Here is a 144,179-nt window from a genome sequence, read left to right as displayed (position 1 = left end):
TTATATCTTCGAATATTGTTGAGGAAGTGTATGTTATGTTCATTATCATCAAAGTATAGGCTCTGGAGAACAGGAGGAAGATCCTTCATGCGAGGTAATTGTATCTTGCCCTCGTAGCAACACTTTGTGTATTTCGGCAATCATCGCGTAACATTTTGATTTGAGCTCTCATGTCACCAGAATAAGGCACCACAATAATTACAGGAATGAGCAGCATCTCCAAGGTCCAAATAGGAATCTAATTACATAAATAGTTAACAATTAATGAAGATGAACATAAAAGATTTATGAATTCATAAAAATGAAAATTACTACGATTTGAGTTTATAAAAAAGTATCGTATCTGTTGTTTTCACATACGAAATGTTCCAATTCCGTATTTAAATTCCTTGCATTTGTTCTTGACAATATTGTACTGGAAGTTCTCAGAACTGATCGCAAAGCACAATTAGATTGATGATGTGCTGGTCTTTGCACTAGATAAAACATAATAAATTGTTATTTATTGTTGTAATAATGTTAAAAAGGTTGTAGCAACAGAATAATACTAACAAAGATGGAACAAATTGTGAATAGTGTAATAAAAATTACCGTTTGATACATCAACTAATGGTTGGCGTGATAAAGACGTTGAAGTTGACATATTTGACATATTAAAAGAATGTGGAGTGGACGGTGGAGACATGCTGCGCATATGAACTGCAAATTTTATATCAAAATATATTTAACATGAGATTAATAGTATATGTATATTATGTGTTAATTGAAACATATATAACCTAAAACTGAACATATACGACAGACAAATAAATAGACAGATATTTAATACACGAAAATGTTACTATCTGTTGAGACAGTGAATGGTGTGGTCGATCGAATATCACTCTTCAATCCGTATATATTTGGGTTGGTAGCAACTGCAAATAAATTTAACGCGTAAAATTCAAACAATGATTAATTAAATAAAATGATATTAAAAAATTATTTAGTATTGGAGGATAAAATGATATTTTGACTATAAAAATACCATTTGTGATTGCACTCAAAGGTGTTCCTCTGGTGGCCACATGATTATCTTCGACCAAACTTCGATGAACATTAACTATTGCAAAAAAAAAACAAAAAAAAAAAAAACGGTGAAATATAAGTGTTTAAATCATTCTCATAGAATAGATTCAACTAAGACAGAAGTATGAATGCGTCTCTAAATTTTAATCATTTTGGAAATAATAATAACAAATAAATGCATGATAATTAATATGAACATGTTAATTGTAAGTAATCAATAATTTGTAAGGATAGAAAAAAAATAGAATATGTATTTATTAAAATGTAAAAGTTATTACGAATAACGTGAATGTTAAAATTTAATACCATTGCTTGACATATTAATAGGTGTTCTTGGAGAGAAAATCATAAATCCACCGTACAATAGTTGACTACCTGCCATTGCAATTATGTATATGAAGTTAGGAAATTTAAAAATGATCGAATAAAATAGTTTCGAATAACCGTGATAAAAAATTATATTTACCAATCATTGTTGGAGTAACTAGTCTAACTGCTGGTGCACCAATAGTTAATTGTAATGATGGTTGACCATTCTCGACCGATATATTTGATCGCAACAACGATGCTTGTGTATTATTCTGATTATACAATGGCTCGTTTTCTAAAAAAAATAAATTGAAAAATTTTAAAATATTGTGAATGAATGAGTAATGATGACAATAAAGACAAATAAGTTTATTTAGTACCAAAAATTGAATAGTAAAAATTATTTAAAACTTTATTAATTAAGCATTTGTATATTATATTTTTTTATTACATATACACCAATAACAATGATTTATCCCAATGCAATAGTCTACGAAAGTCTAAAAGTTTTTACGACACAGTAAGCTATTCCCACTTAAATATTAGAATCATTGGTTCATACACAGAATCTATGGGAATTATAAATTATGAATCTAGAGTATAGAAATTATGAATTTACGGTGTACAAATTAGGAATCTCGAACTGTGCCCACCTTAGAATTTATTAATTGATTTTTTTATTTAGTAATCTATCTTTATTTATGTTTATAACATTTTAATGTGAATATATATAAATTATAATTTACTAATTCATTTTTTATTTATTAATCTATATCTTTTATGTTTATAAAAATTGTAATAATTTAATTTAAATATATACGGATTATATGGATGTAGTCTCGTTCTTCCCTTTCTTGTCGGGCGTTTCCAGATGCAAAACTCTCTCTCTATCTTCAATCTTCACTCACAATCTTCAATCTAACAACATGAGATCAATCTCAGCGTTCTTGGTTGTTTTGATCGCAATTATAAGAATAACACAAACCCTAAATCGTTCTTCGCTAACCCCAAAATTTAGCATTTCCCATGGGCTTTGTGTCCTAATACAAATCTGCAGTTGGAGTTGAAGCGATAGAGAACGTAGCGGAGACACCAGACGGCCGATTCCGGTGCTCTTTCTACCGATCACCTTGATACTCCCGTGTACCTTCTCTTCCTTGCAGCAGTGGAAGCACATGCGGTGCAACGGATCTTTTATAGATGGAAGCTCCGCCAGCGAGAACTCACGCAGATTGGATTCAATAATCTCTTTTTCTTTTGAGATCGGTCCAGATGGGATTTTGAGTTCTGGGTTTCTCGCACAGTAAGAAGTATCGTCGTTTCCACAGTTCCGGATTTATTTTTGTCTAAGAGGTATGTCTATGATATATTCTGTATTATGCTAAATTTCAACAATTTCATTTCCTTCTCTAAATTTATGAAATAAATAAAAAATTAAGGATAGGATTTTTGTGATTTTGATGGTATGATTCGCAGAAGGAATACATATTGAATTTTTTAAGCTATATAAAAAGTATATGGGACTGCTTTATCTCAATAAAGCTGTGTATATGCGAAAGTAATTAACCTCTCTACCCCAATTCCACAAACAAACAAAAAAAAACCCCAAAAAAATAGAACAAAAGCACAACTAAATAGACTTCCGTTAACAATCATAGAAGAAGATTAAAAATTACAAAGAGACATATGTTAATATTAAACACTGCAACTTATTGAAACAGACAAACAGTACATATTCGAGATTGAATAAAAAATTATAATTAAATCTGACCTGTGTCTGTGATCTTTTGCTTCTTCCTGCCTCTTAGTATTGTCGATCCCGTTAGTTTCTTCATATTGCTGGTTGTGTGAATTGTGCTAAAATGAATGGAGATATGAAAACGGTAAAGAATAGTTCAATTTGGAGTGCAAATTTATAATATTACATATGGAAACAGTAATTAAATATGTCAAATTTTTGAAATGAATATTACTTATAGGGAATTTTGAGCATAATTGTAGCTTTGATTTATTTCCTTGATTAAATTATTTGTAATAGTTTATTTTGTAATGTATTCCATTTAGTACATTTTCCTTTTATACATCTAAAAAGATATATAAATTAATTTTTGAAGTAGTTCTCATGGCAAAAGCTTTGAGATCTGAGGTATGAATACAAAGGGCTTAATAAAGTTTGGAAGGGTAAACTCTTAGAAGCAAAAGTTAGGACATTCTCAGTAGCAAAATTGATGAGGAAACAACACAGAAAATATGCATATGATATATTTATTCAACCCAAGCATCTGGACATTCTTCCTGTTGTACATGATGAAGCTTTGTGCATGGTATGTTTAAGAATTTTAAATGTAGATGGATTTTTAATTACACAATCAAATTCATTTAGATGTATCCACAATCTTAGATTTTTTCCACCATATTGAATTTTGTATCTAGGTTAATTGGAAAAAATTGATGATTTCAAAGCTCCTGGAGAGAAGTTTGTTTGCGTTTTAAAGTGTTGCAAAGTAATCAACAACCTGCTCTTTAATGTGTCAACAACACATGATAGACTGCATGTAGCTTACAATTTTCTTCCCTTGCTTATATATGCTACCATCAAGGCAAGCTCTCATTTGTAATAAGTGTTTTTTTTTTTAAAACTGAAACGTAAAGGTTCAATTTTTTTTCTTTTAATATTCCAAAAAATAAAAGGAATTGAAGTAGCCTGATTTGGCTGTTTATTGAAAACTTATTTGCTATATATGATTGGATTGTGCACCAGTTTTGTTGAAAGTTCAAACTGAAATTTAGATAAGATCAAAACTTGGAAGGCTAATAATGAAACTCATTAGTACGTCATTCTTGTGTTTCTTCATTCTTATTGCAGCTCCTTGAAAACATTAACTCAACTCTGATGTTATTTTTCAATGGGATTCAAACTTGTAACCTTTTTTTTTTAGGAGGATAGAAAGTAAAAAATTGTTAAGGGATAGTTTATTAATGGAGGGATACATATATGGTTTGGTGCTGCATTATATTGAAGGGAAGGGAACTCAACTTACTAGGCATTTGCCAGCTGTGTTGTGAATAACAAAATCTACTTAAATGTGTTACTTTATTGTCTTGGAGACTTTAATTTCTTGGGTTCAGTTGGTGTTTAATAATGGCCTACAGATATTCAATTCTTTTCTGATCTGCTAAATATATATTCATATGTAATGGCTTCCAGACCACCAGAAATTTTGTTAATAAAGATTGTCTTGAAATGGCATAGGTATCATGTATTGTGTAACCTCAAAAGAACTCATCAACATACACGTCGATAAAACATAAAATTTTTACAGGGAAAAAAAAAAAGAAGAAAAAGAGGGATTTCTGTGTGGTTGTCTGAATTGAAGTGTATCTATCACTGTAACATGGAAATATATATATATATATATATATATATATATATATATATATATATATATATGAGATTTCACTATTCCAGTTTTTGTGTGCTTGCTTGCTGGGAGGTGATATTTACTTCGCTTTTTAATTCTAATCAGATCCCACCAAGCGAATTGAAATGATCCCATGTTTCCTGGTCGAAATAGTGTATGTATGTATGTATGTATTGCAGATGTACAGTAAAATGGGACTACTACGGTGGTGATATGATATATGTTATGTTGTGCTTACCTGCAAAATACCAAAGACTTTCTCTGCAGTGTATTTTTTTATGAGAAGTGGCTCCTTTTTGTTGGAGCTTATAGGGTGCAAATACTGCAAGGCTTTCTGGTATGCTCTCTTCACTGCACTTCCTTCTATCAAGTCCACCGGAGGCACGGGCTTCCATCCGCTCTCATCTGCATGGTAATCTTCCTTTAATTGTGTTTCTCATTTGCAGTTTTGTTTGCTAAGTAAAAGCATTAATTTAATATAGGATTGAATAATATTTACACGAATAGTATTAGAAGAACAAAGTGTAAAAATTAAGAATCATAATGTAGTATGAAATAAAAACTATTTTGCCATACAGGCACAGTTGACTTTAAAAACAATAATCACCAACTAAAAGCTAACAGAATAAACCATTTGTTTAGCATTTAGTATATTAAAAACAAATCAAATCACCAACTAAAATGAGCAACTAAAATGTATATTGTTTATGATTAGACAACAGCAAATCAACATAGAGTATCATGGATTTGGTTCATTCTTAGGCTTCTTTAAAGTCTTTGAAGATGATGAACAATCCATATTTATTCTCTTCAAAGACTGCTGCTCAGGAGTGCTTTCATCAAGAGAGATCAATTCTGGATTAGACAATGATATAGTTTGCAGTGGTTCAATCCCCTGGTTGGAAAACAATTAAAAACATTAGCATTAAAAACATTTAAAACACTGTACAAAAATATGTTAAGATAGTACAAACTTGTTCACTGCTCTCATTGAACTCTTTTTCATCAGCAAGCTTCCTAACCACACTTCCTTGTTCTCTTTTATTGACTGAAGTACATACTCTCTCATCATTTTCCACTCCTAGAACAGTGAAAGTAACATTTCCTCTATAATTGAATTATTCCTGTCGTGTGACTATCTTGAATTTCATTCTCTTTCCAATCAATTCTTGAATCTCTTTGGGCATACAACCCTCCTATGTGAATCAAATAAACATTAAAGTGGTGATTTGACTAACCTTACAATATTTCACCTTCAACTCGCTAGCAGTGACTCCTAGTAGAGGCGTACACACATTACCCCAAAGTATTAGTTCACCATCTTGATCGTCATCAAGGATATCAATCACCAATTTATATTTTATGATTCCATCTGACCACTCTTTGTTACATGGCTTACAAATCAATTTGTCCTCACTTTGTTGAAGTTTCTTCCCACAGTTCTTATTCCTACATGCAGTGAAATACCAATCCTGCTGAATATCACAGATTTCTCCAAACACCCAAAATTGTCCAACCTACAAATTTTATTTCAAACACGTCAAATCATCTGTTGAACGTTAAAAGAGATCATTTAAAAATTTAGTATAAATGATTATGACCTTCTTTTCATCATGAATATCTTTTAAAGAACTATATGGGATATTCTGAATCGACATAGCTCCAACTGAACCGCTTCTAATGAGTCTAGAACTTGAACTTATACTCCATATAGGAGTAAAGAACCTAGGCAAACTATTTAAAACAAATATGTTGTAATCGTTGAAGATGTTATCAATTACATATTATATGGCGTTAGAAAAGTGAAATGTGTCAATACCTCTCCTTAAAACTCAAATACTCAGGGCATTCGTAGTTGAACAAAATCTTAGTTGTCGTATAGGAACTGGAAATCTTGACCTCACCATCTAATATAAAACAGTTTTAAATAAATATATTTGACGAAAAGAAAGTAAAATCTACCGTTGTGTTATTACTCACCATCAGTCAACCTTGCTCTACATAGTTGTAGTATAACAATCAATGGATCTGTTAAAACAACATCATAAAATGGCAACACCGAATCCACATGCTCGTCCCACAGGGTGATGCTCAATCGACTTTCCCTGAATTAACAGAAATTGATTTCGTATTGAAGGGTATATATTTATTTCTACAAATAAAGAAGACATAACAATTATAAAAAAATACATACCTACAATCCTCAATGACGAAATCAATCAACCTTTGAGGTTTTTGCTGAACTTGAATAACTTTAGGCTCATAAATCGAAACTACATGACCAATCAAATCTGTGGAAACAAATATAATTGGAAGATTGAAAAAAGAAATGACATAGACTAATATGAAAGAGTAATAAAAATAACAATATGTATAAAAGTTATTGCAATGATATTACCAATTAATTCATTACAATCAACACCCCCTGAAGCCTTCAAGGACCCAAAGTCTTTAAATTTAAACATATTTTTAGGGAAATTGAATCATCTTGATCCGAGACTGTAATCATTGTGTCACTGTTTGCTCTCATAATGAATTTGTGCTGGCACGCCTTAAACCTCAAGCGAGATGTGTGCACACTGAAATTCTGAATGACATACACTTTCCCTTCGATCAAAACAATAGCAAATTTTTCCACATATTCTTTTGGAATTTGTAGATGTATGCATATTCCCTATGGGAAGCATTGATTAATTACAATTGATAAATAGACATTGAATAAAAGAGAAAACTATGGTGTAAATAAATTATAAATTCAATACATACCTTATAATCACGGAACAGTGTTGCAAAGACGGTTTGGTCCACTAATTTCTCAAAAAAATGCTTCTTTAGCTCTTAATTTTAGTGTTTTTTTTTAATGTATTTAAATGGTTTAAACAATCTTTTGAACAATTTTACAACCACATTCGTAAATAGTTTCTAAGAAATAACTATGAAAACCTTATGTTTTATTACTAAATTTTGAAAATTTTTAATTTTTAATTTTATTTTTAATTAAAAAAATAAAAAAATAAAAAATAAATAAAAAATAAAAAATCAGCGCCGATTAATCGGCGCCTAGGGGGCGCCTAACGTTTTTTGCAACATTGTCATGGAATAAGCATTCCAAAGTTTGGAGGTTCAATGACGTGCGTTGATATTCTCTAGACAAATAGCACTGCATTAACCTAAGGCATATAGATGCTTTTGTAGTTCTAAGAGAGAGATCGGATGCAGAAAGCTGATTAGAATCCATGGGAATTCAACCATATGATGCAGTATTGTGTATCAATTTTATATGTAGGTAGATGAGGAAAACGTAATATTGAGTATTGTGTTTGTGTACTGATTTGATTAGAAACTATGACCAAGAGATGTAGCATACATATATATATATATATATATATATATATATATATATATATATATATATATATATATATATATATATATAACAATGTACACGGTTTAGTAAGAAAGTATGGGAAGAAATCAGAATCAGAATAATATTGAATAAAGGATTTTGAATACACGAAAATCATGATTTTTAGGAGAAAATGAAATTGTAATTTAGTAAAAATTAATACTTTGTACACGCTAATTATCATATTTAATAATATATATTATGAAGTAATTAATTAATTAATTACCTTAAATAAAATCTGTTTTAATTAATTATATATTGAATAAAGGATTTTGAATACACAGAAATCATGACTCTTAGAAGGATTTAAAATTACAATTTAGTAAAAATTAATACTTTGTACACGCTAATTACCATATTTAATAATATATATTATGAAGTAATCAATTAATTAATTACCTTAAATAAAATTTGTACACGAGAATCTGTTTTAATTAATTATATAACAGTGTACATGGTTTAGTAAGAAAGTATAGGAAGAAATCATAATCAGAATAATATTGAATAAAAGATTTTCAATACACGGTAATAATGATTCTTAGGAGGATTTAAAATTACAAATTAGTAAAAAATAATAATTTTTACACGGTAATTACCATATTGAATAATATATATTATAAAGTAATTAATTAATTAATTACCTTAAATAAAAATTATACACGGTAATAGCCTGTTTTATTTAATTATATAATAATGTACACGGTTTAGTAAGAAAGAATGGGAAAAAATCAGAATCAGAATAATATTGAATAAATGATTTTGAATACACGGTAATCATGATTCTTAGTCGGATTTGAAATTGCAAGTTAGTAAAAATTAATACTTTGTACACGATAATTAGCATATTTAAAAATATATATTATGAAGTAATTAATTAATTACCTTGAGGGAAAAATCTGTACACGGGAATCTGTTTTAATTAATTATATAACAATGTACATGGTTTAATAAGAAAGTATATGAAGAAATCTGATTAATAAAGGATTTTCAATACACGGTAATCATAATTCTTAGGAGGATTTGAAATTGCAAATTAGTAAAAGATAACAATTTGTACACGGTAATTACCAATTTAATAATATATATTATAAAGTAATTAATTAATTAATTACCTTAATTAAAATCTGTACACAATAATATTCTGTTTTAATTAATTATATAACAATATACACAGTTTAGTAAGAAAGTATACGAAGAAATTAGAATCAAAATAATATTGAATAAAGGATTTTTAGGACGATTTAAGATTGCAAATTAGTAAAAAAAATAATAATTTGTACACGGTAATTACCATATTTAATAATATATATTATAAAGTAATTAATTAATTAATTACCTTAATTAAAATCTGTACACGGTAATATTCTGTTTTAAATAATTAATTACCTTAGTAAAAATCTATAATATGTTAAAATTGATTTTATTCAATTGAGTATTAGGTTTGAATTACACGACTTAAAAATTAATAATGTAATTAACATATTGAATTTAATTATTATAGTAATAAATAATTTTGTATATCTCTTGCAAGGAATACGTATGAAATATGTTGGGAATATTCTATTTTATACCCTTTGAATAAATTTTATAATCTAATTAATTAATTACTAAAAACGAATACGTAATATGTATGGTAACATGTTATAATTGATTTTATTCAATTGAGTAATTAGTTTGAATTACACGGGTTAAAAAATAATAATATGTACACGGTAATTACCATATTTAATTTAATTATTAGAGTAATACATAATTTTCTATATCTCTTGCACAGAATATGTATGAAATATGTTAGGAATATTTCAATTTTATATATCGACGAAATATAAATTTCATACAAAATAAATTGTAGGAGTAAAAATAATAACAAATAACATAACAAACATAAAATGTTGACATATTCGTCGTTATTATCTTTAAGCAGAATCCTCATTATTTCAATCCTCATTAGCCAAATTTCCAACCAGAGGTTCAGGCACCTGTCGATCCAGAGAATCGTGAAAGTTAGGAAAATGTAAATACGTCAATAAAGTTATATAAAAGAGCAAAACAATGTAAGTAAACAATATATCACCTCTTCAGCGAAATCATAATCTTCTCGGTCATAAATATGTGTTGGGAAATCTGCATCTTTCAATACTTCTACAGTAGTTCTATCACAAAACATCAACATATACCTGAGATTATAAGTTTTGTTTCTATAGTCATTATACCACCTCAAATCTATAGATTCAATAAACTTTGCCTTCTTTAAATTTGTTGAACCACTTTTGTACATACAATGGTGGAATATGCATATGTATAAAAATTCCCTGAAATTATAAAAAAAAAAAAAAAACATATGCATCAACAGTAAATTTTAGAGATACAAAATATTAAGATTAATATTACAGTAAAAAAAAAAAAAAAAAAAAAAAAAAAAAAAAAAACCTCTACAACATGTACTACACTATAGATTTAATGGTTTGAGAACCTTTTGTGTAAGGAAGACGAACGACACGAAGCACTCTAAACCTGATGTGATTCCACCGCAGTCCTACACGAAGTTGATTACCAACAATCTCAGAGTGATGTTCAGCTGCCATTGAAAATTGAAAATCTGTGTAAAAAGGGGAGTAGAAAAGCAGAAATAGTTTGTAGGTGACAGCTTTGAGTTTAGCATAATGGTGGATTTAAATAGCAAATCCTTAATTATTATTATATTTAATTATTTAATTATTTTTTACTACCTAATTTATATTTTATTAATATCAATATATACATGTATATATATCACACGGAATAATGACCCAATTATTGTTTCCATAATTAGAATATATATGATTTTACATATCACACGGAATAATGACCTAATTATTGTTTCCATAATCAGAATATATATGATTTTACATAAATACCTCCAAGTTTTTGGGGAAAAAATTTGTTTGGAGGATTTTACTTTTATATATAGATATAGATATAGATATAGATATAGATTACCAATTAAAATTAAGGTTATTATTATACTTGAACAATAATATTACTAATGAATAATATATGTATAGTAATTTGTCTAATTATTGACTTAATTATAATATATAAAAACAACCTAATAAATGTATAATTATTAGCTTATTCCTTAACTACTTTATAACTTACTGAAGCACAAAGAGCCAATAACGCATCTACTAAGGCTTGAACTCACAACCTCCCATATGGGAGTCCAACCCGAGTGCCATCTGAGCACAAGGTGAGCGGCAACAAAATAATAATTCCTTAATTTTATTAAAATTTATTCAATTAATTACTTAATTTTAGAAAATAGTAATAATTGTGTAGTAATATAAATAATTATTAGCTTAATTAGAATGACAATTGTTAGTATATATATAGAGTTGTCGAAACGGGCTCAACCCCCCGACGGGTTGAGCCCGTTTAATCCGTATTTTAGACGGATTGGGCTGGAGAATTTTCAGCCCGACCCGTTTCCAACCCGTCCCGTATATGTCGAAGCCAATCACCCCCACAAAGTAAAGCTTGTGTTGTTTCATGCAACAATGATGCACGATATGAATAAATTACCATTGTCCCAACAATAAATGTTGCTTCTGAAGCCATAGTGCTAGCAAGTATAGCTAGAATATCTGCTGTCATTCTTGACAATATTGTATACTGCAGTCTATGCATCTTCCACCAGTCTAAACTACAATAGTTGCTAGAAACCTCAGTAGTCTTAAGACGCCCTATTTCTAGATAGTCTACGAACTCAGAGTTTTTAGGCCCTGAAGTTTCAACTTGTGCACAAAATTCTTCAAAATCCTCCCAAGCATATGTAGACTTTTGGTGGCTGACTTGTCTTCCAAAAGTGTTAGAAGAACCTAGATTTTCATAATTTTCTTTATTCATTGATTCAGCAACATACTCTTCATAAAGAGTATTGATGATCTTCTTCACTTTTGCTATATTCTCCTTAGCTTCCTGATCAAAATAAAGTCTAGGGAAACAGAATTCAACGGCAAGCATTTTCTTTGTTGGATCAAAGATAGCACCTATAGCCATCAACAAATTGCATTCACCCCAATATTTATCAAACTTCTTCTACATTCTCTTAACAAAATCCCTAATAAAGTTCTCTTCATCATCTTCATGACTATCCAATGTTGATTTGATTTTTTGAACTTCTTGAAGAAACAAATTTGAAGTAGGGTACTCAGAATCTGAAATAAATTTGAATTCAGATAATCATAAGTCACAGCCTTAACAAAATTTTTTAAAAAAATTAAAAGAAACAAACTTGAAATAATGTGAGTAACTATCTAGAAAGATACTAAAATTGAGCAAATTTTGGCAACCTTGCCCCAATCATCTTCTAATGGACAACTGTCAAAGAATGGATCACGATCCTTTTCGCATCTTAAAAGCTTCTTTGAACTTGAGTGCACAACTTAACATCTCAAAAGTTGACTTCCATCTCATTTTACAATCACAAATCAATTTCCTATCTTTCAATTGCAATTGCTGCACACAGTTAGCAAATTGTATACGTCTTGATTTTGACCAGTTCACATATTTCGCACTATCTCTAACATCACTAATGATGTGTTGAATCTCATCTAATCTATCTTGAACACACAAGCTCAAGATGTGTGCACAACAACAAACATGAAACAAGCGTCCCCCACATACCAAACTTCTTGACCTTTGGAGTGTATCCTTCATGTACCGAATAGCATAATCATTACTTGAAGCATTATCAATTGTAATTGTAAAAACTTTCTTTTCAATGCCCCACTCTTTCATGCATCCAAATATAGCTTCAGAAAGCTGAAGACCTCCCCTCTGTGGGGGAATGTTAATGAAACTTAAAACTCTCTTCTGCAACCTCCAAGAAAAATCAAACCAGTGTCTAGTGACAACCATATACTCAATCTTCTGATTTTTTATTTCCAACAATCTGTTGTCAAACTTACTTTACTAACACTTTCAAGATTGTTCTTCAACTTCTTCTTTTCAATCTCATAAACCTGCAAACAATCTAATTTGCTTGTATTTCTACTAATTTTTTTCTACTCGGGCCATCCTTGTTTCAGCATTAGGTTAAATCCTGCTTCCTCCAGAATGGTAAACGTTCATGCATCATGATCCAATTAGTAGCATACTCCCTCATTCGTTCCATGTCAAAATTTCAAGGATGTAATGGAGGAATGCAAGACGAAACTCCATCATTGGACATAAAATTTAACATTGAAATATATAAATGTATTTTCAAATTTAAGTAGTTACCATCAAATTTATATTTCTCTTAACGCATTTTTCTTGATGCCTCTTGTAGCTAGTTGTTGTGCCCGTTTTAGTTAATGCGAATTGATGATGACAATGATTACATTGTACCTTCTGCGCTCCATCTACGTTGACCATAAGAAAATCAGCTCACACACCTGAAGTCTTTTTTCTCTTGTTTCTTTGAAACTCTTGTTCGTGTGATGTTTCTTCGTTTTGTTGTGTGTCATGACCATCTAGATCAACCCTTTCAAGTCCTTCAGCTTGCTCTTGTACTTCATTAGTAGTTTCATTGTTTTCACCAACCACACTATTTAAAGTGTGTGGATTTTGTGGGATAGATGAATTCTCTATTGACATGCCTAAATGCCTAATGAAAAACAATAACTAAATTAACCAATCATACCTCAACAACATAACTAATATGATAAAGACAAATCTATACTGTATATAAAAACAAAATCCTGAACTTTAACTTCCCGCCCAATTCCAAAAAAATCTCGCTTTCTAATCAAATATATTGTTTTCGACTTTCCTATTCGTACTATAATTCTAGGTTAAAATTTATATTCTAATATTATAAAATAGTATAATACAATTCCTAATATAACACATTGTTTCCTACTTTCCTATTTGTACTATAATTCTACATTAAAATTTCTATTCGTAATACAATAGGACAATCTATATCTATATCTATATCTAATTAAAAGTAAAATCCTCCCTCTAGTATTTTCCTGCCCAAACTCATTGTATTGGTCAAATTAATTAATTATGATAAACTATGGAATAATTAATGATGGTATTAGAAATCCTAGAAAAATATAGAATACAAGAATATTAAATTATGATTATATTATTATTGTGCCTTACGGAATAGAATACAAGAATATTTAATTATGGTTATATTATTATTGTGCCTCACGATCATTATATATACTAACAGAACTTGACAGGAAAATAATAATAATAATATAATAATAATATTTAAAAGTAATCAAGTGTTAATAATAATAATAAGAATGTTAACGTAAGAATTATAACATAGAATAAAACGTAATAATTAATATATATATATATATATATATATATATATATATATTTCAAGTATAATAAAAGCCCTATGTAATAATGTAATAATAAAATAAATTACAACAACAACGACGATGATGATGATAATAATAATAATAATAATAATAATAATAATAATAATAATAATAATAATAATAATAATAATAATCCAAACAAAACTACATACAAAATAAAATTAAAATAAAAATAAAGAAAAAAAGTAAGAAGAAGACAAAGGGCTCCCTTTGTAAATGATGTGAGATCATTTTGATCTCATATGGAGAATGTTTGGAAATAAGAGCTCTTGAGGTCCTCTATATAAATAACAAAGATCCTAAGAATATAATATATTAATCTTCACTAAATTATTTTTCCTACAAGTCTCATGCATTTCATTTCCTTTCCAAACACGAAAGTCACACTACATAATGTTGCCTAGAACTGTTTATACCTCAGCTAATTGAGCTTTTCCTGTTTCCACCAGATCCTTTGCGTCTGAACTGATAAGGATAGAATGCTTCACCACCGGTTGAAGATTCAAAATATCAGTTGCTTGAAAAGGTGTGACAGCATCAAGATCATATTTTCGAGCTGCAACGGTTACTCCAACCTGTTAAAGAATACCACAGTCAATAGAAGCATAAGCAATATAAAATATTAACCACGTTGTCTTATCCATTCATAGAAGTGCAACATTGAATAGCAATAAGAAACAAAATTCATATGAACAGTTAATGAGATACCCATGAGGTACCTTCAGGCAAAGATTGCATAAAACTGGAATTTTCTTTACCTGTAATCTTGCATCGTCAGGCAATTCCAACTGAAAAATTATCAATTAGAATCTGATTACAAATGAAAGTAATAGACAAGAACCTGTGGAAATTTTTAATTACTTGATACCTGATATTTTTGTTTTGAGAATTCTTTGATGTCAGACCACAAACTAGCAGACGTGACAATCAAACACAATTAATAATCAGAATTATTGGAAAAGCAAGTATCACAGGCATAGACAATTCAACATTGATTAATGATTATGGACCGCAAATAGAGCAAAACCAGAGTTTCTGGGAGGATACAAAGAGCACCTAATATCTTTATATCTTAATCAGATAAACTCTACGGATCAAAATGTTTTAAAGTGGGAAGGAAGCAAACAGTTTAAACCAATATTGATATGATTAGTGGCTGGTAAACTCAAGCAAAGCATTCAGTGTCTCAATGACCATGAACATCCAATTTCAAATATGTGGATGAAAAATAAATTTATAAGCTAGCATGATATGATAATAGCTAATGGAAAGCATTTACCAGGAATGGGATAGGAGCCAAGCATTTATTTGGGGACAGTAGAGATTGTACATTTTCAAAAGGATTTGGGGAATGATTTATTGGCCCGGGGAGAGACCAGGTCATCTCCGCCGTCGCCCCCAACCTCCTCGCCACGTACGAAGTCCAATTCGTCGTCCCTTCTCGACGCCAGAACGATTTCTTGAGCCGATTTCATTGTTGTGACTTGTGAGGCGTGAGAAGTACTTTTTTTCTTCAACGAGGAGGTTTAAATAAGAAATAAACACCTCAACGGTCAGTTGAGGTTTGAATTTTTTTATTTTTAAAATCTTTTATTTTACTTTAAATACATTGTGAGGGTTTTTTTGTCTTTTTTCCATTGAAAGTATTTTTTTTTCTATTTTTAATTTGTTTTTAAAATTTGACCGTAAGAATTTTGAGTTAAATTTATTTTAAAAATGTTTAATTATAATAATTGTTGATATATTAAGAATTTCTAGTTAAATTTATTTTTAATTGTTTTAACTTTTGGTATATATTGTGATTTTAAATGCAAATTTTAATATTTTGATTTAAAATCAAAATTGAAATTATAAGAGTAAATATCAGTCAAGGTCCTCCGAGTTTGGTGATTTAGCCACATATAATCCTAAATTTTCTATTTACCATCTATGGTCCTCTTACTTTCAAAATATTACCTTCTTCTGTCCTTCTGTTAGTTTCTTCCGTTTGTGCCGTGTAAACCAAGGGTAGAATCGTACTTTCTCTTTGTTTATTCATTTTTAAGGTGAAAATATCACATATTTTGCGTAATTCCTTCTCCTCCGCGGTGAAATTAGCGTCGGCGAGAGAGTGCCGGGTATATGGGCTAAGGCAATCGCAGAGCAAATCGGAATACATAAACGCCAACTTGTATCGCTTCTCCACGACTGTATTAATGTGCGATTTCACGGTGGAGCTGTCGCGGGAGCCAAAATCTGGGCAAGTTCTCTTGCTCATAGCCTTTGCGCTCATCGTCGTCTCTAATTTTCACGATCTTATTTTTTGAATATGAAGTTTCGAATCAATTTTAGAGAGCTCCAATAAGGTCAACCCAGTTTTTCTCTTTCTCGCGCTCTCTGTATTAGGCCTTAATTTTGAACTTCAATACCTGTAGTTTGCACTTCAATTTCCTGTTGTAATAAATTTGAACTTGAAGTTAGAAGCTTCAAGTTTTAGTCTTTGTTTAAAATGTGGCATTTTGAGGTTGTTCCTTGGTGTTCAGGGGATTTGGGAGTTTAACTTAATGAATTGGGAAGAAAATCGGACTTTACTTGGAGTTTAACTCATTGGATTGGGAAGAAAACTGGGCATTTTGGTTGTAGTTTTTCTATTTTTTTTAAAGAATTATTTCTTAAAATACTTGTAAGTCAGAATTTAATGACCAGTTGTTTTCTCTAATCTGCACATATGGAACCTTCTCAAAGGCTTTATAGCCAATTTTGATTCTTAGGTCTTGGTCTTTATTAAAGTTCAAGATGTCCCAAACAAACTCAGCTGCCCCACTTGATTTCCTCTGTTGAAATTCTTTATCTACATCACATCTCCCCTTGATTTGAAAGTTAAAGTACTCCAGTCTTTGTGTCTAGCTCCCCATGAAGATGCAAATGAGTGAAGGATTCCAGAGGGAGTTTCTCCTTGGCATGAAGTTTCAGGGCCTTGGAATCTCCGTCGTACCTAAGCGAGGTCTCCATTTATGCAAATAGTATTTTCGTGAGCGATTTTGCTTTTAGTGGGTTTTGGGAGATATGAAGGTTTAGATAAGCCCTAAAAATGGTGGATAGTAAGAGGTACGCTCAGAAACTCCCCCCCCCCCCCCCCCCCCCTCCCCCCCGCTCTTCTCCCTCATTTCGCTTGTACTTCGAATTGTGTTTTAGGGGGTTTTGGGTTTAGAATTTGAAATTTTCTGGAAGTTGAAGTTTTGCATATGGTTTTAGGTTCAACATTTTCGGGTTTGCTTTTAGAGGGGGTGGTTTATAAATATGTGATATTTTCACCTTAAAATGAATAAACATAGAGAAAGTACAATTCTACCCCTGGTGTACACCGCGCAAACGGAAGAAACTAATCGAAGGACAGTAGAAGGTAAGATTTTGAAAATCGGAGGACCATAGGTGGTAAATTGAAAGTTTAGGACTATATGTGGCCAAATCACCAAATTCGGAGGATCTTGGCTTTTACTCAAATTATAATTATAAAGTTGAAATTATTAATTAGAGTTAATTCTTTTTTTGGTCCTACTTTTATAGTTTTATTAGGGCATTTTCATTTTTAGTCTATCATAATTAATTTTTCCACATTGCGACCACTCTTTTTTGGATTATGTCATTTTTAATCATATGTTAGTTTTGTTGTCAGTTGTCTGTCTAGAACAGGGGTGTTTATGTCATTCCATGTTATGTTCTTCTCATTTAATATTTCTTGCAGGTTATAATTTCTCATTCCTAGCCTTTTAGGATATCATATACGACTCACCCACAATCCAACATTCAAAGCCTAAAATCTTTTACAAGGTTGTTCTCTCAAAAAAAAAAAAAAAAAAAAAAAAAAATCTTTTACAAAGTTGAAATTGAATAGAAAGATAGAGTTAATTCCAGCAATGGTCCTCCGACTATTGTGATTTTTCAAAATTGATCATCGTCTTTTAATTTGGACGAAATAGACCCTTGACTATCAAATTTGTTCCACTATTGGTCCTTCCGTTAACCATCAGTTAAATAGGGGTTAAGTAAAGGGGTACAAGCGTAATTTCCTTAGCTAGGTCTCTTAAGTAAAGGGGCACAAGGGTAATTTCCTATCCCCTATCTCACTAGAAGTTGTAATGTCTTCCGCGATAAGAAACCCTCCAAGTCCTCCGGCTGGATCGGTGGCATACGAACTCTCTCTGAACAGTTGGAGCATGAGAAAGGTACCAGAGGAATGGTTCGCAGATGAGGAAAAGGTCTGGAAAACGGTAGAGTTGTTGCAAGAGAGCCAAACTTCGGCAATCCGATCCTCCGAGCCTGACAAAATTCGGTGCGAAATCTGGGACGACGAATATTCTGTCTTCGAAAATACCACCATTTCTTGCTGATGTGGCCACGCCTGCGTATCACTGTCCAATCCAAGCTTCTCTCTGAAGCAGCTGCCTACTGTTGTGTCAGCTCGTCGAATTTCCAATACAATGTTCAGTTTCTTCAGTCTCATTGATCATCCACAAAGAATTAGCTTGGGGTTTCATTTTTCTGGTAACTAGCAATGGAGGGCTCAAGTAAGAGAATTGGCCCGAGCTTCACTTTGGGAAGATTCTGATAATGATAGTGGGAGTGATTATGAGTACAAGGAGGAAGATGAAGGGGAAGAAAGTGAGGAGAGTTGGTGATTTGGAAGCAGGGAGAGATAGCATCATGCTTGAGAATAGTATCAATGGCATGTCAGATTGCAACTATGAAGTGGAGCTTGTGAAAGGTCCATATTTCTGGCTTATCTCCTCCATATTACTTTCTTGTTTTTAGTTTAGCTGTTAACTACCATTGTTTCTTCCTTTAAGAAGTTGAACTGCTTTTGGGGCTAGAAGAAAGAGCCACTATGTAACAAAATCGCGTGTTTTAATTTGTGGATTCAATCGCTGATCAAAGACGGACCAGGTTACCTCTTCAAGCACCGCTGCCCCTAGGCCGGCTGCAACGCCGCCATATTGGCGGAGATGGTTGAATCAGTCGCCGATGAGGAAGACATAACTAAGTATTAGCGTTATTTCCTTAGGTCTTATGACGTCATATGTGAATGCTCCCATACTTTTTCCTGGAACTGCTTGGAGAACAGTCACCGGTTGGAGGACTGCTGCACCGTAGCCAAGTGAATGATCAAGAACGTCTCCGAGGCTGAAAACACAAACTGGTTTCTTTCCCATTCCAAGCTCTGTCCCAAGTGTAAATGACCAATTAGAAAAACCATGGATCCAAGCTTTGTCCCAAGTGTATACCATGGATCCAAGCTGTGTCCCAAGTGTATACTAGTGAAAGAAGTTGTGTGAGCAAGAAGAGAAAAAAATGGAGTTTTGAGGTTGGTAATCTGCGTGTAATAGATACATATACTCATAAGTATAAGGAAGAAGAGAGTCATAAAAGGAAATGACCATTTTAGCTCTTCATTAACACCTATCTAACTGATGGTTAACGGAAGGACCAATAGTGGAACAAATCTGATAGTCAAGGATCTATTTTGTCCAAATTAAAACGCGAGGACCAATTTTGGAAAATCACAATAATCGGAGGACCATTGCTGGAATTAACTCTAAAAAGATATAAAGAAAAAGTTCTAATTCTTCAAGTTCTTCAACTACTATTTGTATGGGGAATGGATTTCAATTCAACAACGTGAATGTGGGTCATAAATAGTTTTGAGAACATCATTGACAAATGAGAACCCAGGTGAAAGTATTGGGAATGTTTAAGATGTAAGGTTTGTAATTTTTGTGTTTGTTTTAGCAATTGGGTAAAAAAAATTAAATTTTTAAAATTTTCACAATTCGATATTTTTTTTTTATTTATTTATTTTTTGCATTGCTTGGGTAGATTTGTTTAATTTTTTACAATTTTCAGGATAAATCAAGATGTGAGTATTGTGAAGTGATATGATCCCCCAATGTGCCCTAGGTCAAAGAAAATTATACTTGGGCTATTGAAGAGAATTAACAACAATGAAGAAGAAATAGCAAAATTAAAAGCTAAGCTAAAAAGTGTACCAAGAGTGTACCAAGAGGTGAAGAGTCAAATAAGTATAGGAGTAGAAAATGCACATCTAGGATGCTTGTTGTAGTTGTTATGGTAGTGTTAATTAGTTATTTTAGTGTAGGGAACAATGAGAGCATAGGTGTAGGCAAAAATGTCTAAATGCTCTCATAAGGCTTAGGCAATAATATGGTATTTGTTTGATTTGCAAAAGAAGTGGTTTTGTTATGGGTTTGACAATAACATTGCAGTACATTAGTAATGATATTCTCTGATAGGATCACGTTCAGGTGTGAACTGTCCGTCCAGGAAAGAATTGTGAATCATTCAGCGCGTGTCACGTGTCCAGATCAACAAATCAGATGCAATTTTTAAAAAACGACGCGGTGGTAGTTTTGTAAATAACTCGAACTTTGATGCATGTAAATGTGTTATATGTGCAAATAGTTGGTGCACCTTTGCAAGTAAGAAGTGCAAGTAAAATCACCTACAAGTGCATGTAATTTTGCCTTGTTAACTTTCATTGATCTGAGTTCGTTCTGTTTGGCATCGCTTTTGTTCTCGCGGGGAGTTTAGCGGGTAGTTAGTACCCGTGAAAATCACCCGCAAGATGGTTTGAGGGAGGGGTTGGCGGGATAGGTGTACCCACAAGATGGCTTGTAAAAAGTGTATGTAAAATCACTTACAAGTGCACCTACTTTCACCTACAAGTGCATGTAATTTTGCCTTGTTAACATTCATGCACCTAGGTGCAACTACTTATAACTATAGGTGCACTAGTTATAACGTCAGGTGCACTTAGTTTTGATGCTCAGTATAAATTTTACATGCACCTGTAATACATTTTACCTGCACTTGTAATACATTTTATATGCACTGAGGTGCATTATATGAAACTATTACTTGCACTTGTAATACATTTCACTTGAACTTCGATGTTCAATTATTTACGAAAATGCTGCCACATTTTTAAAAAAATCAGTGTTTCCCATCACTTAGATCTAAACACGTGGCGCGTGCTAGATGATTCTTAGTTCTCTCTTGGGTAACCATTCGCATGAGAGTGCGGCCATCTCTGATATTTAGAACCATTAATCAAATGTTATTCAATTTTAATCAACTTCCATTTAAAAATTAAAATGCCCTAATAGCTTTGTGAGAATATACTCGATGAAAAAAGAAAGAATAAAGCAAAATTTGATTTACTTGATTAGAAAATAAATAAAATAAAAACAAATCTTTTTTTTAAAGGAAACACCAATAAATTTCATTAAAGCAAACGTTCAATACAAGAATGAATAGAAGACAATCAACTAAGAGGACCAATTTGAGAATGAACAGCTCTTTTTAAAGTATGAGCGATTTAAACCTGACAATTCGTGTATACGGGTTCGTTAACGGGTCGACACAATAACGGCGCGAACACGATAAGACTAAACACAGACACGACATTAAGGTTAACGGGTTGAAATTTTTAACACGAACACGAACACAATTTGTAAATGGGTTGACACGATAGACACGTTTTGTTAATAGGTTTCGGATCGTGTCGACACGATATGACACAAAACCCGTTTAAATATATTTATTAATAGTTCACTGTTCACAGACGCAGGCTACCGGTCATAACCTTTCGGACTTTATTCTCCGGTAGACGCATACATATAAATGATATAATATATACAATACAGTTCGCAAATGCAGACGGCAGCCTTATAATATTATACACAAAGAAATTAAACATACAAGATTGCAAGTATTACGACCTTACCGTAAGTGGCGATCAAATATTAGATTATTTGTAAAGCTTTAGCCTTCAAGGGAATAATTGGTGATCTAATTGTTGATTCTTGAAGCCTTTGACAATTTCACGCCATAAGAAGTTAAGAATTAAGCTGGAAGCCTCAAAGTCTCAAACCATCTAAATTCCCACGTTAAAGATTTTTTTAAAGAATAAAAATCTATATCTACAAATCTAGCTAATAAGAGCCAATAATGTTAGGCCTTTAATTCGAACAAAAAAAAATGTCGGGTATAATTGTTTCTTAAAATGAATGGTTCATATTATTTTGATTTTAGTATTTTTTTAATGATTTTCATTATTTACCCTCTATTATATTATTTTCTTCCCTTAAATAGCCCTAAATTCCGTTAGTATAAACTTTAGTAGCGGAATATTCCGTTAACTATTTATTATTCTTAATTTACTCATTAATTTCTATAAAAAGGTTTTAGTTTCTAACCCCATCCCAATTAGAGTTGGAATAATTGTTAAACATATGCTATGAATATGTTAAAATGTATTAAATATATATATATATATATATATATATATATATATATATATATATATATATATATATATATAATATAATATAAAATTCAACATAAACTTTGGTCAAATAATTCCCGACACATAAAATGAGACAAAGTGAGTACTACAATCACTCACACTTTCTACCCCTTGTTAAGGTGTTATCATTCAATTGATTTAAACAACAAAGTGAAGAACTATTTTTATTCATTCACTTGTATTTATCTAATAAAATTTATACATCTACCAAGAATTTGTTGGAAAAAATAGTATAAATTGACATAAAATGACATTTTAAGCAGCTATTTTGTGGTACAAATATCAGTGGGGTTCACTTTCGATTTGAGTCGGGTCAAAGTGGATTCGGGTTCTTCGTAGTGAGACGAAGAGATTGGTATATTGTACGCTCAAAACGGATAATGGGTGAATGAGATATTGATTCTCAAAGTAGACCCATTTGAGTTTGGAAAATGAAGGGAAAAAGTGAAGCTTTTGTCCCACATTGGCTTTGGAAGTGGATTTGCCCCACCATTTATACAAGAGCTCTTTTAAAGCTTATTGAATTGTATAGCATAGAGTTTCTTTCTCGCGCGCAGAGGGGTAGTTTAGAGTTGCAAATCAAATCCTAAATTGAGACCGAGTCGGCACGATAGGGTTATGTTATGCCAACCTTCCACCGCAGCAGTAAACACGCGGTATGTACCGCCCTGGTCTACCGGTACGTTCCGTTGCGGTACATACCGTGTTTCCGGAACGATACACCGTCTACCGGTGTACATCGTTTTTCCAACGAGCTACTGGTCTGGCCTACCGCAGCAGTAAACACACGGTATGTACCGCCCTGGTCTACCGGTACGTTCCGCTGCGGTACATACCGTGTTTCCTGAACGGTACACCGTCTACCGGTGTACAGCGATACACGCCTACCATCCCCGGAACGGTTCATACCTGTTCAGTTCAAATGACTGTTGGGAGGATTAATTCAGCTGTTAGCCTGTTACGGAATTAATTCCATATTAATTCCAATTTTGAATTCTAGAATTAATCCTCATATTCAATGGTCAGTATTGAAGGTTTTGAACATGGGTTTGAATGCCTAAGTAAATGCTATTTACACCATCTTCTCCTATATAAGAAGTAGTAGTTGCAGCAAAATTTTACACAGAACATAGACAATTGTTTTCCAGCTCCAAAATCTCTGTTTCTACTCCTCTCTTAGCCTACTGTGTTCTAAACTTTGCTCTAGTTCGCAGGGTTCAAAGTTTGGGTGCTCAAACGTTGAACCGTAGCACGTTTTATCCTGGGAAACCAAGGCTACAACGCTCCTAGCACTTGTGGGAGGTAGCAAATAAGGTTTTAAGGAAACGAACAATTCGTTCAACTCGTGCTAACCTCTAACCGAATCATCCACCCTTTCCTTCCCAAATATTAGCCTATATTTTTCATATAATAATAATCTTTTCGTAGGATTATTATTTTTGGGGTATGCCAACAAGAAACTACCCAACATAATTATATTCCAAGGAAGTACATATAGTATATCATTTTCCATTTCAATATAAGAATGGCAGAATGAGAGTAGTAAGCAAGGGAGCAGAGCCCATATCCAGCTAGTGATTGTTTATGTAATAACGTGAAGCAAACAATTTTACCTGGCGCATGGCTAAAAGGGGTTAGGTTGCGGACCTTTCCCAAGTAAATTGGTGACCAATAAAAGCAAAATCTTGAAGCCCACTACTCTCCACCGCCTCACGAAAACCCTCAATCAATCTAAGTGGTTGCAGATTACCACCTCGCTTCTCTTCTGGATGTAGGATATCATTAAAATCACCCATAACCACCCAAGGTAGGGGGCTCTGAGATGATAGTCGCTTTAGAAGGCTCCACGACTCCACCCGCCTACTTCTCTCCAGGACTCCATAAAAACCAGTGAACCTCCACACTACATCTCCAGTGCTCAGACAAACCTCCGCATCAATATGATTAGAAGAGTACGACCTGATTGATACCTCAGTACCCTCCTTCCAAAGTAAAGCCAAACCGCCTCTGTGCCCAACACAATTTACCGTGAACAAGCCCACAAAACCAAGTCTAGTCTTAATGGGCTGAAACTTATTGAGGCCCAAGAAAGTTTCTGAAAGAAAAAGTAAATTGGGTTTCTTAGTATGAACACAGTCCACCAACACTTGAATCGTCGATGGGTTCCCAAGCCCACGACAGTTCTAGGCCAAAAGACTCATTGTTCTGGGCGGGCCTGATCTACAAGTCCCGCCCTTGGCACATTTTTTTGGATGAGATCACCACAAGAGAAATCCATAGTCTGGGAGGCAGAATCATCAATCATTATTGTATGGACCATGGTCCACACAATTGTGTGGACCATAAATAAAAAGTACATTTTTAATATACTAAGGGTACATTATTTATGGACGTAAGGTACATTTTTAATATACTAAGGGTACATTATTTTATATAATGTACCTTCAGTACAAAAATAATGTAATTTTAATATATTAAAAATGTACCTGATATTCATGGTCCACACAATAATTTGCCGCAGAATCATCAGCTGGGCTATCCGTCTCAATCCTTCAGCGCTTTTGTTCCAAAATAATCAGCCCACTTGGAGAATTTGGGCTATTACCCTTTGGCCCATGGGAAAATCATAAGATAAGATACCCAAGCCAGGTGTCCTCACAGCGGTACCCGTGGGAACGTGTCTTCCAATCCCCATTAAAAAACCTTCCTTGGTTTTTTGTCTGCAAACACCTCATACAATCCACAAGTGTGGATACTCTTACACTACTTCTTCAATATGTATTCTCCAAAACATGGTTCCGTGATTGACCTCGTGGTGTTTATAGTGATTATAGCTATGGTCAATGTCATTGCAGTTCTCCTCTTGTTGAAGAAGCCTACAAAGTTTTGTCTGGGTTTGAGCAGCTTGATGATGTTTATATGGACTGCACTGTGGGGTGCATGAGCTTATTTTGAAGCCATTCAATATGGAAAGCATATAATGGTAATTAATCATATGTTGCTAAGCTTTGTTAAATCATTGTATTGGATGTCCCAGTACACTTATATTGGTAAGAGTAATCCACAGCTTTTCATTAAAATTCTTATTTGGATTGGAACTTTCTTGATTAGCAGTTTAGAGATAGTCATTCTAACGAAAAGCAAAACACGTAAAGAATTTCTAGACACTGATAGGAGGGTTGTAGTGATGTATTCTTCTATGAGTTTCTTAGAAAATGCTGTAGGAAGATCTTTGGAAATCAAAACTATTTACGGAGATGCAGATAAGCCTCCTTATGTGTTGAAGATGGAGGAATACTTCAAAGAGTTTATAATGGAGTATATGGAAGAGTACCGTGAGAAGGGTGACCATCTAAGCCAAAGCCACAGTGATGACCATCTCACTTCAAGCTCTATGCATGTTCGTGCAAGCTCTAGCAGTGGGCCGTTAAGTAGTCGTCGGAGCACTACAGGTGGCCATCGAAGTTCTACCCCTCCCCGCCCACAAAACTTCAAGGAGCAGTATTTGAATTTTGTTAATAAAGTAGATAATCTAGCAGGTATATGACGTAAGGGGGTTGGACCCTTAAGCAGAGGCAATTGGAGTGTTCGGGAAGCACACAAGTGGTGTTGAAGAAAGTGGGAGCAGATTTTGTTTTTCTGGTTTAATCTGATGTGTTATTAGTGGCCTAGTCTGTTACCATATGCTCTGATACCATATGAGACCTAGTCTGTTAGTAGTTTGTATTTGCATAGTCTTGTGATTTGTGCTCTGATACCATATGAGACCTAATATGTTAGTAGTTTGTATTGACATAGTCTTGTGATTTTGTGCTCTGATACCATATGAGACCTACTCTGTTAGTAGTTTGTATTGGCATAGTCTTGTGATTTGTGCTCTGATACCATATAAGACCTACTATGTTAGTAGTTTGTATTTGCATAGTGTAACACCCCGTGTTACGGCCTTTAATCCCGAATTAATTATTTAATTAATCCCGTAAATAATAATTAAAAAGGGTTTAATTTGATTAGGATTCTCTTTAATTAATTAATATGGTCCACCATGGACCCTTATCCCTAAACCAAGCCCTTAGTCCTATAAGGAATAGAATTAGTAAACCCATACCATTCAGACCCTAATTAGGACTCCTATATATATATATATATATATATATATATATATATATATATATATATATATATATATATATATATATATATATATATATATATATATATATATATATATATATATATATATATATATATATATATATATAAGGACATAGGAGGCACCTAGAAGTCACACCACAATAGATATCACCACACAAGAATTCCCAAGGGATTCCCCATTACCAAGCCTAGGGAGGTCAATCGGATGGAAATCTTAGGGAAGAACTTTAATAGCCAAGGTACGATTAATTAAGGCTAAGAGGTAACCCATGTCTCAACAAAACCTATTTTCTTTGCTATAATCTTCTCCTTTAGCTCCTTCTATATGCTTGTGTCTTGATGAAATCTTCTATGATAATTATGATATGATCTTGATGATTGATGAGATGATTTTATGTGTGATCTTGATGATCTTGATGATGATAAGAGGATCTTGATGATTGTGTGATGTTCTTGATAAATCTTGATGTTTATTGATATTAAAGATGAAGTATGATCTTGATGATTTGAATGGGATTAAAGCCCTAGGTTAAATTGGGAATTTTATATTATGATGTTCTTGGCATATACTTGGGTGGGAATTCGCATGTTCGGGTGTTGATTATATTTAGAAGTCATGATAGGATGTGTTCAATGTGATTCTTGGTTTTGATCCGTTATTTGACTACGTGGTGTCGTCGTTTGTGTTTAAAAGTGTCTAAGTATGGTTTCGGGTTCCACAAAGGATCCCGAGACCCAAGTATTGAAAAAGAGTCAGTGGGGGGGTAGGTGGGGATAGGGGGACCCGCCACCTACCCGCTGCCCGAAGTTACGCCGCCGGCAGCGGGCAGCCGGCGGGTAGACGACTACCCGCCGGGCACTCGCTGCCCGGAGGTTCATCGCTGGCGAGCAGCCGGCGGGTGGAGGCCCGCTGGATTTTTTCAACTTTGGGACTTTGGCTTTCCCGTTTGATGTTCCCCAACCCTTGTGGTGTCCCAACGGACTCCGTTTGTCGTGCCTGAGTCTAGTTTGATGTTTCGGGTACCGTTCGTCGGATGAAAGAGTCTTGTGTATTGCATGCAGTTGAATCATTAACCCGTTGGCCTAGGAGGAAGATGTATGAACCCCTTAGGACTATTCTTAGTATGTAGATGACTACACATAAGTTTTATTTATATGTTTTCCCCCTCCCGATGTGTTAATGTGGGTTGCATGTGCTTGCTACGTGATATATGTGCATGATTCTTGGCTGCGGTCAAATTGGTTATACATGAGCTGCGGTTCATTATTTTGGCTGCGGTCAAATTGGTTACTCATGAGCTGCGGTTCATTATCCTGGCTGCGGTCAATGACTCACTTCTAGGGCTGCGGTCCACCTCATGGGCCTTGTGTGCTGTGGTCCAGCAACTGGACGCGTCAGGCAGTGTGTAGGGCTTCTAGCCATGAGGAAGGCCATAGTCCACCGAATGAGTTCGTCAGGCGGTGTGTAGGGCTATGGTCGGCTGCGATCCACCGAGTGTATGTGCCAGCGGTGTGTAGGGTCGTAGTCCCCAAAGATCATAGTCCACCGAATGAATCCCTCAGGCGGTGTGTAGGGCTATGATCAGCTACGACCCACCGACTGAGCTCGTCAAGTGGTGTGTAGGGTGGCAGTCCCCAAAAGAGGATCACAGTCCACCGACTGAACGCGTCAGCGGTGTGTAAGGCTGTGGTCCGCCGTTGAATCTATCGACGGTCTATACAATTGGCTACGGTCAATTCCTTCATGCTGCGGTATGAGGTAGGGTGTTGCGGGGCCGTGTTAGCGCTATATGCGCTAACCCTCATGTTTGGGGCATGCGATTGGTCCCGTGGCGCCACCAAAGTATGCTTGTGTGACAAAGATATTGATTGAATGATGATGTGAATAACATGGAAGTAAACTGTGACCTTAGATATGTGTAGTTATGATGTTGCCTCTATATAATTGATTATCGTTGTTGAATGTGTTTATCCCTTTCTGTCGAGTCCAATCCTGATTTTAAAGCTAGAGTCTCCTAAGTATATATCTTCTTGCTTCAAAATGGTTTTACTATATATATATATATATATATATATATATATATATATATATATATATATATATATATATATATATATATATATATATATATATATATATATATATATATATATATATATATATATATATGTGTGTGTGTGTGTGTGTGTGTGTGTGTGTGTGTGTGTGTGTGTGTGTGTGTGTGTGTGTGTGTGTGTGTATATGTGTGTGTGTGTGTGTGTGTGTGTGTGTGTGTATATATATATATATATATATATACACACACACACACACACACACACACACACACACACATATATATATATATATATATATATATATATATATATATATATATATATATATATATATATATATATATATACCTATATTGTATTTTAACGCGTTAGAGTGGGTTACCAGCATCATTCGCTGAACAGATATATTTGGCTTTTAGGCACAGATGATTAGCTCCCGAAGCGCGCTAGAAGAACTCGGATTAGATAGTTAGTCTTTCCTTTCGGCCTGCGTGCCTTGATGATGTAATGACAATAATTGAGGATAGTTAGTTAGAACAGCCTGTGCATCTGAGCTCTCCAGCTCAGATGTGGCAAAACGCCCCCGACTCTATGTTTAGAATGCTTCATTTGATATCTATTTAATAGAATTGCTTTCGTATTATAAGATCAAAAAGTTTTAAAATTTTCGGGGTGTTACACATAGTCTTGTGATTTTGTGCTTTGATACCATATGAGACCTACTCTGTTAGTAGTTTGTATTGGCATAGTCTTGTGATTTTGTTGTAACTGATTTTCTCTTAATATGCTCTATACTCTTTTTATGGATTGTTTTCACAGTGAATAAATGGATTACACTCCCACTAGCATTAATGATCACATCCACTAAGGAAGGATTTATTATTATTATAAACTCAGAGAAGAATTCTTATTTGGATTGAAACTTTCTTGATTAGCAGTTTAGAGATAGTCATTCAAACGAAATGCAAAACACGTAAAGAATTTGTAGAAACTGATAGGAGGTTTGTAGTGATGTATTCTTCTCTGAGTTTCTTAGAAAATGCTGTAGGAAGATCTTTGGAAATCAAAACTATTTACGGAGATGCAGGTAAGCCTCCTTATGTGTTGAAGATGGAGGAATACTTCGAAGAGTTTATAATGGAGTGTATGAAAGAGTACCGTGAGAAGGGTGACCATCTAAGCCAAAGCCACAGCGATGACCATCTCACTTCAAACTTTATGCATGTTCATGCAAGCTCTAGCAGCGGGCCGTTAAGTAGTCGTCGGGGCACTAGAGGTGGCCATCGAAGTTCTACCTCTCATCGCCTACAAAACTTCAAGGAGCAGTTTTTGAATTTTGTTAATAAAGTAGATAATCTAGCAGGTATATGACGTAAGGGAGTTAAACCCTTAAGCAGAGGCAATTGGAGTGTTCGGGAAGCCCACAAGTGGTGTCGAAGAAGGTGGGAGCAGAGTTTGTTCTTCTGGTTGAATCTGATGTGTTTTTAGTGGCCCAGTCTGTTACCATATGCTCTGATACCATATGAGACCTAGTCTGTTAGTAGTTTGTATTTGCATAGTCTTGTGATTTGTGCTCTGATACCATATGAGACATAATATGTTAGTAGTTTGTATTGACATAGTCTTGTGATTTTGTGCTCTGATACCATATGAGACCTACTCTGTTAGTAGTTTGTATTGGCATAGTCTTGTGATTTTGTTGTAACTTTTTTCCTCTTAATATGCTCTATACTCTATTTATTGATTGTTTTTCACAGTGAATAAATGGATTACACCCACTAAGGAAGGATTTATTATTATTATAAACTTAGAGAACAATTCTTATTTGGATTGGAATTTTCTTGATTAGCAGTTTAGAGATAGTAATTCTAACGGAAAGCAAAACACGTAAAGAATTTCTAGACACTGATCGGGTGGTTGTAGTGATGTATTCTTCTCTGAGTTTCTTAAAAATGCTGTAGGAAGATATTTGGAAATCAAAACTATTTACAGAGATGCATGTAAGCCTCCTTATGTGTTGAAGATGGAGGAATACTTCAAAAAGTTTATAATGAAGTATATGGAAGAGTACCGTGAGAAAGGTGACCATTTATGCCAAAGCCACAGCAATGACCATCTCACTTTAAGCTCTATGCATGTTCGTGCAAGCTCTAGCAGCGGGCCGTTAAGTAGTCGTCGGAGCACTAGAGGTGGCCATCGAAGTTCTACCTCTCCTCGCCTACAAAACTTCAAGGAGCTGTTTTTTAATTTTGTTAATAAAGCAGATAATCTAGCAGGTATATGACGTAAGGGAGTTAAACTCTTAATCAGAGGCAATTGGAGTGTTCGGGAAGCCCACTAGTGGTGTCGAAGAAGGTGGGAGCAAATTTTGTTCTTCTGGTTGAATCTGATGTGTTATTAGTGGCCTAGTCTGTTACCATATGCTCTGATACCATATGCTCTGATACCATATAAGACCTAATCTGTTAGTAGTTTGTATTGGCCGAGTCTTGTGATTTTGTGCTCTGATACCATATGATACAACTGCCTCCCGTTTCTTTTTATGCTCCTCTTCCGGTGTAAAACGTGGATCTCCTGAGTATAGCAGATTATTGTTTTTTCTCCTCCGCTGTAAAAAAACTAAAAGCGTGGAGCTGCAGAGTAGCAGGTCATTGTTTTTTTCTCCTCCGGGGTGTAAAAGCGTGGAGAGCAGAGCATTACATCCCCTTTGTTTTTTTTTTTGCTCCTCTCCATCTATAAAAGCATGGAGTTTGCAACTTCATCTCCTTCCCTTACCTTATCCCAAATTTCCAACAATGGCTTCTTCTTTTCTATCCTTAGAGTCAACTACAGGCTTTTACAACGTTCTCTTTGCTATTCTTATCCATGTTTTTTTTTTTTTAAAAATGATCATTCCTGCTCATTTTTTGTCAATTTCTCATCGGAGTAAGAACCATTCCCGTAAAAACGGGTCGGAAAATTGTCAGAAAATAAGCTGAAAAGAGCATTTTTGCAAAAAAAAAAAAAAAAACAAAAACAAAAACAAAAACAAAAACAAAAACAAAAAAAACAAAAACAAAAACAAAAACAAAAACAATAGTAGTGGGCTGAGATTGCAATGTCTGAAAGTGATGTATGAACAGTGGCGGACCTGCTATGGGGGCAGTGGGGGCAGCACTGCCCAAAATTTTACAGCCCCAAAACGACGTCGTTTTGGGGATGTTATATATATATATATACATATATATATATATATATATATATATATATATATATATATATATATATATATATATTTATTTATTTATTTATTTATTTATTTATTTATTTATTTTTATTCTTTTTTAAAATTCATTTACAGAGTCCAGAAGAGATGAAGAGTGAAGAGGCGACCCTCTTCTCTGCGCAACCTCGCTTTCCTCGTCACCGCTCGCCACCTCTACCGCAACCGCGGCACTGCCCACCACTCGCCACCAACAGCGCCGGTGCACCACTGCCCAACCACTCGCCGGATTCTTCTCCTTCATGCCACACGGCCCACAATGCTGTTTCGCAAATCGCAACTACCAGGTTCAACTCGTCTTCTCAATTCTCCAAATTCTCACCCTTTGTTCAATACTTCAATGTGTTTGTTTAATTTGCTTAATTTTCGTCTGCTCACTATCTAGGTTCACCTAATTTTACCCTAATTTGATTTTGCCTTAAATCCTAATTTGCCCTAATTTTCTTTGTTGAATTGGCGAATTGCAGAGTTGGTTATGGTGTATTGCCCTATTGGTTTAGGGTTTAATAGGAATTATGTGGTTTAATTTGCAGTGTTGATAGTGTTGATTGTTAGGCAAAATAGGCATTCACTCATTACATAATTCTGTGACTCTGTGAGGTAAAATAGGCATTTTGTTGGCTGCTTGGCAATTGGCATAATGCGGAATTATGTGAATTATGTTGAACCTGACATTTAGGCATTTAGTTGTTAGGCCTTTAGCTTGGAATTAATTGAATTATGTTGCCTCTTGGATGTTACTCATTCAACATAATTATGTGAGGAAATGAGGAATTATATGTTATTATGTTAATATGTTATGTTAGGCATTTGTCATGAATAATGTTAGGCATTTGTCATGAATAATGAATTATATGTTAATATGTTATTTGTTTGTTGGAAATTTGGTGGAAACGAGAAGATATTTGGACTATACGTTGGTATATTTCCCTTTGCTTCTTCGCTCCCACTGAAGAAAAATTCTGGGTCCGCCACTATGTATGAATTCTGATAATGTCAAGTTTTAGACTTGTGTGTATGACCGTAGTAAAACTGCATATATGCATCTCAACCTTATATTTTCCTTTTCATCAAACAGCAAGATTTTGTTATGGTTAGATGGGTAAAGCAAAAAGTGAGGTCTTATTATATCTTATTTCGATTTCCTTCTTTTACTTCTCTGAGTAAACAAAATATGGATTTTTCTTCTCTACCTTTATGGCTTTATCCCGTCAACCTGCAAAAGTCAATTTGAAATTCAATTCAAAGCTTGCATGCATGCAACACAATAAAAAAATTTAAAAAAAAAATTAAAAAACCAACCAAAACGCTTGCATAATTGTGATCCATCCAACCAGACATTATAAACAAAAAAATTACATTTTTAATCTTTAAATTCAAGACCCACTAGCAAACCATGTTAAAGTTCAAACTATATAGAGATGTATTGTTACTCCACTCCATCATATATTATTTTCCAGTAACATATAAAGACATATACAACACCCACTAATTTATGAAAAATACTTGGTGTACTCCCATTTTATACTCCCAACTTGTACTCCCTCTCACATGTTCTTGATGTAGACACTTTTCTGTGGACCCACATGATGAAAATAACCAATTCTGATTTGCCACCTCAGGTAGTAGAAATTGGGGAGTAGAATTTGGAAGTGTTAGCCAGAATATTATTTTGTCACATTTTATGTTGCTTTTAATAATCTTTGTAATAGGCTTAGTCTTCTGTGGCTTTCCTATTAGATAGGATTTGTTTATGTAGAATTGTTTAGCTATTTGTACTGTACTTCCTATCCTTTTGGAGTTTAATCTAAAATCAATTATCTCATCTGGTATCAGTTAGACCAGGTTGATTTCTCTCTCTCTCTCTCTCTCTCTCTCTCTCTCTCACCAAAAATACCCTAACCTTCTCCTCCGAAATATACCGACTTCTCTCTCACCACCATGTCAGCCTCCTCCGAACGCACCGTCTCGGCCAATGGCAATTCGTCTCCGGCAACCAACCAAAATCCTCTAAGCGGCGCTCATCACTTTGTGTCAATTAAATTGACATATAGAAATTTCTTGTTTTGGAGAACCCAGCTAGTCTCGTTTCTTCGTGGCCAAGAACTTATGGGGTACGTTGATGGTGAATTGCCATGCCCTCCAGCGATGATTGAAGCTGTGCCTGCAACTGGAGAATCCACGACGTCCACCACCTCCGTTCCGAATCCAGCCCATAAGGCCTGGGTTAAGCAAGATCAAACCTTGTTGTCTCTCCTCATCTCATCCCTATCGGATGAGGTGATGCATCTTGCGGTAGGACAGTCCACATCCAAGGCAGTGTGGGATTCCATCAACACGGCGCTCGCTAGTTCCACTCGGGCGAGGTGTCTCGGCCTCCTCGGGCAGTTCCACGCCCTCAGGCAAGGCGGCAGCAGCACGGCAGAATACCTCGGGCGCGCCCAGCTGCTGGTGGAAGACCTCGCGCATGCCGGTCGCCCAATTTCACTCGACGAACAGAACATGTTCGTCCATCGGGGCTTGCGGCAGGAGTATCGCGCCATGGCGTCGTCCTTGACCGCAGCTGGTAATCCGGTCACCATACCGCAGATCGTAGATTATCTCAGGGCGCAGGAATTTCTTCATGCCGAGGACTATCCGGCGGCTCCTGAACATGCAAATCCGGCAGCTTATTATGCAGGTCGGGGCCGCAATGGTGGACGCGGCAGTGCAGGCGGACAGAATTCCGGCCGAGGTAATTCTGGACATCCAGGTCGCGGCAACGGCAGAGGAGGTGGTGGTCCTGGTCGCAACGGCAGAGGGGGACGCAGCGGACCTCGGTGCCAAATTTGTAGGGCACAAGGGCACACTACCCTTTACTGTTTTAAGAGGTATGCGACGAGTGCCTCCGCCTCGGGTTGGTTCCCGGACACAGGGGCCACGGCACGTGCTACACCGGATGTGTCCATGATGTCACAGTCCGACGAGTATAATGGTGGTGATGTCCTGCGTGTTGGTAATGGCGCAGGTTTGATGATCTCACGAATTGGTCATGCTTCTATACCATCTGTGTCCAATGTTTCTAAAACACTAAATCTGTCAAATGTGTTATATTTTCCCCAATTGTCTGTCCCGTTATTATCTGTTTATCGTTTAACAAATGATAATCATGTTTTCTTTGAATTTCACAAGGATTGTTTCGTTGTGAAGGATTCGGTAACTCGGCGGTTCTGCTTAAAGGTCCTACGGTCGGCGGGTTGTACAAGCTTCCTATTTCTCAATCCCATTTTGCGTTTCTTACATCTCGTACCACTCCGGTTGTCTGGCATCGCAGGTTGGGCCATCCCCATGCACATGTCCAGAATCAAGTCCTCAAGTTATGTCCAGTGTCACCAAATAAAACAAAGCCGGCCGAATTATGCACATCTTGTCAGCTTGGAAAATCTGCTAGATGTCCTATAAATAGAGTTCCCTCTTCTAGTACAAATGTATTAGATTTAATTTTCACGGACATATGGGGTCCGGCACATGTAATCTCTACTAGTGGATACCGTTACTTTCTGCTTTTTGTGGATGATTTTTCACGCTTTACGTGGTTTTATCCCTTACGGGTAAAATCCGATATATACAAATATTTTGAGTCGTTTCGGGTCATGGTAGAACGCCAATTTTCGCGTTCTATCAAGTCTGTCCAGTCTGACTTAGGCGGGGAATACCGCAAACTGCATCAAATATTTGAAAAATTGGGCATTGTTCATCGCCAGTCATGTGTGTATACGCACGAACAAAATGGCCGCGTTGAACGCAAAAATCGTCACATAGTCGAAACAGGACTAGCCCTCCTAGCCGAAGGCTGTGTCCCACTACAATACTGGGACTACGCCTTCGAGACAGCCACAAACTTAATCAACTACATGCCCACTCCCGTCTTAAACTATGAAAGCCCGTACAGTTGTCTCTATAAAACCACACCACCATACACTTTTCTTCGAGTCTTCGGGTGCCGATGTTTTCCCTATCTAAGGCCATATAATCGGCACAAGATGGAATATCGCTCGGCACCCTGTGTCTTCCTAGGTTATCCCTCTTCCTTTAGGGGTTATAGATGCATGGATCTAATGAGTGGGAAAGTCTATATCTGTCGTCATGTACGATTTGACGAAACTGTTTTCCCTTTTTCAGAGTTGGCTACACAGGACACAACTACATCTATGTTACCTGTTTTGCCGTGGGCATCTAGCCCGATTGTCACACAAACAGGGCCCACAGCCGCTTTTGACTTGGGAATACAACGGTCTCCGAGTCCAATACCATTGGCGCAAGAGCCTGCCCCCTTAACAATTGAAGGCCCTACACGGCCCAAAACTCGGAGAAAAAGGGTCGCACGGACCGAGCCTCAAGACCGAGGCCATGGAATGAGGCTGCGGCATATGACCCGTGGTACTGGTGAAAGTTTTCAAGCTCTCACTGTAACGGCTGACCCCACATGTTATTCACAAGCAGTCGGACACCCAGAGTGGCGTGATGCTATGGACCAGGAGTTCAATGCGTTATTACATAACAATACTTGGACTCTCGTGTCTCCTAAACCGGACATGAATATTATTGGGTGCAAATGGGTGTTCCGTACCAAACGGACCGCAGATGGCTCCGTGGAACGGTACAAGGCTCGCCTAGTTGCGAAGGGGTTCAATCAGGTAGCTGGCGAGGACTTCTTTGACACATTTAGTCCTGTAGTCAAACCGACTACAGTCAGAATGCTATTTTCTCTAGCCATCTCACATAACTGGACTCTGAGGCAACTCGACGTCCACAATGCCTTCTTAAATGGGCATCTGGCAGAGACAGTATATATGAAACAACCGCCAGGGTATGAGGACCCGACTCATCCTGACCATGTGTGCCACTTACAGCGGTCTTTGTATGGACTCAAGCAAGCTCCGCGTGTAACACCCCGTGTTACAACCCCTAAAACCAATTAATCATTGAACCAATTGCCCAAAAGAAAGAATTAAATTACAATAATTAATTAGGAAAAGGCCCACCATAGTCTGTGGGCCCTCATCTCTAAACCCAACCCCTAGTCCTAAAAGGAATAGAGTTAGCAAGCCTATAGTAATTGGACCCTAAGTAAGACTCTTAGATATATAAATAGGGAACATAGGAGGCACCTAGAACTCCCACCACAATAATCTCTCACCACACCAAGAATTCCAAGAATTTCCCTAGGAGAAATCAAGAAAGAAGAAAGCTTAAAGAAAGACCCTTCATAGCCAAGGAATTAATTAACGCTAAGAGGTAACCCATGTCTCAACAAAACCTATTTCCATAGCTATGATTCCCCCCTTAGGATTTCCCCCATATTCTTGTGTGTTGATGATTCGTTATATTGATCTTGGTAATTGGTGTTATGATTCCATGGGTGATCTTGATGATCTTGATGGTATTAAGAGGTTCTTGGTGATTATATGGTGTTCTTGATGTTCTTGATGATTATATGATGTTCTTGATATTTATGTGATATTCCTACCAAATCTTGATATTAGAAGATGAATTGTGTTCTTGTTGATTTAAAAGTAATTAGAACCCGAGGTTGTATCGTGGAACTCGTATGGTATTGTTCTTGGTATATTGGGTGGGAATTCATATGTTTGGGTGTTGATTATGTTTAGAAAAGCATGATAGGTTATGTGCCGTATGTTCTTGCGTTTGAATCCATTAATTGTCTACGTATTGTTGTCAATTGTGTTTGAAAGTGTCTAAGCATGGTTCCGGATACCACAAAGGTTCCCGGGGAGTTTTTGGTGAAAAAGAGTCAGTGGGGGGTAGGGGACCCGCCACCTACCCGCGGCCAACATGGGCAACACCAGCAGCGGGCAGCTGCCCGCCGGGCACCCGCTGCCCGGAATCACGCCACCGGCGGGCAGCCGGCGGGGTGAACCCTCACCCACCGGCTACCCGCTGGAAAATACCCCACATCGGGATTCCGGCTTCCCCGTTTGATGTTCCCCCGACCCCCGTGGTGTCCCAACGGACTCCGTCTATCGTGCCTATGTCTAGTTTGATATTTCGGGTACCGTTCGTAGGTTGTATGAGTCTTATATATTGCATGCTAGTTGAATTGGTATCCCGTTGACCTAGGTAAAAGGAGTATCTACCCCTTAGTATTATTCTTAGCATGTGAAGGATCACGCATAGGTTTCGTTATACGTTTTCTCCCCCTTCCCAATGTGTTAATGTGGGTTGCATGTGCTTGTTATGTGTTATGTGTGCATGATACCCCAATCCGGTTGCGATCGGATTGGTTATTCCTGAGCTGCGGTTTAGAAGCTGGCTGCGGTCAAATTTACACTCTCGGGCTGCGGTCCACCGTTTGGTTGCGATCAAACGTTTCTACATGAGCTGCGGTTCATATTTCCTGGTTGCGGTCAGATGACATACTCTTGGGCTGTGGTCCACTGTTTGGTTGCGATCAAACACTATGATGAGCTGCGGTTCATCGGTCGGTTGCGATCGACCCCTCCGTGTTGCGATACGGGGCAGGGTGCTGCGGGGCCGTGTTAGAGCTATATGCGCTGACCCTCATGTATGGGCATGCGATTGGTCCTGTGGCGCCAACAAAGTGTGCTTATGTGACGAGATATGGATAAGATGTTGTTATGTGTGTTTTGAGAACGTGACTATAGGATTTATGCTAGCAATTATATATGCTTGGTTATGTGATTGTCTCTATCTATCGTGCCTGTTCTCTATGCTGGAAAACTGTATATGCTTGATATAACCGTTGACTGTGCTCATCCCTATCTGTCGAGTCTATCCCTCGTTTTGAAAGCTAGAGTCTCTTAGGATATATCTTCATGCTTCAAAATGGTTTTTCGTATATCTATGTATATATCTATATGTACTGTATTTCAACGCGTTGGAGTGGGTTACCAGCATCTCTCGCTGAACAGATATATTTGGCTTTCAGGCACGGACGAGTAGATCACTGGAGCGCGCTAGAGACTTGGGGCGTAGATTAGATACTTTCCCCTTTCGGCCTGCGTGCCATGATTTTGTATTGATACTGATTGAGGTTTTAGAATTTAGCCTGTGCACCTGAGTTCTCTAGCTCGGTGTGGCATAACACCCCGTACTCTTTGTATTATGTTTTGGGATTTATGATCATTTACCTTTGTTATATAGTCTTTAAAAGTTTTTAAAATTTCGGGGTGTTACACCGCGGGCTTGGTTCAAAAGACTGCATGATTATTTACTCACTACAGGGTTTTCATCTTCTAAGACAGACGTCTCTCTCTTTCATTACTCAACCGGCTCCTCTCGTGTATACCTGCTAGTGTATGTCGACAACATCATCATGATGGGTAATGACCCCACGCTCATTACCTCTCTACTTCAGCGTCTATCCACAACTTTCAAGATACGTGATCTGGGCTCACCTGGGTTCTTCCTCGGCATTGAAACTATAAAGACTACCGACGGCCTTATGTTATCTCAACGCCAGTACATGAATGACATTTTAACTCGGGCAGGTATGCTGGACTGCAAGCCCTTAGCCACTCCGGCAGCAGCTACTCAGCCTGTTTCGTCTACCACCATTCCGCATGATAATCCGACGCAATACCGTCGGGTTGTTGGGGCTCTGCAATATTTGACTATTACGAGGCCGGATCTCTCATATGCAGTGAATCGTCTATGCCAATTCATGCACTCTCCGACTACTGATCATTGGGCCTTAGTTAAAAGGGTACTGAGATACATTAAGGATACTCTGGATTATGGTCTTCGTATCACTGTCTCTGACTCCGCTACTATTCATGCTTACTCTGATTCCGATTGGGCAGGATGTCCTCTTGACAGAAAGAGCACTGGTGGGTACGCGTACTGTTGGCTTTCCAGGAAACAGTGTTCTTAGGTAAAAATTTGATCTCATGGCTTTCCAGGAAACAGCGTACTGTTGCCCGATCATCTACTGAAGCCGAGTACAAGGCCATTGCAGATGTCGCTGTGGAAGTTACGTGGGTTGTATCGTTACTCAAGGAGCTTGGTCTTCACACTGGTGAGCCCCCCACTCTGTGGTGTGACAATTTAGGTGCCACCTACTTGTGTGCGAATCCAGTCTTTCACGCTGGGACTTAACATGTTGAAATAGATTTTCACTTCGTTCGGGACAAAGTAGCATCGGGGGACCTAGTCGTCAATTTTGTGTCGACTAAGGATCAGTTTACAGATATTTTCACCAAACCGCTGCCGTGTCTGCGGTTTTCAGTTCTTCGGGACAAGCTCAATGTGGTTGCGCACCACCCTTGAGCTTGAGGGGGTGTGTTAGCCAGAATATTATTTTGTCACATTTTATGTTGCTTTTAATAATCTTTGTAATAGGCTTAGTCTTCTGTGGCTTTCCTATTAGATAGGATTTGTTTATGTAGAATTGTTTAGCTATTTGTATTGTACTTCCTATCCTTTTGGAGTTTAATCTAAAATCAATTATCTCATCTCATGTAGTAGAACTCTTAATTTATAATCAACATTGTTTTGGGAGTGAACAAATTCTTATCGACTATGGAAGTACATTGGCAATCCAAACACCAATCGAGGAAAATAAACATACACGGGTTTAACTCAATAGTTCACAGTATTTAAAAAAAAAATAGATCAAGATTTAAATTTTGATAGTTGACAGATACTGTGTGTGCATTGAAATTTGGCATTGTCTATTAAATCATTAAGCCAAGGCAATTTAAACTATCCTAAGAGCAACATTATCAGTTGGGGATATTAGGGGGAGAATGTAAGAGTGATTAGGAAAGAGAAAAAAATGTGGGGAAAAAGAAAAAGTAAAAAATAAAAGTAATCTGACTTTTTAAACAAAAAAAAATATAAAAAGGAGTTAAATGTGAGAGTGGCCGTCGGCGTCTACACGCGCCCGCTGTGGGGCGCAAGGTGCGCGCCAAACGCGCATCTGTATTTCATTTTTTTTTTTAATATCTGACATTATTTTTGCATTTGCAGGAGGATTTTTCCAACAAATAACCCCACCCCACATCTTTTAATATCCCCACTCAAGTTTATTGATCTGACATGAATCCCATATTAACCTTTGGCGTGAATGCTCTAAAGACTTTATCAGATTCTTGGATGAGGGAACCTTTTGGGGAAGAGAAAAAGAAGAATCTCTATTTCAGAGATTGATGGGATTCTTTCTCAAAAAAAAAAAAAAAAAAAAAAAAAGATGGATGGGATTTCCATTTTTCCTTCGCCCAATGCAGGTAATGCAATGCTTTTTTTTTTTTTTTTGAGAAAAATGCAATGCTAGTTTCAGCTTCATTAATCCTTAAGCTTTATGTATGTATAGCTGCCAATACTAGGCAATAGTAACGAAACAAGAAGTGTCAGCGGCTTCTCCGCCGTCGTCAGCTTTTGTACTCTGTATTTTGTATGGTCGTGTAAATGGTTACGTTAATTAAGCATATGTTTCATTTTATTATTTTAACTACAAATTTAGATTGAGAATAATTAATTTACATTGACCTGTTTGGTAATTGTTAGCCTATTAGACAATTTTAACTTATTTGACCACTATTAATTGTTTGATTTAGTTAAAAAATCAATATAAGTATTTGGTTAATTAACTTTTTACAATTCTAAAATGCTAAAATTCAAAACGCTATTCCAAGCAACTTTTTCAGAAAAGAAATTATACCAAACAGCTATCAGCTAACAGCTAATTTACCAAACATTTTTCTACAGTGCCCAATTTTCACCCTCGAAAGTTGGGGCAAACTAGGACTTTAGAATGCCGATGAGCTTTAAGAGTTTAGAATTGAGGCATCAAGAAAGTGAGGTAATTCTTTGCTCTAATTCTAAGATTGAAAGATTTTGAATTCTAACACGCATTTTGGTGAATCCTTAGTTGAAGATTCCTCCCTATTTCCTAGAAATTGAATTAGAATTTAGAAGGTAATAGCCCTAATTTAATCCCCTTTCCCTTTTTATTATTCCTTCCAATATTTATTTCAAGTTAAGTGTGTTTACATTGCGTTCTATTTGAATGTCCACCATATAGAATATAATGTTGCTTGGATTCTTTAGAGTTCATTATCCTAGTTCCAGTGGTAAAATAATTATATAATGGCGAGCCTAACTCGCAAATCTCCAACGGAACGACAACTCTTAACCCATAATACTTATCATTAATTTTGACAGCAATCACTACGAAAAGTGGATGCTCCTAAATTCATTTCAATTTAATCAATTTCTCTTTAGCACAAACATGGTGTGATAAAGCAATTAACGATCCCAAGACTTACATGAATGACGCAACGGGCAAGGGAGTGAACCTTCTTGCTCCTCGAGGAGTGACTTCCATAAGATGGCATATGATGATATACTAAAACAAGAAAGTAAAACCATTGCCTACAGCTGATTCGTGAACAGGGGATGAGAATGTAAAACCTTTTCTTGCAAACACCTCTTCTTCTATCCAAATAGTTTGACAAGCCGAAAGCCGGGAAAGAGAGGTTCATGGTTACAGACAGGGCAGTTGAAACTGAAAGGCCAGGCATTGTGATTGACCTACTAACCGGGGAGACTTGGTTCCATCACACATCACAAACCAGACAGACAAGCATTGGTAAAAGCCCAGAAAGCCACCAACCATCGAAGTCTCCCTTGGTCGCCTGGTATCTTGAAACCTCTTTGCTTGCGGGGCAGGTGATAAGTACAATTTATATCTTTAATTTAGATTAGTTTTTATAATAAATTAGTTTCAATTATTTAGAATTATATTTATTTTAAACTTTATTTTATATTTTGTACTAATATAATAATTATTGAATAATTAGGCTTAATTGTTGATTTGAGTTAAAATTCCGTTTAATTGTTTTAATTAATTTGACCTAACTTAAGTCTTTAAATATTTTATAATTTCAACAGCCCAAACTCCATTTAATATATATTTTTTATGTTTTATGATTTAAGTTTTTTACGTACATAACAGTAGAATCGGCGACAACAACGGACTTCTTCAAGCGTCTTCCGTGAACGCGGCGACGGCATCGACAATGGGAATTTCTTCCGCAGTCTGCTGCGATGAAGGAAACTCAGTCAGCAACAATGAGGTCTTCCGCAATCTGCTACGATGAATGACTCCATGAACGGACGAGATCAATTAGAGCAGAGGTTGGAACAATTATAGCTCAGGAGTGGAAACATTTGAGAGAGCGCTTCGCGAAAGAATCAAGTGGCGCGGTGAAAGGTTAAGTTTTTGTTAATGTAGTTGATAAGCTGATAAATGTAAAAAAACTGAAAATGATATTTTCATAAAATTTAAATGATGTGATTATTATATTATTTTATATTATTAAATTAATTTATAAAAAAAAAGTTATTGTTTTTATAATATATATGAGATATGTATTAAATTAAAACAAAAGAAATAAAAGGTTTTAAATTGGTAAGGGTAAATGATGTCATTTATTTATGAACGATGATGGGAGTTAGAACTTTAAGGAGTTGTTGGGCGGTGAATAGTTGCGAAAGAGGATGAATAAAAATATAGCAGAAGAGAAAATGCCAAAATGGCTTTAATTGCGAAGGGTAAAAGATGTCATTTATTTGAAATAATAAGGATAAAGATGAAAAAAAAAAAAAGTTAGAAAGCTCCTACCTTATTTTTGAAATGCTACCCAAGATAGTTTTTCAAAATAAGCTCTTATTTGAAGCTCGCTTATTTTTGGAACATTACCAAACAGAGCTTATAACTTATTAGTTGTTTAAAATAAACTATAAGCTCCTAAATAAGGTTTGTCAAATAGAACCTTAATTTATTTACATCTTGCATGTTTTAACACACTACACACAATTACCTTACAAGTTTTAATTCGAGTTTATTATCAAAATGGTCTGTGACACCCCGTATTTTCCTAATATAATTAACGCCCCGATATTTAAATATTTTACTAAAAATATATATATGTACCTAATTATTTTTTAAATGGGCTTTAGTCTATTTAGTGTATGAACTATTATTTTACTATCCAAATGCCTTAAGCCCAAAATGATTTTAGCCTAGAAGTCTATTTATATCCTAAGCCCAAATGTAACTATTTCCTAATTAGTTGTGACCCAATTCTCTAAGCCCATAATTAAATATAAGTATTTTATAGACTAAGATTAGTCTTGAACCCATATCAACCTTAGCCCAAATATATATGTATTCTAGAGCTACTCTTGAGCCAAAGAAAACATCCAAGAGCCCAATCTTCTTTATATAACCCAAACCCAAAATGGAAGCCTACCCTAAATAGTAACCTATCTATTTATATCTATAATATACATGTATGAATGTAGATAGCATCCAGTAGTCTCACGTTCCTTTTTTTGCATTAAGACCAAACGTTCCCTCGCGTCTCCTCCCTGATTTCTTTCCCCTCTCGTTGACGGTGACCAAGGTGAGCCCTCAGCATGAACCTCCTCTACCAGCGGGCAACCCCAGTGTTCAGTGACGGCGAGCGGTGGTGGGTGTCGGCAAGCTCTGTCCTTCTGGTGAGAAGAAGCAGGTCAGCGACGGTAATAGCTAGCGGAGTTCAGCGACGGGTTCGGCGATGGCATACAAGAACAGTAGCTACGGCGTGTGGTTCCTTCTCCTTGGCTGTCGGTGACGAGGAGCAGCGCGGCATCAAGCTGAGACCTTCTCTCCTCCGTCGTCTTTCTCCTCCTCTGTTGCTCCGGTGAGACAAAACTACGGCGGCTGTTTTCATCCTCTCGTCGTCGGTGGTGCTCTCTGGTGAACAGTAAAGCTCCGGCGTGGCAGCAGGCAGAGGGAGGAACGGCGGGTGGTGGTGTTGCCGTGGTTCCACCCGCGGCTTCTGGCTGCATGAAGAAGGAGATGAGGTGAGATGTTTTGTAGTTGTTGTTGTTTAGTTTAAGTGTTAAGTAGTTTGTTGTTGATTAAGAGTTAATAGTTGTGGTGTTAGCTTAGTAGTTTGAAGGGTGGTTAGTATTGGGAGAGGCTAGGGTTTGATTCCTATATGTGCTTAAGTAGTTAAGTTTTAATTGTTGACCTTAATTATTAGTTTTATCTTGAGATTGGGTGTTGGCTTAATTAAGGAATTAATCACCTTATAGTTTGACAAAAGGGTGTTTAGCTTAGTTTACAAAGCTTATTATTAATCTTAGGTTAGGCTAAGGTTCAAATCCCCTTAATGATTATTAATGTTTTAATAGTTTGATTAATTAGTGAAGGTCCGATTTGATATACAGGTTCTTTACGGTAAATTGGCCTTATGAGATGAGCCTAGAATTGACTTTGTGGTTTTTGGAAGGTTTGTTAAGCGAAGGAGGTAACACATGTGCTACAAAACCTATTTTATACTTGATAATATGAATTTCTTGTTATTCTTGATGTTCATGAGTGAAATGATGCATAATCTTGTGTTTATGCATGTTTAAAGCTTGTATCTAGGGTTCATAAATGCTATTCTTTGAGCTTTTCATGTGTTCAAGTTCCTTTCTTGTTGAATGTGAGGTTTTGGGTGTTTTGGACTTGAACTTGGCTTTGTTGATGTTTTTCCCCAAAGGGAATTATTTTTGGGTACAAGTGTACCCGCGGGCGGAATAACGGGTAGGCCTCCCACCGTCGTTCCACCCGCGGGTGGATGTAGTGGTGCCGGCGGGGGGTGCCGCGGGTGGAGGTCCACCCGCTGGTACGGTGAAAGGGGGGTGGCGGGTGGTTGTCCGCCCACCGTTCCGCCCACTGGTACGTTGTGCTTTGGCCTCCGTTTTGTTGAATCCTTGTGCACTTGTGTGTCTCCTTTGATGTTTCATACGTTTAGAATGGTGTCCTAAGTATCCGTGATAGGTTTATGAGTCTTGAATCTTGCTTAAGGTCCAACCTTGTGATTCGTTGGATTAATGTGAATTCGTTGATGTTCGTTTGAACCGTTATGTTGATTCTATAGATGTGCATGCTAGTTATGATGTTGTTGATGCTAGTATGTGTTTTTCCCTTTGTTCTCAATGAAGATTGGTAATTTGTGTTCACCAATCATGGTAATCTTTGGATTAAAGTCTATCGTTGTTGTACCATTGTCTTGATTTTCGTTTCATGTCTTTCATTGAAATCTACCAATTGAATCCCTTGATGTGATCTTGTACATATGTTGTACTCTATTGTTGATACCTTGATTGGGCTATTGATGAGCCTCAATCATCTATGATGATGACTATGTGATTGTTATGAGATTTGCGGTAAAAGATGAAAGGAGATAGACTATCACGTGATTAGTACTATTCTATTTAATGACATTGCGATGTCTATGAAAAGCTGGCGGCAAGCAGGCGGTAAAGCAGGCAGGGAGCAATGGCTCTAGGAGGGATAAGGTTGGACTTGGTGTACAAGGTGGCACTTGGAGGTACAGGTTGGAACTGAAATAAGGTTGGACTAGGTGATACAAGGTTGGAACCGGACATAAGGTTGGAACATGTCATTGGTTGCGATCTTTGACTTTCGTTGATTATGAGTATGTTTGATGTTATCGCTTAATTGAGTATTGAATGTTGTATCATGTTGAGTATGTTGATTCTGTCATTCTTATTTATCTTTCAAGTGTCCGTATGATGTCGGTATTTGATTGAGAGTGATTCTGATGAAATCCTATGTTGTTTCCTTCCCTCGTTTTAAAAACTATATATCCCATGTCTCAAAACGATTTTCCGATATCTATACTATATGTACTCAACGAGTAGTGGTGGGTTACTTAGCATTATTCGCTAACGGGTGCTACCCCTTATGTTTTTCAGGTGCGAAGTAGTTGAGCCGAGAGCGCACTAGTGGAGCCCGGTAGACTAGCTTCCTTCTTATAGCTTAGTAGTAGTTTGGCCTGCGAGCCTTGAACTTGTAGATGGTTGGATAGTATTTTGTAAAGCCTGTGCAACTAGATTTGGGAACTTAGTTGTGGCATAGCACTCCCGTACTTATCTGTTAGCTTCCGCTTAGTTTTAATTATGTGTTTAGATGTTGCTTTATCTCTTAAGTTTTAAAGGTTTTAAAATTGCCTAAAATCGGGGGTGTTACATGGTCCCTCAACTATTGTGAAATTATCAATTTGGTCCTCGACAATTTTTCGTGCCCAATTAAGTCCCTCGACTTTGAAAATGTTAACCAATTTGGTCCACCGTTTATTTTGCCGCTAGACACTCATTAACTCGGGACCAAATTGGTAATTTTGCTATAGTCAAGGGACCTGTTGGTTTTACGGCTTTTGGGTTACCGGTCGGCGGGCCAACACTACCGTAAAGTACTATAAACATAGAGCTTATGATGAAAAAGAGAGAATAATATGGTATTATTTCTCTAGGGCTTCAGCCGCTTGAGTGCCTAAAGAAGTCGAAAGAGCGATCCTTTTACATGATGATCCCAGGGGGATACTTATACAAGAATACAAAATCCGTACAAGGAAAGTAGGATTGTCGTAGAGCCAAAATCTACAAGGAAAGTAGGGCTGACGTATGAGGGCGAATCAGATATGGAAGCTGGCCGCAACTACTCCCTAATTGCATAAAATAATAAAGGAAACTACTTACACTGAATGCGGAAAGTAAATCTTCGTGAAACATATCTGCAACCGCCTTTGGGAGGTACTCGGTCGGGGAGTATCCTAGTTGCTGAGGAGGTGTCTATGAGGGTCTGCCATACCTGGGCGAAGATGTCCCGTCCGCATAGCCTGATGGCCAGGCTGACTCTCTGAATGGTTCCCAATCTGGGATGCGCTGCCTGCGGAGCCTGGTCGCCCAGTCGAGTCCTATGAGGTGTTCGGTCGGGGACACATCGGTTGTCGCGCCCACCTACTCTGCTCAGACCGACTGGCTTTCGCCTGGGCCGGTCAGTCGGTGGTCGATTAATGAGGACCGGTTGACTATGCCCCCCATGTGCTCTTCTAGGAGCTGCGAGTGTTTCCCCTTTTTGCTAAGTGTTATGCCCTATTTGCGCCTGACCGCCTTGCCTTATCTTCCCTGTCGGATGCCCGTTTTGGGGGTATCTATCGGGACCATTTCGGTAATTAACTTTCAGAAAAAACGGTGCATGTGATGACTGAAATGGTCCCTTGGCTATAGCAAAATTACTAATTTGGTCCTGAGTTAACGGATGTCTAAAGGCAAAATACACGGAGGACCAATATCATTTGATTTTTATTTTATTTTTTTGCATTTTTTTTTTAAAAAAATTAGGTTAAGTTTTTTTTTCGTTTAATTAAATCCTCTTTTGATTATTTAGAACAAAGCTTAACATTTCAGTTATGATTTTGCATTATTGGAATGATTTAGGTCATTATGATATTAATATTTTTTTGTATGTATTTTTATAATGGTACGATTGTATATTATTTTACAAATATTATACTATTATTTTTTTATCGAACAAAATTGTTCTTATATCATTGTGAGACCTATGCGACCTAACTACAAAGTTATTGATCATAAATACAATTACACATGAACTCTAAAACGGTAAGACCATTTTCCAAAGAATTGACAATATTGACACCACTGGCTCCAATTGAACAAGTTTACATATCAGAATATTATCAATGCATGAAAACTTCTAAATAAATTTGTAAGTTAATTTAATTTTTACTATATCATTATAACAATATCTATTGTAACCATATATTTTAAATTATTTATTATCATTCTCTATTGACAACAATTTTAGCAATTGTCATTGACAAGCTCTCAAAACAATTTGTCTCAACAACAAATAGAAATTAAAAAAAAAATCAATGATTTCATTATTGTTGATGAAAAGTATATACGCCACTTTATTACTCTTATTAAATTAAATAAATTAGTAACTACAACGAAAAATAATCCATATGCATTTAATTAATTTAGAATTAGATGTTTATAATGCCTTTATTTAAAAAAAAATTATTCATTATAAAAAATTTTAAAAGAGATATAATTTCATTAGTTATATTATCTTTATTTTCTACAATTCAAAGACTGCTTACCTTTAAATTTATTAGTTTATTATATTCACTACATTGTCCATTATCTTCTTTTTACATTATCTTATAATTAAATATCAAAGTTATAAGACAAAATAAGTTATATATATTTATTTACTAAGTATTTTATATAAATATAATAAATATTAATATTGTGTTCAATCCTTTCATATGATAACCTACAATACATATCTCACAACACATGAAATATGTAGGTGAAAAACTACCACTACCAAATATCAATATGTACTTGTAAGATAAAGAGTTCATAGTATCTCAGTCATATACACAACAAGGCAAATCTAAAGCTTCCTACCCTATAATCTTATTGCACGATGTATCCCTCTATGCGGTACCACCAGTAACCCAATTACACACGACACACTATCAATAAAAATAAAATAAAAAAGACGACATGTACTGAAGATGAAGACAATGGCAATGCTACCCATAAGAGAATTAAGAAGAATTAGAAAAATTTAAACCAAAAGTAGTATTTATTTTAGACTATCGCTTTTAGACTAAGTATTTAGACTATTGTTATTACAAAGTTGCAAACATTTATTTTAGTGACATTTATAATCAATATCTCATATATTATCTTGCATTTATTTAAATTACCGATTTAATAAACAAATTCAACATTGATTTACCTATGCATAAATATCTCCTATATAATATTGCATTGATATACTTTGACATACTTATTTAAAAATAATTATTGGACATTTTCTCATTCGCGCAAAGCGTGTAAAAAAACTAGTCTATCATTATATACTATATATTCTATTAATTATATACATGGTCGTGCATCGCATGGGTGCAAAAACTATATACTAATAAGAGCCAAAAGAAATTATGCCTATAATGGGTATAAAAATGTCCGTCAAATTATTAAATCAAAAGAATGGTTTAGATTGATCAGATTTTAATTTTTCTTTGAGATTTTCAATTTATCCTTAATTATATGATTTTAATAATAAAGGTTTTAGGTTTGAACCCCATCACAATGAAAGTTTCCTTAAAAATTATATTATCTGTTAACTTACTCATTTATTTCAATAAGAAAGGTCTTAGGTTCGAACCTCATCCCAATCAAAGTTGACATAATTAGTACTCTATTTTACTCTTATTAAATTTAAAGAAATTAGGCCTATAATGGATAGAAAAAATGTCCTTCAAATTATTAAATCAAATGAATGGTTTAGATTGATCATATTTTAATTTTCCTTTCAAATTTATCCTTAATTATATGATTTCAATAAGAAAGGTCTTAGGTCAATTTGTTGGGTTATTTGAATACTCTCTTTGTCAGCAAATCCCTCAAGTAGTTAATATGATTGGCTTCAAACTATTTGTTAAAAAAAATTGACATGGTATTAATAAAATACTTGGTAAAATAAATATATAACATTATTTTGTATTGTAACTATGATATTTAATTACAAGATAGTGAAAAAAAAAAAAAAAGATAATGGACAATGTAATGAATATCTATTGATGAATTTGAATGTAAAGAATCTTTGCATTAGAGAAAATAAGACAAAATATAACTAATAAATTATTTATCTTATTTAATTTATTGATAATGAATAATTTGTTAAAATAAAGGCATTATAGACGCCTAATTCTAAATTTAAGAAATACATATGTATTATTTTTTGTTGTAGCTACTAATTTATTTAATTTAACAAGAGTAAAACAGAGTGAGGAACTTAATTATGTCAATTTTGATTGGGATGGGTTCGAACCCAAGACATTTCTTATTGAAATCAATGAGTAAGTTAATAATTAAGGATAAATTCAGAAATCTCAAGGAAAAAATTAAAATCTGAATAATCTGAACCATTCATTTCATTTAATAATTTGGCATACCTTTTTTTTTCTACCCATTGTAGGCCTAATTTTATTGACTCTTATTAGTATAGTAGATAGATAGAAATAAGTTAGTAGCTACAACAAAATATAATAATATGCATTTCTTTAATTTAGAATTATATGTATACAATGCCTTTATTATTTAAAAAAAAAAATTATTCATTATCAATAAATTAAATAAGAGAAATAATTTCATTAGTTATATTGTCTTTATTTTTCTCCAATGTAAAAATTCTTTACATTCAAATTCATCAATTGATTATATTCACTACATTGTCCATACAATGCCTTTATTAAAAAAAAATATTCATTATCAATAAATTAATTAAGAGAAATAATTCCATTAGTTTTTTTTTTTTTTATACTTAATTAGGAGGGGACAACCCGAGTTGTAATACAACAGTTAGCTGGGATTATAACACTCAAGCCATCTAGGCACACCAGAAATATCATCCTCAATTAGTCCTAAGATTTCATCAGGTGGCTTCCGGAGAATATGCAGGCCGGTGGGGTACTTAGCAGCAGCCTTCGCTAGAGCATCTGCTACATGGTTTTGATCGCGGACAATTGGCTCAACTTGCCATACTTCTAGACTGCGTACCTCTTTCTTGCAAGCTTCTAGGATATTATGAGGTGCGATCCTTGGCCTACTATTGCTATTCATAAACTTTGTGATTTCCTCTGTGTCACTTTCGAACACTGCCTTACTGAACCCCATTGAAACCGCTAGTTGAATGTCTTTTAAGAGTGCCCAAGCTTCTGCTTCTAAGGGAGAGCAATTGCCAATACTGTACATGAATCTTATCTTCCACTCTCCAGAAGAATCTCTGATAGAACCCCCACAGTTGACTTTGTCCGTGGACGGATTGACAAAGCCATCCACGTTAACCTTAACAAATTCTTGCGGAGGACTCACCCAGCACAGCTGTTTCCAAAAGAACTGCTCTGCTTGGGAAGGTAATCCCTTCGCCCTTCCAAAGGCTTTGCTGATTTCATCTAACTACGATCTGATCCATAATTTCATTAGTTATATTGTCTTTATTTTTCTCCAATGTAAAAATTATTTACATTCAAATTCATCAATTGATTATATTCACTACATTGTCCATTATCTTTTTTTGTACATTATTTTTTAATTAAATATCAAAGTTATAATACAAAGTAACACTACTGGAAATTCTGAAATTTCCGACCACCTGAAAGTGATCTTAAATCAAGTTGAAAGTCTTGTTCCGACCACTTTTGGTATCCGGAAAAACCTTTGTTGCTATTTCCGACCACTTTTTGGACTTTTTGGTATCAACTTAATTTAAGATCATTTTCAGGTGGTCGGAAATTTCAGAATTTCCAGTAGTGTAATGCTATATATTTATTTACAAAGTATTTTATTAATACCACGAAAAAATAAATAAAAAATAGTTAAGTCAATCATATTAACTACTTGGGGGATTTGTTGACAAATAGAGTATTCAAATCACACAACAAATTGAAGCGGGAAGCTACTGGATTGTGTTAGTAGTTAGTAACTATCGGATTATATTAGTGTGCTTGACCAGTAAATTATATCAGTAGTTGACCAGTAAATTATATCAGTAGGAAATTTCAATTGAAAAAAATTGCATATTCAAGGTACTAAATTGACACTTTTAAAAGTCGGGGACTGAAATTAACAAAACCCCTATAATTATAGGACCAAAATTGAAATTTCCTCTAATAAAAATAATAATTTAATAATAAAAAATAAAAATAAAATAAAACATATGGGGAACCGAACGGCTCCCCTTAGTTTTGCCACTTCTCCCACGTCGGTGGGAAAATGGTTTGGGAGCCTTGAGGCTCCTATAAAAGGAACCTTAAGGCTCCAATTTCAACACTAAGCAACCTAAACTGGCTCTTGGCATTTAAGGAGTCGAAACGACTCCTCCATAGTAAACATTTTTTTTAAAACGCTAAGTGAAAACGTGGTAAATTGCAATGTTTATAACTTTGTATTTTTAGTGGTTTGGAACAAATTGTTGCTTTAAACTGCCGAATACCCAAACACATTCTTTAGCGTTTTGACCTTTGGGTTACATCATATTTACCAACCGTCCAATATCTTTGGGTTACATATTTAAAATTTTTAAATTTTTATTACTTCATCTAAGTGAACACTGAGCAAAACACCTAAAGGACTAGTACCATTGATTCATTCATTGATTTGTATGTTAAGTATATTAGAACCCTTCACAACAAAAATACTTGGTTACTATTTAAAAAATTTTATGCACAAAGTGGAAAATAATTTAACTCCAAGGTTAGTATTAATTCAATAATTTTTTTTAAAAAATGCACACACTGTCCGTATTATTCGGACTACCTGCAGAGTTATTATTGTTATTATCACAAGTTACGCAAATAAAACGAGCGGTACTATTCAAGAACCTTATACAAATATAATAAATATTAATATTTTATTCAATACTAAGCGAAAAAACTACCACTGCAAAATATCAACAAACACTTGCAAGATCAAGAGTTCATAGTACAACTAAGATCCAGTCATATATACACAACAAGGAAAATACACAGCTTCCTACACCATAATCTCATTGCATGATGCTGTCATCTATGCTACCAACAGTAACCCAATTGCAAATAACACACTACAAACAAAAAAAGAAGATTACAAATAGTGAAGATGATGAAGACAATGACAATGCTACTCAAAAGAGAATTAAGAAACTTATAAAAATTCAAACAAAAAATAGTATTTATTTAGACTACCATTTTTAGACTAAGTAGTTAGACTATCGATTTTATAAAGTTGCAAACATTTATTTTAGTGACAATTATAATGAATCTCCTGTATTATCTTGTATTCATATACTTTGAGTTATATATTTAAATAAACAAATTTAACATTCAATTACTTATGTATGAACTTCTCATATATAAAATCATTGATATACTTTTGATGGAATAATTACAGAGCGGACCCGGAGCGAAGTAATATGGAGCGGGTCAGACCCGGCACCGAGTGGTCTATGCACGCGGCATGACGAATCACCCCGGGGTCGACTTATCGCCCCGGGGTTGGCCAACATGGGCTGGGCACCCCGGGGTCGCCCCACGTAGGCTCGGCCAACATGGGCTCGGAACCCCAAAGGGTGGTCGACCCCACGTAGGACGACCCCGTGGCGTACCAACCCCGACGAAAGAGCTTAACGGCCCGGCGTCGCACGACCTGGGTCAAAAGGCTAATATCGTAAGGGGGCATGAGGTCCGACCTCGCGTATCAACCCCGACGGAAGAGCTTAACGGCCCGGCGTCGCACGACATTGGTCAAAAGGTTAGTACCCTAAGGGGGCACGAGGTCCGACCTCGCGTACCAACCCCGACGGAAGAGCTTAACGGCTCGGCGTCGCACGACCTGGGTCAAAAGGCTAGTACCCTAAGGGGGCATGAGGTTTAACTTTGCGTACCAACCCCGACGGAAGAGCTTTGAGTTCGAGTCACAGACACTCCCACTCAAAATCACTAAGTACCCTAGGGGTGATACAAGGTCCGGCCTCGCCTATCGCCGAACGGAGGAGCTTTTGAGTTCAAGTCACAGGCACTCTCACTCAAAATCGCTAAGTACCCTAGGGGTGATACGAGGCCCGACCTCGGCTATCGCCGAACGGAAAAGCTTTTGGGTCCAAAGTCGAGTGACTTAGACCCATAACGCTAACACCCTAGGGGCGATACGAGGTCTGACCTCGCCTATCGCCGAACGGAAGAGCTTTTGGGTCGAAAGTCGAGTGACTTAGACCCATAACGCTAACGCCCCAGGGGCGATACGAGGTCCGACCTCGCCTATCGCCTAACGGATGAGCCGCGGGTCCCAGACACAAATACTTTGACCTATGGCTAAGCGCGCTTAAAAAGAAAACAGCCAACTCGTGGACGCATGAGCACGGGGTCGACCGTACAGCAAGGGTGATTTAGACCTTGCAAGGGTCCATCAGACCTGGCAAGGGTCCTCCAGACCTCGCAAGGGTTCTCCAAACCTCGCAAGGGTGCTTTAGACCTTGCAAGGGTGCTTCAGACCTTGCAAGGGTCCTCCAGACCTTGCAAGGGTCCATCAGACCTTGCAAGGGTCCTCTAGACCTTGCAAGGGTGCTTCAGATCTTGCAAGGGTCCTTCAAACCTTGCAAGGGTGCATCCGACCTTGCATGGGTGCTCTAGACCTTGTAAGGGTCTATCAGACCTTGCAACGGTCCTCCAAACCTTGCAAGGGTCCTCCAAACCTTGCCAGGGTCCTCCAGCCCTTGCAAGGATGCTCCAAACCTTGCAAAGGTCCTCCAGACCTTGCAAGGGTCCTCCAAACCTTGTAAGGGTGCTTCAGACCTTGCAAGGGTCCTCCAGACCTTTCAAGGGTACTCGAAACCTGGCGAGGGTGCTTTAGACCTTGCAAGGCTCCGTCAGACCTTGCAAGGGTTCATCAGACCTTGCAGCAGTCCTCTAGAGCTTGCAGGTCTCCTCCCGCGCACAGAAGGCAGTCAAATCGGTGCGTTTGCTCTCCAAGTCCTTGTGCACCCCCTCGAGCTCCTTCAAGACTCCCATCTTGACCTTCAACTAGGACTGAACGATCTCGAAGGCAGCATCCATGGCAGCAACCCGAACAACGGTCTACATAATATCAGACTCCTATCGCGAGTGGAGTCCAATCTGAGCATAAATTCTGAGTTCATACGCGAATTTTTGTTCGTAATTATTAATCGGCTTTGGTACTCTCTTGGGTTGACGACTTCTCGCAGCCCCGAGAGTGGGGGGACTGATGATGGAATAATTACAGAGTGGACCCGGAGCGAAGTAATATGGAGCGGAACAGACCCGGCACCGAGTGGTCTACGCACGTGACATGACGAATCGCCCACGTAGGCTCAGCCACCACGGGGTCAGCCAACATGGGCTCGGCACCTCGGGGTCGGCCCATATGGGCTCGACCAGCGCGGGGTCAGGCTACGTGGGTCGGTCAACATGGGCTCGGCATCCTGGGGCGGCCCACGTGGGCTCAGCCACCACAGGCTCAGACAACGCGGGCTCGGCCACCCGGAGTCGGCCTACGTGGGGTCGACTACCCTTTGGTGTCGGCTTGGCTCAGCCGGGGACGAGGTCTCCACGTTGTCCAAGTCATGCGGCGCTTGTTGCGGCCCAAGGCGGTTGGGGTCATCTCCAACGGTTTCTCCGGGGTTGTTATGGCAACGTAGGCTATATAATCTCTCCTTGATGTCCTAATCAGGGCATCTTGTGTCCTACAAACTTACTTGTCTTGTTATTACACGTTTATACCTCTGTAATAGCGTGATATATTCAATTAATACAATATCAGTTTACGTGACTATATTCGTTCCAATATTCATACCCCTATTATCGTTCAATTATATACTTGTTACATTTATTCGAGTTAATTAATCCGGATCCCCGGTTTAATTAATTCCATCTACTTTTAAATACTTATTTAATTATAAACATTGGGCATTAACTTATTCGCACAATGCGCGTGTAAAACTTGTAACTAAATAAGAATAGAATGTTCCAAATTCCAAGTCTTTTAGGGGTTTTAGTTTTTAATTTCCTTTTATATTAATTATTAAATAAGTAAAATAACATTATAACAATGGTTTTTAGCGGGTTATAAACAGGTTTGTGTAAACGGGTTAACAAGTAACGGGTTAAACGGGTTCTTATTAGGTTTGGTGGGTTGACCCGTTAAGACACGAAACACAACAAGTTCTTAATGGGTCAACCCGTTAATGACTCGGGACACATTAAGGCTAAACACTAACCCGTTATTTTTGTGTCCAGTTTCATGTCGTGCTAACATGTCGTGTCGATAATTGTCAGGTCTATGAGCGAACTTATTAATCAACTATGAGGACCAGTTTGAGAACGAGCAGCCCTTTCCAAAGCATGAGCGAGCTTATTCACTAATCTAGGAATAAACTGGAAATACACTACTTCAAAGTGTCATTGATAATCCCGTCACTCACTAATCACACACCCTACATATGAGAAGTCTGGTAGAGTAGTATTGAGTAACTTACAGACGGTCTGGCAATCAAAATGAATCAAAACATTTAACAAACATCTTTCCTTAACCCACGAGAGAGCGCCCTTAAATGCAAGAGCTTTCGCTAAATGAGGATCGTTTAAGCACCGGATCGGCCTGCTCTTGGCTGCCACAAACCCACCATTCCTCTCCTTCACAATAATACCAAAGCAAGCTTGACCCGAGACTAAGAATACCGCCACATCAACATAATATAGAAATATGATTGGAATGATAATTCTTTATTAAGATGAATAGAATATATATAGAGATACATCAGAGATAGTCTAGGAAGAGGTTACAGATTAGTAGGAACTGTAAATGACTTATTCAACAGGAAATAAATATAACTACTAAACTAATATAATTAATCTGTAATACGCCCCTGCAAGATAGAGGATCCATCGGAAACTCCTATCTTGGACCAAAAACGCAGAAAGAAATCCCCGCCGAGAGGCTTGGTCAGAACATCCGCTACTTGATCCTTCGAGCTGATATGAGTAACACACAAAGAACCATCCATGACCCGTTCCCGAACAAAGAAATAATCCAAGGCGAGGTGTTTCATCCGGGAATGAAAAACTGGATTCTTGGCCACGTTAGTCGCACTTAAATTATCACAATAGAGCAGTGGGGCAGTAGATAACTGAATACCGAGTTCATGCAACAGATTGCGAACCCACAGAACCTCAGCCACAGAGTTAGCCAAAGCACGATACTCTGCTTCCGTTGAAGACCGTGAAACCGTCTTTTGCCAAACTGACTTCCAAGAGATGGCGTTAGAGCTGAGATACAGGCGAAGCCAGTAGTAGACCTCCCATCATCATGATTTCCTCCCCAATCCGAATTAGAAAAGACAGTAAGTGTTAATTGAGAACCACATTTGAACAAGAGACCATGAAAATCCGTCCCTTTTAGGTAACGCAGCAAGCGTTTCACTATAGTCCAATGAGATGCGCACGGGGAGTTCATGTACTAATTAAGCTAACTTATTCACAGCAAGCGTAATATTCGGACGTGTTATGGACAAATACTGAAGAAGCCCAATTAACCTGCAAAAAGAAGTAGCCTCAACTACCGGAGATGCATCATCAATGACAATAGAAGAAGTTAAACTCATCGGTGTGGAAACCGCTTTAGCATCCTGCATGTGAAACTTTGTCAAGATATCTGCTATGTAGCGAGTCTGGGATAAAAAATAACCACCCACAACATGGACAACCTCAACACCCAGAAAATGATGTAAAGTACCAAGATTCTTTAAAGCAAATCGGCGAGACAACGCACCAATAAAACATTCCAAGAAGCTATCATCATTACTTGTGAAAAGGATGTCATCCACATAAACCAAAAAATAAACTATAATACCGCACAAATTGTAAATAAACAATGAAGCATCAGACACAGACATTATCGGTCGAGAAGCGTCAATAAAGCCAGAAGGTTATTGCATGTAGACAACCTCATGTAAAGTCGTGTTGAGAAATGCATTATTGACATCTAATTGGCGAACAGACCAATTTCGAGTCAGAGCAATAGTGAGAACTACCCGAATAGTCACAGGCTTCATCACAGGGCTATAGGTCTCATAATAATCATGGCCCTGTTCCTTCAAAAAAAAAAAAAAAAAAACTTTTGCAACTAGACGAGCTTTAAATTTATCAACTGAGCCATCAACCTTACGCTTGACCCGGAAAACCCACTTACATCCAATGACTTTGTGATCGGTAGCAGGGACCAGCTCCCATGTACGATTGCGGTGTAGTGTTGTATATTCATCCTCCATAGAGGCTATTTCAGAGCATGAGCAACTATGGGAGGTTCAATAGTAGTAGGGATAGAATGAGTAGTGGTTATATTGATGAAAGCATCACCATAGTACTTTAGATTCAACTTACAATGACGTTTTGGCTTATCAATATGCTGCGGCTAGGTAGAAACACAAACACTCGAAGAAGCAGGTTATGCCTCAGCTGACACGGACGGTTGATTGGATAGGTTGGGAGGAGGATGAGATGGTGACTCTTGAGGAGACACAAACTCAGTTTGCGGGAGACTAATTAGATGGGTATTAGGCAACTATTGTGTAGAAGAAGTAGAAGATTGAGGAGGAGACACTGGCCGGTGGGAGCGGTGATACTAAGGGTATTGAAATAACTGGAGTTCCTGAAGTTATAATAACAGGATTAGACTCAGATATTTTTTTTAGGAACCGAGACCAACCTAGGAAAAGGAAAATCAGTCTCAACAAAGCGAATATGACATGAGATGTAGACCCGATGAGTTACGGGATTATAGCATTTGTAAGTTAACTGAGATTCTGAATAACCTAGAAAGACACAAGGCTTGGATTTGGGTTGAAGTTTTGAGGATTTATATGGACATAACCAGGGAAAGCAAAGGCAACCAAAGGACTTGAGTTTTGTATAGTTGGGAGATTTACAAAATAATTTTTGAAACGGGGACACATAGTTCAAGATTGAGGTGGGCATTTTGTTGATTAAGTACACTGTTGTACGAAAAGCATAGGGCCAGTAAGCTATTGGCATAGAAGCCTGATGAAGTAATGACAGACTTGTTTCGACGATGTGCCTGTGCCGGAGTTCTGCTGTACCATTCCGTTCATGTGTGAGGTGGAGTGGTAAAATGAGATATACCAATATAATTTTTAAAAAATGGGATTAATTTAAGGAATTCACCACCATTATCTGAAAACACAAAGATTATTTTCTGGCCAAAATACCTTTCAACTATTTTTTGAAACTGAGGAAAGAGAGTAGCAACATCAGATTTTTTCTTAAGGGGGTACCACCATATGTACTTCGTAAAGAAATCAACAAAAATAATATAGTACGAATAACCATCAACAGAAATATTTTTTGTGCTCCATACATCAGTATATAACAGCTCAAGAGGCCTAGAACTACGCAATGAATTTTCTGAAAAAGGTAGTTTGTGACTCTTGTTTATATTGCATGAGACGCATTTGAAGTTACAAATGGCCAACGACGGTAAGGACAATTTATTGTGATGAGAAAAAAAAACCCAAAAGTTTATTAGCAGGGTGCCCAAGGCGATGATGCCACTCAGAGACAGCTGGAACAGTGAGAGTATTAATCTGAGGATTACTCGGCAAGGTGGTGTAATAAACATCATGGAAGTTCTTTCCCTGCATCAGACACGCCCCCGAGCGAAGATCCTTGACACGAAAAAAATAGGGGAAAAATTCAACAGAGACATGGTTAGTTTGACACAGTTACTGAAACAAGATTACGTTGCAACTTAGGAACACACAACACATCATTTAAAGAAAGATCACGAGTAAATGTGGGTAAAGTAGTTGAGCCTGTATGTGTAATTTGTAAACGATTACCATCACCCAAGTGAATTTCATCTGGACCACCATATGCCGAAATGGAAGGAAGATTGGCTAGATTGAAAGTGGCATGGTGAGAAGCCTGTAACACCCCAGATTTTCAAGACATTTAAAACTTATAATAAAGGTAGAATCTTATTAAATCCCAAGATATAAATACAAGCGTTCGGGGTGCTATGCCACACCTGGGCTAGAGAACCCAAGTGCACAGGCTAACTAACAAATATCCTCAAAGCGTAAATACGTAAACGTGGCACGCAGGCCAAAAGGGAAACTATCTACTTCTAAGTTCTAGCGCACTCCAGTAACTTAATCTTCTGTGCCTGAAAGCCAAATATATCTGTTCAGCGAGAGATGCTAGTAACCCACTCCAATGCGTTGAAATACAATACATATAGAGATATATATAGATATACGAAAACCATTTTGAGCATGAAGATATATCCTACGAACTCTAGCTTTAAAAACCGGGAATGACTCGACAGATAAGGCCAGACACAAGCACAGTTATAACGAGCATATGCAGTTCTCAACAGATAAGGCAGATAAGGCAAAGCATAAACAATGATCATAACCCAACATGAACAATCCCCAATATAAATCCCATAGTCACATCCCCCAAGACACTCGTAATCACAACTCGTCCAGGTCACAACACATAACACACTTTGTTGGCGCCACAGGACCAATCGCATGCCCATACATGAGGGTCAGCGCATATAGCTCTGACACGGCCCCGCAGCACCCTGCCCCGTATTGCAACACGGAGGGGTCGATCGCAACCGACCGATGAACCGCAGCTCATCATAGTGTTTGATCGCAACCAAACAGTGGACCGCAGCCCAACAGAATGTCATCTGACCGCAGCCAAGAAAAAGGACGAACCGCAGCTCGTATAGAAACGTTTGATCGCAACCAAACGGTGGACCGCAACCCAAGAGTATCAATCTGACCGCAGCCAGCTTCTGAACCGCAGCTCAGGATAACCAATCCGATCGCAACCGAATTGGGGTAACACACACATAACACATAGCAAGCACATGCAACCCACATTACACATTAGGAAGGGGGAGAGAACGTATAACAAAACCTATGCGTGATCCATCACTTACTAAGAATAGTCCTAAGGGGTTCATACTTCTTCCACCTAGGTCAACGGGATACCAATTCAACTAGCATGCAATATAATAGACCCATAAACCTACGAACGGTACCCGAAACATCAAACTAGACATAGGCACGATAAACGGAGTCCGTTGGGACGCCACGGGGAACGGGGAACATCAAACGGGGAAGCCGGGATCCCAGGTTGGGGGGATTTCCAGCGGGTAGCCGGTGGGTGGGGGGCCACCCGCCGGACTCACTGTTCCGGGCAGCTGCCCGCCCGCCGGCTGCCCGCTGCCGGGAAGGTGTTCTCGGCCGTGGGTAGGTGGCGGGTCCCCTACCCCCCACTGACTCTTATCACACAATACGCCCCGGGAACCGTTGTGGAACCCGAAACCATGCTTAGACACTTTACAACGTAATTAATGACAACACGTAGACAATTAACGGATCAAATACGAGAAACGAACGGCACATAACCTATCATGCTTTTCTAAACATAATCAACACCCAAACATGCGATTTCCCCACCCCACAATCCAAGAATCATAACATACGATACAACCTAGGGTTCTAATCACTTTTATGTCAATAAGAATACGATTCGCCTTCTAATTGCAAGATTCGGTAAGGATAACACATAAGCATCAAGAACGTCACACAATTATCAAGAACAACACATAATTATCAAGAATTCCATATAATCATCAAGAACACCATAATTATCAAGAATCTCCCAATATCAAGATTATCAAGATCCCTCATGGGATCATCACATCAAACATTAATAATCATCATCATATTTCGCCAATCACAATAATATGGGGGAAACCCTAAGGGGGAATCATAGCTATGAAAATATGTTTTGTTGAGACATGGGTTACCTCTTAGCCTTAATTAATTCCTTGGCTATGAAGGGTCTTTCTTTAAGCTTTCTTGCTTTCTTGATTTCTTCTAAGGGGATTCTTGGAGCACTTTGGGGTGGTGGAACGTTTATTGTGGTGGGGGGTTCTAGGTGCCTCTTAAGTCCCCTATTTATATATTTAGGAGTCCTGGTTAGGAACTAATATTATAGGCTTGCTAATTCTATTCCTTTTGGAACTAAGGATTGGGTTTAGGGATAAGGGTCCATGGTCCATAGTGGACCATATTAATTAATTAAAGGGAATCCTAACCGTAGTCTGAATAGTAAAAGGCCTACTTCCTTTATTCCTAATAGATAACTAGGTCTAGGATTCCTAATTAGAATCTGAATAGTAAAGGGTTTACTTTCTTTATTCCTAATAGGCTTAGGACTCTAATTTAGGCAAGGGTCCACGGTTCATGGTGGACCTTTATTAATTAATTAAAGGAAACCTAACCGAATTAAATCATATTTAATTATTATTAACGGGATTAATTTAATAATTAATCCGGGGTTGAAGGCCGTAACACGGGGTGTTACAAAGCCCCACTATCAAATAACCACGGCTACTGTTGTTGAGGTTGAGAGATGACTGAGGTATTAACGGAGGGACCTGCAAAGTTATTGGGAGATTGGTGAAGACCAAATGGAACATTATTGTCACGTAGGAACCTCGCTAATTTCCGGCAAAATCTAGTCTCAAGACCCTGAAAGTTACAAAATTTACAAATATAAGTCTGACGATGGTCGTTAACATTTTGCCGATTCGAGGGACGAGAACGACGTTGACCGGTTCCCCGTGACTGATCACGCTGGTGATTTGAGGGTGGAGTTCCAGATTGTAACTGAGTTACATTCGCCGTGACTAAATGGGACTGTCGAGCCTCTTCTATAGACTTTATCATCCGCTCATGGTCCGTTAAAATACTGTAAAGATCACCAAAGTTGATGCATCCTCCTTGCACCCGGATAGCAGGAATCAATGTAGCATATTCATTGCCTAACCGATTCAAAACATACGAAATGAGATCAGAATCAGAAACAGGATTATGCGCAGTTGCTAAGGAATCTGCGATCGAACGCATGTCCTGCAAATACTCTGTGATGGACCGTGAACCTCTGGGATTACTTAATAACCTGGTTTTGAGATAAATAACTCGGCCCATGGAGTCATTTGCGTAAGTGGACGTAAGCCGAGTCCACGCCTCCGTTACGGTTGTAGTAGAAGAAGTCAACGATTGTAGTGATTCAGAGTAGCTCCCTAACAGCGCACCAATAATGATCTGATCTTGCCTGAACCAGACAGCATGTGTCGGGTTTGGGGTCGTGCCTTCGGCATTTGAGAATTTTGCAGGTTCTTTAGTATCACCATTAATATAGCCTAAGAGATCAAAGCCAATTAGAGTGGTCTCTACCTGTCGCTGCCATACCGGATAATTTGTATCAGTCAGCCAGATGGGGAAATGGGTAGGAACATTGATATGGACAATGTTAGCCATGTTGGCCAAAGCAGAAACAACCATAGCAAAAAACAACGAAAGGGAAAATAAAAATTAGGACCGTAGAAATTCTCAATGGAGAAAAGTTGCTCTGGATACCATATAGAAATATGATTGGAATGATAATTCTTTGTTGAGATGAATGGAATATATATAGATACATCAGAGATAGTCTAGGAAGAGGTTACAGATTAGTAGGAACTGTAAATGACTTATTCAACAAGAAATAAATATAACTATTAAACTAATATAATTAATCTGTAATACATAAACCATTAACGTATCATTGGATACCGACGACGTACTACCATAAATAACCACATTAGTTCTACGATTGCTGACCTAAGTCAAGCCCTCCTGCCATTCGAGATTGGGATTAGACACCTCCATTTTAATCCTCGCTGTCTGCCAAGAGTTTTGATTCCAAACAACTTCGCTCCTCTCTTTCCAAATACACCAACAGAAGGCAATGCATTTAAATTTAGCCGCAACACCAGCCTGGGATAATCTCCTTGAAAGTCGGGTTACGAAATCTTCATCAACTCCTGAAAGAGGGCAGTCCGTCAGTTCATGCCACAAAAGAGCAACCTGCACACATTCACACATCAATTGCTTTAAAGTTACAGGATGCATGTTGTCTACATTTTTTTTAATAGGAATAAGGTTCAAATTGGCCACTTAACGAAACGTGAAAGTGCAATTTAGACACTATACGAAAAAAAAAAAAGTACAATTAGGCCACTTAACCTTTCAAATGTATGCAATTTCACCTGATAGCAGGTTAAATTTCCATCTAGCAGGTTGCATGTTGACATAGATGATGACATAGGCATTTTTTTTAAAAAAAAAAATCTCACACACACAATACGTATATAATAATAATAATAATAATAATAATAATAATAATAATAATAATAACAATAACAATAACAATAACAATAACAATAACAATAACAATAACAATAACAATAACAATAACAATAACAGTAACAGTAACAGTAACAGTAACAGTAACAGTAACAGTAACAGTAACAGTAATAATAATAACAATAATAATAATAATAAGGGAAAATGGCACTTTTTCCCCCTATGTTATATGCTTATAGCACTTTTTCCCCCTGAGTTATTCATGCATCCACATTTGCCCCCTCAATTATTATAAAAGTGGCGGTTTTTCCCCCTGATAATATTAAATAGACATTTTTACCCTTAAATACATATTTTATTTATTTCTCTTGTTCAACAAATTATTGTTTATACGTAGGGATGGCCACGGTTCGGTTCGAACTGAACCGAACACTATAGCAATCAAATAAAAAAAAATTCGGTTATGATTCATAACATAACCCAATATTTGGGTTTCCGTTTATTAAAATTGTGAAGTGGAAAAAAATAGATTCTGAACCGTGAACCAGAGGTTCAAATCGGAACAACTACTAGCAATAGCTTAAAATTAGAATTATAATATTTGCAAATAGTGTATGTTTTTTTCGCATTTATATTGACTCTCACATATAAGTATATATAATCGCGATTTGGTTTTTATTTTGAATCGTTGTTTCACAATTTCGGATCCAATTTGAACTGTTGGTTCAAACATTATTTTAAAATTTTATTTTTTTATTTTTAAAGTATTCTAAATTCAACAATTAATGTATTTTATTTTTTCAAATTGTGGTTATAATTTGTTGGAGAAGTAAAATAAAGGAAATATTTATTTTAAGGGTAAATATGTCCATTTAATATATTAGGGGGGGAAATTGCCACTTAAATAATATAGGGGGAAAAAGTGCTATAAGTATATAACACAGGGGGAAAAAGTGCCATTTTCCCTAATAATAATAATAATAATAATAATAATAATAATAATAATAATAATAATAATAATAATAATAATAATAATAATAATAATAATAATCTTTATATATAAGAAAGCATAATCTAGGCACAAAATTTTCCTTCCAAAATATGAATTCATTTTGATAGAAACAAGATTAGCAAGTATGAATGCATTACTTGTGTGGGTGGATGTATGTATACATATTCTTTTGGAGTTATTATGTGGATTTATGTTTTATAAATTATATTTTATTATTATACTTCTATCTCTATCTCTATATATATTAAAGCATAATGAAGTGTGGAAAAAAAATTTATTGTATTGAAATTTATTGGTAAAGTTCAATTTTGATGATCTCTACTATTGATGATCTCTACATTATTATGTGTATTTATGTTTTTCGTTCAGTGATCAAATTGCACTTTTATATTTTGTTCAATGGTCAATTTGAACCTTATTCTATTATTGATGATCTCTACATAATGAACAGTTTATATCCACTTCCAATCTTCTATTAATTAGTCAAGCAACCATCGTAGGAAGAACCCAATTCGCACTACACCAAAGAAATTCCTGAATTTTAGGTGGGATCTTCAATCTCCAAATGTCACCCCAGGCCATACTAGGAGATATAACCTGCTCATGCATGCAAACCTGGCAATAGCTTATAGCCATGCTAGACTGTATAAAAACCCCTGATATCTCCTAATATGCATCAAAGGAAAGAAACAATTGGTGATTTAATTAGTGGAGGGTTTAAAAGGAATGAATCATATGTAACTAGAGGATAATTGATTAAATATTAGTATAAGGAAATTATGTATATTAGAATATATCATTACCTTGTATAGTTAGAATAATTAGTATAAATCGGTATTAGTAAGTTAATTAGTATAAATAGGTACTGACTCAAAGAGCCAATAACGCCTCCACTGAGGCTCGAACTCACAATCTTTCATATGGAAGTCCAACCCGAGTAAATAATTAGTATAAATAGGTTATTGTATATGAAGATGAAGAAACAGAGAAATATATTGTTATTCAAGTCTTTTAGGTTTTTTTTTTTTTTTTTTTTAGTCCTCATACGCTCGAAGTGTGAAATTGGAGTTTGTCGTGACTTGAATATGGTTAGAAGCCAGAAGCCTGCTCGAAAGGTTTCTTCCGTTATGGTTTAGGGTCATAACATTGGTGCTCTCGTTGAGAGGATTTGTGGATACATCACATAACAATTAGTGTTTTCATTGATTCCATTGGTAAGAGTATCCTCTATCTTTTTATTTTTATTATTATTGTAATTTTATTTTTGTTGGCTAAAATAATAAATAAATAAAAAGAGTGAAAAAATTGACCCAAAAAAAAGGACAAAGGAATGACAAAAGTATTAAAAAAAAAAAAAGGAAAAACAATTGAAAAAAGTTGCGAAAAAAAAAAGTATTATTATTATTATTATTATTATTATTATTATTATTATTATTATGGAAAACATTACTCATTGCTTATTGGTTCATGTACCCCAAGAGGTAACAATTAATCAATCAACCCCAAATCATGCAGCAGTTACAATCAAGGCATATTCCAAGGAAAATCTGCAATTATTATGTAATATGATTGTTGCTTAATTTCTACAATTAGACTTTATAATAGGGTATAAATTAAGACCTTCTCCTAGGCAGTAAGGCATCGAATAAGCTCTGAAATAATAGCTCTAGCAGCTGGGCAAGATATCTTCTTGCAGGAGGGAACCTTATGGTCCCCTGTTTTCTTTTCTCTCTTTTTGAAATCTAAAATTCTAGATTGTCTATTTCTCTCCTTACCTTTCTGTTCTTGGCCCTTTACTCTAACAATTGATGATTTTGTATTGTATGAGATCTTTTTTACAAAAGACGCGTACAATATATTCATATTTTGAAAGATGAGAGTCCCGCCTTCCAAGCTTTGGTATGGTTTGATTCTATCTTGGATGCATTCATGGCCAAAATATTTACAATGTGCATTGTGTTTAGACATTAAATATCCTGATTTAGAATTGTTGATGGTTGTGTGTGGAGAATTACAAACGGACCAAGATGACACTTTAGAATGTCACACTTCTACTTATTCTAATTCAACTTTTCAAGAAGAACCACTCAGAGAAATATATTGTGATTCTTCTATTTTGACTATTCTTCTTGAGTTCTTGGAGCCTTCACACGCTCAAAGTGTGAAATTGGAGTTTGCCGTGATTTGAATACGATTAAGAGCCAGAAGTCTGCTCGAATGGGCTGTTGGTTCAGGGAATAGGCCTGGAATGTCATAGCATTCCCAGTAATAGGCATATTCCTCTGTTTGGTAACCACTTGTATTCTCATGAACATTGTTCCCGGGAATGACATATTCCCCTTGTAAGGGGAATAAAGATTTCTGGGCCGCCCCTGGTATTAGGCTATTCCTGAGTTCACAGGAATAGCCTAAAGTTTATATTTCTTATTTTATCCCCCAATTAAATTTCACCGTCGCCACCACTACCACCACCGCCACCACCGTTGTCGTCGTCGTCGCCGCCGCCACCGCCACCACCACCATCACCCCAGCACCACGACCGCCGCCACCGTCGCCGCCACCACTAAAATATATTTCATTTCTATTCTTTAAATCAACCAAACACTGTAATATAATTCCTAAAGTCTGTTCCTTCCGCGAACAAAACAATAGAATACAATTCCTATTCTATTCCTTGTTTATTCCATTCCTTTTGAAATAGCATTCTTATTACCTCAAAATTCATTCCATGAACCAAACGTGCTGGAAAGATTTCTTCCGTTGCGTACTAAATTTCATGTAATTGCGTTCATTTCTTTTTCAAATCAGGCAGGCCCATAAGGTTTTGCATAACATACACTTTACCTCAGTAGTGATTTGTAATTAATTGGAGAAATAATTTTATTAATTTTTTAATTGAGATGATAATGTAAACTCTCTCATTTATAATAGTTTAAAAATTATATATGAGAAATAAATCGTACGCCGTACTAAAAAGTTCTTATGTGATCAATTTTTAACTTTGCTCCATCAACCTTTTTTTTTTTTTTTTTGAAAGGTTGCTCCATCAACTTGATCAATCCTTTTGAGAAAAATATTTTTGATTCTTGAATTATATCATAACGGTGGTTTCAATCCTTGAATTCCCTCCATAACCATTTTTCAAATTTCATTCTTCTATTATCTGTCTAGCGCGCTTTTCACCCAATCTTCATGAAATGCTGATCAATAAACAAATATAAAACTTTTTACAACTAAAATCATAGGGTTAAATTAGTCATTTAAGCCCCAATTCTATTTCTCTCCCTATAATGATTTGTATTTTTTTACGTAAAAATTTACAAAAATTAGTAAATAATTGGTTTTTTTTTTTTTTTTGCATTTACTTATCTACAATGGATTGTTTTATACATTCATTTATAGGGCGTTTGGTTGGAGGGGGGGAATTATGTGAGAAAGGAATTGTAATTCCATGGGAGTTGAATTACTGGAAATAAAGTGGAAATTTAAATTCCAGTGTTTGATTGACGGGAATAGAATTACTGGGAATTTCAATTCCAATGTTTGGTATACATGGGAATTGAAAGGGAATAAGTAGTATAAAGTCAAAAATGTTCATTATTGTTGTTAGACATTAATTTTAGGTTAAAAACGGGAGGGGTAATTTTGACTCATCACTATCTTTTTTTCCCAAGAATTAAAATCCCAGAGGGGGGACATGAGATTTTAATTCCATGAAAATGGGGGAATTGCAATTCCCTCCAACCAAACTATGGAATTTAATGGCCTTTGGAATTAGGTGGAAATTAAGTTGGAAGGGAATTTAAACTCCCTCCAACCAAACGCCCTGTTAGGGTGTGTTTAGTTCATGAGTTTACACATTAGGAATAGGAATCAAAATCATAATTAGTCTGGGTTGACAACTTTTAAAACTACAACTATTGGTTTTGATAACATCTTTAATTAAAAATTTCATTCCATAATTAAAAATGAACATCATTCCATCTTATTGATAATTTATTTTTTAAGTTTGAATTAGTACTTTTGTATTTTATTTATTTTTTTGTTCATATTAATATTTTGGATGCCATTATATTAATTTATGATCAATTGCCTAATTATTTGTTTTTATATTTATAAAATATTTATTCCCATTAAAGGGTCATACACAACTAAACATCAATATTGATAATCATTCCAATTTCACCTTACTGCCAAACATGCAAAATACTTTCACCAAAACTCATTACCATTACCAAGTATTTGATTCACATTCTGATTTCGATTTCCATGTACGAATCAAACACACACTTAGTCACAATTAGTATCATTAACATTGTTCTTTACCTCTACCATTACTACATGCTTAATTTCACAATCGTTTAATTGTATACTTCCACAAATCCACTTACCACCGTTACTACTCACTTAACTTCACAATTTCTTAACTACATACTTCCACCTACGCAAACAACCTTTTTTTCTTTATAGAAAACTACAATCATTTATTAGCTAGTTTTATATGAAAATGTGTTAAATTTTATTTAAATTTGATTTTAAAACAATTACAAGAGTTAAATTTTAATTTTATTTTTTTTGAAAGTAGTTAAATTTTAATTTGAAAAATTAAAGATGTTGAATGAAAACTAACTTTTGGTAATTAAACATGCCCCAATAGTATCGTGAAAATTTATTACTCAATTGGAAGAGAAATGAAATAAAGCAATATTTAATTTACTTGATTAACAAAGAAATTAAGTAAAGCAAAATTTAATTTACTTGATTTAAAAAAGAAATAAAATAAAGCAAAATTTAATTTAGAGTTTATTACTGATTTAGTCCCTTGACTATTACAAAATTACTGATTTGATCCTTGACTATATTTCTTACCCAATTAAGTCCTCCAACTATCAAAAAATTAACCAAATTGATCATCAGTTAAGGCAGCCATCCCACAACCGTTAATTTGGAAGCTAGTTTCAGAATTTCCCTTCACCAGCCCAATGAGTGCGCAACACTCCTCTGAACATCAAGAAACTCCGATCATCTCTCTAGCCCAAATACTCCTCCATTCGCCTTCTCGAAGTACCCTTCGACGAAATAGAGCACAGGCTCCCGCCGGAAGCCGAGACCGCCGACGTTCTCCCTTACGACGTCGGGTTACGCCTCCTCTAACTCTCCCCTCCGACGGAGGAGGAAGTCAAGCGCCACTATGAGATGCTCGTGAAAGATATCAACCACATTGAATTGAGTCCGGGAAAGTCCCCTTGCCGAATTACGACGTGCATGCCGCCGGCGCCGGTGCCGCCAAGGGCTCCTCGTGGTCGTATGCACTGATGCAGCAAGAGAAGAAGAAGTAATTCATTACTACTTTTTTTCCTAAGAAGAGGGGAATGCCCATAGCTCGTTATGCGACCCTCACAGTGATGGAATCACCAAAAAAACCCCTCATCTTCGCGAAGAATGCTCTGAATATCTCTCGGAGGCCTTCCAAACCAACTGAAAATTTCATCGTGATTGTAGGCTTGGTTTGCCATGATATCCGCTGCTTTATTTTGTTCTCTAGGAGCGTGAGTGAGTGATATTTCCCAGCTTCTCGTTTTTGCCTTTCTGCACAGCTCGATAATGTTCCTTGCTGCTCCATCGTAATTACCTTCACCATTGATCAGAGAGACAGCTTTGGCGCAGTCAATTTCTATCATAACTTTTCGGTATCCCATATCAGTTTCTATCATAACTAAATCTTTAACACCATCGTATTCTGCACTTTTCTCATTCGATCAACTTTAATTTCTGTTTTGTGATTACTCTTTGCAGGTTGCAATATATGATTATGAAGCTTCAGTAATGGCGGCCGGAGGAAAGCACTAGTAGTTCCAGGACGGAGCTAAGGATCAAGTCGATATATAGGCTTATTATTATGTAAACAAAATAAATATGACACCAGAAGATTGTGCTAGCTTCTCGCTTTTGCTTCCTTAAAATTCTTGAAGGAGATTATATTATTAATTAATTCATTAATTAGCAATGTACCATGGACTCTGAAGATATTAACGTTGCTGGAAAGTGACCGGAAAACATATTCATGCATCGTACTTAATTATGTTATTGTAATTAATTCTAGTACTAGTTTGTCTACATCCGTGGCCAAGGGGAGAGTTCGAGGAGGCGTAGCCAGACGTCATAAGGGAGAAAGTCGGCGGTCTCGGCTTCCGACAGGGAACCCGTGCTCGGTTCCGTCGAAGGATACTTCGAGAAGGCGAATGGAGGAGTATTTGGGCCAGAGAGATGATATGAGTTTCTTGATGTTCAGAGGAGTGTTAATATCACGTATAAATGGCGCACTCATGGGGCTGGTGAAGGGAAATTTCAAAACTAGCCTCCAAATTAACGGATGTTGGATGACTGACTTAACTGAGGACCAAATTGGTTAACTTTTTGATAGTTGGAGGACTTTAATTGAGTAAGAAATATAGTCGAAGATCAAATCGATAATTTCGCTATAGTCAAAGGACCAAATCAGTAATAAACTCTTTAATTTACTTGTTTTAAAAAGAAATAAAATAAAGCAACATTTAATTGACTTAATTAAAAATGGAATAAAATAAAGTAAAATTTGGACTTTTTAAAACATTACCTTTTTTTTTTTGAATGCTACTAGCTTGAACTTACAACCTTCCAAATGAAAGTTCAACCCGAATACCATTAGACCACATAGTCCTTTTTAAAACATTACTTATAATTGCAATTTTTTTTTTATATAAAATAGGCGGCGTCATTAGGGTCTGCATTATAACAATTTACATTGCATACACTTAAATAATTAAAGGAGTTAATTCCAGGTCCTGAATTTATAGGTGGCAGTTCACCTTTTGTCTTTTTTTTTTTTTTTTTTTTTTTAAACATCTTTCTTTGGTCCTAGTATTATTGTGGCATGATTATTTTTGGTCCTTAATCAACAAAATAGTTTAAACACCGTTAAATACAAGGACATTTCAGTCTTTAATTATGAATTTTTTCAATATATATATATATATATATATATATATATATATATATATATATATATATATATATATATATATATATATATATATATATAACGGGTCAACGCACTTTGTATTAAAACGATCAAAATGTCATTGTATTTGACGAAATTTCAACAATTTTATTGATAGAGGACCGAAATTGGTCCTGTCACAATAATATTAGGACCAAAAAAAGATGTTCTGATAAAAAAAAAAAGACTAAAAGTGAATTATCACATATAAATCTAGGACTAAAGATGAAATTAACTCATAATTAAAGGGAAATGATACTATTGTTGTCATTGAATTGTATCATAGTGGCTTATTTCTATAATTACTTTTCACCAAACTTTTTTATGGAATATGCAATAAACAAATAGAAAATTTATTAAAACTAATATTTTAGGATTAACTTGTAATTTCATATGCTCTAAGTCTCTAACTCTACTTGCCTCCCTAAAATTGATTTATCATCAAACCATTACCTTAACCACCACACCAACTAACTCATTTAAAGAATCAGTGAATACTTGGATTTTTTTAATTGTCAACTTGAAAAATTTTCACTGATATTTATAATTTTTTACTTAGAAAGTTATTACTAATCAATTGTGGATGAAAATAAAATTAGAGTGTGAGAGGGTACACGTTTAACCTTATTTTTAGATTTAATAAAATTTTGTTTGTTTATACTATTTTGTGAGAGTTGAATGAAAAGCGCCATTGCGAAAGTAATTGGAGGGTTACAAATGGTTACGAAAAAAAATCAATAATTGAGTTGTGTATTTTGGCATAATTTAAAGACTGGAAACAAATTTAATTAAAAGAATCAGTGAAATGAGGTGTCATTAAAGTAAAAAATACGTGAGTGTATTCCGGATTTATGATATAAAAAAAAAACATTTATAATTAATAATTATTTACTTATTTTTGTATACTTCCACTTACTACTCACCTAACTTTATAATTGCTTAACTACCTGTTTTACAATCCCCACTACCTATTCCCATCTATCACAAATAACCCATTTCTATCTTCATAGACTAGTGAATGCCCTTACTGGAGTCAACATAACAATTTACATGGGATACACTTAATAACTGAAGGGACCGCAACTTAGGCACCATCGTGCCGCATCCGTCCGCAACTTAGGCATCATCGTTCTGCATTCGTCCACAACTTAGGCACCATCGTTTTGCACGATGGTGCCTCAGTTGCGGACGGAGGTACCTAAGTTGCGGATGGAGTTGGGTACGAGGTGCCTATGTTGCGGAAGGAGGTGGGTCTCGTTCGTTAACGGAATTAACCAGACAAATCGCTCACCAACTAAGAACGGTCATGCACCACCACCCATAGAATCTCGAAAGAGCTCTCAGAGGCATGCGGCGTTTGGCGATGCGAAACGGTGCGTGAGTAGTTATCGACGTGTGCGGGTCAGGTTGGATCCCTGCTCGAGCAGCGACGTCCTGCCAAAGCGTGGCCTAACGATCCTTTAGACCTTCGGAATTCGAAGCTAGATGTGTCAGAAAAGTTACCACATGGATAATTGGCTTGTGGTAGCCAAGCGTTCTAATCATTGGCTTTACCCGATAGAACTCTCGCGCCAGCTCCAACTATCCTGAGGGAAACTTCGGAGGGAACCAGCTACTAGACGATTCGATTAGTCTTTCGTAGTGATTGAATTATATCATATTAGCTTATGTTTATAATTATTTTTCACCCGATTTTCATGAAATATGCAATAAGCAAATAGAAAATAGAAAATGTATTAAAACTAAAATAATAGAGTTAACTTGTAATTTATTATGATCTAACTCTATTTCCCTCCTTAAAATTGATTTATCATATTTTTCTCAAGTTTATTGTAAAGAATCAGTGAATAATTAGAAGTTTAGTGATTAAAATTGTAGATTTTCATTGATACTCACAACTTTTTACATAGAAAAATTATTACTAATTGATTGGGTAGGGAAATAAAATTAGAGTATGAGAAAGTACAGGTTTAACCTTTTAGATTTTGTGAAGGTTGGATGAAAGCCGCGCTATCATGAAAATAATTAACGGAGCGTTTGGTTGGAGAGAATTTAAATTTCATTTTCACTTAATTTCCATTTAATTTCAAATGCCACTAAATTCCTTAATTAGTTTGGTTAGAAGGAATTGCAATTTCACGAAATTGTGATTCTCTCATTTTCATGGAATTAAAATCGCATGTCTCCTTGGGATTTTAATTTCATGGATTTTAGGAAGAAAAACAGATAATAATGAGACAAAATTATCCAATTTTTTTAAACTTAAAATTGATGCCCACAACAACGATATGCATTTTGGACTTCATACTACTTATTCCCTTTCAATTCTCATGCATACCAAATATTGGAATTGAAATTCTCAGTAATTATATTTCTGAAACCAAATACTGGAATTTAAATTCCACTTTATTCTCAATAATTAATCTCTCATGGAATTGTAATTCATTTCCCACGTAATTCCCTCCCTCCAACCAAACGCCCCGTAAAGGGTTAAAATGGTTACGAAAAAAATTGAGTTATACATTTTTGGCACAATTCAAAGACTAGAAACGAATTTAATTGATGACATCTCGGTTACCATTTCAAATGGATTGTCATACATTCGAACCCCTGTGGTGGGGCTAAAAATGTTTGCGAATGTATAAAACATATACTACTTTTTAAAGAATCATGAGTATTTAAAAAAAGAAATGAATTTAATTATGGAAAATAACATTTTCCCCCCATGAGTTATATACTTATAGCACTTTTTTCCCCGAATTATTCAAGTGGCAGTTAAATAAAGAATTATTCAAGTGGCAGTCACCCCCCCCCCCCACCCCACCCCCACCCCCCACCCCCCGTATGTTAAATGAACATATTTACCCTTAAAATAAATATTTCATTTATTTTTCTTCTCTAACTAATTATGACATCTATTTAGTTCAAACCGAACAGACACTATACCACCCAAACCGAAAGGTTTCGATTACAATTTAGAACCGGAACTCGATTCGCGAACTGGAACGGCCGGTTCATGTTCCCATCTGAAAAAATAAAATACATTAATTGTTGAATTTAGACAATTCTAAAATAAAAAATAAAATTTTAAAAGAAAGTTTGAACCAATAGTTCAAACTGGATTTGGAACCATGAACCGGCGGTTCAAAATTAAAACCAAATCGCGGTCATATATACTTATATGTGAGAATTAAAATAAATGCGAAAAAGAATATACATTATTACAAATATTGTAATTTTAATTTTAAGTTAATGCTAGTAGTCGTTCCGATTTGAACCAACGGTTCACAGTTCGTGATCTAATTATTTCGGTTCATGATTTTAATAAACTGAAATTCAAATAATGAGTTTTGGTTCTAAATCATTACGAAAAACTTTAAATTCGATTGCTATAGTGTCTGGTTCAGTTCAAGTGGAACCGTGGTTATCCGTACGTATAAGTAATATAATTTGTTGGAGAAGAAAATAAATACAATGTTTATTTTAATGGTGAAATGTCCATTTAATATATCAGGGGAAAACCGCAACTTTTAGAATAATTGGGGAGCTAATGTGAGTACATAAATAATTCAGAGAGAAAATGTGCTTAGGTGAAAAAAGTGTCTTTTTTTTTTTTTTTTTTGTAATACTATTGACTCTATTATAAGGTAATATCTGTTCTATACTGTCTCTAACTACTGCAGCTCGAAAGAGTCAACACCTCATTATCGGGGTTCAATCTTATAACCTTCTCGGGAAGAGAATCACAAATTCAAAGTGGTGGGGTCTGAAGCACAATGTGCTTGGCCCATTTAATTATAAGAATCAACGAAATGAATTGTCATTATCCTTTTTTCCGTTAAAGTAAAATACAGGTGAGTGTATTCTGGATTTCTGGTACCAAGAAAAAACACAAATTCATAATTAATACGGAGTTGTTATTTTCTTATTTCTTTGTAATTTATTATTATTATTTTATTGAAAACATTATTATTATTACGGAGTATTTTGAAAAAATTCCAGTTTATAATTTTATTAAAGCATCAGCTATTATAAATAGCCTTAAGTCCAGACGGACAATCAAACGACTCCGGGTGACCAGGGGAGAAAAGGGCGACTAAACAGCGGCGTAAAATGGCCGGACAGACTGTCAGTAATCCCGGCGCGGCTGCCAGAGCGAACGTCGGCGTCGGAAGCGATGCTTCGTCGAATGCTTTGTACTTGAACTCGTTCCGCATCTCGGCTGCGGCTGGCAGATTAGCTATGCACGTGGGGCCTCAACCGATAAACGATGTCGTGGAGTTCTGCCAGCTCTGCCTTTCCCTAGCCAGGTACGTTCGTTCAATCCTCTATGCAAAAATCATAACATTCGTACGTATTCTTGTCTTGAATATGAATTAAAATCTATTACAATGCACGAAAAGCAAATGATCTTGTTTGATACACTTGCATTTTTCGAGAATGATGTTTGGTTTTACTGTTTTAGTGGAAAGGAATTTTGAATTGGCTTATGTTTTTAGTGGTTTAGAAGCGCTTCTTTTCCATGATTGCTGTATTATTTGCACGAGGGGTTGTAAGGCTTTTGATGCAAAGAGTATCTGTTTGATCCAGCTGCTAATTAACAACTAGGGAAACTGAAAGTTGTATCGTTTGGGGTTTCTTTATGTTAAAAAAAAAATTGTAGTTGGATTACCAGCTATTGTTGTTTTTGTCACCTTATCACAAAGCATCGATACAAAGAGGAGAGACTGCAAAGAAAATGTGGAGCAAATGTATCATCTATGTGGTTAAAAGTTTTATTTGAGGAATCTTAATGTGGCTTGTGCATATTATTCCTCTGAAAATCTGGAATACTCTGTAAATGAAAATTCTGCTTGAAACTGAATGTGGTCATTATACAAACATATCTATATATGAACTGATCTGGGCAGTATAGGGTTTTATGCATTTGAGCATGCAGATTACACGAATGCATTAACTTGGCTAGAATTCTTTATACCTTTAAAGTTAAGAATAGAAGGCTGGATTCTTTAGCTTGTGTACAACCTGAAATTCTTTAAAATCCAGCTCACTTGGATCTGAAATCTAAATGCTGAAGTGCTGGTCAAGTTGTGTGACCTGGGCCACCTGGCTACTCCAAGGCAATGTAACCTTGGTTTCTTGAACTTGCACGCCATTTTCGGGTGCATTGTCTCTCTCTGTGTTGATTACTTAGGTCCCATGTGATGAATATTACATTTTTCTGTATCAAGCAAATGCTCTGTATTTTCTCAGTAAACTTCCCAACAATAATTCATTTCACTTCCAAATTATGTTTCATTAATTTTGGTTCAATCTTATATTAAAAACTGGCTGCAGTTTAAACGTATTGTTTATTGAACTCTTTTCTAGTAAAACTTTGTTGGAATGAGTATAAGGAAAAGAATAAGCTCAAGTGAGGGTTATCGCATCTAATCTTCCATTGTTTCCTTTTTTATTTTATTTTTATTTTTAATGTTACCAAATGTTTCTCTTTTCATATTCAGATTTGCTGATCATGTAGCATTATTAATTATTGCAGAGGCATTGACTGTGCCATTGCAAGCCATGATGTTCCCACCAAAGCTTTGGAGTTGCCTTCATTGCTTAAACAGGTTCCTTCTTACTCAGAAGTCAAAGTTGTCCTACTCATTTCACTTTACTGTATCATCTTTCAAGAACTTAATATCTCATTTTGAAGTATTCCATTCTAAATTGTCAAGGTGAAAAATGAAAGAATGAAGCTTAGAAGAGAGGAAGTACTCTTAAATCCTGTTTATAATTCCTTGAAAATTACCCACCAGTCAAATTCCTGTCTTCTTCATAAATGCTTTCTTGATTCACTATTTCACTCTCTTCTTTAAGAGCATGGTGACTTTGCATTGCCTCTTCATGCCCATAGAAAAGTTTTCTGTCCAAACCTTGCCCCCTTTTGAGTAAATGAACATGCTACTGTTGGTTGAATCCTCTCCAAGACCTCAAAGGTCTTCTTTTTCTGTGTGGCGATGGTCGTTTTGAACAACATACAGTCCATAAACAACTTTTCCCATTCCATGTACACTATTATTGCTGGATTAGAACTGCCTTTCTTATGCATCTGAGGCATTACTGTAACTGAAACATAATTCTTCCCCAAATTTTTGTATGGTTATAGGTGTGCAGGCGGAAAGATGATTCTCTTATACAAGCTGCAGTCATGGTTCTAATGATTTCTGTTAAGGTAATTCCCGATTACATGCTTACTGCTATAGGTTGATTCAGTACTCAATGTTCATTTCCAAGTACAAGTGATGGTTTCTGTTTCATACTTCATTTGGTCAACTTTGTGGTCCAAACTAGTTTTGATTGAATGTTATGCTTTGGGTAAGCCTTAAAGTCTTATCTTAGTAATAAGTAATAACAGACTCAGACTGCCTGTTCTTAGCTTGACTTTGGTGTAAGAGTATTCTGTAATAGATTTGACTATGGCACTAAGATATCCTACAATACTAGTAGTCTCTTTGCAGACGCGACTTTTTAAATTTTATTTCTTTCTTTATCTGCATCAATTTTCTGTGGGATCTTTTTTTTTTTTTTTTTTTTTTTTTAAAGATTGTAATTTTTTTTTTTCCATTTTACAAATAGATAAAATTTAGGTCACTGTGTCTAGGGATTTACACTAGTATGCCAGGGCTGACATAGCCAGAAAGTTGAGTTTTTTGTATGCTAGATCACCTGTGCAAGCTGAACTGTAAAGTAGCTATGAGTGTGACTAATCTTGTCTGCAGGGAAGTAGTGTTTGATGCAATGTCACTTCACTAGTAACATGATTTCTATGGCATTTTTCTTGCCACCGCAAGTCCGCAAGGAGACTTTCCCAACCAAAAATGACTTTTTAAACATTAAAGGCCTGATCCAGATGTCCTATGCAGGACAAAAGACTTCCTTAGTCTTGCCACACATGTTCTTTAGGACCACCAAACAACCTTCTAACAGATACCATACACTGTAATTTTTACTTTTTGCCAAATTTCAAAATGTACCGCATCCCTTACTATTTTAGTATTTGGCATGGTTACACATTGACATGGAAATGGCTCACTATGTATGTGTGTTTGTGTGAACAAATTTAGTTAGGGAAATTGAAAGCTATAGCCATTGAAATGGAGGTTCCTTAGATTTTCATATCTTAATGAAATATTTTTTCAATTGTATTGTTGGTTTTGAATCTTGCCATGTAAATATTACCTATCTCTTATCTTAAAAGTTGTGTGCAACTTTCTGTGACTTCATTGAACCTTTCGTGATTTGTAGAGTGCTTGTCAGAGTGGGTGGTTTTCTGACAAAGATTCTGAAGATCTTTGTCATCTTGCAAATGAGGTTAATATCTTGTTTTTACTAATACACTTATCTCTGTTTCATACTTTCATTGGTTCTTACGGTACTAGTTTGCCTCTTTATTGTTTGTTTGCATATTTCAGATCTCTAGCAGCTTCTGCACTGAACCAGATTTCAAATGTGAACCTAGTAGTTATCTATCTCTCCTCTCAATGATTATGTCAAGGTATGAAATTTGTCACTCTTTTTCTTGCCTCACTGGCTGCACATGTAGTCCTTTGCTTAAAATTTTTAACTGAACACAGTCAACACACTACAATTTTGCATATTCATTGATTTGATCTTTAAATTTATGACTGTTCAGCAGGCTACTTTTACCCAAAACAAAATGTCAAAAAGAGAAAAAAATCCCATAATGTAGCCTGTATTATAATAGTTGGATAATCACACTTTACTTGAGAAGAAGGATGTCATGCTCACTCTATGTTATTCTTTATTTTTAGTTTTGTTATTGCTATTAGTGTACATTTTCTAATCTCTGTCATAGTCAAATTCAGCAATTTGTATGTTTTTTTTTTGTTAAGCTGATTTTGGCATGGGAGTTAGTTTTCTCTCTCTGCTATCTTTAGTATATATATGTCTCTGTAAGTTCCTTGTATTAGGAAAAAGCATAAACAGTGGACTCTTCTTTTTTTGTAACTATAACTATTACTATTTAGGATGAACTCTATTTGGTGACACCACCTATCCTGTATGAATTTCTTTATGGAAACATAAACTTAAACATCAATTGTTTGAGACTGAAAGTTTAGTAGCTATTCAAAAGAAATACAAGAGCTTCATTTCTCAGATGATAGGCTCAAGGATATAACTATTTTCAAAATATTAGTTTTAACTCTATTGAATGATTTTCACCCATTAATGTTACTGAAGAATTCCTTTGCATGGGCAGATTCTTTCCCCTATTGAAAATGGGTCAGATATTTGCCTTTCTGGAAGTTAAGGTACTCAATTACTCATGTATACCAGCCACCTCTTCCTATGCATGTGCATGTGTGAGTTTTTTTGCTGGAGGATTTTGTAAATTGAATATGTTTGGTACTAATGATATTTTTCCTTTTCTAAATTATAGTCTGGATATGGCACTTTCATCAATGACTTTCACATATCGGAGAGTGTGAAGACTACTGCAAAAGATAAAATAGTATGCACTTTCTCCATAGATTGAAAATCATGCTTAAATCTGAAATCTTCTGAAATGAGTTTGTTCAAATAATTCTTGCTACTACAACCTATGCTAATTTTTTTTTTGCTTCTATGATTAGATGTACTTGCTTTTAGATAGTATTATACAGTATCTGGACTTTTTTCCCCTTAAAGTGAAATCATTCTGCCTTCTGGCTTTTGCTTGTTCATTCCTATTTATTTTGATATCTCAATATTGCAATCTATTGCTGCTTTTATCTGAGAGTTTAGGAAATCAAACCTATATAACATCATCTATATTGCTGTAACTTTTATAACAATCTATGTCCTCATTTTTACTTGAATTCAGGTGTTATCTCAATGCACATTATTTAGTATCTCTTCACATACACATACACACTGAGTCTAGTAATGCTACTAACAGTTTCTTATTGGCTTTCACTATTTCTCATTCTTGTATCTAATAAGTTTTCCCAGGGGAGGGACTTACAAGAGTTAGTTGATGGTTTATTAACTTGATTATACATCGTGAACTTTTGTTTTTCATTCTTCATTGTTATTTGAAAATGTGGCGAGCATTAAACGTGCTGAATGCCATATGAAGAATTACTAGTAGAATCATGGCCTCATTTTTCATTTCCTTTTTGCCTACAGAGGTTACTAGTTGCTCAAGTAGATAATACGGAGACGTCTTCATGCCTTATAAACCCTCCTCAAGCAAAGTATGAAACAGTTTCCTATCTTCTATATCTTTGTGCGAGTCTGTATTAATTAATGTCTAATCTGTTCGAGTACTCTGCTCATACATCGTGCTTCTTATTTGCAGCTTTCTCCTTAATGGTAAAGGAGTGGAAAAGCGAACAAATGTGTTAATGGTCTGTTGCAACAATAATTTTCTGAAGTGTTATTATAGTGGATCTAGTTGCCATTGGTGATTTAATGCAATTTATGACTAGTGCTATTTCCTTAATAAATTTTCTTGCTAGGATACTGGACCTCAGATTCCAACAATTGTATCACATACGCTTAAATATGGAACAAATCTTCTACAAGCTGTGGGCGAGTTTAATGGTATGTCCATAAAACTGTTTTTCAGTATCCAGTATTTCCGTTTATGTTGGTAGTTTGTACAACCATACTCTTTTTTGTTCATCTTTGAGAAGGAAACTACATTGTTGCTGTTGCCTTTATGAGCATAATGCCAACCCCGGACCCCGCCACCCTTCTAAATTATGTGCAACCCACTCCAGCATCAGTAGATCCAGGTATGCATCAAGGAGGTTTTATTATTATTATTATTATTATTATTATTATTATTATTATTATTGTTGTTGTTGTTGTTGTTGTTGTTGTTTTTGTTGTTGTTAATCTTAACCTGAACTATACCATATCTGTTGAATAAGGTCGTTCTGAAGTTGGTTAAAGACTTAAAGTATAGATTTGGTCCTTTTACTTAACCTTCAGGCTTTCTTACACGTTGCTGACTTGGTAATACATGTATACTGCTAGATCATTTTTCATGATTGCATGTTGCTGAGAGAACGTTGCTGACTTGGTAATACATGTATACTGCTAGATCATTTTTCATGATTGCATGTTGCTGAGAGAAATGGGAATATTTGGTGTGGCTTGGAAAAAAATAGGAAGATTTTAGAACTTGGACAAAAATGGGCAAACTAGTTTGGGAGATGCATGAGAGAGTGGCTTGAGTTTTGCTGTACTGTTATGCCTGCACGCAATAAGGAAAAAAGCAATTGATTTGTAGGGTCAAATGCATTTGGAAATTGGTCGAACGCATGTACTGTTATGCCTGTACTGTTATGTCGAACGCATTAACATAAAATCATTTCCTAGAAATATGTGAAATTGGTTTTGAAAATTGAAATTGTATCAAATGCACTTGGGAAATGTGTATCTAAACACTATTTCCAAGACTAGATTTGCCTATTTTTGTCCATGTTTCAAAGCTTTCTATTTTTGTCCGTGGCACACCAAATATTCCCATTTCTGTTAATTTCCTGTTGAATAAACCAATTAAGTGAAAAGTCTGGGTCACACTCACACTTCAGTGTTTCTATTTTGAAGCAAAGAAATTATAATGAAGTCTCCTCTACATGTTTTATTGTTGGATTTCCCTACATTAACATCTGCTGTGTTGTATGGTTTCCTTCTGATTTTGATTCACTCTTTGCGTGTTTCAGCACACTTAACTTGCTGTATTGCTTACTGCTCCCACCAAAATGTAAAATTTGTCCCAGTGGTTGATGTAATTTTCTAATGATGTAGACTCTGAGATAATTGAGGGGCCATCAAGAATTTCCCTGAATTGTCCCATAAGGTATGCTGTTTTCTTCTCCAAGGGTTCTTCAGATTCTGACATGCTAGGATAGACTAAACAGATTGTCTGTATCAAAAGTTCCTTCTACTCCACCTGAAAACTTCTTTCTTTTCTATTTTTTATTTTTGGTTTGTGCATGTGTATATACCACACACACATATAGCTTCCCTGCCTAACAGAAAGGTGGATGCTTCAATTTGGATCATTTTTACTGGAATTATACAAAGATGAAATGTTTATTAGTTCTGACCACCCCCCTTCTGCCCAATGGAGTTTGATTCTTTTCTCTTGATTCCTGCAAACTGAGCATTCTGATAATCATTTTGTCTTTGCTTGTACAGCTTCAAACGTATAAAGACTCCTGTTAAAGGCCAGTCATGCAAACATCTCCAGGTGACTGCTCATAACTGTTGTGCAAATTACAATTAACTCAGAAATCCTATCCAGCATAGTAATAGGTCACATGTAGAGTACTAAGTACTTACATGTGTGATTGTTATTTTCAAAATGCTTATATTTTCTCCTTGAGGTGTTATATTAGATTGATTTATTATTATTATTATTATTATTATTATTATTATTATTATTATTTAATCTTTGCTTGATATCCATCAGCTCCTGAACCTGACTGTAAACCATGTGCTCTCTACACTTCTCCAATTAGTCAATCAACTCTTCTATCATTTTTCCTTTATTCTGTAATTGGGTCTTTGATTTGTCAGCACTACAAAGTCTGACATCACAAATCTGAAACTAGTTTTGGTTTAGCCAGTTTCTCCATCATATCCCTTTCAATAATTGGGTTTAACCTTAACATGTTTCTATTGTCATAGTGTTTTGATTATCAGAACTATATTGATATAAATTCGAGAAGGCCATCTTGGCGTTGTCCTCACTGTAACCAGCATGCCTGCTTCACTGACATCCGTATTGATCAAGACATGGTGAAGGCAAGTATTGTTTTGCATGTTCTTCCTTCCTTTCTTTCTTCTTCTTCTTTTGTTTTTTTTTTTTTTTAAGAATTCTTTTTTGTTTAAATTACTATTTTGCCTTTGGAGTAACATAATTTTCCTCTTAAAGGTTTTGAAAGAAGTTGGGGAGAATGTCACTGATGTGATCCTCTCTTCAGATGGTTCTTGGAAAGCAGTCTTGGAAAGTGATGATCCTACTGGCAATCCACCTGTAAATAAGCCTGATATTTCTATGGATGAAACTATGCTGCCAGATTCTAATGGCATCGCAAGCTCCTCTGCAGATATTTTGGATCTTACTGAGATAGATGATGCAATGGATGTGGTGGCTACAGGAGAGATTGAAGACCATAAAAGTTTACAGACCAACTGCCAAAATCAACCTTCTACATCTAATCCAAGTGAAGTTAATCAGGCTTCGCACATGGACGATGCTTTCTGGTCAGCATTTTATTTCCCCAGACTAGAACCAGGAACATCTAGACCTAGTTCCAATATGCAGATTGATGGCGTTTCTGAGCCTGTTCCTACAAGTTCGATGCTGTCATCCGTCTTAACTGATGCTCTTATCCAAGCCTCTGCCATGCAGGGTGGAGATTCATCTCCTAATAACTTGCAGTTACAACAGTACCAATTTGTAAACTCAGTAATTGCTAATGAATATGGCAGGATGCCGTCAATAGTTAGACATGCAGTAAGTAGATCACCGATTGCAGTTCAGGCTCTTCCAGCTCAGATGCCCTCTCCCGTACATCAGCAAAGACCAAGAGGTACCATCGGTGATGTGATTCTCAACGTCCCTTCAGCCACTCCTCAAGCAACATCAGTTAGCACAAATGCTGGTTCTAGTAATGTTGAAAAGCCGCAGCAGCAACTCTCCAGATCTAACTCAAATATGGTCCAGGCATCACAAGTGTCGCCATCAACATTACCTAATAAACAGGTTAGTTACCCTAAATAATCATTATGGCTCTATTTGTTGACTATGGTTCTGAGATTTTGTATTGATGGGCTTTCCTCTCGTTATTTCTCTTGCTAGCAGCTGGAGCATTCTTCTGCTCCTATTCGCCCAACTCAACAGTTTGTTGGCCATAAAAATCCAATTCACACACCAACCCCTTACAGAGCTTCTTCAGGACTCACAGCTGAATCACTTAACAGAATTCGGCAGGGAATGGCGAACCAGCAGACACCCTATACCGCAAACCAATCTCCGGGCCTTTCTCGATCACCTGCTCCCAGTTTATCGCGAAACAATGCTCAAGGCAGTTTGCAGAGTGGTGTAGGCCAGGCAAGAGGTGTTGCTAGCGGCCAACACCTTCAGCCAACGCTTGCTGCCCAAAGGACAGCCCAGATAGCAAGGCCTGTTCAATTATCTAGAGCCGCCCCTCCTCTTTCAGCAAATGCTGATTCACCAACGCCATCATTGATTGGCGATCAAAGGGGAAGTACACCAGGCACAGTACCAGTGGATTTACCTACAGATCAGGACTGGCGTCCCACAGGCCGTATGCGAGGAAGCCTATCAGGACGGGCATACAACGAGGCATTGGAACAGTACATCATTCGGCCAACCCAGCAAGCGCAAGCTCCCAGGCCATCCATTCCACCCAATATCTCACCACAGTTGCAAGCCCTCATGGCCAACAGATCTGTGCATGCATCTCCGCCAGTAAATCCGCCATCTTCTACACCAGCTGCTGCACCCGATGCTTCTTCAGCTGGTTTACCTCAACATTCTTCTGGAATGCAATAGATTTAAGTAGGTTTGGCTAAGGGTGTGTGTCGGACGGATCGGTTTTTCGGAAGCACAACCCGTTCGGTTTAAAAAATTATAATCCAATCCGGGAAAAAAAATTCCTAAACCCATCGGATTATCCTAAATTTGGGTTCGGTTGGATATGTCGGATTGTCAGATTAAATCGGATTTGAACATTTGATAATATCTGGATTAGATCAGAGATGTGTTATTCCCCAATGTAATGTATAGTGGCAGTATGGTTTTATATATGAGAATTCAGCCAACCTAGCTCATATATATGTGGAGCATTCTGTTGTTTTCTTACGATGTTCATCATATAAAACTACTATATAGGATGCATGTCTTATAACTAATTTCGTAACTTGTGACATAATTGCAGATGAATGAATGCTTATTCAGTGAATTGCGGCATCTGGCAATGTGGTTTCTTGCCTCTCATCACAAAGGCAGCAAGCAACACTATGAGCAGACAATATATTGAAAGAAAGAATTGGTACCTGTTAAGTGTTGAACTATGAAACTGTATATATAGCTCTCTATAAAACTGTACAAGATAGAACCTATTTATACATAGGCTAAAGACTACTAGGCCACATAATTCAAAACAGAAATGAAAGACCGAGAGCAACTCTCTCTAACTACCCTTATTCCTCTAACACCCCCTCTAAAGCTGGAGCATAGATGTCAATCATACCCAGCTTGTTACAAATATACTCAATCTTAGCTCTACTAAGGCCTTTTGTAAGAACATCCGCCAGCTGATCACCAGTTTGAACATGAACAGTAGAAAGTAGCCCTTGTTGAACCTTGTCCCGTACAAAGTGACAATCTACCTCAATATGTTTAGTGCGCTCATGAAACGCAGGATTACTCGAAATGTGTATAGCGACTTTGTTGTTATACCATAAAGGAACCGGCTTACTCACCTCTACACCAATCTCCCCAAGAATATTACACAACCACGTCACCTCACATGCCACATGAGCCATTGCTCTATACTCAGACTCTGCACTAGAGCGAGCCACAACACCCTGCTTCTTACTTTTCCACGACACTAGGTTGCCACCAAGGAACACAAAATACCCCATTGTCGACCTCCTATCACTCAGTGACCCAGTCCAATCAGCGTCAAAGAAGGCCTCAACACTCATATGCCCATGATTGGCATACAAAATTCCTTTCCTAGGAGCACTCTTTAAATACTTCACAACTCGAACTGCAGCTTCCCAATGGATTTTTTCTAGATTCGCCATGAACTGACTCACCACACTCACTGGTAGGGCTGTGCAAACCCGACCCAACCCGACCAACCCGTCCGATCCGAATCCGAAACCACCTCATCCGACCCGCCCGTGGTCCGACTAGCCATATCCGAACCGAAGGCATAAACGACGTCGAATAAAGGAGGTCGGATAGGGTTTGGTTTTTTCCCATCCGACCCGTCCGACAATCCGATCTAACCTAGGGTTAGGTTTTATGTGTATGCTAGACGACGTCGTATGAGGTGAGTATATATGCATGTTGAAGCCCTTGTGAAGCCAGATGCGCAGCCCTACTCTTCTGATTCTTCTCTGAGACTCTCTCACTCTCAGATCTCTTCTCTCGTTCTCTGCTCTCTACTCCTCTCAATCTCACCCTCTCATTCCTTTGAGTCTCTCACAGTCTCACCTCTCTCTAGTCTGTAGTCTGTACTCTCTGAGACTGAGAGTCTGACTGTATGAGACTCTGACTCTCTGTGGACTGTGGAGTCTTCGACTGTCCGATTGTCCGGTGGGCGGTGGTCTACTGGTGGAAGCCCTTCTCGAGTTGGTGGTGGAACGTGGACTGGTGATTAGAGGCCCTTGTTCTCCGGGGAATATTAAGGGGAAACCAAGTAAATCAGAAACCCTAGTTTTTGTTTTTGTGATCTGTTGATTCTTTCCTCTCTGTATGTTCATATGCTCGTATATTTGTGTTATATTATGCTATGTTGTGTTCTATTCTCTGATCTATTATGGTGGAAGCAGAAACCCTAGTTTTTGTTTTTGTGATATGTTGATTCTTTTCTCTCTGTATGTTCATATATGCTCGTATATTATTGTTAGATTATGCTATGTTGTGTTCTATTCTCTGATCTATTATGGTGGAAGCAGAAACCCTAGTTTTTGTTTTTGTGATCTGTTGATTCGTTTCTCTCTGTATGTTCATATGCTCGTATATTATTGTTAGATTATGCTATGTTGTGTTGTATTCTCTGATCTATAAAGGTGGAAGCAGAAACCCTAGTTTTGTACCTGTGATTTGTGTGGACTGTGATATTGTAATCTGTTGAGAAGTTCCAGATTGCATCTCACTTGTCTCTAATTTTGTACTTGTGATTTGTGTGGACTGTGATATTGTAATCTGTTGAGAAGTTCCAGATTGCATCTCACTTGTCTCTAATTTTGTACTTGTGATTTGTGTGGACTGTGATATTGTAATCTGTTGAGAAGTTCCAGATTGCATCTCACTTGTCTCTAATTTTGTACTTGTGATTTGTGTGGACTGTGATATTGTAATCTGTTGATACTTGAGAAGTTACAGATTGCATTTATTGGTGGAAGCCATTAAATGTTAAAATAAAAGTTAAAGGCTTGAATGTGAAATTATCAAGTTTCAAACTTGAAATTTCCATTTATTGGTGGAAGCCATTAACTGAAATCCAGATAATGATGAATTGGATACAATTCCTGAATTTGGATTTCTTTCATTATTTGAGTATGTTTATGGATGTATTACCCTTAATTGAATATTTGAATGTAAATATGTAAATATGTAAATATGAAAATGTGAAATCTTGATACATGATGACACAAAAAGTGTCTGAATCCAGATTTCTTTGTATGTTTATGTGAATGTGAATATGTGATTGTTGGCTTGTTGCCTTTGCTGAGTAATTGATGCCCATCATTTTAGATGGAAAGCATCAATGTTCCTGACTCTGGACCTCAACCCTCAACTCAAGAGGGACATGGAGGACAAGCCCAAGGCACTGAGAATCCTGCTCAGCAGCCTCAGGTTGCTCCTGCTGTTCCTGCAAAAAAGAGGAGGGTGGTTGAGTCTAGATCTCCAGTCTGGGATCACTTTGAAAAGATCAAAAACTCTGAAAATATAGTGGTTCAAGGCAAGTGCATTTACTGCCTGAAAGTGTTTTTCTGTGAGTCTAAGAAACATGGCACATCATCTTTGAAAAATCATATGATGGCATGCCTTAAAAATCCTGTCTCAAAGGATATGAGACAGTCCCTTCTTACATTCAATACTGTTTCAACTTCTGCAACAGAGGCTCCTGTGGGGGTTTTGGGGACTTGGGTCTTTAATCAAGAAGCCATTAGAAGGGCATTATGTGAGATGATCATAATAGATGAACTCCCTTTTAGGTTTGTTGAGGGTCAGGGGTTCAAGAAGTTTATTCTTGTAGCTTGTCCTAGGTTTCAGATTCCTTCTAGGTGGACTATTTCTAGGGATATCTACCAAATCTTCCTAGATGAGAGGTTGAGTCTTAAGAAGTTGTTTAGGGTGGGCACCCAAAGGGTCAGTTTAACCACTGATACTTGGACTTCTGTCCAAAGGATTAATTATATGTGCATTACTGCACATTTTATTGATGACCAGTGGAGGCTTCAGAAAAAAATCATTTCCTTTGTCCCTGTTTCTTCTCATAGGGGGGAGTATATTGCCAAAGCCTTAGAGAGTTGTCTGTTGGAGTGGGGGATTAAAAATGTGTTCACTGTGACAGTGGACAATGCTTCTTCTAATGATACAGCTATGAGATTTTTTAAAAGCAAGTTGTTGTCTTGGGGGGGGGGGGGGGGGGGGGGGGGTTCTTCTGTTAGGGTGCAGTATATGCACATGAGGTGTATAGCCCATATTTTAAACTTAGTTGTTCAAGATGGCTTGAGGTTTGCAGATGAGTCAGTTAAAAGGGTGAGGGATGCAGTGAGATGGGTTAGGAACTCACGTGCTAGGTTGAATAAGTTCAGAGAACTTGCTGAACTCATTGGGGTGGAAGCCAAATCAGCTTTGCAGCTTGATGTCCCTACAAGGTGGAACAACACCTACCTTATGCTCAACACTGCAATTCAATATCAAAGTGTCTTTGACTCATATCATCAAAATGATCCTTCTTTTTCTGCTGACTTGGGTTCTGCACCTTCTTTCCTTGATTGGGAGACTGTTGAAAGCTTAATGAAGCTTTTGAAAACTTTTTATGAAATGACTGTGAGAATATCTGGTTCTCTTTATGTCACTTCTAACACATTCTTCTCTGAGATCTCTGATCTCAGTTGCATGCTGGAAGATATGACTAAAGCTGAGAGAACTGAAAAGGTAAAAAACTTGTGCAATTTATTTGTGTAATTCTGTATATCTTGTAAGTTGTTTACTTGTTTGTGTTTTTAAATGCTTATGCTTTCTGAGTTTCTGCATTTATTAGGCAATGGGGACAAAAATGAAAGAGAAGTTTGATAAGTACTGGGGAGATCCAGAAAAAATGAACCATATCATTTTCTTTGCCAATATTCTGGACCCTAGAGATAAAGAGGAGTACATGCCTCACCAGTTTGTCCAGTTGTATGGAGAGGCCAAAGGCAAAGAATGTTTTGCCAAGGTCCAAAATTCAATGGTTGCATTGTACAATGACTATGCAGCTACATACTCTGACAGTTCATCCTCTAACCAACCTGTCCAGTCTCAGCCTACTACTTGTACAGTTGGTAGGCCTGTCTCAAGGATGAAGAGTGAACTTAAAAAAAAGAGATTGGAGAGTGGTGGTGGAAGCAGTAAGCAGACAGAGCTACAAATATACTTGAGTGAAAATCTGGTTGAGGATGATGAATCTGTGAGTTTTGATGTTCTAAAGTGGTGGAAGAATCATAGTGAGAGATTTCCTATTCTCTCCAAAATGGCTAGGGATGTACTTGCAGTTCCTATTTCCACAGTTGCATCTGAGAGTGCATTTAGTACAAGTGGGAGGGTGCTTGATGCATTTAGGAGTTCCTTGACTCCTAAAATTGTGGAAGCTTTACTGTGTACCCAAGATTGGTTGAGGTTACATAATCAGCCAATCACACTTGAGGAAAATTTAGATGAGGTTGAAAGATTGGAGAAAGGTAAATATATAATTCTTAAATCATTTCTTTTTTACTTTTGTAACTTGTAAGTCTAGAACTAACTACTTATACTTAACTGTTTTGCAGAGTTACCCACTGGAGCTGGAACTACTCTACCATCAATGCTGCCATCCATTCCTGTAATGTTTTCAGTAATTATTATTTGTTTAACTAATTATTTATCTTTATATGTTATGGTGTTGTACTGTTGTTTGCTGATGGCCTTCACAAGATGAAACTCTAAGAGTCTTAACAGTCTAAGTGGTTTGGCAACTTTCTATAATTATATTATAGAAATGTTGCCCCACTTAGAGTTGAGCAGTATTCACTATTCAGTACTGATGTCCCATACTCCCATTACATCCATTCTGGATCTCTGGTATTACTCTCATCCTCTTAATTGATCTCTGTTCAGTTTTAATGCATTATTATTTATTCTTACTTCTTTTTTTGGCAATGATGATGCTTCCACCACTATCTGAACAAATGGTATAGTGTTGCTATGTTGCTCATGTGCTATAATAACACATTTGAGCAATTTGCCACTATCCTTGCTTGAAATGGAAAATTGCAATCTGAGCCTATAAGGCTATTAGCCTAATGCCCCTACAGCATAATATTGTTACTTAGTTAGCTGTTTAGTACATAGGTTGTCTAATAATCTAATATTGTGTTAAGTTTTCATATTAACAGGAAGAAGTGTAGAAATGGTGATTGTCTGATTGATGATTTGATGAAAAGACCTAGACTGGATTACTGGAATGATTGTTGTCTTGCTGAAGTTTAACTGTTTAAGTGATTAACTTCAAATTTTTGATGTTTTGGAAGTTAAACACTTAAACTTATATTCATTTTGTATTGGTTTACTTTTTACAATTTTGTTTGTAAAACTTAAATTATTTAGCTCTGCAAACTGTCCATTAAAAAGTTGTTGCATGTTTTAGTTTGTTAACTTATTAGTTATTACTTATTTTGTTAATAGAAACTTGGTAGATTAGATATTATCATATTAAATTAATCATATTATGTTTTTTCAGTTTTTAATTTTCAATTATCAATGAACTTTTCCAAATCCGAATGTGGTCCGACATCCGATCCGAATAATCCGAAATCCGACATAGCATATCCAATAGGGTTTTAGTTTCAAAAAAGTCGGATAGGACTTCAAAATTTCAATCCGCAATCCGATCGGATGAACGGAAAAACCATCCGATCTGATCCGATCCGTCCGTTGCACAGGGCTACTCACTGGAAAGGCAATATCTGGACGAGTGATAGTAAGGTAATTTAATTTCCCCACCAGTCTCCTATACCGCTCTGGATCTTCAAGAGGCTCCCCCTCACCGGCTACAAGCTTAACACTCTGGTCCATAGGAGTCTCGCAAGGCTTCGACCCTAAGAGCCCAGATTCTTCAAGTAGATCCAGCACGTATTTCCGTTAGGAAAGAAATATACATTTCTTAGAACGAACAACCTCTATCCCAAGGGAGTACTTCAATACTCCCAGATCTTTTGTATGGAATTTCTTTTTAAGAAAAGACTTGAGCGCATCAATTCCCGTTGCATCACCACTTGTGATCACTATATCATCCACATAGACAATTAACAAAACGCTGCCACGGTTAGAATGCTTATAAAAAATAGTGTGATCATAGGCACTACGTTGCATGGCAAATTCAATAACAACAGTACTGAACCTCCTAAACCACGTTCTGGGAGACTGTTTTAACCCGTACAAGGACTTCTTCAACTTACAAACCTTCTCGTTCTCCCCCTGAGCAACAAACCCAGGTGGTTGCTCCATATACACTTCCTCTGCCAAATCACCATGTAGAAATGCATTTTTGACATCTAACTGATACAACAGCCAATCATTAACAGCAGCTAGAGAAATAAAAACCCGCACAGACGTTAACTTCGCAACCGGAGAAAAAGTCTCCATGTAATCAACTCCATAAGTCTGTGCATACCCTTTAGCCACCAACTGCGCTTTAAGCCGAGCAACCGACCCATCTGGGTTTGTCTTGACAACGTAAACCCACTTACATCCAATTGGAGACTTCCCAATGGGGAGATGGACAAGATCCCAAGTCTGATTCTCTTCAAGGGCTGCCATTTCCTCTTCCATAGCAGATTTCCACCCATCATGAGACATAGCCTGACACAATGTTTTAGGGACAAGCATAGAATCCAGTTTAGATATAAAGGTACGGTAAGACTCTGATAAATGGCCATAGAAAACATAGGAAGAAAGTGGATGAGAACAACTACGTTTACCTTTTCGCACGGCAATTGGAAGATCAGTTGACGGGGGTTGTGGTAGGGGAGGAGCATTTACCTGTGCAACAGTTGGCGCAACTACATCCTGGGGCCATCTTGAATATACTTGCACGGAAGGTACAACTCTAGAAGCAGATTCCACTGTGGGTACAGGAATAGTGATAGTATAAGTAAGGAAATCCTCTTCTATCACCGGCGACCTACCCCCAAGAATGCTATCAGAGAACACCGTCTCTTCAAAAAAAGTGACATCAGCCGAAACCAGATACCTCCCCAAATTCGGGGAGTAACACCTATACCCTTTTTGAGTTCGAGAATACCCCAGGAAGATACACTTAAGGGATTTATGATCAAGCTTCCCTTTTAGTGGACAGACATCCTGTACAAAACACGTACAACCAAAAATCTTGGGAGGCAAGGAAAACAAAGGTTTGGAGGGATATACAACTGAGTACGGGTTTTGACCACGGAGTACAGACGAAGGCATCCTATTGATAAAGAAACAAGCAGTGTGAACAGCATCCGCCTAAAACACTTTAGGCACTTTCATTTGGAATAAAAGGGCACGGGCGATTTCTAACAAATGGTGGTTTTTTCTTTCTGCAGCACCATTCTGTTGGGGGGTGTAAACACAAGAAGTTTGATGTATGATGCTATTTTGACTCATAAAGCTCGAAAAGGATTTAAGAAGATATTCTTGAGCATTATCACGTCTCAAACATTGTATAGTCTTATTAAATTGAGTTTTTACTTCAGAACAAAAACTTTGGAAAATATCAAACAATTCACCCCTATACTTCATGAGATACAACCAAGTACACCTAGAGAAGTCATCAACAAAGGTTACAAAATATCGAAAGCCACTTTTGGACGTAACCCGACACGGTCCCCAAACATCAAAATGAACTAATTCAAACAAAGAATCTACTCTATTATTCACCCGAGAAACATAAGGAATACGATGGTGTTTTGCAAACTCACATGACTCACATTGCAAAACATTCAAAGGCTCTAAACAAGGACACATCTTCTTTAACGCTTGTAAAGACGGGTGACCAAACCGACAATGCAATTGAAAGGGGGAAACACTGCTCACCAAACCAGTAGAAACGTTCCCGAGCGACGTAAAGCGCTCTAAGACATACAGACCGCCAACCTCCTTCCCCTTACCAATAATCCTCCTCATCAAAAGATCCTGGAACAGACAATAGCCAAGAAAAACATAACAGAACAATTTAGGTCACGAACTATTTGACTGACAGAGAGTAAATTGAACAGAAACTTTGGTAGGTATAACACAGAATTAAGGGGTAACGAGGGAGTTGCAGTAGCACTACCTTTACCCAAAACAGTGGTTATAGACCCATCTGCTAGGGTAACGGTATGACCAGAATTGACGGGCAAATACGTAGAAAAAATATTGTAATTACCTGTCATATGCTCAGAAGCCTCTGAGTCAATGACCCACTGTCAAGACGCAGAAGAAACACAAGCAACTGAATTACCTATTTGGACAAACGTTGCGGAGGAAGGCACTTGACTGGATGGAAACTGAGTGGAAGAAGAAAGTTTCATCTGGCTGAATCTAGCAAACTCCTCATCTGTCATCACTACTGTGTGACCTTCTGACGTAGAAGCCGTATTACCAGCCATTTGTTGTCTTGGCAGCTTAGGACACTGATTTCGAAAGTGTCCAAGATCCCCACAATTAAAACAAACTCGTGGGCCTCCACGACCTCTCCAAGGACCCCCGCGTCCTCTAGAGTGGTTATTACCCCCTCCTCGAGAACCATAACTTTCACCGGTATTCCTCCCTTGGGTTACCAGGGCATTTGGATCCATATTACCGTGTGACACAAAGACATTTCTTTCCTGGAGCTCGTTTGAATCATTATTTCCTGATGCATTCTGTAGCATGGAAAATACTTGATCCAAAGATTCCAAGTCTTTATTTCCTAGCAGTTGAGATCTAAGGACATCATATACGTTATCCAGGCCAGCAATCCAACTAAAAACAAGTAATTTGTCATGTTGTTTTTTTTTTCATTTCATCCACATCATTTGTTATTGGCATCGCAGCACACAAAGCAACATATACACTCTTAAAGTCATAATAGTAATCTCTAAGCTCACGCCCCTTCTGACTAGATCGACATGCTTCATAAGACAATTGGTATAACTTTCTCAAATTACTAGTTCCACTAAACCATTTGTTCATTAAATCCCATACTTCTTTAACAGTCTGACAGTGTTGCATAGATAAAATAATTCTCCTATCAATGCAATTAATTACAAGTGACATTAAGGCTTTATCAGTAGTTTTCCCGTCCCCAGCTGTAGCATCTGTAGGACACTCTTTTTCCAGATGATCACCCTTTCCCATACCATCTAAATTTACTTTAACCAAAAACCTCCACTCAGGAAAATTAAACTCATCTGGAGCCAAAATTATGTCGATTAATTTGGATGGCGTGGAAATCACTGTGATATTCCTTTCTTGTGCCATTTTTAGTCTTCACCCAACAAATTCAAAATAATAAACAGCACAATTTTCTTCACACAGTACATAAAATACACACTGTCCGTACCTCTTTCAATAGACGAGCCAACCAGATCGGAAACCTTCAACACATCCCACCTCCCTGGAACCAGCACGACGAGGCGAGACTGACGCACCAAGAATCGATCGGCGACGTCGCCGGAAACTGCCTCACGTGCCGGCGCGTGGCGTCGGAGCAGTCCTGCGGCGGCGACGCGTGACACCTTCGACGGCGGCCGGACTTCTTGCAGCGGCGTCGTCCGTCATTCCCAGACCTAGCCCAGACACTCACTCTCACTTTCCACGCTCTGATACCATGTTAAGTGTTGAACTATGAAATTGTATATATATCTCTCTATAAAACTGTACAAGATAGAACCTATTTATACATAGGCTAAAGACTACTAGGCCACATAATTCAAAACAAAAATGAAAGACCGAGAGCAACTCTCTCTAATTACCCTTATTCCTCTAACAGTACCCAATTATCACCCCAAATACAAATATTTTTCCATATGTAAAAATAGTAATTTACATGTAAAGTAACAATTTTACATTTCAAATTAATAATTTACAAATGGTCAAGTGGTATGAAATGACTCTCCCAAGTGAGAGATCATAGGTTCAAGCCTTAATGGAGGTGAGAAAGTATATATGAGGCCCGTTTGGTTCACGAAAGGCCTAGAACTAGAATGATATGACATTCCTTTAACTTAAACATTATAATCTACTTTTCGCCCGTCTTCTCTGTCTTTGCAAATCCTTCCACCATCTGCATCAAATTGAAGCTTCAAACAAAGGTATTCTTCTCAATTTTATTTTCTACAAATTAATTAATTATATATATATATATATATATATATATATATATATATATATATATATATATATATATATATATATATATATATATATATACACACACACTGCTGCGGTGGCGGCTCGGTGCCACCGCATCAGTAATATATATTACATATATACTACTGCGGCACCCTCCACGTCGCAGCGGTGTATATGTAATATATATATTACTGTTGCGGCTCGGCACAGCGCCGCGCCGCAACAGTAGATTTATAACCCCAACAGTTTATATATATTTTGTACAAGGGTATTTATGTCTTTTATCAATATATTCAATTTCTATTTCTTAACTAACCAAACGTTGGAATACAATAATTCCTAAACTCTATTCCTTCAGCGAACCAAACAATAGAATACAATTCCTATTCTATTCCTTACATATTCCATTACCTATGGAATAACATTCCTATTCCCCTCCAAATTGATTCCGTGAACCAAACGGGCCATTAGTGTACATATTCAAGGTGATATTACATATGAATATGATATATAGAATTAGGTTATGGTGCGGTTAGGGTGCCCAGGTGCGGTTTTGTCGTTTAATCTGGGCCATTCATCTTGCTTAAATTAACGTCCAGGATTACCAAAAATTTTTTTAAAAAATGCGGTGGCAATTTTGTAATTTTTGCATCTAGGTCAAAATTAAGGTGAGCGGATCTGTGATTAATGTGCTTGAGTTTTGTATATAAGATGTGTGAGTTTTGTGCGTAAGGTGCGTGAGGTTTGTGCTTAATGTGCGTGGGGTTGTGCTTAACGTGGGTAATTGTTAAAACTTAAAGTCTGTGAGTTAATACTTAAAGTGCGTGGGTTTTGTGCTTAATGTGCGTGAGTTTTGTACTTAATGTGCGTGAGTTTGTGCTTAATGTTAGTAGTTGTTGAAACTTAAAGTCTGTGAGTTAATATTTAAAGTGTGTGGGTTCTGTGCTTAATGTGCGTGAGGTTGTGCTTAATGTGTGTGGGTTTTGTACTTAATGTGCGTGAGTTTGTGCTTAAGATCTAACACTTAAGGTGCACCATTTTTAGCTTATGCTTCTTTCTTCCAGACACACGTTTTTTTGTTTTTTTTTTTTAATTTTCATTGATTTGAGCCGTTGATCTAAATTTGATCAACGGCTTAGATCTAACCGCACAACCGCACGGGAAGCTATACTCGCACCTGAACCCTTCTATATATATATATATATATATATATATATATATATATATATAGTGTTGCAAAAATCTCGCCTAGTCGGCCGATTAGCTATTGTTCACTTCTTCTTTAAATGAACTATTTCACTCAAAACACATCATTTTGAACGAAATAACTATAAATTGTTCAAACTCTAGATGTTTTTAAGGTTAATATTTAATATTTTAGTATTAACTATTAAAGTATTAAATAGTTTTCCTTCAAAAAAGGTATTAAATAGTTTATAATTATCAAGTCTTAAAAAAATAAAAAAATTTAAACAATTTTTTTAATAAAAATAAAATAACAAGTACACAGGTGCCTAGGCGCTAGGCTCGCCCCGAACACGCGAGGAGCGCTTAACGATTTTTTCAACCATGATATATAGTGTACAATTGTACATATTTTTGGATATTCGGACGAATCGAGTAATCTCATTACTCACCATATAAGTGTGACACCCCGTAAGTATTTTTCGTTAGCAATACTAAATTGCTTTTTATTTTGAACATTATCATATACTATTAACATATATTATAAAACAATGTGTTAATAGATATCACATGATATAGTTATGAACATATACTGCATTGTAACAGAGTTAGTAATACTAAAAAAAAAAAAAGATATCACATGAGATTCAAAAAATCTGATATTTAAATAATTTAAACTATATACAATAAATTAGAAAATCAAACTATATACAATAAATAAAGGATTCTTTATTTTCTCATGAGAAAATATAAATGATGTTCCAAAATTTCAACATGAAATCTCAATATTAGAAAAAGTATGAATACTCATGCTCCTTTGCAACCATTTAATGAAATTAGATATTGTTTAAGAAATTAAAGTTTCTTATATACAAAAATATTTTAATTGATTATTTTGTGATATTTAAATGATCTACAAAATAACATTTTTAAGATATAGGCGTATTTTATAATTATTTGAACATTACATAAGATATAAATAATTAAATATATACAAAAAATTTAAAATATTAAATTACACAATGTTATTAAAAACTATTAATGTCATTAAATTTTATATATAAAAATTTGATGAATTTTATTCATTCATTTATATATATAGTTTTGTAATTTAATAATTATGTTGATTTGATAAGAATAATAAATCCATAAAAAAATATATAAACACAAAATCATAATAACATTACAAAGATAAAATCACAAATTATAAAATCTAAACATCAATATACATTTATATATTTTTATATATATTTAAAATTTTAATTAACCATTTAATTATTTGGTTAACTCATAGTTTCAAACTGAATTAATTGTTAATTGAAATTTTAAAAATCATTTAACAATTAATCAAACCAAGGTTTTTCGCTTACAGAATAATTAATCGAAATACTTCAAGCATAAAAGCATTTGATATGACATGATGATGGAGAAAGAGATGATATAAATGATATTTCATGTATCTGACATCCTTTAATGGAATGTGTTAATTATTATTGTTGATAATAGTGTAATTTTGTTATAAAAATATCAAAATAAGTATTTACTACTCCGGTTCCGGTATATGTTTTTGGAGTTGAGTAGAATAAACACATTAATTCGGAATTAGAGCGCCATAATAATACCTTTCATCAATCAAGTGGTATAAAAGCAATACAGGATCAAGCACATCGACGTTTTGCGTTTCCAGTGTGGAGACTGGAGAGTTTTCGTTGTTGATCGGACAAGTGGTGAAGCGCCGCTCGGTCACTGTTCCAATCAGCGGAGCTTGATCTGGGCTCGTCCCCGAGCGGCCCGGTCAATGAAGTGCAGATCCATTGCATGTATATGGTCAGGCTCACCACCGGCCCACAAAGTCACCGCCGTCGCCGTACTCAACCGCCCTCCCACTCTCTACACCGGCGGCTCCGATGGCTCCATCATCTGGTGGAACCTCTACTCTTCCACTCAATCTACTCAGGTAATTTCACGCCATCACATATGTATATCGATATATACCTACATGCCCGGTTAATGTTTGCTATGTGCTCTTCTTCATTTCAATTGAATATTGCACTGGTTAATTGTAAATTCGTTTTGATGATCAGGAAATTAAGCCAATTTCTATGCTGTGTGGTCATGCTGCTCCGATAGTTGATTTAGGGATTTGTTGTCCCACTGCAGTTTCTGGTGATGGGACAGTAGATGAACCTAATAATAATGTGGTATCGAATTCTAACTCATCTAACTGTGGCGCATTAATAAGTGCATGCACTGATGGTATCTTGTGCGTTTGGAGCAGAGCTAGTGGACACTGCAGACGCAGAAGGAAATTGCCTCCTTGGGCGGGAACCCCATCCATAGTCCGTACATTCCCCGAAAATCTTAGATATGTGTGCATTGCTTGTTGTTCAGTTGATTCTGTTCATCTACATGAACATCAGTCAGTTGATGGTGTGGCTGAAGGTTTGGTGGGTAGAGAATCTCAGCATCCTAAATCCACAAAGTGCGCCATTGTGATTGTTGATTCATATACTCTTAGCATTCTCCAGACTATTTTCCATGGACCTTTATCCATGGGACCTTTAAAGTCAATGGGTATTGTTTCATCTGTTGGAGATATATTCACACAGTCAGTTATGATGGTTGACTTTTTTGGCAAAGTACAATGTATACCGATTTTGAAGGACTGTGTTTCAGGCATGGAAAATGTGACAGGAACACAAAGTAATTCCTCCAATTTAGGGAATATAGATTGGGAAGATGGGATGAGAGATAGAGGGCTTCTGGTGTCATTCATAAATTGTGGTCAGGTCTTAGGTTTTTTGTATAAAACATGCTGCATATTTCGGTTATTAGAGGATGGCAGTAGAGTAGGGGAAATTTCTTTCTTAGATGATCCACTTTGTCTTCAAGGCAGTTACATTGTAGGGGGCATGTTTCTTAGAGATGATAATGCTGAGATGGGACTTGATTCTGGGATTTCATATAATTTATTTGCTTTTTGGAATAATAGAGGTTCAACAGTTATATACAGGGTATTGTATTCAAGCAATGTCTTCAAGTATGAACCCTTATCTACCATCTCTGCCGGTTCTCTCTCCTCTGATGTCAGATTATCTTTATCCTTTGCTCAATTAAACAACTTTCTTATCCGGGTTGAATCAATTTGCTGTCACAAGGAGGAACCATTGCTTTGGATGCCACATGTAACAATTTGGTCATTGCCTGAGCAGTTTGGTAATAATGGGAGGCTATTTCAGGAGTGTGACATGATTGGTGAAGGAAACTATTTTGATGATTGGGTCTTAAACCTTACTTCTTCCAAACCTGAGGTTGTAAGGCAGGATGTCGGCATGAAAACGAAAGCCACTGAGCCTAAAGTTTCAACCAGTCATAAATATGATTCTTACAACAGAGAAGAGTTAGTATCTTCATCAATGGTTATTTCTGAAGACTACTATATACCTTTGGCTATTGTTTATGGCTTCTATAATGGTGATATAAAAGTCATGCGTTTTGATATGTTCTTTGAAGAATTGGATTTTCACAGTCTAAGCCCCCGTCACAATACACACACAACTGAACAGTATCTTGCAGGTCATGAGGGGGCTGTACTATGTCTGGCTGCACATCGTCTGAGAAGATCTGCAGAAGGGACATCCAGTTATATTTTGTTGTCAGGAAGCTTGGACTGTACTGTTCGTGTGTGGGATCTTGACTCTAGCAATCCCCTAATAGTGATGCACCAGCATGTAGCTCCGGTTCGCCAAATTATTCTCCCCCCACCTCAAACTCACCATCCTTGGAATAATTGCTTTCTTTCTGTTGGGGAAGACTCATGTGTTGCCCTTGTTTCACTTGACACCATGCGGGTGGAGCGAATGTTCCCAGGCCACCCATTTTATCCTGCGAAAGTTGTGTGGGATAGTACAAGAGGCTACCTAGCATGTCTCTGTACAAATCAGATAGGAACATATGATCGAGTTGATGTTCTGTACATTTGGGATGTGAAAACTGGGGCTCGTGAGAGAGTCCTTCGTGGAGCTGCTGCTCATTCAATGTTTGATCATTTCTGTGTAGGAATCAACAAAAATCTTCCTTCCGGTAGTATGATTTATGGGAATACTTCTGCTTCCTCAATGATTTTTCCTGTTATTGAGGGAACAAAGCATTCACAATCTCATTTACAAACTTTGTCAAAGGCAACTTCTTCATCAAAAATCTCTTCTGCCCCTACAAGCACAAATCATAGTATTACATCATATACCAACGGTGGAAATGCTGCAGGGTCTATTTCTTCTGTTTTTTCATCCTTCCTATGCAAAAACCAGCCAGTTAAAAGTTTCTGTCCATTTCCTGGAATTGCTGCTCTATCTTTTGATCTTACGGCTCTCATGTCTCTTTGTCTGATGCCTGAGCCTTGCAGAAGCGAGAGTGGTAGCCCTGGTAATAACCAATCAAAAGACGTCCCTGATAAAAAGAAATCAAAAGACATAAAGATTGAGAATCACACACATAGTACTGATAATAAACAGAGCATTCATAGAAAGGACTTGCCTAGTCAGCAGCATGTTATTGAAGATAATAATGTTGAAGGGACTACAACAGATGCTGCTCAGTATCATGAGTGGATGTTCTCCCTTGAGAGGTGTCTACTTCAATTCAGTTTGGCAATTTTGCACATGTGGAATGTGGATTATGATCTTGATAAACTGCTGGTGACTGAAATGAAGCTAAAGAGACCAACAAATTTCCTTGTAGCTTCTGGACTACTAGGGGATAGAGGGTCTTTGACACTGACATTTCCAGATGCTACAGCAACTCTTGAGGTAGTTTAATGATTATATCTGAGTCAATCTACCACTTCTCCGTACCTCTTTAGCCTAAGACATTAAAGTTGACATTACAGCTCTGGAAATCATCCTCTGAATATTGTGCAATGAGATCACTAACTATGGTCTCCCTTGCCCAGCACATCATTAGCTTGTCACATACCTATTCAGCAGCCAGCAGGTACTGTATTTTGTGTACTACATAATTATATTTGCTTCTTGCTCTGTATATTGATTTCCACGTCCTCGTTGCTGGATGCTACTTTACATTATTTGTGCACATTCTCTGAATAATTGGCAACAAAGTATCACTTCTGAGTTCTGAGGCTTGACCTAGAAGCTCAGGGGCATTTAGTGGATTTCTTATTCCTTCCATTTTTGGAACATATGAATATATGATGGCATCTGGCACTTATTGATGGCTCTTTTGTAATGTCTTGTAGTGCACTTTCAGCATTTTACATGCGCAACTTAACAGAAAAGATCCCAGACATTAAGCCTCCTTTTCTGCAGGTAACATGCTATGTGAAAAGTTTTTGACCTTCTGAATTCATATATCTGGTTGATGGTTGGATTTGATACAATTAGTTGTTGTTGTCCATTTATCTTGTTGCCAAGGTTGAAAAACGAAATCATCTTTTGATTTTTGCCATGTTTAATATATATTTGTAAATTCTTAAGTCAACCTATTTGATAGTTATTTATTTATATTTTTTTGAAGCTTTTGGTAAGCTTTTGGCAAGATGAGATTGAACATGTAAAAATGGCTGCACGCTCTTTGTTCCATTGTGCTGCTTCACGAGCCATACCTCCTCCACTCTGCTCGGATAAAACAACACATTGTGAAGCTTTTATGGATTATTCAAATGGACTATTAGAAAGGGAAAACTATAATTCAGTCACAACAGATAAACCAGGAGACTGCTCAAGGACTGAGAAACATGACTGGATAGAAACAGATTCTGAGGATAAAGAATCTGAAATATTATCATGGCTAGAGTCAGTTGAAATGCAAGATTGGATTTCTTGTGTTGGAGGCACAAGCCAAGATGCAATGACATCTCATATTATTGTTGCTGCTGCATTGGCTGTTTGGTATCCTAGCCTCGTGAAACCAAAACTTGCCATGTTAGTTGTTCACCCATTGATGAAGTTGGTAATGGCCATGAATGAAAAATATAGTTCCACTGCTGCAGAGATTCTAGCAGAAGGTATGGAGAGGACATGGAAGGCATGCATTGGTTCTGAAATACCTCGACTGATTGGGGACATATTCTTTCAAATTGAGTGTGTCAGCGGTGCATCTGCTAATGCATCCATGAAAAAGTCATCCCTATCTGTCAAAATTCATGAAACTTTGGTTGGCATTCTTCTTCCAAGTTTAGCAATGGCTGACATTCTAGGTTTTCTGAATGTAATAGAAAGCCAAGTCTGGTCAACTGCATCTGATTCACCTGTGCATGTGGTATCCGTCATGACTCTTATCAGGGTTGCACGTGGGTCTCCAAGGAATTTAGTTCAGTACCTTGACAAGGTCTGTAACAATGTGTCTTTTAGATTGAGAAATATTTTGAGACTTGAGAAGTTGAGATAATTACTGTTTTGGAGAACATAATACATGAACTTTATACTTTACTGTTCTAGGATTCACTGTTTATGTGAGAAGCACATTTTTTTAAAAAAAAATAAAAAGTTATGATCATGGTTTAGACTAAACATGTGAGTGATAGCCACGGGTCAACAAAAGTGTCTCATGATACATGATTATCATTGATTTCCTTATTTTTGATCCTTGATTTATTTTCCTCCTGGATATATTTATGTTATAGTGGGATGGATATTTTATGCTAATGAAAGACTAATAAGGTGTTTTCTGTCTTCCTACATTTTTGGCACAAACTCTGATTCTAACCATCCTGGCAAAAGAAAAACCATCTATTCTTCGTATCTGGTTATTTTTACTTTCTGAGCTTTCTACATCTTCTAAATGTGGTTCTATGTTTCTTCTTTCTAAGGCCACCCATTTTTTCTGTATTGTTTTATCGCTTCTTTTTACCTTTTTTAATTTATGTAATAAAGACTGAATGTTATGTAATTATCAAGTATTAGTTTTGTTAAACACTTCTTCTAAGCATTGGACCACTTCTAGGTATTAGTATGTCTAACATTTAGACAGGTTTGCAGGTGGTTACATTCATTTTACAGACAATGGACCCTGGTAACTCAGTCATGCGTAGGAATTGCATGAAAAGCTCGATGGCCGCATTGAAGGAAATTGTTCGTTTGTTTCCTATGGTAGCCCTAAATGAATCCTTGACAAGATTGGCCATGGGAGATGCAATTGGTGAGATCAACAATACAAGCATCCATGTCTATGACATGCAAAGGTAATAAGTGACAACATTTGACTTAGAGAAAATAACACTCGGGCATTGGATAACTTCATTAACTTGTTTGCTGAACCTAATATCTTATGTGTTACTGCATTACTTTGGCAGAATAACAAATCATTTGCACTTCTTTGTATGCATGCTATTTTTATGGACCTTATTTCATATACTGTATTTCAATTTTCCAAGTTTTGTTAGAATGCATTATGCATCTATAATTTAAAAGCTTATTTTGTGAAATCTTCCATGCTGGCCTACATAAAGTGAGTTTTTATTTTCATCCATTTACACTTTTACAGTAAAGATATCTTTGCGTTCTCTTTTCCAATTTATTTTCAGCATTACAAAAATAAAGATTTTGGATGCAAGTGGACCTCCAGGGCTTCCAAGTTTGCTTGGAGGAGCTTCAGAAATGGCTGTTAATACTGCTATATCTGCCCTTAGCTTTTCACCGGATGGAGAGGTATTCTGATATTACACTTCATGAGCTGAGTTTCTATTGTGGTTCTTTGCTATAGCCACCCTTGCTCTTTTGTGGGTTCTCATTTTATGTATTCTTTCATTGCCTTCACATGCTGAGGTGCCATCAACAGAGAGCTTGTAGAGTTTCTACACTCTTCTCAATAACTTTCTTGCTTGACTTTATTTCCTTCCCTTTTGCATTCTTCTTTTGATGTGTGTATCTCTAGTTTAGCAACTCCTGGGTTGTGTGATCATCAATTTTTTTTCGTTGTATGTTCTTTAAATTGTTTGCAAATCATTACATCTTCATCCCCCAACCTGCATTCTGTGGTAGCCTTGTCCACTGAGTCTTACTTTAAAAGGGAAGATTGCCTGTAATGATTATACATTTTGAGTTACAAGTTCAATTGTTTTAACTGTGTCTGATGGGTGCTTTCCCTTTGAGGAAGGATTAGTCCAATGGGTGGATGTTCAGTTTTGAGGATGTAAATTTCCTTGCAGGGGCTACTTGCTTTCTCTGAGAATGGACTGATGATTAGATGGTGGTCGCTAGGATCTGTATGGTGGGAGAAACTCAGCCGGAGTCTTGTTCCTGTTCAGTGCACCAAACTGATTTTTGTCCCTCCATGGGAGGGGTTCTCACCTAATTCTAGTAGGATCAGTATAATGGCACCTGCACTTTCTAAAGATGGACAGAGTGCATCAAAGGTACTCGCCTATTGCTTTGACAGAATGATATTTCCTTTAAGAAATGCAGATTTATGTTGACTTATTCTCATAATTCAATACATTAGAAGTATAGGCCATTGGAAATGCTATTATCTGTTGAAACAAAGTCAAGTGCTTCATAGTGAAAGGTATATACAAAGAATGCCCAACTCACGGCCATCTTATTATTTTTATTTTTTACAGGAGAGCTCCAAGGCTTCAACTGAAATGGACAGATTAAAACTTTTGCTTCATAATCTTGACCTGTCTTATAGACTAGAATGGGTTGGTGAAAGAAATGTAAAGCTCACACAACATGGCCGTGAGTTGGGCGTTTTCCAGCTTCAAGTTTAACTTATCCTTGGAACACTGGTGGTATTGTTAAGAATAATTCTGCATTGGAGATGTTGCCATATAAGCTGCCTGATAGTTTTAGCGTTTTGTTGTAAAGTGGCTTACCGTCACTTCCACGATTTCCAGCAGCAAAATACCCACGGATCTGCTTTAAAATGGAGCAAAACAGGTCAGAGTACGATCAATATACATAATCTCACATCTCATACTACTCGAGGTCTCGAGCACATCTCTTATTCAAGTTTTTTTTTTTTTTTTTTTTTTTTTTTTTCTGCATTCTATTATTCTTTTGCTCAAACTAGGTAGTGTGAGGTACATGGTATTTATTATAGTTTGTACTAGCAAGGTTATTTTAGGTACATATTTTATACACCTTTATGCTTTGTATAAATGATATAAGTTGGAAATTGTGTAGAGTTTTGGCTTAACTAGTATAGTTGGATATTTGTGTTATTCTGAAACTAATGTAAATATAAGTTTTTGGTGGTCAAGTGCTGCCATCGTGGTTACCAGCTTGCCACTTGGTATACTATGAATTGCGGTTTATTATGCTGTATGAATTTTAATGAACATTATCAGAACTAATGATGAAACTACTTCTCTAATGCACTGGACATCATAGAATAACCAACATTCATTTCAAAGGTAATATGGACAATGTAGGCATGATGCTGCATACAAATTTTGCGCAATTACCATAATTGATATTACTCCGTACTATTTTTTGAATTTTTAAAATTATACAATGTAAAGAATCACGATTATTTAAAAATAATAATAATTAGATATCTCTTTATATATGAGCTCACATAGAGGCATAAAGCTTCCATTAAGTTAAATTGCTAATCATCTCTCCTTAAATTACTTTTTCTTATTGTTCTTCAAAAATTTGACCTTTCCTGATTGTTAAATTTCTCTCCTCTTGCCTTTAGTGTGCCTGTGTCTACACAACTTGCCCCGTATGACATTTGGTATCAATTAATCAACAATTATTTTTTCAACGTTTTAACTTGTACGATATATTATTAAATAAATTACTACTCCGTACTACACATCAAATTAATTGTAAAACATAGAAATTTATAATTTTGAGTATGATGTCACAAATTAAATTCTTTTATTTAATAACAAATAATAATAATAATAAAACATAGAAGAAGAATAATAACAAATTCTAATCTTTCCTTCAAAATCCATATCTTCATACACATTGGAAGCATCAAATTAAATTAATAATATGCCTATCTCTTGCTCCCCCACCAAAAAAAAAAAAGTGAAGTTCCTCTCAACGACTCGTTAGGTGGGATGACTGGTGTGTGACAATATACCCATATTTAAAGTAACTGTGTGTTATGAGTTTATTACAACTTCATCATTCATGTGACACTTACTATTTAGTATTCACAAAACTGAATGGATATATATTTTTCCCCAACAGCTAGCTAGCCTGTGTAATCCATGCACTATGCTATGCTAGCTAGAAAACATTGAGGGATAGTTACATTGTGAAGAATAAGAAAAGTATGAAATTAGCCCATCCAGATCCTCTAACCCTGCAAAGAAATCTTCATTATCCATCGCCACCTGCGACACACCGCTCTGATCACTCATTTCAACGACCTGCATCTTCTCCCCCAACTCTTCATCATCATCATCCTCGTCTTTGATCTCGCTGCCCGCCCTCCAATTGTTGGCGGTCGGGGACGACAGAGCTGATGACGCCGCCACCAATTCCGGAACATGATGAGCAGTTGAATCCTCGGCAGCTGCTTTCACGGCCGGTGGGAACTTGTTTCTGATAGTCCCGGCCAGGGAGTTCCGCCGCGTCGGCTGGCTGTGGCTGTGCTCCGCCGTGTAGGTTACTATGAACATCCCCGCCGCGCTGTTGCTTTGCTCTACTTGCTTCCTCGCCAAACACCCCTTCGAGCTACTGCACCTATAATAGCTCCTGCGATTCGGGCATATTCAATTTTTAGTCAGTTAGTCATGTTCAACATATGACCATTAATGTGCAACTAACTACCAACTTAGGCTTTTAGTTGAAATGGAACACATGCTTTAATTTGTATCAGAGCCAGATCCAAAGTTCACGGTTCAGGTATTGCTTGAAACCCATTGTACACCAGGGGGCCTATTGAGCATATAATGTGCAACCCAACTACCAGTTTAGGCTTTTACTTGAGATAAGCACATGCTTCAATTAGTCATACCGGAAAATCTTACACTAATGTCAATGGATCGGATCACAAGATCTTGAAAGTTGGAGGAAAATTAAAGACTAAACATATATATATATATATATATATACCTCGGATAGGGAGAGCCTTTAATGGGTTTCTGGCCATATTTTCGCCATGCCCACTTATCCTCACACAGTTCTTCAGCTGGAACTTGAACCACCACTCTTTTATGCTCATTTTTCCTGTTAAAAAATGACCAATAAACTCTAAACTCAGATATTTCAACCTATATACACATTCTCTTCATTGTAATTGATCATCAGAAACTAAACCAACCTTCTTTTGAACTTGGGCACATAATTATTAGGAGCCTCCAAAACAGGCGAAGATTTATCTAAACCACTCTTCTTAACATCACCGTCTTGCTGCTGCTGCATCTGATGAACAGCGGCTTCTTGTTTCACTTCTCCGGTGAAGGAAATGGACGCTGCAGGCTGGATAAACGGCTTGTAAAGCTCCTCCAACAAGGCATCGTCGGGAACCATGGCGGTCCTGACAAAATCATCGAAGTTCAGAACATTTTCTTGGGAGAAATCGAACAGGTAGTCGTGGCAAGATTGGAGAGTGAACTCGGAGGAGGCCATTAATGGAGGTTGTTGAACTATGGCTTGCAGGCCCCAGTTGTCTTCAAACCCAATACACTCGCCCATCAAAACCCGGTTCTTGAACTGATGAAGCTAAGCTTGGAGATCGAAATGGAAAGTTATGATGATGAATGGCGCTGACTTTTTGATTTGATTACTATGGGGGATTACGATATTTAAAGAGAGAGAAAAGGTAAGGAAGATGGCAGCTTTGTGTTGGGTGTTCATACTTCATTGGATTGGTTTGACTTTGTGAAGTTGTCAAAGGGGGTACCCAATCGCGAACATCACACGCTTTCTACAGTCTCAGCTAGCTAGCTGGATGTTCTAGGGTTTTGATAATTATCAACATAATTTTAGTCAAAATAAATGTCTAATAACGAATACTTCCTATTTTCATAATCTAAAAAATTTATTAACTCAATTACTTTATATAGTTGATAAGCGAATTGCTAATACAACTGCAAGATCTAGACTAGTATTTCTTTCGAGTAAGAATCAAACTCTACAAGTATATACGATGAGACTCAAAGTAAATCCGAATACAATTTGTGACAATTAATGAGTGAATTCCTAATGCAATTTCAAGGTTAGATCAAGCTTTTCCCGATACAAATAAATAATATGTAGTAGTTATCAATGCATATACTAGTAACATACTCCGTATTTTCCAGCTAGTCTTTTTAGAATCTTATGGTATTAGTTTTTATATAAAAATTTAAATGTATACAGTAATTAGCCCAAAATTACGGCAATATGTATATATTTTCAAGGATAGCATGTGTCGACTGTCGTATGTGCATGCTCACCTCACCGGTTTTTTAGCATTCTAAGCTGTAATTAATTATCTAACTATATATTCATTGATTTAATATATATATATATATATATATATATATATATATATATATATATATATATATATATATATATATATATATATATGAGATCAAATGCGAAGGAGGTCTCCAGGTGAAACATGCGATTTAATCATAATCATAGATATTGACAAAATCAACAGCCCTGATTCAAGATAAATTTTAAAAAAAAAAAAAAAAAAAAAAACGCAGTAGCATTATAGGAACGGAGCCAGAAATTCGGTTGGGGGGAGGCGGAAAAGTACAGACGAATCCAGAAAATTTTTCCAGTAAAGGCGAAACATTAAAGCAAAAGAGATAATTTAAAAATGAATAAATAAATTACCTAAGAAATATAGTTGTAAATATAAATTGTAAAACTATATTAATGTTATGATTTGAACCCTTGACCTTTACTGTTACTAAACATGTGCTTTACCAATTAATCTAACTCACATCTAGTTGATATATATTTACTAGTTTTTTTATAGTAATACTAAAACATGTACTATATATACATATATACATAAAAAGACTATATATGGGGTGGGGGTGGGGTGAGGGGGGCAGCTGCCCCCACTTTGGCTCCGTCCTTGAGCATTATGGTAATTTTGTATATTGTAAAAGCTTAAGATACGCATTTTCAAAGTTTAAGGTGCGTCGTTTTAACACTTAAGGTGCGTCAATGCTACACTTGAAAGCTTAAGGTGCGTAATTGTAAAGCTTAAGGTGCGTATTTTCAAAGTTTAAGGTGCGTCATTTTAAACACTTAAGATGCGTCATTTTAACACTTAAGGTGCGTCATTTTAACACTTAAGGTGCGTCATTTTAACACTTAAGGTGCGTCATTTTAACACTTAAGGTGCACAATTTTAACACTGAAGGTGCGTCATTTTAATACTTAAGGTGCATCATTTTTAACACTGAAAGGCACCATTTTAACACTTAAGGTGTGTCATTTTAACATTTAAGGTGCGCTAATTCAACACTTAATTAAGGTGCGTTAATGTGCATCAGCTCAACAATGGTATGAGAATGAACCCGTTACCAGGAAGCGCAATTCTTTTTAAAAAAAATTCATTGATTTGAGCCGTTGATCTAGATTTAATCAACGACTCATATCTCACCACATCTTTCACCTAGGAGACTCTTCGCACGTGAACCATCCCCTATATAGGGAGGAGATAGATCAGATGCGAAGAGTCTCCCATGTGAAACATGCTGTGAGATTTGAGTCGTTGATCAAATCTAGATCAACGGCTCAAATCAATGATTTTTTTTTTTTTTTTAAAACGCGCTTCCTGATTGTCCTCATACCATTGTTGAATTGATGCACCTTAACGCACCTTAAGTGTTAAAATATGGCACCTTAAGTGTTAAAATGACGCATATTTTTGTCTCTTCGAGTGCATAACTTTTTCTTTGGATGTATTATTTTCGTTCTTCGAGTGCATATTTTTCTCTTTGAGTGCACATTTTGGTGTCTTTGAGTTAATTGCTAAAATGGTCAATTGACTATAGTGAAATGACCAATTTGGTCTCAAGTTAATAGATGCATGTGTAACGGCAAAACAAGCGGAAGACCAAATTGGTTAAGATTTTTAAAGGTGAAGGACTTATTTGGTCAAAGAAATAATCAATGATAAAATTAGTAATTTTGCTATAGTCAATAGATCATTTCGCTAATTAACTCATCTTAAAATTGTTGCATTTTGAAAAAAAAAAAAAGATACAATTATATTCAATACTAATATAATTTTATTTTTCAAACGTAAAATATTGAATTATTATAAAATATTGCAGAAAATTCCATTTACGGGGCCATGGAGGATATATCGCGGTCACATTGTTTCCGTACATGATTACTCGTTTATTATGTCACTTATGCGTAAGCAATGATTCATGTGGACAGAAAAGGGTTTTTTTTTTTTTTTTTTTTTTTAATGGTGGACAGAAAAGGTTAAAATTATACTTTTCTAATGTCTTAATTGCTTGGGTGGCATTGGAGAAGTTTGACTGTTTCATAACTTTGAAGTTTTCTGCCCTACAACTTGCCTGCAACGCTGTGCCCTGTGCAGTACATCATGGACACGTTTGGCTCTAGACTCAAGTATGAAGGAATTTGTTTTTTTGTTTTTTTTGGAGGGGATAACTCATTATTTGTATACTTTTGTGCGCAAAAAGATCTTTACCCACCCTACTACTAAAAGTAAGACTAAACGCTGATTGAATGACTATTTGAGCTATGTATCCCGAGTATATATTTCGGGTGTTAATTTATGAAACTGTGTTATTTATCAAGTGTTTAACTACTTACATGGGAGCAAAGAGTTTAACTAATTACATTAGAGCAAAGGGTTTAGGATGGTTGAAGTGATTGAACCCACTCAAACCAAATAGACCAATAGATCACTTATGTTGAGGGTCGAACTTATAATAATTTTGTAATTATTAAATTAACAGTCTGACTAATTTGGTTAGAATTGCTCCCAAATGTTTTTTTTGGGGGGTGGTGGGGGTGGGGGTAGGGGGGTATACCGCATACAGTACATGGTGAGCTTGGTTGCCGGGTTTCGAACTTATCTTAATTAATTAATTAATTAGTGAATTAATTAAGTTTACGTGAGGTAGTTATGACGAGTGAGTTAGTTGCATGAAGTACATAAAATAAATTAAGCATGCATAGGTAGGCAGTGCCAAATTTTGATTAAAAAAATGGAATGCTTTACTGTACTGCCCTTTAATGAACTAATAAAACTTCTTTTGAATTGTACACAGCCAAACGACAAATAAATTAAAATTTCTTCAAAAGGGAAATGGAAGATTAATGCTCCATTAATTAGTTTCATGTAAATAAATTTTAATACATGTTTATTAGTTTCATCATTCTAATTTATTGTGGTAATTAACTTATTAAGGTCATCCTTGAGGTCTTACTCGATACAATGTAATTGGTCTGAATATATATGTAATTGTTAATCGATTGGCTGATCTGATCAAGACCGGACACATGTAGTATGACAAAAAAAATTTCAAAATTAAACTATGGTGATTACTAGAAAAAAAAATTGGATAATTTTTTTTTTTTTAAATATAGGAGTAGTACCTAGTTATTTCTTAATCTTACATTGATTCAGCGTACGTGAAGTGCAAGTTGCAATTGTCCTCTTCTGTAGATATGAAAAAACCTAGTGATGGGAGTGACATCCAGTCAGCCATTCGGCACCAACTTGCTCACTTCCTGCACTTTTTTTCTTTTTTAAATTATGTTATATTTATTAAACTATTAAAAAATCTACATGCATCATCACGTGTGAACACTGAACACAAGGAAATTATCTTAGACATTTTTTTCACACACACACACATATGTGTGTGTATGTATATACGCATGTAGGTATGTATTGGATGACATCTAGAAAAATTAGACATATCAGATTATATTTTTTTTTTTTTAAAACACAGTGGTATTTTTATAATTAACACTAATTTTACTATGAACACTGAACACTAAAATATGCATTTTTGTAAAATTTTCATATTTGCACATTTAATATTAACATTTTGCATATTTAGAATTAAAATATTGCACTTGCAAAATTACAAAAGTGAATTATTATTATTATTATTATTATTATTATTATTATTATTATTATTATTATTATTATTATTATTGTTATTATTATTATTGTTATTATTATTATTTATTAGTTAACAAGGGCAAAGTTGAAATAATTCAAAATAATCTAAGATTATCTAAGAAAATGGGGGTAATCACATTACCTTGAAACATTACCGCCACATCAGCTTTCAGATAATCTAACATTATTAGGTAATCTCATAACTTGAACCAAACAATGTAATATATATAACATTACCAGACTCAGATTACCTAGGTAATCTAAGATGACCTGGACCAAACGCGGAAACGCTTAGGGGGCGTTTGGTTCACGGAATCTTGGATTACCTCAGGTAATAGGATTACCTCCTGGAAGGTAATGTGAGATTTTGGGAATGTAAGATTACCTTGTGTGTTTGGTTTGGATGGTGTAATATAATATTACTTTGTTTGGTTCAGGGTTATATTTTAGGTTATATGAGTCAATTTACAATAATGCCCTCAATAATATATATATATATATATATATATATATATATATATATATATATATATATATATATATATATATATATATATATATATATATGTGTGTGTGTGTGTGTGTGTGTGTGTGTGTGTGTGTGTGTGTGTGTGTGTGTGTGTGTGTTTTTATTTATATCTATGAATCTATATCAAAACTTAAATATTAAAAAAAAAACTAAATATATAAATATACACATATGTATATTTAATTATATAAACATATATTAATTTCATCATCATTATTATTATTATTATTATTATTATTATTATTATTATTATTATTATTATTATTATTATTATAAAGATTAGTAAAAAGGGTAAAGTTGGAATAATTCAAGGTAATCTAAGATTACCTAAAAAAATGGGGGTAATCACATTACCTTGAAACATTACCGCCACATCAGCTTTCAGGTAATATAACATTACCTGGTAATCTCATAACTTGAACCAAACAAGGTAATATAACATTACCAGACTCAGATGACCTAGGTAATCCAAGATTCCGTGAACCAAACGCCCCCTTAGGGTTTTGATTTTAGAGTTTATGTCTGAGTTTTTTATTTTATTTGGTTTAGTGGTTCAGCTTAGGGTTTAACATTTACAATTTAGATTTAAAATTTAACTTTTTCATTAATTTTTTAAAAATTTATCCATGTTTGTATATTTAGTTGTTACATATTGCATATTTAAGTGTTCAATTTTGCAAAGTGAAGTTGACGATAATTACAAAAATGTCACCGTATTTTTTTAAAAATATATATGATATGATCCGTCCGATTTTTACAAATATAGGTAAGACTGAGATTGGTTTAAAAGTCACTACATTCCTGCTAATCGAATGGCCCTTTGACATTTGGAATTAAAAAATGTTTAATTTACTCTTAACTAGTATTACAATGTTAATAGAGAAAGAAAATGAAAAGAAATAAAATCACAATTCACATTTTTTTATTGAACAAGTTCAATTTCTAAAACTTTGCAAGGAATATGCGAGCTTTTAAACCAATAATATGTTTGGTACATAAGAACACCAAGATATTCGCTGTCAAAAAGAAAAGAACACCAAGATATTTAATTTATATATATGAATTTTTAGAGCTAAATAGTTAGTTAAAAAATGGCCCCCCTAAGATGCATGCAATGAGTACTGAGTAGGAGTAGGTAGAGCCAATATCTAGGAAAGAGGCAAATTAAAGAAGTTGAAAGGACTTACTCAAAAAAAAAAAAAAAAAAAAAATTGAAAGGACTCGCTGACTAAGAGCATCCATATCAGAAGTTATTTGAGGATTTTGAAACAGTACATCCTAAGATGGAGTAGTAAAAAAGCATGAAAGTGAAGGTTAAGATTTCTCTGTAAGAAGGGGTTTTTTTTTTTTTTTTTTTGCCAGTGTAAGAAGGGTTTTTTTTTTTTTTTTTTTTTTTTTTTTTTTTTTGCAGAATATGTGGGACCCACTAAAAAAGTGGCCCAGCTGTGCCGCGCCGCGTGGCCTCCAATAGCGCGCCTGTCAAGCGCTCTGACATAGACTTTTTTTTTTAATCAGATTTGTTTTATTTTTTTTTCTTCCCTCTCATTTTCTCTTTCCTAATTACACTTACAAAAACTTCTAAAAAACCACAAAAAATTCCACTATTATGGATGCTCAGGTTAACCAAAACCCAAAAATATTACTCCATATTTTACTGATTAGATTTTTTTTTTTAAGAAATAAAAAATACATTTATTTTATTTATTTCTCTAATTTTAAAAAAATAGAAAATTTGATAATGAAAAAATGTATTTTTTTTTTTTAAAGGAATGTAAAATTGAAGCAAACGTAATTTTATTTGTATTTTTGTGAGTATAGAGTATAGACAGATTCTATCATGAGTTGTATTGATTAATTGGCATAAGGGAGAAATAGCAAAAAAGGTATATATCTATCGGTTTTAGAAGTAATAATGAGTAAGAAGTAAAATAAGAGGGTGTGCGGTGGAAGCGGAAGGGAAGGTGTTGGTTTTGGATTTGGGGACTACTGTGTAACATTTGACAAAACTGTTAACCGCAAAAATAGTTGAAGAACAACAATATTTGAAGACATCACAAGAAACCGTGTTTGCTTAATTGTATACCAAAAAAAAAAAAAAAAAAAAACAATACTCCGTATATACTTCCTTCAACAGTTCAACGTCAGTCGGTGGCTGTCGGCCTGTCGTTCAATAATCTACGCTGCAAATAGGGCTTTATTTAATCATTATATTCTCATTCAAAACCCTGTTTTCTTCAAACGGCCTTCCCTTGCCTCATCCTCCCATGCCATGCTTTTATTTTATTTGTCTTTTATTCACAATAGTGTGAACAAGAGTAATTATTATCCGCTTGAAATACGTAACTGAATAACTAAAATATGATTTTCATACCTTAAGGTTAGGAGTTGAATTCTTGTTAACACTTTTTTTTGTTGAGCTCATGTGTTTTACTTTTTCTATATAGTTTGCTTCCTATCACACGACTGCCAATTTTTCTCGTTACCCAAAAAGAGTAATTATTATTGTTTTTTTGTGACGAGGAAATATCGCAAGTCCACAACCACTACCCAAGAATGTGTATTGGGTAAATCTTACCTTTTGACCTTATCTGTCAGAGGATCACAAGAAGATAATCAGTTGTCAAAGACATTGTGATCCCATGGAGTGACTCTCCCAAGTGGGAGGTCATGGGTTCGAGCAACGGTATTGACTCGTTGGTCTTCAGTAGGTTGAAAAAATATATATGAACAGATACTACATGTAACAAGGCGTACTCAAAAAACAAAAAAAAAAAAAAAAACAAAAAAAAAAAGATAAATCTGTTTTGCTGGAAAAAAAAAAAATTCAAGTAATTATTATTCGGAGTATAGGTGTGCGGCTTGAATAGTTTGTGTAGAGTGTAGACCAATTGAAACAGAATTTTGATAATTATATAGGATATAAATGGGCTAAACATTTTAATAATGCACATTAAAACTTGATTAATAGTTATGAATGCATTTAAATATATACTTTTGACTTTTTTTTTCTTTTTCATTATGTTGATAGGCTATAACATTTTTGCAATTGAAACTCGACACTGTCTATGACTTCCGTTTGTGAAGGGCTAACGAAACCTCAAATAGTGGTGACAGTATCCCTCATCACCAACCAAAAAAAAAAAAAAAAAATCTTATAACAATTCTTATACCTAATTCACCGTACGCATCTGTCTCAATGCGAAATACCAATTTCCCTTGCATATGAAGTTAATAAGAATTAATAGATTTCATACTAATACTCAAACCAAAATTATTATTTTTTTAAAAAAATTCACACAGGGCATTGCCCCAAATACTATACTTGTTACCGATAAAAAACATGGTTGAAAAAATCACTAGGCACTCTTCAGGTGCTAGGCGACGATTAATTTGACACCTAAGTGCCTGTGCATTTAAAAAAAAAAAAGAATTGTTTAAATTTTTTTAATACTTGATAAATATAAATTATTTAATACTTTTAGATTATTTCGCTCAAAATAATATCGTTTTGAGTAAAACCATTTAAAAAAGAAACAATAACTAATCAACCCACTAGGCAACCTAGTCGGTACCTAGAAAGCCTAGGCAGTCAACACCTATGCGGCGCTTAGGCGGGGCATAGTCCACCAGCCGCCTAGACCACCAATTATGATACACTAGGCGGCCGGCTAACGTCTAGTGCCAATTAATCGGTGCCTAGGCGGGATTTTTGTAACACTAGAAAAATTATAGCACATGCAATTATTGTAAATCAAATACTCCATTTCTCCTTGACAAAGAAAGGGATAAAACATTCTGTAAAATTTTGCAGTAATGTTCGCTAGCATTACAACTTTAATCTCAACGAAAAATAAACCTATTCCTTACCTCCGAAATACTATTAAAAATAAACAAAAAAAAAAACAATGATGCAGAGGAAGATCACTGTTTTGTTCTGTAGCTATATATCCAATTCTCAGCCAAAAACAAATCTGCAACAAATGGACTACAGGTGAATAAATCAAGACTTGCCTCATTATGGTTTAATTTGGTATATCACACCCAAACTAGTCTCAGCAACAATGTACATTGCGGTACAGCTATCTCCTTACGAAGCAAAATTCTTTTCAGCCACTCTTTCAAGTTAGAGACACTCGCTTCCCCTCCACTGAGAACTTGTCACTGCCTTCAAGCTGGGTAAACGAAGAAAGGTGGATTGGAGAAGAGCAATAGATAAATAATAATTACTGATAAATGTTTCAGTAGGCCAAAGGTTTTCCATTTCAGGTTTTCGGCAAATTGTTCTTACCTTGCGTTTTAAATGAGCTATAGCATCTTTTTCAGAGAAGTTCTCAAAAACAGCTGATGATTGCTCATCTATTAGAACTTTGAGTTGCTTCAGTTTCAAGGAATTCCCTGGTGCCTGCAACAAGCAAGATGTCACTGAATTTCTGAATCTATATTAATGAAACAGCAAACCACAAACACTCTTTAATTAGTAAAGCAACATAAGTGTTGGTCTTAGGAAAGTACCTGTTTAAGAAGGTGTTTACACAACTTCTTTAATTTCATTTTTGGGTTATCATTCTCGCATGACTTGTAAATTTCATCATTTTTTGCTTTCATCGACAAGTTTGAATCGGAGGAATCTTCCCCATCGCTGTCATCAAAAGATGTCTTTTTCCCCTGAAAGAAGCAACCAGCTATCTTTTTGGGCTTGTCCTTGATGCCCAGCCCTTGTTTTCCAGATGTGGATTTATCCTGCAATTAGACCAGTTAAAATGAATATGTAATCCATTCGCTACTCTTATGGAAATATTATATTGCTAAGACTCCAAATAGTGTTGCACAATGAGAAAATGGATCGTTCCAAAGTTACTATAGAAACAACAAATGGAGTTAAATATATCAGTTGCTATTGCGAATGAATTACATTATGCATTCCTCAAAAACAGGCCAAAATAATTCTTCAGCGTAATAAGTTTTTAACATGTAGACATGATTGGTTTGTGAGGATTTCATTTTGGTCACTTTGAATGAGAGGATAGGAAAAAAAAAAAATCAAAGCTAATGGAAATACATACTTGAACATGTTTATAGAGATTTTCTTGATCCTCCTCACAGAACATAGTTCTCTCACTGAAATCTAGCTGGTTGTCAGTAGAGGACTTCCTTTGCCGTCTCTGAGCTCCAAGAAAACCACCAGATACAAAACCAAATTTATGACCCCACCAATCTGGAGGAACAACTTGCTCAGTGGGACCTATATAAAGAAGGCAGTGACTAAATAATGAGAAAAGATAAGTGGTGGTCAGAAACACAGTTCAATGCCATCTCTAGCAAACAATTCTTTCTTAAGGAACTTAGCATTTAAAATTCATGAGCATTTAACAAAGGTACAATTAGTAATACTTGATATGTGGCTGAAGAACACTGCATAGCCTGTTCATAAGATGATTTTAAAGAAAGATAAGCAGATTATGCAAAAGTTTCTTACAAGGATGTGATAATAGATTAGTAGTTCATTAGTGGCTGAGGACACAACAGAATTTGGTCATAAAATGATATTCCAGGAAGATAAACAGAAGATAAACAGATGATACTTAGTGTCTGGCATTATGCACTAATAATTCACCAGGTTTTTATGATTGCACTGTTCTTTGAGTTGACGCATGGCAATCTGTTAGCACATACAAAAACAATCCTTGTTTGAATGAATACTCTCCCACATTTTGTATGCGCTGCCTACTGTTCATTTACCAAACAACTTAATTTTTTTGTTTGCTTTCTTTTAACAATTTGTTATAATTTACAAATTTATGCTTTTGTTTAATAGACCTTTTAATGTATTCTTTAAATATACAAGTTTTATTCACTATAAATTAAAAATTACAAAAATTTAAACTGTAGACATTTTGAGTTAAGCCTAGTTATTCATGTCATGCATCCATTTTGGTACAGAGGGAGTAATATAACTACCGTGTGTTTCAAATGTGTAGGTTATCCCACTTCAGTTGCAAATTTTGGTTCCTCACAAGGGAATACTGGTGTGAAGACCAACATATTATGGGGCCAAACACTCAAATAGGTCAAGCGTGATGTGCACAGTACAAAATCCATTTTTTTCTATTAACCCTAAAATGATGTTGAACCATGTCACAAATTTTGAACTAACAGGGTATCATGGGAAATGCATTACCTTATCTTAACCTCTATCTAGTAAAATGTTGGTGGTCCAATGATCAGAGTTTTTGAATTTTTGCCTAACAGAAATGTTGCACAGGAATCAATTCCTGTACACTAACCCCATTATGTGTCAAAGCATGCTGCTTCATCAAGTCTTCAACGAAGTGCACACTTAACTGCAATGTTATCAATTACTGCACTCCGTTGAACTGGAGTGCTAGGCAGTCGATGAAGTTTGACAAGCATGACTGATCCTGACACCTTGTGCTGATTTTTTAAAAAAAATGTTCAGTTATCTTTGCTCTAGTTCAATATATAGCACCAAATTGTCATCTGACATTAATCCTCAAGGCTCCATACTTTAATTATAAATAAAGATCCAGTTTTTAGGTTTTTATATAACCCAATAGCAGAAAGTGTTCTATATCTTCAAAGTACTCTTTCCTTAACTTATTCAGTTATCTTCCTTGTCTTGAAATTGTCCTCAAAAGAGTCACTCTAATAGTCTTGAGTTTGTTGGTTTCACTATAGCTATACTCAATCTAGTTTCATTACAATCACGTCTAAGAGAGCAATCTTGTAAAACACCTTGTGCACAAGGTGCTAATTGAGTTGTAGAAAGGCTATAATGTTAGTGAAGGGAATACCTTCAAAGAAGGTTACTTGCTGAAGTTGGTTACAACCTTGACGCCCTTAAACTACTAGTAGATTCAACAATTAGAAGGAATATGTAATTAGGTAGTGAAGTAGGCTTAGTCAAACCACTACATGTTCCCCTATTCCTATTCCTTCCCTTTATTTACATTTTGCTCTTTATTTATTTACTCACACTATCTACACAATATATTTTTGTTGCTGCTCAAATTTTAATCTTCCATCATCTTTTCACAATCTATAGATATTCTAATTCACCACCCTCTTTGGATATCTTTGGACCCACAATACAGAATCACGAATAAAGAAGGATTTTAAAAAATCAAAACATCCATTACCACTACTTGCTAGAGTAAAGTGGTAAGCAATTGGAATGCAGTTATTTGCACCAGAGTCATCATTCATTTGATTGCAATAGTACTGCAAGATCCATATATACCAGAGCCTTAAAGCTACAAGTATGAAAATCTAGAACTTGCCTTCAGCATCAGGAATTATCTGGATTTCAGATGCCTCCACTACCTCTGCCAAATCCTTAACATCATTTGCTGGTGCAGACTTTGTCTTCTTGACCTACAAAATTTAAGAGTATAAACAAATTAGCATTGCAGTAAATGATCCAAGAAAAAAGCAAGGACATGCATGCATATAACTCAGAATGCAAAATAATAATGTTCTAAATATGTACTCCAAATGAGGAAAAGATAAAATTGAATGGAGAAGGAAACACAGATGGGACTGACAAGAATTCCTTCAAGATCATGAGAAGAATATGAGTGGACAAGCTTCCCCCTTTCTCTTTTCTTATATCTGGAAGACAAAGAATAATAAACTATGGGCATCAAATAATAATCATTTCTAGGAGTTTGCAAATACTGGAGCTCAAAGAGTCACTGTACTTACCTTCCTTGTGGACGAGTTACTTTAGCAACTGCTTCTTCATTGCTTGGAGAATTCTTTGTCTTTGTGTCCACTTGCATTTCATCCTTACCATTTACTGTTAGAAGGAAACAGAGACAAGTTATGCATAATGTTATACACTAGATAAATCAAAATATCCTTTCCCTTTAACATACCTTCTTCATTCTTGGACTCAGTGGCTTGCTGCAAAATAATTAATAAGAGATATTAATTACATAGGAAGAACTGAGAATGGATTTCAGTAATGAATTATCAAAACCATGAATGCCAAGATACCACTTTAAGTCTTTTGAGGATGCTATCAAACTGAGTTGTATCAAATGCCCAGTTGTTAGGCTGTTCTGTTCCGATACCTTTACACGTCTCAAAAATGAAAAGAGTCAAAAAGAATTACTACTCGCAACAAAATTCATTTCTATGTTCAACAAGAGGAACAGCTTATTATTAGCACCATTAAAGTAAAAGAAAATACTCTGTAGGGAAAAAAAAAAAAAAAAAAAAAAAAAGACTAAGAAGAGAACCTGCAGTATCTTGTTTGTTTTTAACTCTGACATGTCCTTTGATACCTTGTTTATCTTTTCCTAGCCCTTCTCCTTCTTCCCATCCCTATCAAATGCATTTGGAAGTGTTAGACATATTCATAATGCCAAACATATTTCCTAAGTTGTCACATATTGAGAGCACAAGGAAATCATTAAAAATTCAATAAACAAAGAAGACCTAAGAGAGATAAATCATATGATTCATTTCCTCTAATGCATATAAATATAAACACTCTAGTGGCACTACACATCTCAAAGGCCACTTTCTGATCGTGCTGACGGAAAAGCTTCTGCAATTTCTGTTTTCCTAAATGTACACCACTCAAAGACATAGTTGAGCAGACCCGGATGTTGTTTCCTTGACACATAAATATCCAAAAGGACGAATAAAAAGAAAGAAAAGCAGGAACTTTCAAAGAAAATGCTGATCAACTTATATGTATCCAAACAACTTAACTTTCTCTATACACGGAACCGGTAAAATATCAAAATTTGAAGTGAAACAATCGAATTAAACCAAAAAAGTTCAATCCTGCAGTAGCATTCAGGACACCGAAATAAACAAATATATGTGGAAGTGAACTGTTGATTCCGCACGTGTAGGCGTTACAAAGAGCGAGAGAGAGAGAGAGGTAACCATTTGTTTCATGAGGCGGAAGGCGGCGGAATCTCTAGCTATGCCGACATATTTAACAGGAGCTTCAGGGGCAGCCATGATCAAGACGATCTGGTAATCTCAAAATTGGCACCAAACGCCTCTCCTTCTCTATCTCTCTCTCTCTCTCTCTCTCTCCCTACTTGAAAATACAAAAGTGAGAGAGGAAGAAGAGCGTCGGAGGGCGGCGAAAAGAGAGAAAGCTTAGGCGCAGCATGCAACTGAAAAAGAAAAACCTAAAACCTTCGGTGATCCAACCAGGCGCGTATCCGCCACGTGTTGCAGTTCCTACTTCCTAGTTTTTGGGTGGATCCAACGTGGCTGGAGAAGGAGGCCCAAAATGTGTGGGCTTTGACCGACGTTCAGAACTATCAGAAGCCCAATTATCCAATCATTTCAAATATTGCAAATTATATCGTGGATTAAGGTCCGGAGCTTGATCCAAAACAACATTGTTTTTGTTAAAATTCTTTTAAAAAAAGCCTGACACAATTTTTTTTTTTTTTTTAAACAATCATTCACATGCTCAGCCGGCACGTGCAGGACACATAACGCAATCATTATTGTGTGGATCATGGTCCATACAAATTGTGTGGACCATATTTTGTATACTGTAAAATAATGTACATTCAGCACAAAAATAATGTACATTGTATTAAGTGAATATACATTATTTTTGTATATTTAATATATTAAAAATGAACTTTTTTGTTATGGTCCACATCACACTGTAATTTGCCCACAGAACAGAACGTGCACCTGCTATCAGTTCCAAATTCGTTTCAACTAGTGGCCCATTAAAAGTCAACTTTGCAAAAAAAAAAAAAGAAAAAAAAAAAGAATGAAAAATACCCCTAAAAAGTCTTCCTCTCCATTTATTAAAAATTAAAAAGCCTTACTCAATTTTTTATTTTATTTTTATAAAGACCTCTCCAAAAATCACAAATGTAATTACTTCAATAATCATAAATGACATCTCATTAATCAGGATAGGTGAAACGTTGAGAATTTGAGATCAGGGTGGACCAATAATATTCTGCCACGTGTCTTGTGAAACTTCCAAAATATAGAACCTCGCAACCAATGAGCCAATGTTCCCATTAATCCCGTGCCATAAGAAGGAAATTATTTAAATTTTTAAATGAGAATTCAGAAAATACGAAAACGGAGTCACTGTGAGCTGATAGTCGAAGCGTTTACTCTGACAGAAGAAGATGGCTATGGCAACGTCGTCGTTTCACTGTGCGGCTCTGCTGCCCAGGAAGAGCTATTCGGAACGGCAGAGCTCTCTCAGTGTTAGCACCGGAATCTATGGACAGTCTATTTCGTTTAAGCCGCACGCGCCGTCGCTCGTGTTGTCTCCGAAGACCTCGCCCGCGGTGGTGTTCGCTTCCACTACCGCCGGCGCTATGGAAACTGAACCTCGAATAAGCGCCGCTACTCCGTCAAAGTCGCTACCCTTCAGAGTGGGCCATGGCTTCGATCTCCACCGTTTGGAGCCGGGATATCCTCTTATTGTTGGCGGAATAAACATTCCTCACGATAGAGGATGTGAAGCTCACTCCGACGGTGAATATGTTTTATATACTTGATGAATTTAATTTGTAATTGGTTCGGAATTAATTTTTTGCGGTTGAAGTGAACATTTTGCCCTATTTTTGATAGGTGATGTGCTGCTTCATTGTATTGTTGATGCAATTTTGGGTGCTTTGGGGCTTCCGGACATCGGTCAGATTTTTCCAGACAACGATCCTAAATGGAAAGGCGCCGCGTCGTCGGTTTTCATCAAAGAAGCTGTAAGATTTTAATTCATATGTTGAACTCAATTTGTCCAATTTATTATAGTATATGATTATTTATGATATTTGTATTCCTGCTGCTTAATCTTATTATTATTATAGCGCACATGTTAGAGAAGAGCTCACTTGTAAATCCTATTGAATAGCTGTGGATCTCCTGAGCTTAGTCCACTAATAGAATGCAAGAACATTGATCACCTAAACTTTAGGTTATTGATGCAGTTTTCTGGAGTTCTTTCATTCCTTTTGATTTTATGGGAAAGTAGGTAGCAATTACGTGAAACTTGCCTTTGTGACCCTAGCTGAGATGACCGGTTAAAGTCAAGAAGGCCAATAGACAGCTCCATGGGAAGTCAAATGTGGAACCTTGTGGTTATCAAGTCAACTGCTTGACTAGTTTGGCTGGGGTTGTACCAAGATTTCTTTCATTCATGATTCCTGCTTTCTCGAAGCATTAATTTTGGGCCTTCAATGGTTAGGTTTTAGTCGTTTTAGTCCCTAATTAGTGTTAATTTTAGGCCTTCAATGGTTAGGTTTTAGTCATTTTAGTCCATAATTATCATGGCTGAGCAAATCTAAACCTCAATTGTTCCAAATTGTTGGGATTTTGGCCTTTTTGCCAATTGTTCAAAGAAACTCTCTTAGGGGTGAGAAAGCATGTGTTGCATGTTAAAATAATATGGGGTGTTTTAAAATTGTGGTGATGCACATGCTTTCTCATTTGAATGGAGTTTTATTCAAACCATTAGCAGAAAGACCAAAATTGCAACAATTTGAAATAATTAAGATGGCATTTGTTTGCCTATGATAAGCAGGGCTAAAACAAATAAACACTAGCAATCTAAGAGTTTTTAAAAGAAGCAATCTAAGAGTTAAAATCACACTTTTCCTGTCTATAAAAGATGTGGTAAGAAGCCAGGACACTCTGTTGATAGATTGTTTAAGTTTAGCCCAAGGGTGATGGGAGAAAGGCATTCCAACATATATACTCTTGAGAGGGTAAAACTGCCAGGAACAGGAAGTAATTAAAATTTTAGAGGAGCCACCTGCCAGAATAAAATCTGTTTCAGGACAATGTTATATACAGAGTTTGCAGTCTTTGCACCATCCTGTATACCAAAAAGACCTTAATTAAGGATCAGAAGATGTTCAAGCATGAGCTTGAATCAGCTTTGTATGGAAAATCATTAATGCAACCTTTTTAGCTCTAGAATGGTGAGCTGAATTATATATATATATATATATATATATATATATATATATATATATATATATATATATATATATCAAAACTAGAATGGTTAAAGAGCTTTGTGTATTGAGTTGTAGTTTTTTTCTTTCATGATGATAATCTGGAATATGATCTAACGTCTTCATGCAATGGGCCTTTGATCAGGTACGGCTGATGCACGAGGCTGGTTACGAAATTGGAAACTTAGATGCAACGTTGATCCTCCAAAAACCAAAGGTAAGCCCTCACAAGGAAGCAATTAGATCCAATTTATGTGAGCTGCTTGGTGCAGACCCCTCAGTTGTAAACCTGAAAGCAAAAACTCATGAGAAAGTAGACAGCCTAGGGGAGAATAGGAGCATTGCAGCCCACACAGTTGTTCTTCTTATGAGGAAGTAGCAGATGGCCTTGTCTAATTCTTCATCAGGCTTCTTCTCATGGGATATTGGTATTCAGACTACTTACAGGAAACATATTGCTTCAACCTATATTTGGTAACCTAATCCCATTGGATGCATGTCTGGTTGTTGTACAAGTCCCCAGGGTATAGGTTCTGCAAACTTTGATTAAAACTGAATTAATTAATTGAATCGAAAAAGTTCAGTTAATTGGTTTGTTTCGATTCATACATTTTTAAGAATTTTGATTGTTGGTTAATTTAGTTCAATTATTCAAATTAAATTTGGAAATTTATTATGCATATATGTAAATAAAATAAAACAAAATAAAATAAATACACACTGCATGCTTGTTAATGCCTGTTATCTTTTAAAATACCAAATTATTTCAATTGAATTAATTTAGCCAAAGAAAAATACTTGTTCAGTTAAAGTAAAAAATAACATATTTTGGTTCAGTTAATGATTTAAATATTTAAAATTTTACTTAATTTAGTTAAACGAAAATTGAAGTATGGATTAATCAAATTAACTGATTGCATACCCATATTTTAACTTACGGAGTATTATACAACTATTAGTATATTTTTTAAAAAGAAAATGGTCGGAAATATTTGAGGGGAAATTGAATTAATATTTGAGGGGAAATGGAATTAAAATTTCATGACCAGGAAGATTAATTACATTGTTTGGTTGACTTTGAAATTGTAAGGAATAATGAGTATAATACAAGTATAACCTTACATAATAATAACAACAATAATAATAATGGTAATTTAGAAAATTTGGTGAGGACATAATTGTCCTACCGGGGGGACTATGGAAAATATTTTCCTCATTTTTGAAGAAAATGTTTTCCATGAACCAAACAAAGGGTTTTCCTCAAATTCAAGGAAAACATTTTCCATGAACCAAACATGCCCTTAAACTTTATCTAATAGTGCAAATGTGCAATTAAATTCTAAATTTTTAAAAAAGTGCAATCAAACACTTAGACTTATCATTTTGCGACATCTAAACCCAATAGTAGGGTATTCACCTAAAATAATCGGTTATTAGAGTTTCATCCATAATCAGGCGATTGGTGAACAATCATCGGTTGCTATTGCCATTAAAAAACGATCGTCTTTTCCCATGAGAAGACAACTAATCCAGTCGTCACAACCAGCCGTTGTCTTCTCCATTAGAGAAAACGATAATCGCAATTGCTTTTGTTGGCATCAACGGTCCATTTTTTTTATTGGGGTGATTTAGCGGCGGTTAATGGTAGTCAACAACGATAATTTTATTAGTTACCGGTAAACATGACTGATTTGACTCATTTTGACAAGTTCAAATATTTAATTATATATTTTTAAAGTTAGGGGTTGAATTACACATTCGAGTAAAATTCAGTGACCTATTTAACTTTTTTTTAATTCATCATTACCATCTACTTTTATTTATTATCATCACTTGTTTAATTATCTCTCTCTCTCTCTCTCTCTCTCTCTCTCTCTCTCTCTCTCTCTCTCTCTCTCTCTCTTTTTTTTTTTTTTTTTTTTTTTTTTTTTTTTTGCATGAGAAGGAGCCGAGGCCCCAAGATTAGTAAACCGGCCTTTAGTAGCTATCCATTTAGTATCTCTCTCTAACAAAATTGTGATACCGTCTGACGGGTAATCTAAGATCACATACCCCACCTACCCATATACGGCAAATTATGTTGTGCATCCGTGCATGGTGCATACGGATGCAAAAACGACGTCGTTTTGCATCAAAATGCGCATCCTACTTAAAAAAAAAATCAGTTTCGATATTCCCAACAACAACATTATGTTATTCCTTTTTTAGTTTATTCATTATGGATTTTTAGTTATGAAATTCTGGATGTATAGTTATGCAATTTTGGATGTATAGTTATGCAATTCTAGATGTGTAGTTATGAAGTTATGGATGTGTAGTTATGCAATTCTGGATGTGTAGTTATGAAGTTATGGATGTGTAGTTATGCAATTCTGGATGTATAATTATAAAGTTATGTATGTGTAGACGTGTAATTATGTAATTCTGGATTTATAGTTATGAAATTATGGATGTATAGTTATATAATTCTAGATATATAGTTATGAAATTATGAATGTGTAGTTATGCAATTATGAACTTTTTTTTTTTTAAAGTTATACATCAAAACGACGTCGTTTTTGCATCCGAATGTACCATGCATGGTGCATACGGATGCACAGCATAACGGTCCCCCATATTCACCTCCATCTATCAATTATTACCTACCTAAACTACAACATTTTTTGCTTATAAACTTTGCTATTGCCTTCGCAGTTCGCATATAATCATTTCTTACCACTGTCTATATCACTACCCCACCTACGCATAGTATATTTTCGCATACATACTCGACTCATTTTTATTTTTTTTCAAGAACTTATGTCTTGCCATTAAGTTTTATTTGCTTTATTTAATTTAACTAGGTCAATATATCATTTTTAAAAAGATGGGTCTCCCTGTTGGACACGAAGCTAAGTATGCTAAGTAAATAGACTGATTACCTGAATTCTGTGTTTTTTATTTGACCAACCAACCTTAATTAATATTTGGTGGAATTATAACTTTTCCTAACGTTGACATTTAGGTTTGACAAGTGAAAAGAGAACACGAAATAAGTGCGTCCCAACCCCGCGCTTAGCTCATTTGACGCGACTCTGATTGCAGGATAATTCTCAAACAAATAATTATTCGGAGTAACGAGTTGTTGGGTAATACGCGTTGAAACATGTGTTAGAACAATGTCGAAGTGAAGCGAGAAACCTGAACGTAGAACTGGAGAAGAAAGCTAATGTAAGAAGTCTATGTCGTGTTCTTAGAACACTACCTTAAAAGGGTAAAATTCTCCGGTGACGGTGCCGACACGCTTCCGACTGGCAAACACAGATTATATTATATAATGCTCGGACCAAGAAGAGAGGAGGGAGAATAGTGAAGCTCTCTGGTATTCTGTGTCTTCATGCTCAAAAGGTGAGAGTCATTATTTATAATTTATATTGATATTCTCCAATCAACTTCCTCATGCAATCCACACGATTAGAGCAACTTAAGGGGAAGTGGGACTTGACTGAAGCAACCACTTTGTCTAATCCGTAAAATAGGGAGGACCCCTTCCATTTTGAATGATTTTTTTCCAACAATCCCCCACCCATTCAAAAGGAAGGCTTAGTTAAAGAAATGTCTGAGCAACTCACAGAAGTTGACCTTAATGTTAGTGAACGAGATCTTGAACTAACATGTAGTGTCATTGAGTAATTTTCTTCCCAAGAGTAATGTGAATCTTGAACTCATTGGTCAGAGAAATTTTGAACTCTAATGCACACATCAATATAGACTTTTCTATCCGTCTAGCTCAATCTAGACTTCAACTCTGTCATGTCTATCTCAACATAGACCACCTATTAGAGGCTACAGAGTGAACTAAGGCCATTATATTACACAAGTTAAGTGTAAGTCTTTTCATGATTTCGTTTGACCACCTTAGTGGTATCCATCATGAATTTCTTACCTCACAGGTTTTAAACACATCTCCCTTGACGTTTTAAGGATGACCTTTCAGTTTAAACCTTTAGTGAGAGGATCTCTCATACCTCACAAACTTCATTGTGATCAATATTTTGGCCATCAAATGCCATTCAGACTCATATCTGACCCTTATGTGTCTTCTCTTTCTATCATAGACACTATTCTTTGTAACGCAAACGACAATTTGTAAATCACAATGTATATGTACTGAAGGTATTGGACACCCCCACAACTGCACATTTCTCAATATACTTCTTAGCCACTCAGCTTCTTGGAATACCCCAATTATCTTTCATAAAAGGAGGTTAACCCTTCTTCACTCAAGTCAGTGATTTCGTTAGGTCTACCTCAAAATAGACCACCCCAATTGGGTATAAATCATTAAGAGCACTTTTATACTCAAGTATTAAGCGGTGAACTCATTAGGTTCGTCTCAAAAGAACCACCCTTCTCATAGGGTAATGAATTCATTAAGAGCTGTAGCTCAACCTCACAAGTACACACATTATAGGAATGATCAATTAGTGTACTGCTTTGTGAGTTCCATGGCTTCGTTTGACCATAAAAGTAGGATCCACCATGAATTCATCACCTCTTAGACTTTTAGTAATTTCATTAATGATTCAACGACTAGCCTCATAATTAGTCTTCTTTATTAAAGTAAGTTGATCTTCTCAATCAAACTTACATACACTTTGACGAGTGCTTTATTTACTCACAAATCATTCCCTTGAAATTTTCATGCTAAACATGAAACACTCTCTTTCATTGTTATTCTGGGTACCATAGAGAGCCTTATAGGAAAGAATTAAATGTAAGTAGTTAACTACACCCACAATGTAACACTTAGAAATACTTTTTCAAGTACCTGCTCTCTTATTCAGATTGGTCTTTGGTGCCGAACATTGGCTCCTTTGCGAACTAAGTTTTACAAATTTGCTTTGCAAAACTTTATAGTAGCTCCACACTTAATTAATACATACTCGATATATGAATATAGTTCAACAAACTTGGCTGCCTCAAACCTCCATAATTACCCTTTAAACAACAATCATAGGTGTTCCAAGATGACTCAACCAAGCCGCTAAGCCAAAGAATTAACATTGTTTGCATGCTACTTCAAGTTGAGTAACATAATCACATATTTCACATAATATTTTGAATCATGTATTGAAAATCATGTGACTACAAATTCTATGCATATCATATTCAATTTTTGAATGAACAAATAGCCCCACTAATAATTAATCATGCATATGATAAAATTGTATTCCTCAATTATTAACACATAAACCATTTTTCAATCACAATTTTGTTTTTTTTTTTTTTTTACTTTTCAGCAAAATAATAAATTTGACTTTTGAAAAATAGATCGGAAGACTCAAACTCCAATTTTTGTTAAAATCAAGAGAACTAGTTATCTGCTCAGGTGAACTCCAACATAATCTACACACACACACATATATATTATATGTATGTATATACTTTTTAATTTCAAATTGCAAAGAACACCATATATGAATTTTAAAGTTCTAAACTCAAGAACTACATGCATCATCACTTATGTACATGAATGTGCGAACCCAATAAAGATAAAAATTTAGGGATGTATGCATGTACGGTTGATACCCAATAAAATAATAATAACCACACAATAATATTAAAGTATTATAATACTTAATATTAAAGTATTATAATACTTAGCTCAATGAGATAACCATTAGTTGTTCTGAGGTGATGACGTTGAGGTTGGCAATGATAGACGTCAATCTTGGAATCACACCAAGCTAGCTAGCATACAATCGGAATTTTTTTTTCTGTTGTTCATCGACCCATCGTCTTCAAGTTGGCTAACTGGCATCTTCTTTATCATCTCTTCTTGTGTTTCTTCAGTTGTTCTACATGGAGAAAATCAAACTGGAGTTGAGTTTCAAACAATACACCTCTGTAGACAATTCCAAGACCTCCAATCCCCAAAATTTCCCTTTCTCTGAAACCCTTGGTGGCCAAGTACAACTCCTCGTACTTGAACCTATGAGAGCCATAAACATGTTCCCAATCTTCAAGAACATCTTCAAACCAGAAGTCAAGAAAGATGGCTTATTTTTCCTCCATAATCACTAAACCTTAGGAAGCTGAGAAACATTGAGTTCCGGCAATCTTCCAGTGGAGGAAAATCTCCAACCCAGAACAAAAGTTTGAGGTCAGCTCCGACCCCGTGTCTGCAGAGAAGCCGACGTACATTTCTTTGTTGAAAACTAAAATATCGTACGGCAAAGTCAGGAGAGGAATACGAGGTTTCGACCATGAACGCTAAAAGGAGCTAACGTGACGTCAATTTTCTTGTCGGAACTGCTATAATCGATCCAGGCGAGGATTGTCTTCCCGCTGAGTTGAGTTCAGTTCTGAACCGCACCATTTTCGTCGCTATATCCGGTCATCCTCGCTGCCTCCGGCACCACTCCGTTCAGGTCGATTCTGACATGATCGTCGCTGAAGTCGTAGAACTTCTATTGCATACTGCATTATTGACATAGACTGACATTGTTTCAAAAGACTTTAAGCTTTTAACTGTTGGGTAATACGCGTTGAAACATGTGTTGGAACAATGTCGAAGTGAAGCTGGAAACCTGAACGTAGAACTGGAGAAGAAAGCTAATGTAAGAAGTATGTGTCGTGTTCTTAGAACACTACCTTAAAAGCGTAAAATTCTCCGGTGACGGTGCCGGCACGCTTCCGACTGACAAACACAGATTATATTATATAATGCTCGGACCAAGAAGAGAGGAGGAAGAATAGTGAAGCTCTCTGGTATTCTGTGTCCTCATGCTCAAAGGTGAGAGTCATATTTATATTGATATTCTCCAAACAACTTCCTCATGCAATCCACACAATTAGAGCAAATTAAGGGGAAGTGGGACTTGACTAAAGCAACCACTTTGTCTGATCCGTAAAATAGGGAGGACTCCTTCCATTTTGAATGGTTTTTTCCAACACGAGTTATTGATCCACATGGAAGTGGAGCGTATCCAGCACTAGCTACTAATCTACTCTTGTGAAGTTAATTCTAACGAAAGACATGGAAGGATGATTAATTATAGAACTAATTTAAAAACTAAGTATGCAAATTTGTGGAAAACAGTAGAGAGAGAATGAGATTCCTGGGATTCAAGTATTTAATCACCTAATGTCAATCTTATGAACAATATTAAATCTGGGTTTAAACAAGTGCGAGAATGCAAAGATGGGATAGAGTTACTCCCGTAATCTCTAGCCTAAGTGAATATTCGCTCCCGCGATATAAACACACAACAATATAAGAACAAGCATTCATAATAAATTCCTAACTACTACCATCCCCCGATGTACAATAACCAAGAATTAAACTTCTTAACAAATATGTCATCTCCCAAGGTGCAACAGTTAAGTGCAATTATGAGTACTTTCAATTATGCCTAACTCCCGTTATGACATAAAGGATAGCTATGAAATAAGTAATTCGGGCCCTGAACTACTAGCAACAACAATATAATCACAATTGCAACACAACTATAAAACTCAAATATTATCAATATATTAAGAATCTGAGAAACAAGCACATAGGTTCATAAACACTTTTTATCCAAGAATCTCTAAAGAAATTTAGCTAAGCATGGCTAAATTATTCATAGCAATTATAATCATGGTTGCAATAGGCGCTAGTCGGGCGCCCGGGCAGCGCCTAGGCGGAATCTAGGCGGCGCTAGGCGAGCGCCAAAGAAACGATGGCAGACTTATAATTTGAAAATTTTAATGATGTTTTCAACATTCAATCAAATAACACATCCAAATAAATGAAATAATGATAATTCATAAATCAAAACATCAAAACAATTTTAAAATTTTAAAATACTCAAATACTTCAATCATCCAAAGATTCAAAGTATCAAGCTAGTCTACGGGTGTATATATGTCATATTATACATATATATATATATATATATATATATATATATATATATATATATATATATATATATATATATATATATATATATATATATATATATATATATATATATATAATGAAAAAAATTAGCCAGGCCGAGCTGATCGGGTTAACTCGACCGAAATGGATGAGTTAACTCGGCTAAGTTAGACGCTAAGCGGCTGCCTAGTCAGCCGAGTTAGGCACTAGGCGGATGAGGCGCTAAGAGGTGTACTTTCCAAGCCAAATTTTGGGCATCCTAAATCCTACAAGTTGGCTTCCAAGATTCATACTTTCTTAAACTTGAGCATAGGGGAGGGTAAGATCCTTGATCTCTTGGTGTTTTTAGTATCTTTTTAGATGTCTTTTTCTAAAAATAGAATCTTTGTTGTCTTTTGGTGTGTTTATGAAGTTGGTGTTGAAAAAGAGCTTTAGGAGAAGCTTTTAAGGGTGAGAAAAGTGATGTGACACCCCGTAAATCCAAACTCTAGTTAAGGATTAATTAAATAATTAATCCTAGTTTTATTGGTAATTTATTCCCAAAATCCTGAAAATTCAATAGTCAGAGGACTAGAATTTGACTAGTCAATCCAAGTCAAAGAGTTGTACCTTATGCCTTATGAGTTGTTCCCTTGTCTCCTAATTCTTCCAACTTTAGTAAGGGCAAAGGAGTCTTTCTACATAAAGTTTGTGCTCCAAGCTAACCTAGCATCATCCTTTCATTTCATCTACCAACACTCTAAACACAAAACCTCTACCTTCTCTCTAAGAATTTGGTAGCTTCTTCTCCAAGCCAAATTTTGGGCATCCTAAATCCTACAAGTTGGCTTCCAAGATTCATACTTTCTTAACCTTGAGCATATGGGAGGGTAAGATCCTTGATCTCTTGGTGTTTTTAGTATCTTTTTAGATGTCTTTTTCTAAAAATAGAATCTTTGTTGTCTTTTGGTGTGTTTATGAAGTTGGTGTTGAAAAAGAACTTTAGGAGAAGCTTTTAAGGGTGAGAAAAGTGAAGTGTTAGGCTACAAAGGTAACCCATGCTTTACAAAACCTATTTTCTTACTTATATGATGATTTATTGGTTTCTACTTGTGATTTTTGTGATGAAATGTGAGATTTGATGCATTGTCTTGTGGTAATGCATGTTTAGAGCTTGTTCTTAGGGTTCTTGTATGCCATTACTTGGCTATTTCTTGGGTTCAAGTCATATTGTTCTATTGTGTGAGATTTTGGGTGTTTTGGACTTGAATTTGGACTTGTTGTTGAAAATCCACGAAGGGATATCTTGGTGTACAGGGGTGTACCCGCGAGCGGAATGACGTGCAGGGAACCACCTGCCGCCCCACCCACAGGGAACCTACCTTGTGGGTTGTTGTACCCGCGGGCGGAACCACGGGTGGAGGTCCACCCGTGGCCCCACCCGCGGGGTACATAGTGGATGTAAGTCGGGGATTTGTTCCCCATGATTCTTTTAACTTGGTATTGATGTTTTGACCTCCCGATGTTGTTTTATTGGGCTATTTGAGTGTCTTCTTGATGTTTCGTATGTCTAGAACGGTAGGTTAGGAAATCCATGTAAGATTTGGTGTATTGAATCGTGCTAAGTGTCCAACTTTGTGATTCGTTGGACTATGATGAGTCTTGTATGTTCTATGGAACTATGTTTGGTTTACCCGTTTGATAAGCATGCTAGTTTGATGTTGAAATACTAGTGTGTGCGGTTTGTTCTTTCCTATTGAGATTGGCAACTTGTGTTGACCATCGTTGGTATCGGATTGTAATCCTTTCTTGTTGAGTATGATTTCATATCTTTTTTGTGATCCATTGATTGATTCCCGTGATGTAAACGTATGTACTCATTGAACCTTGATTGCACGATTAAGGTTTATGGGGCCTTAATCTCCAAGGTACTGATGCGGTCCTCGTGTGGTCATGATTGAGATTGGTGGTTTGTTATTTGAGCTTTGCTCATGAGATTGGTGATTTTGTGTTATGATACTGAATGGTACCCTTGTGTACTAAGAGATCGGTGGAAATGTTGGCGGTGTCGGGGGGGGGGGGGGGGGGGGGGGGGGGGGGGGGCGACTGCCCTCGGAGGCAAAAGGTTGGACTCGGAAGTACAGTGTGGCACTGGAGGTAATGGTTGGAACTGAAATAAGGTCGGGGTAGCCATAAGGTTGGAACAGGGCATAAGGTTGGAACTTGGGATTGTGATTCTTGTGGCATGTAGTTGTCAATGTGTGTATGTGTTTCCTTGCTAATGAGCATGTCGAGATGTATTCTACTTTGTGATCAGTAGAATAGACCTCGAGTTGTATTTGTTACAGTTGGTAATCTTGTCTTGTTGTTGTCTTGGGATGTTGATTTCCCTCTTTCCTTTGAGAGTGTGATTGAGTCCTTGCAGTTGACTTTTCTCTATGACTTTTGAAATGATATATACTGTATTCCGTTTCAAAAATGGTTTTGATTTATACTATCTATATATGCTATTTAACGCGTATTGATGGGTTACCAGCAATGTTCGCAGACCGGGTGTCATCCCCTTTCTTTATGTTGCTTTACAGGTCTTGAGTAGCTTTTGGAGAGCGCGCTAGCTGTTGTTAGATAGTGTAGCTCCCTATGACTGTGTTAGTTAAAGTTTTGGCCTGTGAGCCATGAATTGTTATGAACATGTCTTGTAATTTCGTTTAGACTTAGCCTGTGCACCTATAGATGTATAGGTGTGGCATGTCATATCCCGTATTTTGCCTTTTAGCTTCCGCATTACTTTAATCTTGATGAGTAGACTTTATCTCTTTACTAAGCTTTAATTGTTTCTAAAAGTTATGAAAATCGGGGGTGTTACAGGTCGCCTAGGGAGAAATCGCCACGGTCTAGGGGCGCCTAGCGCCTAGTCGAGGCCTAGACTGATTTTTGCAACAGTGATTATAATAAAGAGTTTACAAATAATCAAAGAAAGTAAAGGAATAAACCAAGTGATTCTCCCAAATCTCCTTAGCTTTTTTTCTTTCTTCCCAAGGCAACTTGTAGCTCTTGATTCTCCTATTTCTTGTCTTCAAAACACAGCTTTTCTAATCTTCTAGGGTTGAGGAAGGCAGGTTTTTATAGCGGGAATTAAGCGAGGGATGAAATAGGAAGTTTCCGCGCAAAGCATTCCAAAATCGGCCCAGAATTCTCGACGCATCGAGTTTGCTGCTGTTTTTGCGCGCAACGTACTGGAAGTTTTTGACGCGTCGAGTTTGGCGCTGAATCATAGATTGTAGCCCTTCGAGTCTTCTTTCCAATGAAGCAAGAATCACTTGAATCGGACATTCCTAGAGTGAGATATGATCAAAATATTAAGGCGTCACCAAATTCAACGGGAATTATAACTCTTTGGTCTTTTGCTCCACTTTTCCCTTGTTTTGTTCTTGTGTTCAAATCCATTGAAAGTATGTACCACTCTTTGACTCTCTTTGAAGCATTTTAGCCACCTCCTTAGCTTCATCTTGCTTTGTTTTGGTTCTAAACTTGTCTTAGAACTTCTCTTGCTTTTGCAATTGACATACAATGGTTCCAAAACACTAACAAACACAGTAAAACATTCAAAACAAGTGTAAACCATATCTTAATGAGAAAACAAGGGAATATGCAATTAAAGTAACATTTTCATGAACTTAAACTCCACAAATATAATCAAACTAACACTAGAAACATGTACAATTAGACTCACATCAGACTCTCTGATCTAATCTTGAGTATATATAGTTTAAGTGAGAACAAGTCACTATTTAAAAGTAATAATTAATCTCATATATCAAGTTAAGGTAATTAATGTTTGAAATTTAAGAAAAAATGATTGTGTCATTTACGTAATTATTACAGTGCATTTATAATTGCCTGATAGTGTTTTTTTGAATAACCTTGATAGTGTATTCAATATGTATAATAGTGTGTACACTTTTAATTATTCGCGAACATCCCAATTAATCATAATACGGAGTACTATTGTATTTTTCTTTTTCTTTTTTTTTTCTTCTTATTTTTCAACTGTTAATCAATAATCTAAATCAACATTGGACTTAGTCTCAAACGATCCTTCCTCATATATATATATATATATATATATATATATATATATATATATATATATATATATATATATATATATGATCAAGTGAAAAAGAAACTTTAGGTGAAAAATAGAGTTTAATTTCATCCATTGATTCAGTCTAGATCAACGTTTAAAATGAAGCCATTTTAAAAAATAATTCGGTGACATTATGGTAACTTTGGGTAAGTAAGTTAATTTTTTTTCTTTTCTTCTAGGCCTTCCAGTGCACATTGTCCCTTCTTCTTGAACACATTGTTGTGCCTTCAACCTTTAAGTTCATAGGTGTTATATATATATATATATATATATATATATATATATATATATATATATATATATATATATATATATATATATATATATATATATATATATATATATTTATTTATTTATTTATTTATTTATTTATTTATATATAATTTTAAAAAGTATTTGATCTTGAATGAATCACTAATTTGTACGGAGTAATTACTAATTTTAATTGAATATTGTGATCGTTTATACTTTGTATTGAAGATCATGCATTAAATTTAGTCTTTTCAATAATTATTTCATATTTTCTACCCTACCATGCACTTTTTTGCCTTTGCAGAGTTCCACTGCACACTGTCCTTTCTTCTAGAGCACATTGTCGTACCTTACAGTGCATATTCTTGTGCCTTCAACCCTTAAGATCGTAGGTGTTATATATATATAGGATCATATGAGATCACTTGTTTATGTGAGATTGTGAGATCAAATCTTGTGCATCAATTTAATAATTTTAATGGTCTAGATTAAGAATGTGCGAACGCGATTAAATGTGTGCGAATGCGCGATTAAGTGTGTGCAAATGTGATTGATCTAGATTGGTATAGGTGACATTGTTATATCTAATCTTGTGCATCAATCTAATAAATTTAATGTCTAGATTGATCTAGATTAAGTGTGTGCGAATGCGATTAAACGTATACAAACGCGATTAAGTGTGTACGAATGCGGTTGATCTAGACCATTAAAATTTATTAGATTGATGCACAAGATTTGATCTCACAATTTCACCTAAATAAGTGTTCTCATAGGAACCCTCTCTCTCTATCTCTCCCTCTCCCCCCCCCCCCCCCCCCCCCTCCCTCCCTCTCTCTCTCTCTCTCTATATATATATATATATATATATATATATATATATATATATATATATATATATATATATATATATATATATATAACATTTAATCTTGAATGAATCACTAATGACTACTTTTAGTTGAATATTGTGATCGTTTATAATTTGCGTTGAAGATCATGCATTAAATTTATTATGATATTTTCAATAATTATTTCACATTTTCTATTTTACCATGCACATTTATACCTTTTCAGAGTTTCAGTGCACATTGTCCCTTCTTCTAGAGCACATTCTTGTGCCTTCAACATTTAAGATCGTAGGTGTTATATATATATATATATATATATATATATATAGGCGGGTTCAGGTGCGGCAGTGTCTTACGGTGCGGTTATTTCTTACAGTGCGGCAACACCAATAGTTCACCAAATATGCACCATCAACGTTAGGAAATACACCACACAAAACAGAGTAAACAGAGCCCTGCATCACCAAACACACACCATTAGGTGTGAGTAAAAACACCATACATTGTTCGAAAATACACCATTGGGGGTGGTGAGTTATATGGTGCGTTTTTTTGAGTCTGTGGTGTATTTTGTGATGTTTTATTACATTTCATTGGGGTGTGTTTTTATTACACTGTTGGTGCATATTGTTAACACTATTGGTGTATTCTGGAATTTGACCGCACCGCCGCACCGTAAGACCCCGCCGCATATGAGCGCTCTTTTCTCTCTCTCTCTCTCTCTCTATATATATATATATATATATATATATATATATATATATATATATATATATATATATATATATATATATATATATTAAAGAACATTTGATCTTGAATGAATTACTAATTATTAATTTTAGTTTAATATTGAGATATTTTATTATTTGTGTTGACGATCATGTATTAATTAAATTTAGTCTTTTCAATAGTTGTTGCATATTTTTGTGATTTATCGTGCATATATTTGTCTTACAGTGCATATTATTTTGCCTTTTAGAGCACATTATTGTGTCTTTCAGTGTACATTATTGTGAATCGCATGTGGCGAATCCTTTTTAAAAATGAGTTGATGAATAACTGACATTCAACCGCACAATTCACCCGTGCCCTTCCACCTGAACCTATATTCAAATTTGAAGAAAAAATCTTCTAAAAAAGTTATTTTCATGTAAACCGATCAAACCGGCCATAAAATTGCATTTAGTTTTGGTGTGAAGAGTGTGTTTGATAATTGATATGGTGTTGAAATTCCTTGCGGTGAATCTTGGAAAACAAAGCAACAACACGTACGTATATGGCGGGGAGGGGGACATAATCATGAAATGATGAGACGAATTTAAAGCTGTCGTCCATGCATGCATGCCACGCGTCGGTACAACCTTGTCTGGTAAAAGTCGCCCTTGGTGATTTTAATGCATAAAACTAAATTCATGCATGGACTTCTATATATTCATATATTTAATATTCAATACTCATACGTCAAAGATATGCTTCGAAAGTGGAAAGACGTAGAGGAAATTAAATTCGCTAAGGCTGCCGAGTGGTAAGAGTTGAGGACTTGGCCGGCGGCACAAATTATAACGTGACTACTGCTCTGCGTTCATGGACGGAGTAAGATTTTTATTATTTTTTTTTAAGAATAAATTTCAGTTTTACTCATCGATTATTATATTATTATTATATTTAATCATAAATTTTCAGTTATGTAACATTACATTATTATTTTTCACTTGTTTGTCACAATTAGTTATTTGTTAAAAATTTTCTTATTTCATCATTTAATAAATAGGATTAATGAACATATAATTTAAGCATTCAATTAAAATACTTTACAAGAAATGAATGGTGATTTTGTAGCTGTAAAAAATAGCCCAGTTTGTTGCTTGAATGATTCCCATCTTGTAGAAGTCCTTGCCGTTAAGGAAGCTCTATCATGGATTAAGAAAGAAGTGTTAAAAAGGTCTTGATCTATTTGATTGTGAGACTGTTTGTAGGTTCCTTAATGGCACTTTGCCTGGCTTCTCGTATGCATGATGTGTGATTAGGGAGTGCTAGACTATTCAACGGCACTTTGAAGCATTATTGTCTTTTCAGTTTCTTTCTAGATCATCGAACATGCTTACTTATACTTTAGCTAGAGCTGCGAGTTCTCAATCTGGTCCTTCTATTTGGTTGTCTTTTGTTCCTTCCTATATTGAACACTTGTTTTCTTGATGATTAATGAAGGTTTTCTTTCAAAAAAAAAAAAAAAATAGTTTACAAGAGAGGAAGGGAAATTGCATGTTGGGACAAGGTGTCTGAATGATTAAATTAAATGTTAGCCATTTGTATTTGATGCGAATTTGGTTGGCCCCATCTTCCCTTCACACTCTAATTTGAAATAATATTTTAGAATAGCTTATTAGGCTAGGTGAATTTCGATATGGAGGTTTAACTTGGGCTAGGAAAATGGTTATTTTTTATGTTTTAATAAGTCCTCGGTAAGGTTATAAGGTGATACGTAGGATTTGAAACGACGCCACAAGTGGCGTTTCACAATGAGTCGGGAATACCATGAATCTCTCATGGCCGAACTCATCCCGAGTTCCAAAAATCCATCTTAGTTTTCATTCTCAAAAATTCATCTTCAATCTATTTTATTCATAACTTGTCCCCATATTTATAGTTGTAGAGTTTTAGTAATTTAGGACTATAATCGCCAAAATAACTAAAATCCCAACAAACTACAAATACATAGATACAAAATTAATCTTAAGATAAATACAAATAATAAAATAAGCATAACAAACTAAATCTAAAATAGTTATCCTAATTAATTTAATTATTGCCAAGCACCTTGTGCTCAGATGACATGTAGTGACCTCTTCCATGTGGGAGGTCATGAGATCGCACCTCATTGGAGGCGTTGTTAACTCTTTGTGCTTCAATAGGTTGAGAAAGTATGTTTGAACAGATACTACAATGTAATAGAATCAGTAGCAAGATGAAACGACAAAAATTTAAACGGATAACTAATTATGACAAATAAATAAAAGTTAAGAATGTAATGAAGCACAATTAAAAGAATATGGCTAGTTAAATGTGGTATTATCACAATAGTAGATGACTAAAAATGAAATATACTCTTTTTAAAAAAATAAGGAACCAAAGTTCAATAGTTTAAAACATATGGTGAAAATAAAAATATTTGTGAAGTTAGAATATAAAATATGAACCTAAAGCCATATTGGACAGAATTTTTTTAAATTTTTTTCTTTTTTAATTTCAGGGTCATACTTTAATTTTTTAGCATTTCCTCGGGTGGAATTATAAAATTAAATGAACAAGAAAAGTGAAATGTTTACCCCTCCCTCATTAGTTATGATTATGGTGTAAATTCAAAGTGAGGGTTCCTTGTGCGCAGTGAGCAAAGGTCTAGCCTTTGTGGTTCATGTTCAGTTGAGTTATCATGATTTACATCCTCCCAAACGCTCTGTCGGGTCGAGGTGTGGGGGGCCCTTAGGGTTGGAGTTCAACATTTTGAAAGAATGATTATAGTGTAAATTGAGTTCCCTAAAAATATAAAATTACAAGGTTCACGGAATAAATTTTAAAAAAATATAATGTGATTTTAGACTTTCTAATCATTAGATTCATATTTAGGCTAAATTAAAGTGGTGTAGGTTTTGTATTGAAATAATGTGTGCTTGGACCATGCGTATATATTTAGTCTAAAATAACGCAGGTAAAAGATCATGTGTATTTATTTATTTTTTTTTTAAAAAAACAATGTGTTTTTA

At 35.9% G+C, this 144,179-nt stretch overlaps 7 protein-coding genes across 12 annotated transcripts; 3 read left to right on the top strand and 4 right to left on the bottom strand.

Annotated features, from left to right (window-relative positions):
- Window positions 1-14,874: 14,874 nt before the first annotated feature.
- Window positions 14,875-16,011, bottom strand: LOC109147886 (clustered mitochondria protein-like). Of its 2 annotated transcripts, none has more exons than XM_019295543.1 (4): window positions 15,850-16,011; window positions 15,439-15,481; window positions 15,329-15,358; window positions 14,875-15,145 (listed from the first exon to the last, which is right to left on the bottom strand). In XM_019295543.1, exons 1-4 carry the CDS (start codon window positions 15,900-15,902, stop codon window positions 14,981-14,983), a joined length of 291 nt encoding a protein of 96 aa, XP_019151088.1. In that variant the 5' UTR covers window positions 15,903-16,011; the 3' UTR covers window positions 14,875-14,980. The 2 variants fall into 2 exon arrangements, with proteins under 2 accessions (XP_019151088.1, XP_019151087.1); XM_019295542.1 differs by having other exon boundaries at window positions 14,880-15,145; window positions 15,290-15,358; window positions 15,850-15,994.
- Window positions 16,012-63,299: 47,288 nt separating this feature from the next.
- Window positions 63,300-64,256, bottom strand: LOC109147760. The gene has a single exon (XM_019295417.1). The coding sequence runs from the start codon at window positions 64,254-64,256 to the stop codon at window positions 63,300-63,302; it is 957 nt and encodes a 318-aa protein (XP_019150962.1).
- Window positions 64,257-77,197: 12,941 nt separating this feature from the next.
- Window positions 77,198-87,040, top strand: LOC109148249 (E4 SUMO-protein ligase PIAL2-like). 2 transcript variants are annotated; one of them, XM_019296123.1, is made up of 16 exons: window positions 77,198-77,460; window positions 78,690-78,762; window positions 79,302-79,367; window positions 80,441-80,506; window positions 80,608-80,690; window positions 81,417-81,468; window positions 81,597-81,668; window positions 82,325-82,392; window positions 82,497-82,545; window positions 82,657-82,741; window positions 82,834-82,935; window positions 83,957-84,008; window positions 84,350-84,401; window positions 84,842-84,958; window positions 85,089-85,922; window positions 86,019-87,040. In XM_019296123.1, exons 1-16 carry the CDS (start codon window positions 77,264-77,266, stop codon window positions 86,733-86,735), a joined length of 2,685 nt encoding a protein of 894 aa, XP_019151668.1. In that variant the 5' UTR covers window positions 77,198-77,263; the 3' UTR covers window positions 86,736-87,040. The 2 variants fall into 2 exon arrangements, with proteins under 2 accessions (XP_019151668.1, XP_019151669.1); XM_019296124.1 differs by having other exon boundaries at window positions 77,199-77,460; window positions 86,022-87,040.
- Window positions 87,041-100,364: 13,324 nt separating this feature from the next.
- LOC109147986 (WD repeat-containing protein 7) lies at window positions 100,365-107,966 on the top strand. Its single transcript, XM_019295677.1, has 9 exons — window positions 100,365-100,671; window positions 100,799-103,522; window positions 103,603-103,706; window positions 103,969-104,038; window positions 104,247-105,059; window positions 105,710-105,912; window positions 106,255-106,378; window positions 106,879-107,085; window positions 107,290-107,966. Exons 1-9 carry the CDS (start codon window positions 100,513-100,515, stop codon window positions 107,437-107,439), a joined length of 4,554 nt encoding a protein of 1,517 aa, XP_019151222.1. The 5' UTR covers window positions 100,365-100,512; the 3' UTR covers window positions 107,440-107,966.
- Window positions 107,967-108,751: 785 nt separating this feature from the next.
- Window positions 108,752-110,429, bottom strand: LOC109147988 (WRKY transcription factor 22-like). 2 transcript variants are annotated; one of them, XM_019295680.1, is made up of 4 exons: window positions 109,956-110,429; window positions 109,748-109,861; window positions 108,912-109,387; window positions 108,752-108,876 (listed from the first exon to the last, which is right to left on the bottom strand). In XM_019295680.1, exons 1-3 carry the CDS (start codon window positions 110,327-110,329, stop codon window positions 108,913-108,915), a joined length of 963 nt encoding a protein of 320 aa, XP_019151225.1. In that variant the 5' UTR covers window positions 110,330-110,429; the 3' UTR covers window positions 108,752-108,876; window position 108,912. The 2 variants fall into 2 exon arrangements, with proteins under 2 accessions (XP_019151225.1, XP_019151226.1); XM_019295681.1 differs by having other exon boundaries at window positions 108,752-108,885; window positions 108,921-109,387.
- Window positions 110,430-119,020: 8,591 nt separating this feature from the next.
- LOC109147987 lies at window positions 119,021-124,448 on the bottom strand. Of its 2 annotated transcripts, XM_019295679.1 has the most exons (12): window positions 124,210-124,448; window positions 123,552-123,636; window positions 123,307-123,383; window positions 123,186-123,213; window positions 123,013-123,106; window positions 122,853-122,919; window positions 122,589-122,682; window positions 120,354-120,532; window positions 119,803-120,030; window positions 119,579-119,692; window positions 119,382-119,462; window positions 119,021-119,261 (listed from the first exon to the last, which is right to left on the bottom strand). In XM_019295679.1, the coding sequence occupies exons 1-11, from the start codon at window positions 124,285-124,287 to the stop codon at window positions 119,409-119,411; spliced, it is 1,098 nt and encodes a 365-aa protein (XP_019151224.1). In that variant the 5' UTR covers window positions 124,288-124,448; the 3' UTR covers window positions 119,021-119,261; window positions 119,382-119,408. The 2 variants fall into 2 exon arrangements, with proteins under 2 accessions (XP_019151224.1, XP_019151223.1); XM_019295678.1 differs by having other exon boundaries at window positions 119,021-119,462.
- Window positions 124,449-125,351: 903 nt separating this feature from the next.
- On the top strand, window positions 125,352-127,924 carry LOC109147989 (2-C-methyl-D-erythritol 2,4-cyclodiphosphate synthase, chloroplastic). 2 transcript variants are annotated; one of them, XM_019295683.1, is made up of 4 exons: window positions 125,352-125,796; window positions 125,893-126,023; window positions 127,423-127,657; window positions 127,708-127,924. In XM_019295683.1, exons 1-3 carry the CDS (start codon window positions 125,442-125,444, stop codon window positions 127,654-127,656), a joined length of 720 nt encoding a protein of 239 aa, XP_019151228.1. In that variant the 5' UTR covers window positions 125,352-125,441; the 3' UTR covers window position 127,657; window positions 127,708-127,924. The 2 variants fall into 2 exon arrangements, with proteins under 2 accessions (XP_019151228.1, XP_019151227.1); XM_019295682.1 differs by having other exon boundaries at window positions 127,423-127,924.
- Window positions 127,925-144,179: the final 16,255 nt, after the last annotated feature.

This window comes from Ipomoea nil, unplaced genomic scaffold (assembly GCF_001879475.1).
Source record: "Ipomoea nil cultivar Tokyo-kokei standard unplaced genomic scaffold, Asagao_1.1 scaffold2036, whole genome shotgun sequence".
Lineage (NCBI taxonomy): Eukaryota > Viridiplantae > Streptophyta > Magnoliopsida > Solanales > Convolvulaceae > Ipomoea > Ipomoea nil.
The sequence above is the reverse complement of the archived record's forward strand: the minus strand, read 5'-3'. Positions and strand labels throughout refer to the sequence as shown.

Bases quoted from the DNA above. Each gene is read 5' to 3' on its own strand.
- LOC109147988 (XM_019295680.1), bottom strand. From the start codon at position 110,329: ATGGGCGAGTGTATTGGGTTTGAAGACAACTGGGGCCTGCAAGCCATA. The intron at 109,862-109,955 runs GTTGGTTTAGTT...ATTTTTTAACAG, and splicing joins GTGCCCAAGTTCAAAAGAAG to GAAAAATGAGCATAAAAGAG. The intron at 109,388-109,747 runs GTATATATATAT...CCCGAATCGCAG, and splicing joins AAAGGCTCTCCCTATCCGAG to GAGCTATTATAGGTGCAGTA.
- LOC109147886 (XM_019295542.1), bottom strand. From the start codon at position 15,902: ATGTACAATCTCTACTGTCCCCAAATAAATGCTTGGCTCCTATCCCAT. The intron at 15,482-15,849 runs GTAAATGCTTTC...CACGTCTGCTAG, and splicing joins TGGCTCCTATCCCATTCCTG to TTTGTGGTCTGACATCAAAG. The intron at 15,146-15,289 runs GTACCTCATGGG...ATTCTTTAACAG, and splicing joins TATGCAATCTTTGCCTGAAG to GTTGGAGTAACCGTTGCAGC.
- LOC109147989 (XM_019295683.1), top strand. From the start codon at position 125,442: ATGGCTATGGCAACGTCGTCGTTTCACTGTGCGGCTCTGCTGCCCAGG. The intron at 125,797-125,892 runs GTGAATATGTTT...TATTTTTGATAG, and splicing joins ATGTGAAGCTCACTCCGACG to GTGATGTGCTGCTTCATTGT. The intron at 126,024-127,422 runs GTAAGATTTTAA...GCCTTTGATCAG, and splicing joins CGGTTTTCATCAAAGAAGCT to GTACGGCTGATGCACGAGGC.
- LOC109147760 (XM_019295417.1), bottom strand. From the start codon at position 64,256: ATGGTTGTTTCTGCTTTGGCCAACATGGCTAACATTGTCCATATCAAT.
- LOC109148249 (XM_019296123.1), top strand. From the start codon at position 77,264: ATGGCCGGACAGACTGTCAGTAATCCCGGCGCGGCTGCCAGAGCGAAC. The intron at 80,691-81,416 runs GTATGAAATTTG...TTGCATGGGCAG, and splicing joins CTCTCAATGATTATGTCAAG to ATTCTTTCCCCTATTGAAAA. The intron at 85,923-86,018 runs GTTAGTTACCCT...TTCTCTTGCTAG, and splicing joins CAACATTACCTAATAAACAG to CAGCTGGAGCATTCTTCTGC.
- LOC109147986 (XM_019295677.1), top strand. From the start codon at position 100,513: ATGAAGTGCAGATCCATTGCATGTATATGGTCAGGCTCACCACCGGCC. The intron at 103,523-103,602 runs GTAGTTTAATGA...TTGACATTACAG, and splicing joins ATGCTACAGCAACTCTTGAG to CTCTGGAAATCATCCTCTGA. The intron at 103,707-103,968 runs GTACTGTATTTT...AATGTCTTGTAG, and splicing joins ACCTATTCAGCAGCCAGCAG to TGCACTTTCAGCATTTTACA.
- LOC109147987 (XM_019295678.1), bottom strand. From the start codon at position 124,287: ATGGCTGCCCCTGAAGCTCCTGTTAAATATGTCGGCATAGCTAGAGAT. The intron at 123,384-123,551 runs GTTCTCTTCTTA...AGACGTGTAAAG, and splicing joins AAACAAACAAGATACTGCAG to GTATCGGAACAGAACAGCCT. The intron at 119,463-119,578 runs GTAAGAACAATT...TCGTTTACCCAG, and splicing joins TAGCTCATTTAAAACGCAAG to CTTGAAGGCAGTGACAAGTT.